General features: G+C 43.8%; 3 protein-coding genes across 4 annotated transcripts; 1 reads left to right on the top strand and 2 right to left on the bottom strand.

The window, feature by feature from the left end:
• Positions 1-13,812: 13,812 nt before the first annotated feature.
• On the bottom strand, positions 13,813-20,343 carry Foxi3 (forkhead box I3). Its single transcript, XM_034511968.2, has 2 exons — positions 19,472-20,343; positions 13,813-16,076 (listed from the first exon to the last, which is right to left on the bottom strand). Exons 1-2 carry the CDS (start codon positions 20,142-20,144, stop codon positions 15,475-15,477), a joined length of 1,275 nt encoding a protein of 424 aa, XP_034367859.2. The 5' UTR covers positions 20,145-20,343; the 3' UTR covers positions 13,813-15,474.
• Positions 20,344-58,586: 38,243 nt separating this feature from the next.
• Positions 58,587-62,604, top strand: Spmip9 (sperm microtubule inner protein 9). Its single transcript, XM_034512520.2, has 3 exons — positions 58,587-58,619; positions 59,803-59,895; positions 62,079-62,604. Exons 1-3 carry the CDS (start codon positions 58,593-58,595, stop codon positions 62,499-62,501), a joined length of 543 nt encoding a protein of 180 aa, XP_034368411.1. The 5' UTR covers positions 58,587-58,592; the 3' UTR covers positions 62,502-62,604.
• A 12,716-nt stretch (positions 62,605-75,320) lies between these two features.
• Eif2ak3 (eukaryotic translation initiation factor 2 alpha kinase 3) lies at positions 75,321-138,450 on the bottom strand. Of its 2 annotated transcripts, none has more exons than XM_034511976.2 (17): positions 137,960-138,450; positions 125,491-125,620; positions 103,868-104,062; positions 102,000-102,133; positions 99,543-99,777; positions 98,559-98,721; positions 97,247-97,387; positions 95,961-96,083; positions 95,444-95,658; positions 92,579-92,691; positions 90,851-90,973; positions 89,004-89,153; positions 86,989-87,772; positions 82,880-83,047; positions 79,206-79,307; positions 78,032-78,094; positions 75,321-76,477 (listed from the first exon to the last, which is right to left on the bottom strand). In XM_034511976.2, the coding sequence occupies exons 1-17, from the start codon at positions 138,247-138,249 to the stop codon at positions 76,277-76,279; spliced, it is 3,330 nt and encodes a 1,109-aa protein (XP_034367867.1). In that variant the 5' UTR covers positions 138,250-138,450; the 3' UTR covers positions 75,321-76,276. The 2 variants fall into 2 exon arrangements, with proteins under 2 accessions (XP_034367867.1, XP_034367868.1); XM_034511977.2 differs by having other exon boundaries at positions 75,609-76,477; positions 92,579-92,688; positions 137,960-138,390.
• Between the last annotated feature and the right edge of the window lie 5,729 nt (positions 138,451-144,179).

Genomic DNA, 144,179 nt, shown 5'->3' with positions numbered 1-144,179 from the left:
ACACGTCCCCAGAAACTGACCTGATACAACTTTTAAAATATTTATTTATTATTTTATGCGCATTGGTGTTTTGCCTGCAAGTGTGCCTGTGTGATGAATTAGACCCCTGGGACTAAAGCTAGTGACAGCTGTGAGCTGCTGTGTGTGCTGGGACTTGAACCTGGGTCCTTTGGAAGAGCCATCTCTCCAGCCCCTATACTTTTTAAAACTTTATTGGAAAGAAACTATAAACTCATAGAAAGTTGCATCTGGATGTGGTGGCACATACCCATAATCCCAGAGCCAGGAAGTGCCAAGGAGAAACTGAAAGTTCAAGGCCAGCCTGGTGCACAGAACAAGTTCCAGTTCAATCAGGGATACACGGTAAGAGCGTGTCGTAACTAAAAATAACTAAACACATAAACAAATCCCAAGAATAGTAAGGAGAGGCCCATGTTCCGTCGACAGCTTCCTCTAGGGTACCATCTTGCATACACTTATATACATAATGTGCATTTTTGCTACATTTTTCTTCCTTTATTTTGGAGGGTGTCTGCACATGCCACAGTGTGCATATTGAAGTCAGAAGTCTGTTCCCTCCTGATGTCCACAATGTAGGTCCCGGCTGGGATTAAACTCAGTCTTTGGATTTGGCAGCAAGTGCCTGTAACTGCTGAGCCATCTCACCGGCCCCTTACACATTTCTTAGATGAAGTTTTCCTGATGAAGAAACCGAGGCTGATGAGGCAGCTTGCCTAAGCAGACAAGCTCTAAACAGCAAAGGTTGCCCTTCAGTTTGGGAGATAAGGGAAAGGAGGAAACAACAATAATAATTTTAACAGCCTTCCACTTTTACTTTAGTATGATTGACAGTAAAAACAACACCTAGTCTAGTCTAGGTATATAACATGCTTTTGTCATTATCTTCTGACACGATGAGATCATCTATCTGTTCTCTGAGCAAATCTGAAGTATCCAAAGCATTAATGCTGACGGTTGTTATCAGCTGTAAATTATAGCTTCAGTACAGATTCCTGTTACAAGTAAACCCTGTGCGTGCCGTCTGTAGTGAGTGTGCAGAAGTGGTGCATGTGCACAGACGTACGTGCATGCCGGAGCAAGAGGAGGATGTCCCGTGGTCTGCTTTCTCAACCCCTACCTTCTTCCCTTGAGACAGTCTCTCACTGAATCTGGACCTAGGCTGACAGCCAGTAAGCTTCCATCTTTACTCCCAACAGGGCTGGGGTTACATACTCAGGTCCTGATGCATCTTCCCAAACCCAACAACTAATCTTTATATCATCTGGCCAACATCTGGCCTTTCTCCCTACTCTCAAAGGAACCTTCTTTGGAGAATGTTCAGGGTAGATTGTTTATTTACCAGGCTTAAAGTCCTAGATTCAAGCCTTTGTGCCAAATAACTATATTAACTAACTAATTACTTAAAGTTAGGAAGCCTCCTTTTTGTAAGAGTGTTTTAGGTACAAATGGCTCATCTTGGTCAGGAAAAATGGTACATGCCAGTAATCCCAAAACTCAGGAGGCTGAAGCGAGAGAATCACACTTTTCATTCTTCCTTTGTTTCTTCCTTCCTTCCTTTCTTTTCTTCTTTCTTTCTTTCTTTCTTTCTTTCTTTCTTTCTTTCTTTCTTTCTTTCTTTCTTGGTAAAGGGGAGACAGGGTTTGTCTGTGTAGCCCTGGCTGTCCTGGACTGGCTTTGTAGACCAGGCTAGCCTCAAACTCAGAGATCTATCTACCTGCCTCTTCCTTCTGAGTGCTGGCATTAAAGGTGTGTGCCACCACATCTGGCAAAAATTGCACATTTTTTTTTTGACCCTGTCTCAGAAAGCAGATGAAAAACGGTTGGGAGTGTATCTTGCTTGCAGAGTGTCTGCATTGCATGCTTTGATTCCTTGATCCTGCAAAAATTAAAAACAATCCCCCAGAAGCTTCTTCTTCACCTTTCCAGAAATGGCTACACACAGTTATATGACCCATGAGAGCGGCCCGTGAATGGCGCTGTGGATTACACTCTGTTCCAGCTTGACATATGAGGAAAGCAATATTTAAACAATTTGTCTCAGGTCATCCCAGAGACATTTTTAAATGTCCAGAAAAATGTTTACATAACAGAGGCCGAGTCTGTTTTCATTCTATAATCTCAGAACCACAGTGAATAAACAAGGCAGTGAAAATGAGTGCTTTGGGGCAGAGGGAGGGCTCATGAGTTATGAGTACTGCTCTTCCAGGAATCCTGACTCAATGGCACCCACAGGTAACTCGTCATCACCTCAACTTACAGGGATCCAGTGCTGTCTTCTTCAGGCCTTGACAGCCATCAGACACACAGGGGGTACATATACGCATATGCAGACAAAGCATCTATACACATAAAATAAATAAATAAAACAAACACTTCATGGGATGGAACCAGGACATGAGTGGATGCAAGCCCTTACTCTTCCCCTTAAACTCTTGTGAAATGATGGCAGGAGATAACAGATGCCTGGATGCTCGGAACCTCGGCCTGCAAGGCATAGTGAAGGAAGGGTCCATGGTAAGGGGACCGTGTGCTTTTTCAGTCGTCCGAGCACTTCCAGAGACACCTTAATATTATAAATAATTAAAATAAACCATATTTTATGATTAGCAAGCATAAAAGCAAATTTAATTCCTTTAAAAATATACATCCAAATTGGATTTAGTGTTTGAGTACAGGAAACTTTACCAAGATTATGGAAACAGAAAAGAATTCGAGATTAACATGTAGTGTGTGTTTCAGTACAGGTGGCAGGACAATTAGAAATCTGGTTAAGCTACAGAAAATCTGCACAGATCTGGGAGGGATTTATATCTTGGTGCGCTTTGGTGCAACCCATCATCAGATGCAGGGTGCACTGGGGCTCTGAGCATCCAGACTCCCCAGGTGCGGGGGAGATGATGTAAAGGGAAGAATAAAGAGGATATTCTTCTCTGATCCACCTTTTGTGTGGAGCAAACAATTAGGCAGTCCTGGTGCCTGTGAGAGGAACTGGCGGAGTCTCTGAATGCCACCTCACGCCTGTGTTTCTGTGTTTTCCTTTTAAGAGTAATTCAGAGCATTCTCGTGGGATTCAAAGGCGGGAAGGGGGAGGGAGTCAAAGGAAAGACTGCCCTTGGCTCCACCATTCACTTCATAGGCATTACCTCTAAAATAAGATGTAAGTATTGATTTTTATGTATATCTTAATAGCTTATCCTAACTATGAATATCCTAAGTAGTTTATTAGGTTTGAATTTATTTTTGAGGGTATCACGAGAGTCTCATACACTTCTTGCATTTAATGAAAGACTATTCTGATTTCTTACAACTTTCAACTATTAGACAATGTGAAAGACAGGCTGTACTTAAAGATTATAGGTAGGATAGGGCATTGGCACTGGTTTTCATTTGCTGAGTCGAGTTCAGACAAACCTAGACTGTCTCCGTAGAGCTCTTCTGCTGAGATTTCATGCGGCTAAAGAAGAGATTCCCAAAGGCTGTGTGAGGGTCTCTTTCTGCCTTGGGAAGCCCCTGTGCCTCCCGCTGGGCTCTGAGGATCAGCGGTCCTCTTTTCTTGTTACTTTAACTGGTTTGGTAAGATTCTCCTTCCATCCAGTGTGTCCTAGTCTCCAGCAAGGACAAACCCTATCAGAACCCAGAGTTGCTTAGGAATAAAATGTAGTGACTGACTCCTAGCAGGACAAGAAGGAAGGGAAGGGGGGTGGGGGGGAGTAGAAGAGAAAAAATAGAAGAGAAACATCAGTGAGAGGTAGAGGCAGCAAGATGGCCTATTTACTGGCATTGGTCACCAAGCCTGAGCACTGGAGTTCCATCTCTGGGCTGCACACAGTGGATATACGCCATGGTACCTCTGTACACACACACACACACACACACACACACACACACACACACACACACACACACACACACACACACACACTAACACACACAAGGTAAGTAAATAAATAAGTACCCTCTGTCCTCTTTGTTGGGGTTTTTGTGTGGCTCCCATCAGAAACTGTGTTGGAGTACTCGAGTATGAGAAAACAGTGAATTTTCATCTCAGTCTTGTAAATACATCTGGAATGTCAGAGTTTCCCTGAAGAGCTCAGCAAGACTTTTAAAATGCAACCCAACTCTGAACGATGCCCTCCTCTCCCACCCCCACCCCCACCCCCACCTCAAAGCAGAAATCTGCCCAATCTTGCTCACTCTGGATACTAGTAAGAGCGAAAGGAGTTAGCCTTGGCTGGGGTGTCCCCTCCAAAGAGACAAATGCAGATATATCCTGGGAGTGTTTAAAATGTCTACCCTACCTAGTACCCGATCCCAGATGAGGGCAGACAATACAGCAGAAGGCAGGACCAGGTTAGGGACGTAGCTCAGTTGGTAGTATACCTGCCTAACATGCTTAAAGCCCTGGGTTCAATCCTAAGCACCACATAAACCAGCAATGTCACATGCTTGTGACCTGAGCATTCAGGAAGTATAGGGAAGAGGATAAGGCATTCAAGGTCATCCTTGGCTACATAATGAGCTGGAAGCTAGCCTTAGCTACATAAAATCCTATCTCAAAAGGATTAATGATTAGGGCTCCCCAAATAAGGAGATACAGGTTTACTAGGAATGGCTTCCAGAATAAATCCAAATTCCTGTGCCTTGGGGTAGAGCTCTGGCTGCATTCCCTCCTTATCTACATGCTGGATCACTGTTGCCTCGGGTCCACTTAAAAAAAAAATGATGGGGGCAGGAAGAAAGGTCAGGGAGATCCTGCGTGCTTTAGGAACAGCTGACACATAGTCAGTCCTAAGGATGAACTGTACAGACACCTGCCCCACACCTGAGCCTTTCTCCTCATGAAATGTTCTGCCAACAGGTACTCAATTTGATTTGGTTGGTAATTGTGTCATTTTAGAAAGAGCAAGCAAGTAAGAGCTAGGAATCTAGCTCTTAGTAGAGCACTTGCCTGACATCAAACTGCTGTTGTTTGATTCCCTTTGCCTTAAACAGCCTGAAACCCCAGCTATTTGGCAGGCTGAAGCCAAAAGATTTGAAACTGCCTGGGCAATTTTGTGAGACCTTGCTTCAAAACTAAAAAAGAATATAGCTGGGCAGTGGTGGCACACACCTTTAATCCCAGCACTCAGGAGACAGAGGCAGGTGGGTGTCAAGGCCAGCCTGGTCTACAGATCAAGTCCCAGGCAAACAGGGCTACACAGAGAAACCTTGTCTCAAAAAAAACAGAATAGAACAAAACAACAGTAGAGTTGGACATGATGGTTCTTGCCTATAATTCCAATACTGGGGAGACAGAAAGACTAGGAGTTCAAAGCTAGCCTGGACTACAGAGTGAGTTCTGGAGCAATCTAGGGTGTGTGTGTGTGTGTGTGTGTGTGTGTGTGTGTGTGTGTGTGTGTGTGTATTTACCTATTTACCTAGCATGTCTGAGGCTCTGGGCTCCATTTTCTCACCCCACCCTCACCTCCACCCCACATGTTATGGAATAAACCATGGTGGTGCCTGTCTGCATCCTTTCACCTGGGAGGTGGAAGTAGGAAGACTAGGAGTTAATTCAAGGTCATCCTTAGCTATGTAACAAGTTGGAGGCCTCCTGGGCTGCTCGAGAGGCTGCTTACATGAATGAACGCATGCACAAATGAACTAACGAATGTGTATGCATGCACACATGCAAGCACAAGGAGAGCTGGGGATATAGCTCATCTGTAGCATGCTTGCCTCACACATGAAAAATAGAGCAAGAGCAAGAGCAAGCCAAATTGTGCAAGGCTTTCTCCCTTGTAAAAGCCGGTAGGCAATCACAGGTGGAAGTTCATTGTTCTGACAGAAACCAATTATCAACAATTGGCAGGGAAGGGCAGAAGCCCATTGGGAAAGAAAGATGTTCTTTCTCCCTTGGGGACCAAAAAATAAAAAATAAAAAAATAAAAAAATAAAAGTGAATTCAGAAATCCAGGGATTGTCTTAAAGAGCAGTGAAGATGCGGCACCACAAGGGGGTTACTACACATTCCATCTTCACTGTGTGCTGAAGATGAAATTGAAGCCTAGAGTTTAGGAAAGCTTTGCACTCACTGAGTGACAACTGCATTACCGTCACGAAGCAGAGAAAGAGTCTGGTGGCATGGGAATATTATAGGTTTGGATTTTTCAGGGAAAAGTGTAATTTGGGGTCTGGCTAAGGTTGCTTAGAAGATTATATTTATCAAAGAATTTCCAGGCCAGGCGTGGTGGTGCATGCCTTTAATCCCAGCAGTTGGGAGACAGAGGCAGGTGGATCTCTATAGGCGGCGTGATGGTAACTCAGTATTTGAGAGGCTGTATCTGGAGGACTGACATAAATTGGAGGCTTGTCTGGGCACAAAACGAGTTCCAGCTGGGCAGTGGTGGGGCACACTTTTAATTTCTGTGAGTTTGAGGCCAGCCTAGTCTGCAGAGTGAGTTCCAGAACAGCCAAAGTTAAGAAGAGGAGGAGGAGGAGGAGGAGTTAGGAGAAAGAGGGGAAGAAGAGGGAGGGACAGAGGGAGGGAGAGAGGTAGGGAGGGAGGGAGGGAGGAAGGAAGGAAGGGAGGAAGGAAGGAAGGAAGGAGTTCCAAGCCAGCCTGGGCTACAAAATGAGGTGGGTTTTTTGTTGGTTTTGTTTTTTTTTTTTTTTTTCCCTTGGATCAGAGGTGTGTATCACTGCCACCCAGCTCCGAGACAGCCAGCACTACATAGAAAGAATCTATATAGAGAGACCCGGCCTCCAAAAATGGGGATGGCATGGGGATAGAGTTACCACCTTGTGCAGTTTCTGTAGTTCACACACCCTGGAGCCTGACAAAATACTCTAGGAGACAAACTAGCAATCCACACCTCCTGTAACTAAGGAACTAATGCTTGGCGAAGCCACCTGCAGGCCATCAATCATCAGTCCGTCCTATCCATCCGGCCTCTTGGACCCCAGAGACACAGGGAGCTCCTTAAAGCCCAGCACCTCCTTGTCTTTCCTATTTCATTTGCCAACCCAAGGATCCTGCTTTCTCACCCTGTATCCAATTTATTATCGATCTTATCAGTTCTTCCTCTAAAAACAGATTGGGTACCTAGTCACTGCCAGCACCCGAGCCAAACCACCACCTCCTGAGAACCTGCTGATGTGTTATCCTGGTCTCCACTTGCTTCTGTGTATCAACAACACAGATCCCCAAGGCTTCACTGGGGGAAGTGGGAGGTGGAGTCGGTGATTTTGTTGGTGGTGGTTGTTTTTTGCTTTTGTTTTGTTTCTGAAACAGGGCCTTGCTATGTAGCTCAGGCTGGCCTGGTACTCACCAGGCCTAGGCAGGCTCTCAGTTCACAGCAGTCCTTCCTCTTCATCCTCTCAGTTACGGGATTATACATGGGCTTACTGAGTCTGACTTACTCTTCTAAAATTCAGTCAGATTCTTTTACTCTCTGTTAAGAAACATTCCTATGGCTGTTCCTCAGCTCATAATAAAAGCCACAGGGACTCCTGTGGTCCAGGCTGACCTTGACATGGCTATGTAGTCGAAAATGACCTTGAACTTCTATTCACCTGACTACCTCCCAAGCGCTGGGATTAGAACCAAGGTCCACTACACTGTTTATGTGGTGAGGAGGCCAGAAGCTGAACCTCATGCATCCTCAGTGAGTACCCTGCTAACTGAGTTACATTATACTTTTAACATCTGGAAATATTTCTGCTTTCCTCTTGATGTATCTTTTTCTGGGTTATCCTTCTATTTGTTGTATCATTGGTGGGTTCAGGGGCTCACTCATGCTAGGCAAGTACTCCACTGCTGGGCTACGCCTATCCTATTTTACAGGTTTGGCTGCCATTTTCTATGGCATGTTTCTCAGCTGACTTCTCTTCTTCCTTCCTTCCTTTCTTTCATTCTTAAATACCATATAACCAAAAGCCAATTTGTCTTCCTCGTTTATCTCACTAAGCAGCTACTTTGTGAAGTCCCCAAGGGTCACTACTATTGTTAACATGGACATTTCAGTATTACTTTCCTATCCTAAACACCGATGGTCTATCAAAGTGCTGCATGTCTATGTACTCCAGAGGCTGAGGCAGGAGCATTGCTGCAAATTTGATGCCAGCCTGCGTTAGATACCTTCATCCCTGAGATGCCCCTGACAGCAGACTACAGTCCAACTTGTAGCAGCTTACTGTCTAGCCTGGAGCCCACTTCATCCAACTGCCTGACTTTAAGCTTACAACAATCCTCCTGCTTCTACCTCCTGAGTGCTGGCATTACATTGCACCAGGCTGGAAATACTTTTATTTATGATTTTTATGGGTTTGGCTTGTGGGTTCACTGTCTGTTTGTTTTGACACAAAATCTTGCCATATATCGCTGGCTGCCCTGGTGTTCACTCTAGCCCACACAGACATCAAACCCACCTACCGTCCCCATTCAGTCATTGAGGACTGGGATTACAGGTATGAGCCACCACACCAGAACTGAGACACGGATTTTTTTCTTTATGATTCTGTCCTTTTGAGGGGCTGTATTAGATTGTAGCTCCACCTGCCAGTTTTCTTCCCTGCCCCCTGTGCTCCTAAGCTGACCCCCACAGGCAGCTTTCAGTTCTTCGTTGAGACTGGGTCCAGTCTCCTGCTCATCCACTCCCTACTATCACCCCTTCCTTCCCTCCCGGAATTCCTCACCTGGCAACTCTCCTCTGAGTAGGGGCCTCTCAGACAGAGTCCTCCTCCCCCTTCCCAATCAAAGCACTTGACAGCATCCCCTTGGGCTGGAATGTAACACCATCCATACTGGGGCTTTACTTTTGGCTACTCCTCTGGAGGGACACTACTAGGACCATTGGTCCATAAGAAAGCTAACGTGAGAGTCTGGGCTGACAGTAGTGACCGAGCTGGCAGTGGGCATGCTTGGCTGCACAGAAGAAGCTGATCCGGCTGGTGGAAGGAACAGTTTTAATGCCTCTGCTGAAGCAGCGTTTCTTGTTTCTTCCGCAGGCATGCTGCAGCAGCTCTCTGGGGGTTTTCTTACCTTCCCCAAACTGGTGAGCCTGGGACTTGAAAGTCTCTCCCTGAGACAGTGCTGGGGGGCAGCTGGCAGGCTGGGGATCAAAGGCTGCAGGTGCTTGGTGGAGCATCTCTTCTCTGGGAGAATGAAGGGGCAGCGGAGTGGGAGGGGAAGGGAGTGACTGAGGACATGAAGGCCCATGGGCCACAATCCAGGCCAAACAGCACACGTTCCCAAAAGGCTGACCCTCAAAAACTCTTTCAAGAAGGATCCAGAAAGATGACTCAGCTGGTTAAGGCACTGGCTGCCAAGCCTTATTACCTGAGTTCAATCCCCAGGTCTCACAAGCTGGAGGAAAGAACCAACTCCTAAAAGTTGTCCTTTGACCTCTACATGCTTGCCCCCTCCACTGACACACATAAAAAACAAAAGCTCTGTGTGTGTGTGTGTGTGTATGTGTGTATTTAAATTAAAAAATAGTATTTTGGCAATAAAACAGACTGTAGGTTTTTTATCATAAATAAGAATCATAGGTTTGAGTGCCAGGCCAGTCAAGGCTACACAATGAGACCTCGTCTCAAAAAATTAAAATTAAAATTCAAGCAATCAAACAGGCGTGTTGATATACACCTTTAGTCTCAGCATTTGGGAGATAGTATCTGTCGGATATCTGTGAGTTCAAGGTCAGCCAGGTCTACAAAGAAAGTTCCAAGGCAGTAAGATCTACACAGAGAAACATTGTCTCAAAAAAAAAAAACCAAAAACAAATCAAAACAACAACCCAAAAAAAAAAAAAAAAAAAAAAAATCAGTCAGTTCTGGGAATCTGGATGCTCCCTCTTCACTTTCCCAGACAGGGAAGAGGAACAATGCATTTTTCTGTTACAATAAATAAATAAATGATTTCACTTAAATACAGACTAAATTTTTTCCTTTCCTTTCCTTTCCTTTCCTTTCCTTTCCTTTCCTTTCCTTTTGTTTTCTTTCTGGGAGAGATGAGATCTCTCCGTGCACCCTGGCTGTCTTGGACATACCTTAGAGCACATGCTGTCCTAGAACTCACAGAAATCCTTCTGTCTTTGCCTCCCAAGTGCTGGCATTACAGGTTGCCTGTAAAGTTTATTCTTAAAACACTAAGAAGCAGACACAAATGGGGCTCTTGAGTACAGCAGGGTCACTCACACTGTGTCCCCTCTGTCCCCTGAGGTCCACTCCCTCCTCTACTCCAGAATGATTCTATTAACACTTTTAATTTAATTTACTTTTGAGTCAGGGTCTTAAGTAGGCTGGCCTTGAACTCAGAGATCTGATTGCCTCTGTCTCCAGAGTACATTCCAGAAATAGAGGCAGGAGAACCAAAAGTTCAAGTTCATCCTCAATTACACAGTGGATTTAAAGTCAGAAAACCTTACGTAATTAATATGTTTTGTAATTTGGCAGCATGAATCAGTGCGGGGGGGGGGGGGGTGCCTTATCGGACTCATACTGAGGCACTGGCCCTCCATCCCCCGCCTCAGGTATCAGCCATACAACAGGTCTAGTATAAAATGAAGTTTATTTGGGACATGGGAAGGAGGTCTGGGGAAGGGAGTAGAGGCAGAAAGAGAGAAAAAAAAGGGGGGGCAGAAAGACCGAGAAGAGAAAGAAAGAAACAAGGGAAGAGACAGTTGGGAGGAGAGAGAGAGAAAGAGAGAGAGAGAGAACGTGAACAGTTTTTATACATGAGAAGGTTTTAAGCAGGAAAATGTCAGGTTTGCATTAGGGACTGGTCACACCTCAGTCCCCTGCCATTTTATAGATGATAGCAGGCATCCCACTGAGAATATGTTTGTGACAAGTTTTCCGGGGCCTCCTGACTTCAGATTCCTGCAATATTCCGTCTGCCACTATTATGGCCTCAAGAAACTTCGAGTTCTCTGTCCTATCCTAGGGCTTTCAGAAAGTGCTATACTTGTTTCAGTAGGTTTCTATACGGCCCAGGATATGTTGGCTGGCTCATTCTTGTAGATCCCATCCACTGAGGATTGCCAGAAGTGTGGGGTCCGTTTGGGCTATACAGTGAGACCCTGTTTCAAAACTAAATTTAAGTAAATAAGTGGCACGTTGGTTTTCATGTAGTAAGAATGGCCTTGGCACAGCAGCAATCAACAGAAGGAGGTGGTGAGGGGTTAGGAAGAGGATGGAAGCCCAGCAAGGAGTGGTCCTCAGCTCTAAGAGCTGCAGAAAGACCAAGCAAACTGGGGAAGAGAGGCCAGACCACCCATCTCCCTCCCTTCTCTTTGTAAACCTTTACTATTTTATATGTATGAACCTTTGCCTGCGTTGTATGTCTGTGTACCCACAGGCATGCCTGGTGCTCCCAGTGGCCGGAAAAGTGCATCAGATCCCCTAGAACCGGTGTTGCAGATAGTTGTGACACCCCCCCCCCCCCATGGGTGTTCAGAACCCAACCCAGTTCTCTCAGAGAGCAGTATACATCCTTAAATCCTGAGCCATCTCTCTAGCTCCGTATCCTCACTTTGGATCCTAGTTTGAGCTCTTGCCTGAAGCCGCCACTTAGATCAATGATCAGGCCCAGTTAGAGAAACTCTAACTCATTGTTAGGAGGCTGAAAGAGTGGGAAGTCACATATAGGTGTTTTGTTACTGAGGGTTAGCAGTGACACCTTTTCCCCTTACTTACTCACTTTACATTCCGACTGCACAGCATCCTTCCTCCTCTCCTCCTAGTCCCAACCTCACACCCTGTCCCTCTCCCCTTCTCTTCTGAGAAGGGAATTCTTTCCCCCAACCCCCACCCCCATCTGTACCAATTGGTCCTGAAACACCAAGTCGTAGCAGCAGGACTAGATGCAACCTCTTCCAATGAGGCCAGACAAGGCAGCCCTGCTAGGGGAAAGGCGGGCAACAGTCAGAGACAGCCCCTGCTCCACTTGTTAGGTGACCCACATGGAGATCATACTGTACTTCTGCTATGTGTATGGGCCCTGGGTCCAGCCCACGCATGCTCTTTGGTTGATGAGTCTCTGTGGACACTTACCTTTTTTAACATGATAAAGGACTGTTCTTTAGGTGTCCTGGAGAGGAATTCGGTGGGAAACTAGTGTGTTCGGCCTTTTTGTGTTTTGTTCCCAAATCTGTTGGAGAAATTCCTTTTCTCAGCTGTGCCAGCCACCTAACCCCACCTAACCTCAAGCCCCAGCTGACAGCTTTTCATGACAAAGGCAAAGGCAGGACTCTTGCCTAGAGGCCAGCCACCCTCCAGTACCCGGAGAGCATCAGGGGTTTCTTTCTCATTAATGACCTCAAGGTTTAAGCCCTGAAAACAGTAGGAAAAAGACAAAAGCCACCCAGACCCTAAAGACAGGTGTTTTCAAACCCTCTTAAGGCCAAAGCGAGCCCTGGGAGTCTCCTCTGAAGTTCAGGCAGCCTTTTGTGTTCTCAGCCTGCCTGGGTTTGCCTTGGGAGGGATTAGGGAGCTCAATTGGCCACCAAGGGGGGTTGGGCTGCATTGCTGCTTTCAAAGCCTCCTAGGTTGCCTTTTTCAGGAAGTTCAAGATCTATAGAAGATTTTTAAATGTCAAAATAAACTGCACAGCACTTAGGAAATGGTTGAACAAAATTCAGAGTCAGCCTCTGCTACAAAGTGTGTCTGAAGGCCAGCCTGGGCTTCAAAGACTATTTCCCAAATCCAAGCAGAGATGGAAATGTAAAACCTGCCTATTAGGTCCTCAAATTCTCCTGCCTTGCTGTATTTCAAAGGGCACACCAGGCCTTGGAAAGCTGACACACATTAACCTCAGCCTAGTTCCCAGGAACCTCAGCTCAGCATTATAGGGCATTTTGTTTGTGGCACCATTGTAAGCAACCCAAAGTATGGTCTAGTCCAATTCCAAATTTTCTGACATGGTTCCCAAGGCATAGGGCATCACAGGTGCTAAGTCTGCAGCAACTAGGGGTAAACTTTGACCTGGAATCATCCAGGCCCAGGTAGCTTTGCCCTGGTATATTTCATGCTGGGTCTCAGCCACTTTACTGATCCCTCAATAGTTCCTCACAATGCTACTATCCCTCTGTCTAATATCAAGCACCCAGATCTAGTATTTCCTAATACAGTTTGATCCAGTTTTTGTTTCACCCAACTCATCCTCACACTTGATTCCCTTAAGAAAGTTTAGGGTAAACTGTTCTTACTTGAGTTAATATGACCCCCAGATGTGATGTGACCACATTGCCTAGGGTATTCCAACTGTGTGGGTATGCTTCCGGCATTTAACAGGCATCCTATGATAACACAGGACAGTCTATATAACTTTCTGGATGGGGCCATGTTCAAACTTACAGCTCCAGCCTTGGAATGGGCCGCCTGAGGCTCCTTCCTCCCACCTCCCCAAGACAATGTTCACCCTGCTGACTCCCTGTGAGGCAGCCTCAGAATGTAGCTTTCTTCAGATGATTGGGCACTGAAACTCACTTTAGTCTGTCCTCTACCCAATTAGAACCTTATCTTAGGAAGGCTGGACAAGCACTCTACTACTGAGACCCATCCCAGCTCGGATGTAGCTTCTAACAGAACTGGTAAAGGATTAGAAATCAACCCAACACTCATGTCCCAATCACTTGGTGAAGAGCAGCTTCTATTCTAGTTACTCTTTTATTTTATTCCATTCACCTGGGGATAGGTAGAGCAAATCCACCGTACACAGTCCCTGGGGGTGGGGGCCATGTCATCCATTTCTGTTTCTTCAAAGACACTGAGGTCCAAAAAGCACAGATGCAAAGCTGGGAATCATTCTATGAAGAGTTTATTCTTAGCACTCAGAATACGCTCTTAGGAAAAAAAAATTCTTTATAGCTCCAGCAGACATTATAAATTAATTTACAAATATAGAATTGTTAGAAATATCCATAGAAGTCCTTGATTCTTCACATACAAAAATATTCAGAAAAACTTTTATGCACAAAATAGGAGGCCAGGTAGTTTCTTTGGTTTTCTTTTTGCATAACAGTTAATAAGCAATGGTGACTGCAATTTGTACATCAAGGCATTCACAATTTTCATACATTTCTTAAAAAATTATTAAACTAATACTAAGAGTTCTAATATACAGGAGACTTGAAACCCTGTCTTAAAACGAAACAAAACCACAAGGACACTCCCCACCCCACCCCCACCCAAATGTGGTTCTTGTCTCATGGCAATATCTCAAGAACACAGTAGCATGGGAGCTTATAGAATATCTTCATTTTAGTGGAGGGCTGTTCCTATAAATCCAACCTTTCCGCTAGAAAGATTTCCGTTAGAAATCTTTGAATGAGTTCAAATGATGCTGACCAAGTGTTTCCCGTATGATGTGCTAGACTCTTCCCACTACAAAATGGTTCAAATGAAGTTACTTCAAAGTAGAAGGGGGTGGCAGTGCTGAAAAATTTGACCATATGTATATAATTCCTCATTAAAAATTGTAAGGTTGCTTGGTCCAGGTGTGGTAGTCAATCAGGAGGCATAACTGTCTCAAGGCCAGTGTGATCTACATAGTTCTAAGACAGCCAGGGCTATGTAGAGACCTTGTCTCAAGAAATGAAAAACAAAAAACCTGTAAGATTTCACTTTCAGTGAAACACCTAGGACATAAGCTAAATCACGTAGGAAACCAGGTTTGTCACTAGAACTATGGCGTCTAGGCCTTATCCCATGTTGACTTTGTCTATCATGAAGCTGGCATGTTTAAGAACCCACTATTTCCCATGTGTGACCTTGGTATGTTACCTACCATTCCGGGATAGTCATTCCTGTCTCTCACAAGGTTTGGTATTACCAACCGTTTCAGAAACCCACTAAGTATCTTGGAAAGGGGAATAACTGTGCAGAATTAAATGGACTGAGGCAATCCACTTTGAGTGGGTTCAGATCTGATCAGTTCAGTAAGCTTCTGCATTGATTTCTGTCAACTCCTGAATAATCCTACAGTCTACTGATTATGCTCACAGTAACCAAGTAGTTCTTACACTCCAGCAAGCTTTTCCAGATTTCTCTGGTTGTGTCTCTCTGGAGAAAAAAAAAAAAAAAAAAAAAAAAAGGCACCTTACTCAGTCCTGGGATGGCAGGTAGAACTCTGTGAGGACTGTCTTTATTTTTCACTTGTGAAACAGAGCAGCAAGCTCAAGTGTATGTAGTGCAAATCACAAAGTTTCCCCACCCATAACTCCTATTTCCCTCATCAAGCTGCGTATAAACAAAGTCAGGGCTGCAGGGTCAATCAGGGGTTGTCGCAGACACACCTTATGCCAAAAGTTGTTCTCTATATATCTGGAAATGTCTCTGTGAATTCTCTGCACAGTAAGTCCCCTTCCCAAGATGCTAAGCAGATTTCTGAAAACAGTTGATAGTTATTGATTCTGTGTGGGAGACAGGTACACCTTCAGTGTACATTTCATCAAGTCTGAGGAGCACTGTCTATATTTCAGAGCCATCCCGGGGATAGATGAGGCTGTTGACCATGCTGAAGTTGTAGAAAGGGCTACTGAAGGGGCTACTCTGGTCCCCACTGCTGCCGCCAGAGAACGGGCTGTAGTACGAAGACAGCTGGTTGCTTCCACCCACAGTGCTCAGCTGCATGGAGTCTGGAGGGCTGTCTGGAAGGGAGTTGGGGAATGTGCTGGAGGGCAGCTGGGTCCCTCCTAGGTGGCGGCGGCTACCTGGGAGGGTTTTCTGGGTGCTCACGCTGCTGGAGTTGACACTTAAGGTGTTGAAGGTGCTGAGGAAAGTGTTGAGACATGGAGTGGAGGTGAGGGCGGATGCTCCAGGAGAGGAGGCAGTGCTCCTGGTGCCCTCTGGAGGCTCTGGTGACTGAGAAGGCCTCAGCAGAGAGGAGGGGCTGTCTCCTTCTAGCTTCCCACTCACTCTTAGTCTTGAGGACTGCCCTTCTGATTTGGATGTCCCTGAAGGCACTGTAAGATTGCTGGTGGCCTCAGTGCGGCGCCTTCGCTTCCGACGGAAGTTCCCGTTGTCAAACATTTTCTCACAGTTTGGATCCAGAGTCCAGTAATTACCTTTTCCTGCGGGGAATGAAAAAGTCAGTGAGGGCTGGTCATTTCTTTCATCTGTTTGTCCGTTTGTTCACACATTCACTCAGTCATTCATTTGAGGCAGGGTTTCTCTGTGTGGCCCTGGCTGTCCCAGGACTTGCTTGGCAGACCAGGTTAGCCTTGAACTCAGAGATCCATCTGCCCCTCCCACATGCTAGGATTAAATGTGCTACCACGCCTGGGCTTGAAGGTCCTATTTCATTTCTGTGCACAGAATGCCCCCCTTATGCTCCAAGACACTTGAGTGCATGTCTGAAATCAAACAGTACAAATCCCTATCCATCCCACGCTTCTTCCTATGATAAGTTAATACATAAAGTAGGTAGAATAACAGTTATCTCAAGTCATGTGAATGAGATCTACTTCTGGAACTTAAAGACAGTTTCATACATCCCAGCTGGCCTTAGATTGACTCCAGTTTTGTTGCCTCTCCATCCCTGAGAGAGATACAGGTCCATGCCCACGCTACAGTGCTGAGGCTCACACTAGGTGGGCATCCACCTACTGAACTATAACCCCGTCTTCTTTTCTAAAAAAAAAAAAAAAAAAAAAAAAATCAAAAAAAAGATTTATTTATTTTATTTATGAGTACACTGTAGCTTCAATCACACCAGATCCCATTACAGATGGTTGTGAGACACCATAAGGTTTCTGGGAATTGAACTCAGGACCCCTGGAAGAGCAGTCAGAGCTCTTAACCACTGAGCCATCTCTTCAGCCTCCTTCTCCCTCCCCCATCCTCTTTTCTTCTGTTTCCTTTCTTTTTGTTGAGACAGCGCCTTGAATAGCCCAGGCAAAGCCAGAGCCTGCTATGCTGGTGAAGATGGGGCCCCCAAACTGATCGATCCTCTTGTCTCTACTTCCTAAGTTCTAGAAGTACAGGTTACGTGCCCCAATGCCTGGTTTGTAATTTGCTGCTTATCTATTTTGGACAGCAAATGACGTTGCTTTAGTAAAACCGAGGGTTTGGGGAAGCTCACTAAAGCTCACACTGCACTACCAGGAAATCAGATTTACTGTCGAGCAAGGTGCTCACTGTGGAGGCCTTGCTCACTACAAGGAAAAGCTCACAATAAGTTCTTCTCGCCAGTTCTATGTCTTAGTATTATCCACAACTTATGTCCTAAGACCTAATTTTGTTTCTGAGACACCTACAGTAAGTCACCAGCCACCTTCCCTCACTCTAGATCCAAGTCATGTAAACTTGCACCTGGGAGGCAGAGGCAGACAGATTTCTGAGTTTAAGGCCAGCCTGGTCTACAGAGTGAGTTCCAGGACAGCCAGGGCGACACAGAGAAGCCCTGTCTCAAAAACAAAAAACAAAAAACAAAAAACAAAAAAACAAACAAAAACAAAAAAAACCAAAAAACAAAACAAACTAAACTAAATAAATGCAAGTCCTACAACTGAAAAGAATCACACCATCTTAAAAAGACAATGTCAAAATGATAATTAAAAAAAATCTAAGACTTAGCAACCAACTAAGTCTTAACAGCTCAGCCGATGTTGGTCTGCAGAACAAGAAAACTGGGAATCAATATCCCATGTTCATTACTGAACAGACTGTGTCCCTGTAAGATCAAGATGTCCACCGGGAAAGTTCTGCACTCATTTAAAACACACACAAGACTTGTCTTCTGTAGGAAAGGAATGCTCTCCTATAATTGAAGTGGGACATAGCTATATCACCTAGGAAGAATTTCACCCAAATAGCTTTTCCTAACTTGGCCTTTGCTGTTTCAAAGACTTTAACTATTGCTTTGCAGTGAGTGCTTCTCATAGATAAGCTCGGGTGTCTGTTAGCTCTGGGGACAGGCGACAGGACCACAGGACCACTGTCTCCTACCCCCCTCCCCCAGGGTCTCACTATGTAGCTCTGCCTATCCCAGAACTCACTACGTAGACTAGGCTGGCCTCAAACTCAAGAGATATGCCTGCCTCTGTAACTTACAGAGTATACACACACACACACACACACACACAGACACACACACAGAGAGAGAGAGAGAGAGAGAGAGAGAGAGAGAGAGAGAGAGAGAGAGAGAGAGAGAGCGCACCAGCGAGAGAGAATGGATATCTATATCTTGACAGGTCTATACTGAGCCATCTTGGTATCAGTACCTTTCCTTCCTCCTCTCCCAGTGTAAGGGAGTAAACCCAAGATTTCAATACACCAGGCAAGTGCTGTTTTGAGCTCCACTCCAAACCTCCAAATACTTGGTTCAAGCCATCACTGTCCATTGAGTCCTGATATATCCTGAAATTTCCACATCATTTGGTGTTTTTTTTTTTAATTTCTCCAGATGCAATATTTTTGAACTTTTAAAGTTCAAAGGAATACTCGTGACAATAGTCCTAATAATCTTGGGCGATTTAGAGACTAAGTCAGGAAGCTACATCTTCAAAAACTGCACGTCCTGTCCAAGTGTCACCATTGGGCAAAAATGGCTATCCAGACACTTGAGATGTGTCCGAATTAAAACGTGTCTTAAAACATACACAGGATGTGAGAAAGGCTATGAAGCTTGACCTTGAACTCTCGATCCTGCAGACTCTACTTCCTAAATGATAAGGTATGCCTAATCACATTAACTTTTTAAATGTAGTTTGCACTACACCAGTATCAGCACTGGAAGACTGCTCGGGAGTGACTTCTACAAGGAGTAATGTAATTCAGCCGCCGTAGAGCTAATCCTTTGCATATCTGAGGCCCTGGGTTCCATCCCCCAATACAACAACAAAAGACGCTCTGGGCTCTTTCAAGAAGCCTCAAGCTAGAATCTGTTTCTTTGTAAGCTTCACTCCACTTCAGCCTCCCTCTGCCAGGTAAAGGGGAAACTCAAAACACTGATCCATGCAGTCTTCTTCAGTCAAGGTGTAGAATTTAGACTAGAGGGAAGACGATTTGGGGTGCTCATATCTTAACTTACCCAAACCTCAGTTGGCCCACACTTCGTGAGATCCTTAGGAATTCAAAGGAGAAAATGAGGACGTGTTCTCTTTTATCTTTTATAACACCCCGCTTGAGAGTCCCTTTCCCTGTTCGATCTATCTTCCACTAACTTGTGCTGTTCCTTGCAGCGTCCTACTGATAGAGGGTATGAACTTCTTGGTTTAGCCCGCTAGCTTCTGCCCTGAGTGTGAGGGACCATGTCCTCCCTGTGAAGATCTGATATTTCCGGCATCCCTATCAGACCAGGTTTGGGTGGCTCTATTCCCCCCACATGTTCTTCCCCTCTAGAAATGAGACGGCCCCACGTAGATTTCCAACCCCGCCGCGCACAGACCGGATACTGGGCTCCAGCTCTCAGCACCTGTAGGCGCGCGGTTTCGCAGACCGAAAGCACCTGCCCGACCATCCTCACCTGGGTCGTCCTCGTCGCGGGGCACCTTCTTAAAGCAGTCGTTGAGTGATAGGTTGTGGCGGATGGAGTTCTGCCAGCCAGCCTTGCTGCGCTGGTAGAAAGGGAAGTTATCGGCGACAAACTGGTAGATGTGGCTGAGGGTGAGTTTGCGCTCAGGCGCGCTCTGGATGGCCATAGCGATGAGCGCCGAGTACGAGTAGGGTGGCCGCACCATCTTCATCAGGTCCTCGCGGCTGGCCATCGACAGCCAGCCCAGCTCGCCAGGGGCTGCCGAGCCGGCGGGCGAGGCCGGTGCAGCCGCCGAGGGCTGCGCGAAGCCCCGCTGGGCGCCCGCGAAGGTGCCCGGAGCCGCTGGAGGCTGCAGGAAGGGTCCGGGCGCTGCTCCCGGGGGCGGTGGGGCCCCTAGGTAGCTGGCAGCGGAGGCCGGGCCGCCCACGCCCGGCCCGTTGAGCCACAGGTAGGGGTTGGCGGCTGCAGCGGGTGGTGCGGCGTAGTCGGACAGCCCATAGGGTGCCCTGGAGGTCGGGGGCGCACCGGGCGCGGCAGCGGCGGCGGGCTGTGAGTATACGAAGTTGTCGCCGCAATACAGGGCCATGTCGGCGGCCGAGGGCTGGTGAGGAGCGGCAGCGGCTTTGGGAGAGCGGGGCTGGCCTCGGTGCTTCGGAGAGAGCATCACTTGGCGGACCAACCCCACGGCCCGCCCTGGCCACCGCTGCGACTACGGACTTGGAGCGCTGAGGAGCTCGCCCAGGGCGGGGTACCGTGCTTCTTATACCTGCGGGCCAGCGGAGGCTGGGCGGCGGAGGCTCGACAGTCCACGCCCTCGCCACGCCCCAGGTGCCCGGGAGCCGCTTGCAGCCTCCTTTGCTCCGCCTGCCGGGTCCCTGCTGCTTTCTGCTAGCTCCGGAGTCAAGGTGAAAAGCGTCCACCCGTCCTTCCTTTTTCCGGCCCTCTTGTCCTACGGTTTGGTCATCCATTCTCCCTGCCTCCCCTCCATTCTCTCATCTTAGTCCGCGTATGATCAGCCTACTCTAAAAAGCAGAGTATTGAAACAAGAAGACAGACCTCACCAACTGGATGGCTGGTCCCTAAAAAGCTGGTGAATCTGTTTGGGTGGCTTGACTATTTACTTGTCCTAGCCTCCATTGCCCTTTTTAACAAGCCCCAAAGTTTTAAACTTTTTTTTTAAACAATCGAATTATCCACATTCAGCACAGCACTCACGTTTGGTCTCCACCGATCGGCTCCATGCCGTCAGAAATAATAGATATGAATGCATGAACCTGACAGGCACCCTTTCTCTCCGACTCTGTGGGACAAGTGTGAAAAGGTTCTTCTCTCGTTTTTACTGTCTCTTTTTGAGGTAATTCATCTTTCTAGCTAAACCGTATGTTTGTTCACATTCAGGAAACACTGTTCATTTCATTTCACCCGGTTTGTTCTGACTTTTGGTGTGCAGTTATTTTTCAAAAGGTAAATTTACAAAGACAGTTAGGTAAGTGGCTTTGAAATTAACATTTAAAAGCAGAAAGTTTAAACTAATTTAAGTGGTTCAAAACGGGCTTATAGCCGGGGTCTATTTATCTCAGCTTCTCCAAGTTTTAAAGGGGCTCTCTGCGCATCGGGAGAGCAACTATCAAAATAGTCGACCCAACGAGCCAAAACGACAGTGAAAAGATTATCTCTTTTACCATCCAAAATATTCCTAAAGGTGTTCTTGATAAAAACAGATCCGAAAGTTCCCGTTTGATCGGAGAAGTTATTGGTTGCTTGCTTTTTTTTTTTTTTTTTTTTTTCTATTTTCGGATTACAGCCCGACGGCTTAGAAAATTACTAAAGAATCCCCTCACCCGCATTTATTTACGTACATGATAGAGTTAGTTTTGTGTTTTAAACTTTTTACCTCTTGAAAAAAAAAAAACAAACCAAAACAAAAACCAAACAAAAACCAGAACGGGTCTATCGACAAGGCGACTCAACAGGTAAGGACACTTACCGCCTAAAGCCAGGAGTTTGATCCCTGGAATTGAAGGAGAAACCCAGCCGGAAAAAGTTCTCTTAATTTCCACAAGTGCCTCACCATGACACCCTCAAGTGAGTAAATAAAATAATTTTAAAAGTTAAAACCGGAATTATTTATTTAGCAAACTTGAAAGCCTAAATATATACATATATCTGACTTCAAAAGTAAGTGGTCATCTTTTCTGGAACCAGAGAGAAACTACTGCAACTGTAAAACACCTGCTTCTTTGAAGACGTTTGAAAGTGTCTGAAAAAAGAAATTACGACTCCGTAATTTTATTTTAGTTTAAAACACATTTTTCCAAATGGCTTTGGTTTTAGGCGAGATTTTGCCTGGAATGTTAACAAGGTTGAAAACTATGACCCAGCTTGGCAAGCACTTATAATTCTGTATCGCCCTACTGGGTAATTTTTTCTTAAGTATTAAGGTGGGAGCTAAAGCTAAACTGACAGTGTCTAAGTAAAAATTGAGAGCTTAGAGGACAATCTTCTTCTCCCATACAAACTTTACATATCTAACGTTTTTTGCGACGTAACCTGATGAATAAAGCTGTGGGTAAGTGAGGGTCCCGAACGTTTCAACATTCAATTTTCTTTCATCCTAAATGGATGTAAAGAATGAAGAGGTGGACTCCATCTTCCCTTTAGTAACTGTTCTTCACAGTATAATAACTTTCCTGATTGTTTAACAAATTGCTTAACCATACACAGTTTGTGATTTTTCTCCTGGGTCTAATTTTAAAGCCTCCAAACTATTCTAAAGAAGAGGAGAGGCCACAGTTGCAGAATGTGGTTTATTGTTTTGATTAAAGGTTCTACTTATCGGATCATGTTCTGTGTCCTTTGCAAATTTATTTAAAAGGAGCAGAGCCACCTACCGACCTTTTGCAGCTGTTACAGTGCTTCCCCAGGGAGTTGGCAGCCACATTCTAATATCGATTTTCTTTCTTTCTTTTATTTATTTATTTTTGAGAGTTGCATTTCATGTAGTCTAGTCTGGCTTTGAACTCCTTGTATATGAGAACTCTTAGCAATAGTTTAATTTTTTTTTTACTAATGTATGAAAAAATTTAATGGCTTCTTGATATACAAATTGCAATTACCATTGCTTATTAACTATTATGCAAAAAGATAACCGAAGAAACTACCTGGCCTCATACTGATTGTTGCCTAAATATAAGCTGTTAAGTTTTGGAAAAACATGCTCAGGGAAGATAAATCACATACTTCTGCCAGTTGTCAATGCAACTGGGCAACAGCAGATTCTGACTGAATTTTGTTATTTTGAGCAAACTTTTTTTTTTAAGATTTATTTATTTTATGTATATGAGTACACTGTAGCTGTCTTCAGAGAAGACAGAAGAGGGCATCAGATCCCATTACAGATGGTTGTGAGCCACCATGTGGTTGCTGGGAATTGAACTCAGGTCCACGGGAAGAGTGGTCAGTGCTCTTAACCGCTGAGGCATCTCACCAGCCCTGAGCAAACATTCTTATGAAATGTAGTCATTATTTCCATTAATCTGCAGTATCATAGAAACAGGGGCACATAGGTTTGCTGGGATTGTCTCCTATTTCTAGGGGAGGGAAAGGGTCACATGAATTGAAAATGGCCTTGGTTGCTCTTCACTAAAAATGCCAACCACTGTGGACCAATGTTGCATTTGGTTGTTTCCAAAAAATGGAAATCATGGGCAGTGAGGCGGCTTAGTGAGTAAAGGTGTGAGCCACTAGGCTCACAATCTGTGTACAGTCCTTGGGACCCATACAGTGGAAAGAGAGAACTGACTCCCGCAAGCTGTAAACAGAGAGAGGGTGGGGGAGGGAGAGGGAGAGGGAGAGGGAGAGGGAGAGGGAGAGGGAGAGGGAGAGGGAGAGGGAGAGGGAGAGGGAGAGGGAGAGGGAGAGGGAGAGGGAGAGGGAGGAAGAGGAGAGAACAGATAAATAACTAATAAACAAATGTAATTTAATAAAACAAAACAAAAAAGCCAACAACAACCAAGAACCAAGCATTGTCCCCGTGTTTCCTACCTGGCTTTTTGTCTGGCACTCTGTAGTCAGCACGGCCATCATCCTTCATCAAGTAATCAAAGTAAATCAAAAGCTCATTGAAGTTGAATTCATTTGACCCCTGGCAGTGTAGCCCAAGCTGGCCTGAACTTTGAGAAATCCAGCTGCCTTGGATTTGTGAGTGCTTAGGATTGCAGGAGGGCCCAATCATCCTGCCTGAGGGGAGCATCCCCCCTACCAAATATGTATGTTTAACCAAATATTTATGACTGGTGATGGAAAATGGAGTGGGCAGCTGGGGGAACAAGCTTTCCAATGATGTACAAATATTTTACAAGGTGGTGTAACCAAGACCATTTATGAATTCAAGAACAAGCCATGCTGGAACAAGAACATGCACATGCTTGTAATCCCAGCACCCAGGAGGCTGAGACAAGAGAACTGTTTTGTGTTTTAAGCTGGTCTGCAATGAATGTTCCAGGCTAGCCACGGATAGGTAAGGGAGATGCTGTTCCCCCAAAATCAAACAAAATGTTGAGAATATGCCTGGGCTCTGGCTTTATCCACACATGATGAACATTGGATGTCTACACCCACAAAGCATCAGAAGAGAAAGTCATACCCAAGAAACCCAGGAAGCCCAGGCTATCCTATGCCCAGCCTTCCAGTGCCTAAGGTCACATTGTTATATCAGCCTGAACTGAAGTAGGCTCATCCACTAAGGGTAAATTAGACTTAAAAGGAGCAGAAGTTATCTAAAGATATGCTAATGCCAATTTACAGACCTTCAATCTGGCACGAGATCTCTGTGAAGACAGAAGTTTTCTGCTAAAAAGACTTAATTCTTGTGCTGTCTCACAAAGCTGGGGGCTGGGAAGATAGCTCATTAGCAAGCAAAATATTTATACACATAAAATAAATTATTAAAGAGATAGGAAGGAAAGAAGGAGGGAGAGAGAAGAAAGAGAGAGAAAGAGAGAGAGAAAGAGAGAGAGAGAACAAACAGGTCTGGAATACTAGCATGAAATAGCTATTTCCCCACATTTCACAAATTGGGAAAGAGGAATTCAATGACTTATCTTTAACATACCTGACAAAATTCAGTAGCCTTTTGGACTCTTCGAGACTGCCTGATTTCTGTAGCCAAGAAGCCCTTGGGTATACAACAGTGAATACTTGTGCAAGGATGAATGAAGGGCTTCCACTCTCCTGTTAAGCCAGCCAGGGCCATACACGATGTGCTTTCCCAGCTGCCCGACGCTCCACTTTGCTTTGCCATAAATAAATCAGTGTTCAGAAACCACTTAGCAGCTTTGGATGCAGGAGTTGGCAGATGTAATCGTGGACTTCATTCAGCCTTGTCTCTCACATATATTCAAATTAGCTGATTTTAAACCAGCAGTGACTTCATTAGCTTCCTGGCGTCTGTTGTGTATATAAGATATCTGTATAAGCTTTGAATACACAAACATGTACACACACATATAATGATATATTATTGGATATATGAGCTATATGATATATGATGTGTTATATACTATTATAGAATATAATTCAGTGTGTATACATATAATACACACATACAATTAAATGCATACATGTTATATATATTTATATATATATGTGTATATATATACATATATATGTGTGTGTATACACACACACACACACACACACACACACACACATATATATATATATATATATATATATATATATATATATATATATATGATTTATTTAGGGACGCTTTTTGACTGTTTGAGACAAGGGAAGGGAAGGAGAAAGGGAGAGAAAGATGAGGGATGGGGGCTGATGGGACAGGAGGAACAAAGGAGGTTTGATTTGGTATAGAAAAGATTTTATTTATTTATTTATTTATTTATTTATTTATTTTGATGCAGGGTATCTCTCCATAACCCTGGCTATCCTAGAACACACTATGTAGACCAGGCTGGCCTCAAACTCACCTTCTTCTGCCTCCTCAGTGCTGGAATCAAAGGCATGCAACATTACGCCTAACTAGAAAGGAACTCTTAATTCAACTAGAAACTACGAAGATGAAACCGGCTTGAACGCATCCTGGGATGCTAAGTAAACCTGTGTGTCTAAAGCAGAGGGAGCCTGGACCAGATATCCCAGACCTTTGGCTTCTGTTCTCTGAAAGAGCTCAAACAAGTACCAAGAACAGCAGTACTATCGACTAACAGGACAGATGAGCAAGTAGAGGGTTGGAAGCGCTAATACAGAATCAAAGGAAAATGCAGAAATTAGAAACATTGTAACAGGAGCTGGAGAGATGGCTCAGCTGACACCAGGATGAACCGCTCTTACAGAGCACTGGACTCTGCTTCCCAACACTCACATCAGGCAGATCACAACTGTCTGTAAATCTAGCTCCAGGGCACCGGAGTCCTGTGGCCTCTGCAGCACTGGTACCTGTGTGCACTTACAGATACATATGCATACACATAATTAAAAATAATTAAAAATGAATGTATATAACAACACCTAAGGTGATTTAAGGCTGGGAAAGTACTAAGCATTTCGCAAGCCATAGTTTTTTTCTTTATTTCTCTTGTATAAATGTTCTGTTTGCATGTATGTCTGTTTGATGTGTGTGCCTGGTCCCTGCAGAGGTCAGAAGAGAGCATCAGACCCCCTGGAACGGGGAATTACAGGCAGTTGTGAGCCACTGTATGGGTGTTGGAAATCAAAACCAGGTCTTCTGCAAGAGCAGCCAGTGCTCTTAACCTGTGGACCATCCCTTCAGCCCCTGCAATAATGTTTTTTAATCATTATCTAACTTTAATTTTTAAATTGATGGACCTGAAAATTAAATGTACTTTGGTGTTGTTTACTTCCCCATTAATTAATTAATTTATTCATTTTCTATCTTGATTGCTGTCTCCCCCTGTTCTCCTTCACACAGTCTCTTCCCTCATATCCAGCCCCCCTGTATCCACCCTGGCACATTGTTTATTTTTTGAGACAGGGTCTTTGTAGCCCAGTCTGGCTTATGTAATAGAGACCCTCCTCAAACATATAGCAGTCCTCCTGCCTCAGCTTCCTGAGTGGGTACATGTTTATGTCTCCACCCCTGGCTTTGAATAGTCCTGTTTTGACTACCCATAAGGCACAGATCAAAAATAGAGACGTATGAAGAGAAAGAAACAATTCCCGGCTAGGAAAAAAAGTGAGGGGTCCACAAGATGACTCAGCAGGAAAAGCTGCCTGCGGGCAAGCAAAGCTTGATAACCGTGAGTTCGATTCCAGGACCCACCTGGTTGAAGGAAAAGAATGGGCTCCTGCCATAAGTCTCCACTCACCCATCTTAGCATGTAAGCACTCACATACATGCATGCAGAAAAAATAAAATTGTTATTTGAACTAATCCTGTTACATACTAATGGTTATAAATGAAACATTAAATTCTTCAAGAAATATGAATTGTCAATTGTGGCAAAAAATATTGGAGTTCTTTTTAGAGATTCTTTTAGATTTACTTATTTTATTTTATGTATGTGAATATTTTGCTTGCGTGTCTGTGTACCGTGGACATGCCTGGTGCTGGAGGTCAGAAAGGGTGGAGTTGCAGATGGCTGTGAACCAACATGTGGGTGCTGGGAACTGAACTCCGGTCCTCTACAACGGCAGTAACGCTCTGAAAAGCTCAGCTATCCCGCTTGCCTCTTATTTATTTATTTGGTGGGTATGAGTGTTGTGACTACACTTAGGGAGATGTACCCCATGCAAGTAATGGAGGAATAGACCAAAGAGTAGCATCAGACCCTTAGGAATAGGACGTAGGGAGGGGTTGGGAGCAAGTTGTGGGTTCTGGGAATAGAACCTAGGACTTGACTACAGAAGCAGCAAGTGCTCATCACTACTGAGGTATCGCTTCAGCTTTAGTCTTTTTGAGGGCTCTAGCTACTGATTTCTATAGTGGATAGATATAGCAGGAACCTAGATTTTAATAAGAGTGTGTGTGTGTGTGTGTGTTTGTGTGTGTGTGTGTGTGTGTGTGTGTGTGTGTGTGTGAGAGAGAGAGAGAGAGAGAGAGAGAGAGAGAGAGAGAGAGAGACAATAAAACTCACTGCCTTCTATCTAACCAAAATAGTAATTAAAAACAAGGACCTCAGTTTCAGAAGGTGAAAGAAAGAAAAGTGATTTTTGATCCTAATTTGACCCTAGTGCTTGCAAAAGTAACAAAGCGAAGATAACTGCTCACAAGCACACCTGCTGGGTTTGACATTAGTCTGTTTGTATTGTTGAAATTCTTTACAGAAAGAATTTACAGAAAGTGACCAGAAAATAAGATACGAGATGTTACTCGTGTCAATGGTCTTTTGTGCTATTTGAATACTAAGTTTCAGGCAGAACATATTGGTTCAAAACCGGCAAAATATTGCCTGCCAATCATGTGGCTAGGGTATAGCTCAGTGGCAGACCCATGCCTGGCAATTTGATTCCCACCACTACAACGAACAAACCAAAAAAATTAAAATGTATCATAGTACCTTTGCATTTCAAATCTTGTCTGACAAAAATGTTAGGCTTTGTTCACCTGTTTAATTGATTGACTATTTGAGATGGGATTTTATTATATAGCTAACCTTGAACAATCCTCCTACCTCAATCCCCAAAGTGCTCAGATTATGGGTATGAGACACCAAACTTTGTTCAAAAGTATGTAAGATCTGAAAAGAAGAATATTTTCAAGATTAAAGACCAAGGGGGCTGAGGCTGGCAGCTACGGCCTTGGGTGATGTGCCTGTAAAGCTGTCTCTACTATTTCTTAAATATAATTTTCACACACATAGCTCTAACCAGGGACTTGATTTGACCTTGCCTGTAAGACTTGAAGGAAGAATGGAGACAAAGTTTTAGCTTTTGTAAAGGCAGGAGAGACCAGACATGAGCCCCACACCTTTGTCAGGTGCATTTTCTCTACTCTTCCTAAATGGGAAAGGATTAAGATGAAGGGAGTTAGAGTGACAATTTTTTAAATAATTCTTCCTAAGCCAGAAGACAAACTTTTTTCAGAGAATTGTGGGGCCTTGAAGTGGTGGCACACACCCTTAATCCCAGCACTTCAGAAGCAGAGGCAGGCAGATCTCTGTGAGTTCAAGGCCAGCCTGGTCTATAGATCAAGTTACAGGACAGCCAGAACTACACAAAAAAACCCTGTGTGTGTGGGCAGGAAAGGGTGGGGGTGCAGTGGGGGAGGGGACACACAAACCAAACAGAGAGTTGTGGGAAGAGATGCTGCTGCAAGCTTTGGGAACTTGTTTCAAAGCACCTGGCATGTGTGGCCCTGACTTATGTATTTACTTACTTTGTGTATGTGTATGTGTGCAGGGTCAGAGGACAACTTACAGGAGTTGATCTTGTCCTTCCATCACATTGGTAGTCCATCTCATCAGGCCCCTCCCCCTGTTTTTAAATGTGGGTACTGGGAGTCCAAGCTCTAGTCTCCATGCTTGCATAGTAAGTGCTCTTACCCAGAGAGCCATATTCCCAGCCCAGATGTAGTTGTTATATGATATATGTTATTGTTTTGAGATTAATGATAGTGAAGATAATAAGGAACAGGTTTATACCTGTTCAGAACAAAGGTAAACACTATAGATATATGGTTGTTATAGATTAGTGATTGACACTTGGGGTTGGGGGATGGGCAACAAGTGTTAGTGAGCACTGTGGAGTTTCTTTTGGGATTATGACAATGGTCTCACGTGGATTGTATGGTCCATTCACTGTCCCTAAATATCACTCCTACTCATTTGACCGTTATGATTTGTTGTTTAAGATACTAACTTCTTTTCCAGTCATCAGAATAAATAAAACCATCTTTTGGTACAGATGTACATGACTACATAACTCATCAATTATCAGGTAAGACTTTTCTAAGAATCATTGCCCAACCACCCCACCAAGCTAGCCAGTTAGGGACACTAGTACCTCCTCACCTGTCCTTCAAAGGGGAGTGAGAAGGGGTAGAAACCGCACACCTCTCTTCGGGGGAGGTAATGAAGAGGGGGAGATTTGGTGTGCCTCTGAACAATTATGCACGTTTATAAAAAGCTGGCCTTTCATGAGGCCTTCTGTCCATCATCACCTGGGCTGGGAGATGGAGCACTCACCTGAGCCATCCCTCTTCTGCAAGACGCTTCACCATCCCAAACTCTGAGAAGCATAAATAAAGACCACTGGGAATGGCTTTGCTGTCTGACCTTTAACCCGGGATGAAAATAAAGCCTGGAGAATGTTATCCTGACTCAGGCTCTGGCAGAGTTGCTCCTCTGCTCACCTGTTGACAAGTGCCTGCCAGACCTCGGAGTTACCTTTGATTTAGCAGTAATGGCATCCCTACACATAGCAGAGGTCCTTAAGTCAATTTTATGGTAACCTGAGAGCCATTTCCTGCTTCGAAATGATGTCACTGTCTGTTAACACATACTAGAGTGACTCTCTGGGCCACAGAGCCATAGATCACACTCCCTCAGAGCTGGCTAAAAACAAACGCAATGTGAGCTTTCAAACTGAAAAAGGAAGTTTGAGTCCAGTTCACCTCTGCAAACCCCTAAAAGGTATCCCAACAGATGTTTTCAAAGAATCAAAAGAGAATTCTATGAATCAGAAGTCTGCACGTGAGAGGTCTGGGTGTTTTTGTTTTTTTTGTGTTTTAATTGGAATAGATGCAGTTTTAGAACTGGGGTGGAGAAGCAGAGACATTAAGCCATCCACACCTGTAACTGAAGTTTATTTTACATTTGGTCTTTGTTTTGTTTTCCACTGGAAATATTTTTCTCAATTTAGTGCCTTCTCCCCTGAAACTGGCTTGTACCTGTAAATGTTGTCTCAGGGCTACACATTTTAGCGAGGTGTTGTAAGACATGCTAGTCCATCCCTTAGGAGAAAGAGGTTGGAGGACCAGGAATTTGACCTTATGCTTGGCTAGACAGTGAGGCTGCCTTAAGATCCTGTTTTCTCTTTTCTTTTGTTTTTCAGAATATGAAAACGTATTACTGTGTTTCCATTGTCAAATTTTATGATCTTGGTCTTTCTTTCTTGCCTTTGTATAGAACCAAAAGAGACACATTGGCTACTTTAACCACCTTAGAGCAGATTCCAGGAATATCACCTACAGCATGACCTTTGCAACCAAATCCAGTAACCAGAACTTCAACCTTTTCCTCAGTGAAGTCCAAGCAGCCATCATTGGGCACGAATACTGTGATCTTCTTGCCGTTCTTCATGAGCTTCACCCTGACGCACTTCCTGATGGCAGAATTTGGCTGTTTGGCTTCAACCCCTACTTTTTCCGACACAATTTCCTTAGCATGAGAGGTACCCCCAAATGGATTGGCCTTGAGGGCTGTGCCCACATGGGCTTTCTTGTACTGTTTATCATGCTGACTGTGGACAGTACGGAGACCACGACACTTGCCCATCTTGTTGGCGCCACGGGCCGGAGAGCAAGATCCCATTTCTAAAATCCTCAGTTGGAGTGGGGTATTGTAAGTGATTTTCCTAATCGTGATTCTGGAATAAACAATACATTGTGTAGTTGTGTGTGTGTGTGTGTGTGTGTGTGTGTGTGTGTGTTAAGTAGGAACTCCAAAACTGTAAGCAGACGTCTTTAACCCCAGCACTCAGGAGGCTGAGGCAGGAGGGTTTTGAGTTCAGACTGAACATCCCTAACCCAAATGAAGGAGCTGGCTTGCTCCTTGCTGTGGAGATAACCAAAAGAGCAATGGATTTGGGGTGACTATCTCAGAGCAGTTAGTCTCCTCAAGTGTGGAAGGGAAAAGCCCAGGATCTACACTGCCTGGATGTGCACATAAGGCATCAGGAATGCTTTCTGAAATGTAACGGGCTGTGAACAGTGAACTCATTTAGGGCCCAAAAGATGTAACCAGGAGACCTGATTTTTACTATTGCTCATGTCAGATATGGTGTTCAGGACTCCTGTGGCTTTGCCAGGGGACTGGGCTGAGTCTGGAAGTAGGTATGTCAACTATGGGTTGCTTAATTCTTTCCATTACATCCTATGATTGCATACTGAGCCCAATACAGTGTGGTCTCTCCACTGGGCATCTCTCACAGGGCTTGGCTTCCCTGGTGTTGCTCCATCAGCAGTACCAATCATACTGTCCTGTTCTGCAATCCAACCAATAACTCAGGCTGAAGCTCCAGGCTGTGCCCCTCTCTGCACTATTTCTTATGACCAGATGTTTCCCAATGCTCTCTCTGAAACTGACCAGATCAAACCTTAATGCTTTTGCTTTCCACAGCTGCTTTCAGCTTATTTTTGTTTTGTTGACAGGTTCTTACTCTGTAGCCCCCCTGTCCCAGAACTCTCAATGTAGACCAGGCTAGCCTTGAGTTTAGAGAGATCTGCCTGCCTCTCCCTGTAGAGTGCTGGGATTAAAGGCCTGCGCCACTATACTATGCCCAGCCCTGCTTGTCTCTAAACTCAGCCAAAGCCTCTCTCTGCATTTATTACCTCTAGGGCTATCAGCTCCTAATAAACTTTGTAGGTATACACACATAAGCCGCTGCTTTCCTCCCTCCCTCCCTTCTCAGACTCTCCCTTGTAAACGGCGCTTGAATGTTCAGTTTTGAATTGTTCACTGCTAATATACATAAAAATATAATTGATGTATATATATTCCTAACACTTGGAAAGCGAAGGACAGAGGAAGGAGTTCAGGATTATCCTCAACTGCAGAGCAAGTTTGTAACCAGTCTGGGTTACATGAGACTGGACCGCACCCCCCCCCCCCCAAAAAAAGAAAAGGCAAAACAAAGTTTGATTTCTGTACTGCCCTTATACCCTACGTCTTTGCTAAACTTTCTTGGTTATGAGAACTCAGCTATGAGTTCTTGGGATTTTCCCCACAGGCAATATGTTGTCTACAAAGAACAATTTTTATTTCTCTTTCCCAATATGTTTGCATTTCATTTCTCTATTATTTTTAATTAATTAATTAATTTATTTGGGGGGGTTGGAGGTGGGTATAGTATCTTATACAACAGACTGAGCTACAGCTCACTATGCAATGAACACACAGCAATCCTGTCTCAGCCTCCTAGATGCTGAGATTACAGGCATGAGCCATCTACTGGGTCATGCCTGGGTCTTCTTTCTGTTGTATAATTTTACTACGTTGGATCTCAAATCTGACTTTGTATGGAGTGGGGGGGGGGGGGTGAAAGTAGATACCATAACTTTTGTTGTTTTTTCTGATCTTAGAGGGAAGTCTTGCAGTCTCACACAAGTTGAGGAAGATGTTAGCCATTCTTCCTTAGAGGGTCTGGGGATATAGGGTGCTTACCTACCATGTATGAAGCTCTGGTTTCATCCCTATTACCATATAAAACTGGCCCTGGTACTACTACACTTGCAATTTCATCACTTGAGAAGTGAAGGGAGGAAGACAGAAGTTCAAGGTCATCCTTAACTACTTAAAAGGTTTGAGGTTGAGGTCTGAAATCTACTGGAGGAGATTTTGGTAGAGGAACCTGAGGTTCTTGTTGGTATGAGATGAGATGACCAGTAGTGTTTAAAGTAGTGTTGGGAAAAGAACATTGACAATCCAACTAATCCAGAACCCTTCTTATGGTTTACAAATAAACATACCCTAGAGGATTCTTACCAAACATAATGGAAAGTGAGACTTGTCTGTTGAACATACCGGACACATGCACAAGAGGAGAACTGTGCCATGAGAGACCAATATACAAAGACAAGTAAGGTCTTCTTCTGCATATCTGCCACCAATGGTAGCAAATCCTTTGCAGATGTTAACCTGTAAAAGGAGCAGATTAGGCCACTGAAAGAGTCTGATGGTGTGCTGATTTTTCAACAAGGACTGTTGGTGTAAACCAAACCCATCAACCGGCTAAGAGTTCTGGTTTGGCATTCTCTTAGCCAAGACAGGATTGTGTATGGGAAATGCTTTTTACAGACTGGCAAGGCAAGGGAGGTGAGCTAGTACCAAATGAAAACTGTTCACATCAGTCATGGTGTCGTTCAAGGTTGTGTGAGATTGTTACTTGGGTGACTGGATGAGATACATAGGGAATTCTGACATCAGAAAAGAGACATCTGTACGGATACCCTGGTTCTGACTCTGGAGAAGCATCCTGCTGTTCTCTTTACTCAGAGAAGTTCCTGTTGCATCTCCAATTCACTATAGTGTGCATAACCATCTCCGGAGGGTTTCTCATGTGGTTTCTGACCAGATAAATGTGCCTGTTACTACCCAGGAGGTTTCTGACCTGGATGTCTCCCCACCCCCACAATCAACATACCTCCACCAGCAAGAGTTGTCCAAAAAGCAACTTGCACTCTAATGTAGAGAGCCAAACCATAGGCATGAAAGCCTGTTGAAAATTGTTCCTTATACTGATAGTGACTTTTTTTTTTCTTTGTGGCTGAACTTTGGTCTTTGTTAGTTTTGGGGGGAAATGTTATACATTACTGTTTTGCTGACAACATAATTAATGTTGCTGATTGTTTTGTAATGTGACCAGCTATGTTCTAGGAACTAACTAAATCGCCTCTGGATTTATAAATGCTAAAATGAACCCTGACTTTCGACTCTTAGTCTTTTTTTAATTTTATGAAATTAAATTCAACTTTCACACGCTCAAAAAAGTTTGTGTCTAGCCTGAGCTACATGACTCCCCATCTCCAGAGAGACGTTTCTTAGAGATTGCCGAACAAGTTGAATAAGGTCCCTGCTGTTATTTGTCTACTTTGTTGACAGCTCTGGCTGTGTTTTTTTTTTCTCACTATGTAATTCTTACTGGCCTGGAATACTCTATATAGACCAGCCTGGCTGGCCTTAGACTCACAGACATCCTCCTGCCTCTGCCCCCATGTGCTGGGATTACAAACATGTGCCTCAATGTGTGGCTATTGACAGCTTCGAAATTGTTTTTTTTTTTTTTTTTCTTCTTCTTCTTCTTCTTCTTCTTCTTCTTCTTCTTCTTCTTCTTCTGCCTATTTATATGATTAAGCACAATAGAAGATTTTAAAATATGATTTCTTGTATTCCTAGGATAAAATCTTTCTAGTCTTAAGGTATTTGTTTGTTTGTTTTTGAGACAAGGTCTCTCTACATAGCCCTGGCTGCCATGAAACTTGCTAGGTAGGCCAGACTGGCCCTGAATTCACAGAGATCCGCTTGCCTCTGCTTCCTGAGTGCTGGTATTAAAACCATACACCAACACACTGGGCTGTTATAGTTTTTATATTTAAGTTATTTATTTTTACTTCATGTATATGAGTGCTTGCCTGTATGTGTATCATTTTTGTGCCAGGTGCCATCAGAGGACAGAGAAGGGCATCGGATCCCCTAGAGTTGGAATCACCAATGGTCATGAGACACTGTGGGAACTAGAACTTAAGCCCATGTTTCTGCAAAAGCAGCAAGTGCTCTCAACCACAGAGCCATCTCTTTAGCCCCTATTTTTATTTTTTTTATTATGTGTCTACACATGTGTGGCTGTTGAGGGGGCATGGTATATGAGTGCAAATATCCACAGACACCAAATACATCTGGAGTTACCGGCAGTTGTGAACTGATTGGCCTGGGTGCTGGGTCCTCCAAGTACATGATCTTAACTATGGAGTTATCTCTTCAGCCCCTCAATACATTCTATTCGACATTTCTAGTAGAAAAAAAAAAAATCATTCAGTAGCCCCATGCTGGGAGGGCCTTAATTGACTTTCAGTTTATTTGAAACACAATATATAGGGGAAATCTGGGGCTTATCAGAGGATGCCTCCTGGGAAGATGGCATTTGAATTCCAGCGGTTTTCACCTTCCTAATGCTGAGACCCTTTCACACAGCCGCTCGTTGTTGTGGAGACCTTTACCATACAATTATTTTCATTGCTACTGCATAACTGTAATTTTGCTACTATTCTGAACTATAATGTAAACGTCTGATATATAGGATATCTGATATTTGACCCTTGTGAAAGGCTCTTTTAACCCCCAGAAGGGTTCAGTCCCACAGGTTGAGAACCACTGATATAAACCAAATGGATATTATGGATGTAAAAAGATTAGAACCAGTTAAGGGGAAAGAAATAATTGTCAGGATGGATAGAAATGGCAGATGAGGTTGGAAACAGGGAGATTATTCTACATCATAAAGAAACCAAGGTCTTTCTGTTCAACAGTGGGGCCAGGCCCACACAGAGATAATATCTTGCATTGTATAAATCTACATTGGATTTTTTTTTTAAGCCTATTGAGGTTTCTGCACCATTTCAACAAGGGTGGGCAGTGATCCATGCACAAAGCAAGCAGGTGAGAAGACAGATCACCCTGGGAAGCACTCTGTTTATCCACAAACACCCCCCACCCCTTGTGCCCATGCACAGTGTTGGAAAAGGAGAGCCTGGTGATGTGCAGGAGGGACAGCCACTGCCGCCCTGGAGATGCTTCTCTCGCCTCTCTCACCCTCTTTGTTCTTCTCCTTGGTGTTTCTGCACCTCTGGGTCTGCTCAATTTTCTGTGAGAATGGCACTAACGGAGATCCTGTCAAAGTGCCATTTTGGGCAGATGTTTGCACCCTGCAAATATAACCCAGGCAGTTTCAAATCCAAGAAGAGAAATAGGGATAGCAGCTATGCAGGCTAGTTTTATGTTAACACATAAACACATAGTTTTATATAACACAAAACAGATGGTTTTATGTTAACACAAGCTACAATCCCTCTGAGAAGAGAGAACTTCAGCTGAGAAAATGCTTCCCTAAGATCAGGCTGTAAGCAGACAAACAAGGCAGTCTTTCTTAACCTGTAGGGCAAGGCCCCTTTGGGGGTCGAATGACACTTTCCCCGGGGTCGCATATCAGATATCCTGCATATCAGATATTTAAATTACGATTCATTACAGTTGCCAATTTACAGTTATGAAGTAGCAATGGAAATAATTTTATGGTTGGGGTCACCAGGATGTGAGGAACTGTGTTAAAGGGTAACAGGAATCACTGCTATAGGGCATTTTTGTAATGAATGAACAGTGTAGGAGGGCCCATATACCATTGTGGGTGGGGCTATCCCTGGGCTGGTGGTCCTGAGTTCTCTAAGAATGCAGGCTGAGCAAGCCTTGGGAACCAACCCAATAAGCATTTCCTCTTCTTGGCCTCTACATCAGCTCCTGCCTCCAGGTTCCTGCCCTGGTTGAGTTTCTGTCCTGACTTCTTTGATGATGAACTGTGATATGGAAGCATAAGCCAAATAAGCCCTTTCCTCCCCAAATTCCTTTGGTCATGGTTATGTCAGAGGTGCAATCTGCTTTGCCCACGGTCACTGAATGAGTAATTCTGTGCTTCATATTTGTGCAGCATGTCAGTAATCCTTCAGATGAGGAAGCTGAGGTCAGAGAGCTAAGAATTCAGCTTTGTCTTCCTGCGTGTATGTGTGTGTATATGTATGTATGTATGTATGTACATATGTATGTATGTATGTATATGTATGTTGGGAAGAATTTAACTTTTTTCTTTTTAAATTTAAGATGGATCTTTTTATTATATAACTCTGGTTGTCCTGAAACTCACTCTGTCGACCAGGTTGTCCTTAAAGTCACAAAGATTCTGCCTCCCGAGCACTGAGATTAAAGGTCTGTGCCACCACACTCGGGCGAGCTTGACATTTTTAGCATTGTCATATAATTTGTGTTAATATAGTATTTGACAATTGAAATATATTACATTCACATACACACACACACACGCACACGCACACAGTTGGAGAGATGACACTGCAGGTAAAAGACATTTGCCTCACAAGTCTAAGGCCCTGAGTTTGATTCCTGGGATCTATACAAAGATGGAAGGAGAAAAACCGATCAGAAAAAAGTTGTCCTCTGACCTCCACCAGCATGCCATAGCGTGTACGCCCCACCCCCATACAATGTACATATAGATACACATATAATAATAAGTAAATAATAAAAAATAAAATGAGATTTTAAAAAAAATGAATTTTGAAATAAGGTCTAAGAATGCGTCAGGTGACTGCAGCACTTGGAAGGGAGACAGGAGGGCTGAACCACGTTTGAGGCCTGGCTGATAAACAGTGAGTTCAAGGCAACAGGGCTTCATCGAGCAACCCACTCTAAAATCCAAACTAACAACAGAAGCACCTTTACTACTCAGTTAACATGAGGTTCTAAAGTGAAAAATATTAGCTCCACTCCATCCACCTACACTTGTTCTTATTAAGAATCATTTCAGCCTGCAATAACTCGCTCTGCCTTTCCTCCATCAACCTTCTTGTGTGTTTAGGTAACACAAACTCACCCAGAAAACTAAAAGCCAGGGCTCTGAACAGCTGCCTGCTTAAACTGACACACCAGCAGGGTAAGACCTGGCCTTTTCCCCAAAGAGATAATTAAACAACTGGGCTGTTTCGGTTTGTGTCAAAAGTCACCTGTCCCCCTTGATCTGTACTTCAGCTAAGGTGCACGGTGGACCTCAGAGGTCATGGGAGAAGAGGGCCAGGGCAAGGGAGAAATTTCAGTCCACCTTGAAGTGCAAAGTGTTTGTTTTCCCCTAGTGGCTCATCTCACTTCCTCTCTGGTGAAAATCTACCCTCTGTATTCCTTCATGAAAGTACCCTGGCATTCTTCAGCTGCCTGTCCCCAAACTTCAAGGACCGATGTGCAGGGCCATTGCTTTCCAAAAGCTTCTGGAGGTACATATCCTGAAGTCTGTTGGGTTCTGAGACACGGTGTAGAGGATTTTTGTTGTTGTTTTTGTTCTCCTCCGCAAGACCCCTGTGGTCTTATTGTTTCAATGTAGCAACCTGTATTTTCTACCAAGGGGCAGGATCTTGGCATGTTTCACCTTCAGGCAGGAATGCTACCCCTGAGCTTCATGCCCAGAGCTGACACCCTGTTCTAAACACAGCATTTTCACAAGATGAAAAAATTATCATCATAATCACACTCACTAAAAGTCATAGGATTTCTTAAACCCTTCAACCACAACTTCCCTTTCTGTTCCTCGCCCTGTGGATAGCATCAGGTTTGGAAGATCGAAAAGATTCCACGAATGCACCAGAGGCCTTTATCTGATTGAGGAGGCCTGTAGAAACTTCTATTAGTTTTAAAGCCCCTCTCTTATTTTTTAGTTTTGCTCCTCTCCATACCATTGGAAATGCAGTAGAGTCAGAAATTCTCTTCATGCAACTTTGGTGCCCCATCTAAAGGCCACAATGTGACTGAGCTGGAGAGAAGCCTGGGAGAGTAAAGCCACTATCCTAAGAATTCTAACCATACACTTATTGATAGAAATCAAAAGATTTCTATCCTGATTAATAAGTCAGAAATCCTGGAAATTAGCAAGGCTATCACCAGCAGCTTTCCAGACAGAAGAGCTGTATCGATGCTCGTGTCCATTCTAAGGGACTCTAGGCGTCTGTTCCTCAGCTAGCATAATTATGGACCAAATAAAACAGCTGCCTTTGCTGTTTTGTATTTTATTTTTGTTATTGTTAGAGACAGGGTTTCTCTGTGTATCCCTGGCTATCCTGGAACTCACTCTGTAGATCAAGCTGGCTTTGAACTCACAGTTAAAGGCATCAGTTGTCGTTACAATTTGATGATGGTACTGAGGCAAGCAAGAAGCTATTCTAGTTAGACCTCGCTGGCTGCAACAAGGAGGCACAGCGTTTTGATTCACAGATGCACTGGCTCAGGCATGGAAGGTAGACTTCTCAAGCTCTGCCGATGATAGAATAGCTCTTCACACAGAGTTGAGCGCAGAAGAGAAGCTTCATCCTGGCCTCCACAGGCTCTGGCCAGTGCAAACAGCAAACACCCTGGGCTTCTGTGGACTCCGAGTGCTATCAGTTTATGAAGATCTCTTTCAGCGTAGCTATACAATAGATTGAGTAGAGATGGTGGGCTGGGGAGATGGCTCAGTGGTGAAGGCACTTGTCACGGAGACATGAGGACTGGAGTTCTGATCCCCATAACATGTCAGGTTAACGCCAGTTGGGCGTGGCCATCTGCCTGAAATTCTAGATTTACAAGGCAGAGACAGGATTTCCAGCACTATCTGGCTAGCCAGACTATTCATATTGGGGAGCTCTGGTTGAGAGATCCTGCCTTTAATGAGTAAGGTGGAGGAATAATAGAGACTGATCTTTTCCTATCAGCCTTAGGCCTCCACAGGCCCACATACATATATGTGCATCATATATGCATATATGCCCACACATATGCAAACCACACGTAAATGAAAAAAAGAAAGAAAATAGATGGGACTGGCCTCATTCAAGGTGAACTCTTACTTCCTCCAAGGCAGCTCACATCTTGAGTGTAATTAAGGAACTTCTCTGGCCAGGCATGGTGACACCTGCCTTTAATCCCAGCACTCAGGGGGCAGAGGCAGGTGGATCTCTTTGAGTCTGAAGCCAGCCTGGTCTACTACATAGAGAGTTCCAGACCAGCCAGAGCAACAAAGTGAGAGCCTGTCTCAAATTTCAATGATGATGATGAGGAGGAGGAGGAGGAAGAGGAGGAGAAACAAGAAGAGGAGGAGGAAGAAGAAGAGACTAGACCTTCCCAACTTCACTCTCTAGCACCAAGCTCCTTTCCCTGCTACCAGAAGGTCTACTTCGGTCCTGCCTGGAAAGAACTTTTTCCCTAGACAAAATAAAAGGGTTTGGAGATTGTATCAACACAGGAGGAAAAATTAATGTGTATCTCCTGGGCAGCATACATTTTGGCTTAAAGGAGAACAACTAAGAGGCGTTTGTTTAAGGAGATCCTAGCAGGCAGAAGTGGGACCTCCGCTGCCCTGCAGCTTCTGCCTGCGTCACTCCTGGTGCAGGAATGATCATAACCAAGAGTTGATTTAGGCCAAATCACACACGGCTCTTCTGTGCTTATGTCACATGGCCGTGAGACACAGGTACCAGGAGAGGCTGAGCAGCCTGGCTTTGAACCCTCAGACAGTGTGTGCTCTGTGGGGTACTTCTCTGTTTCTCTGGCATATTTTCTTGTTCCTTTTTTTCCTTTAGGAACTAAGGATCTTTTTCTGGACTTGTCATAAGTAATTTATAAAGACTCTGTGGTTGAATGTCTAAGAGTGTCTTTATTGTGCTTTGATTTGACCTGAAGAGGCATCCATATGTCTCCAGTATTCCCGTGTTTTGGAGGACTCGAGTGTGAGCGAGGATATAGAGACTACTGAGGTGGCTCAGTTAGTGTGAATGAGGATAGATTAGAACTTCTGGATTTCTTTTTCTTCTTACATTTTTTGTTTGTTTGTTTTTTCAAAACAGGGTTTCTCTGGTATAGTCCTGGCTGTTCTGGAACTCTCTCTGTCGACCAGCCTGGCCTCTGCCTTCTGATTGCTGAGGTTAAAGGCATGTGCCACCACCTCCAGGCTTAATTTTTTTTTTACACCTATCTTTTATTTTATTTTTTCTGAGTGTGCATGTGTGTGTGTGTGCGTGCGCCCATGGCGCATGTGTGCACGTGAGTGCACATGTGTCCCACCATGTGCAAGAGGGAATCAGAAGACAGCTTCTGAGAATCAGTTCTTTCCTGCCGCCAGGTGGGTTTCAGGCCAGTTTGGCAGCAAGTATCTTTTTCAGACATCTTGCCGGCTCAGAGTTTCTGATTTTTTTTTTGTTGTTGTTTTTTGGGGTTTTTTTTTGTTTTTTTGTTTTTTTTTGTTTGTTTGTTTGTTTGTTTTTTGAGACAGGGTTTCTCTGTGTAGCCCTGGCTGTCCTGGAACTCTGTAGACCAGGCTGGCCTCGAACACAGAAATCCTTCTGCCTCTGGCTCCCAAGTGCTGGGATTAAAGTCGTGCGCCACAACTACCCCACGATTTTCTGGTTTTTTTTGTTTTTTTTTTTTAAATCGGCAATAAAAGGGAATCTTGATGTATTGTTTCATTTTTTAGTAGTAAATAAGTATATATAAGAGAACTGAGAGTGGGGGAGAGGAAGAGAGAGAGAGGTCTCTATCTTTCTCTTTCATTACACCTACATTTTACACCTACATTCACTACCCTTTCTTGTTCCCCTTAGTATCGATTTTTTTTTTCCGGTTTTTTGAGACAGAGTTTCTCTGTGTAGCCCTGGCTGTCCTGGAACTCACTCTGTAGACCAGGCTGGCCTCGAACTCAGAAATCTGCCTACCTCTGCCTCCCAAGTGCTGGGATTAAAGGCGTGTGCCACCACCGCCCGGCTGTTAGTCTGGATCTTAATATTTTTATTTCCATGTTAACATTTTTCCTTAGGATCTATTATGATCAGACTTAGAAAATAGCATCAAAGAAAGGGACAAAGTCTCCTTGTCCTTTAGAAGTTTGTGTATAGAGGAAATAGGACCCAGCTATTTATGAGTGCACTGTGCACCTACATACCGTTTCTTCCTACTCATGATTAAAGGAACTGCCCCAAGAGACAAAGTTTCTTAGTGCAAGCAGGTTGGGCCAAGAAAAGAGCGCTCAGCTAAGGACATACTGGCCCTCCTGCCAAATCCACCCTTCTAGATAATCAGGTTCTGGAATCCAGGCCTCAGAGGACCCCACAACCTTTGCTTATCGGTTAAAATCTGGTCCAATTGAATATCAAAGGCAGCCTTCAGGGAAGTGAGTGAGTCAGCAGAAAGGCTTGCCTGCTGTGAAGACGCACAGGGAGGCCCCTCTCTACTGCAGCACTCTGAATTCCCCCAGGCAAGCATCCACCCTTCAACCTTTCCGCACACCTCGCTACGCCCTGCCTCCCTCCCAATGTTTCTGGGTGAGCCCCACACTCAGCCTCATTCCTCTGTACAGCTGTGATCTTTTAATTGGGTTATATTTTTATTATTTTTTAGGCAGGGTCTCGTGTAGCACAGTGTACATGAGTAGAGTGTTTCTCTTTTAGTAAAGCGCATTGTACCGAGGCTAATTTTCTGCTAGCCTACCCCTTACACACATACCTACCTACCGCCTTATTTTCTCATCCCACCACAATAGCCTTGAACTTGCTATGTTGAATTTAAGTGATCTTGAATTCTGGATCCTCCTGCCTCGTCTTCTCCAATGCTGGGGTCACAGGCTTGGACCACCATACCGAACTATTTATTGTTCTCTGGTGCTCCCTGATGTTGCCTTCCTAGGTGGCTTCAGGAAGCACCTGGGACTGAATCCTGCATAGTCCAGCAGAGCCTGGAGGGCAGGGAGTATTCGGTGAAGTTGCTCAGGGTAGCTGGGCTATGTTTTCAGCAAGACCCTCATTCTAAGGAAGTGAGGTAGTATAAGCCACTCTGCACCCCTCTCCCCACCCCATTCCAGCTCTTCAAGGGTAACTTTCCCTGGAAATGGGGCTTTGACAGAGCTGTTACATAAGGTGAGAATCAAGCTGAGGTCATACAAGCTGAGGGTAGGCCATAAATAAAACAGGAACATCATCACAAGAGGTGGGAAAGAACACAGGGACACACCGAGCGGACAGCCATGTGAAGACAGCAAGCTGGACAGAGAAGGCAGCTCTGCCCTTACACACCAAGGAACACTTGGGGACACTAGACACCAGATGAGGCAAGTAGAGAAGAGGCTTGTTGCCACCTTGGATTTAGAGTTCTGGACTGCAGGATTGTGACTGACTATATGTGCTGTGGTTTTTAAACTACTACATCTGTATTAATATGTTCTTGCAGCCCTAGATCGTGCTCTATGGACCACAACAAAATATGCACAGGGGAGTACAGAAAGATGTACCGTTCCACATGAAGTTTTCATTTTAGTGTGTGTGTGTGTGTGTGTGTGTGTGTGTGTGTGTTGCTGAGGTTGGACCCAGGGTTTTAAACATGTTAGGCGCGGGCAGTGGCGCACGCCTTTAATCCCAGCACTTGGGAGGCAGAGGCAGGCGGATTTCTGAGTTCGAGGCCAGCCTGGTCTACAGAGTGAGTTCCAGGACAGCCAGAGCTATACAGAGTAAACCCTGTCTCAAAAAAACAACAACAACAACAAAAAAAAAGTTAGGCATTCTGCTTTACCAATTAGCCATATGTTCAGCCCCCCTTTAATTTATTTATAGAGGCAGTGTTTCACTATATAGACTATGCTATCTTCAAACTCAAGATCTACCTGCTTCAGACTTCTGAGTTCTGGGATTAAAGGATTATAGTACCACAACTGGCCCCTTTCCTACTTTTTATTTTGATGTACTTTTTATTTGATGTAGCTAAGCTGCCCCTGTCATTCTTGAATTCACTCTGGAGTCAAATGAGACTCAGACTTGTGATTTTCCTGCTTCAGCCTCTTAAGAACCTGATATTACAGTCTTATGCTACTAAATCTGTGTTTTTTAGTTAATGAAACAAGGCTTCTCTACTTGGCTCTGAATTCTTGACCTTCTCCCTCCTGGACCCACCTTGGGAATCACAGGTGTGCCCAAGGGGCTTTTACTGCTAGAACCATTGCACATAGGCATGTATACATAGGCAGCTGGTTTGGGCAGAAGAAATAAACCTAATGGTTCTGAGACTCAAGTCCCCAGGATAGCTGATGGACAGAGTACAGAGAACGCACACAGATCACTTGTTAATATTTAAATCAGGCAGCCTCATTTCATAAAGTGAAGTGTTCAAGGAAGATCAAACGATCAAGATTCATTCGTACCCAGATGTGGTGGCCTGCGCCTATAATCCTAACTTTCCAGAGTCTACACAATGGGAGATTAGCTACAAACTAGAGACCAGCCTGGTTCATATAGTGAAATCCTGCCTCAAACTAATACACAAATGAACAAATGAATTGAATAATCGATTTATAACTAGAAAAAGATTTAGGGCAATTGTGAGCTAGTAACCCAAGATGGTCACTGGGTGGGTTAAACCAAGCTGGACTTATTTCAACCTAGAACACTAGAAAGTGGGGAGGGACCAGGCAAGCAGATCTATCTAGATGTGGGGGAACACACCTGTGACATTAACACTTCTCAGGCATAGGCAAGGGTAACTGCCACGAGTTCAAAGACAGCCATAGTGAATTCAAGGCCAGCTAGGATACATATTGATAGACTGTGTGTTACAAAACCAACATGAGCCTGTTGGTGGTAGTGCATGCTTTGAATCCCAGCACTTGGGAGGCAGAGGCAGGTGGATCTCTAAGTTCAAGGCCAGTCTGTCTATAAAGTGAGTTCCAGGACAACCAGGACTACACAGAGAGACCCTGACTTGAAAAGCAAAAAAAAAAAAAAAAAAAAAAAAAACAAAAACAAAGAAAAAAGGAAAGAACGAAAGCTGGAACGATGCTCAGGGGCTAAGAGGTCCTAGTGTTTCCTGCTCTTCCAGAAGACAAGAGTTCAATTCCCAGCTCCCATGTTGGCAGTTCACAGCTGCCTATAACTCCAGCTCCAGGGAATTCAGTGCCCTCTTCTGGTCTCCTGGGGCACACTCATGGCAGACACTCACGAAGATACACGTATATACATAAAACCAAACAGAAGCAGGCCCAGGCTAGCTCTGAGCCTGGCTGAGACAATCACAAGGTCCTGTGAAAAGGAAGTAAGCAGGCGTCCTTGCACAAATCGATGGGTATGTACTGAGTATCCACTTTGTAGCATCCTCAGAGGCAGCGTGGAATATTGACGGCAAATGTGGTTCTTCCTTTCCAAGGTATACTTTGGTAGCAAGTAACAGAAGACTCAACCTAAACTAACTTACACATTAAAAGGAACATACCCCGGTGTCTAGCTAGGGAACTGGAGCTCCCAGCCAGCACCTGCAGCCAGGACTTTATTCCATTTCTTTGTAGTTCTTCTTCTGTGTATCTATTCTGGCTTAGGGAGGACTGATTTCCTTTTTGTTCGTGGTGGTGCTGCTGGCTTCGAAGAATATCTACAGCTGCTGCTCTAATGTTGTGTGTAAGAGCATCATCCTTCAGTTGGCTCCGTGGTTAAGAGTGTTTGTGGACACCTGAACACATGACATATATGCACACATACACAAAAATAAAAGTAAATAAATTTTGTAAAGATAGGGTCTCACTAGACCAAGCTGGCCTTGAACTCACAAAGATATGCCTACCTCTGCTCCCCATGTGCTGAGAGTAAAGGCTATGCTGTCACTCTTGAAAATCTATTTCACCTCTTCCACTCTGTCTTCTATTGAGTAAATTTTCCTCGCTACATTTAAAGAAACGCCACACGTACACACACACACACACACACACACACACACACACACAATTATGGTAGCCGTCTTTAAACAACTTTTTTTTTTTAGATTTATTTTCTTTGTGTGTGTGTGTGTGTGTGTGTGTGTGTGTTTGCTTTGCCTGCATCTATGTCTATGTATCGCATGCATGCCAACAGAGGGTGTCAGATGCCTTGGAATTAGAATTAGAAATGGTTTCCAACCACCATGTGGGTTCAGACTGTACCACTGGGCCACCTTTTTCTTTTCCTCCTTACTCTTTCCTTCCTTCCTTCCTTCCTTCCTTCCTTCCTTCCTTCCTTCCTTCCTTCGTTTAGCAGTTGAAGATAGACCTCTCTTGAGGGTGAATAAACACACACACAGCAAACTCACAGAGAATAAAACCGTCAGCAAAGCAGAGGAGGGACTTAGGAAGCCTCACACAGAAAAAGTTCTCACCTTTTCTAAGGATATCCATCGTTGGCTTCTGTGTGCACCACTTTGCGATCGTTACCGCAATAATAGCTGCAAGGAGAATATTTTGAAATAAGGTGAGCAGAGGACAGAGATGGCTCAATGGGTAAAACGAGATGATGCAAATCATGGACCCGTGTAAAAGTGAACGGAAAGAACTGAGCCTACAAGGCTTTCTTTTTCCTCTGGCCTTCACAAGTGTGTTGTGGCATGCTTGTCTATATACATATCACAAGCACTCACGCAAACATGCATGCACCCCCCCCATTCTCCTCCCAGTAGATTATGACTGTGAAGGGGCTTTAAAAGGTAGTCTTTTCCTCAACAGGCTGTTTGTTCCCGTGTCCATCTGAAGGTCCGTTTGTACCAGTTATCTGTATGCAAAAACTTTTCCCCAAGCCATCATATTAGCATATAATAAACCATGAGTTTGTTCATTGTTTTTTTTATATATAATTTATCTTCATTTTATGTTTATTTGTGTTTTGTTTGTATATCTGTGTGAGGGTACAGAAGCCCTGGAACTGAAGATACCTGCCATTTGGGTGCTGGGAACTGAACCTGCGTCCTCTGGAAGAGCAGCCAGTGCTCCCAACCACGGAGCCATGTTTCTTGCCTCAGCTTATTGTTTCTTTTCTTTTTTTTTTTTTTGTTTGTTTGTTTTTGTTTTGTTTTGTTTTTTGGGTTTTTTTTTTTTTTTTTTTTTTTTTTTTTTTTTTTTTTTTTTTTGGTTTTTCGAGACAGGGTTTCTCTGTGTAGCCCTGGCTGTCCTGGAACTCACTCTGTAGACCAGGCTGGCCTCGAACTCAGAAATCCACCTGCCTCTGCCTCCCAAGTACTGGGATTGTTTTGTTTTTGAGACAGGGAATCTTTTGAGCCAGGATGTAGTCCTGACTGTCCTGAATCTCACTTTGTAGAACAGGCTGGCTTTGAACTCACAGGTACCCTCCTGCTCCTCTGCCTTTTGAGTGCTGGGATCAAAGGTGTGCATCACCACGCTAGGCTAAACAGGTGTTTAAAGATAGAAAGGTTCAGACAGGAGTCAGGCCTAGAGGAACCTTGCATATTAGCTGATAAGGAGGTATCAGCTAATTTTCCCTTTTTAATTCCTTTCACTTTTACATGGGTCCATGATTTACATCCCCCCATTGCCATCCAAGGTAGGCTAGCTCTAACCTTGGACCTGGGAGAGGGGAAAAATCTTTCTCTCTTCTCTTTTCCTTTCCTTTCCTCTCCTCTCCTCTCCTCTCCTCTCCTCTCCTCTCCTCTCCTCTCCTCTCTTTTCTCTTTTCTCTTTTCTCTTTTCTCTTTTCTCTTTTCTCTTTTCTCTTTTCTCTTTTCTCTTTTCTCTTTTCTCTTCTTTTCTTTTCCCCTCCATTCCCTTCTCTTCCCTTCTCTTCCTTTTCTTTTCTTGGAGGATGTAGAGCCACTGGTAGGATCACTGTGCTCTAGTAGATAGCCTTACACGATATATATATGAATAGCATTAAAGGGACTTAATTTTTTCCTCTTTTCTTCTCCCTCTTGCTCCAGCCCCGTTCACTCTGCCCGGCTTACTCCAGCCCAAAGGTCTTTATTTGTTTACTATATGTAAGTACACTATAGTTGTCTTCAGACACCCCTTAACAGGGCATTAGATCTCATTACAGATGGTTGTGAGCCACCATGTAGTTGCAGGGATTTGAACTCATGACCTCCAGAAGAGCAGTCAGTGCTCTTAACTGCTGAGCCATCTCTCCAGCCCCTTATTATTATTATTTTTTATTTTAGGAAAAACAGAAATGAAGTTGGGAGGGAAGTGTGTTGTGGGGGATGTGAGGGGAGTTTGGTAGGGAAAACAAGAGTTAGATATAATCATATTTCATTGTATATCTGCATAAAATTCTCAAGAATAAAGAAAACTAACAGGTGATTCTGATGCTGAAGGGGAAGCTTGGTTAGTAGTGTGTTTGCTTAGCATGTATGACACCTTGGATTCAGTGACCAGCATGATCTGTATCAGGCATGGTGGTCCATGCCTCCCACCAGAACTCAAGAGGTGGAGGCAGGGAAATCAGGAATTCAAGACTATACTTGGCCACCTAGCAAGTTGAACACAGCCTGAGATACAAGAGATCTTGTCTCAAAATCAATCAATCAATCAAATCAATCAATCAATCTGTTGGCAGCATAGAGAATTGAGAGGAGGCAGAAAAGTTAATTCAAAGCCCACAGCAGGGGGCTGTCTCATGGAAATGGGGACTGGGAAATAGTAGAAATACCCAAGAGCATAGCTGAAGGTCTGGAGGTTAATCACAGGGCTCTTGAGTTCCTGCCAAGACTGGTTTGTCAAACAAGAAGGAGAACAAGTTTCAGGGTAGAAGAGCTCGGTTTTGGAACTGATTTGTTTAAATTGAGTGAACTATATATGTGGTTTTACACATATATGCACATGGCTTTGGGTTTTTGAGAAGGTAGACCTCTGTGTCTATCCAAGTTCAGACTAGGAGCCTCATATGGATTATTCTGACTCACTGACCCACCCCAGGAGACATTGATTTGAATTTGCCTTTTCTTTTTCTGAAACTTTAATTATATTTATTTATTTAGCATGTGTTGGGGAAGATGTCACAGTACTGGTGTGGAGGTCAGAGGGACACTTACTTTTACCACATAGGACATGGGAATTGAACTCAGGTCATCAGGCTTTGCAACAAGTGCATTTACCCTGTGAGCTGGTTCACCTCCTTTAATTTTAAAGACAAGGTCTCTCTATGAAGCTCTGACTGCCCCGGAGCATGCTGGGTAGACCAGGCTGGCCTTCCAAATGCTGGGACTCACCCACCATTCCTGCTCACCAACAGCTTTATTTGATTTTCCTGTAAGAAGACTGAAAACTAAAGGAGCCACCTAGAATCATAAAAATAAGTGTTAAAGCATGGAGTTACTGTAAACCAAAGTCCAAAGTCCCTGCATGAAATCAGTCTGCTCTCCCAAGCCACAGCTTTTTATTCTGTTGTACCTGTGCGATGTATACATATACATATAAGATACATATTACATCTATGTATTCTATTATATACCTGTGTATATATCTATATCTATATATCCCAAGAGGTTGGAACACTGAGTAAGACCTTATTTTTGTTCACTTATATATCCTCAGTGACTGATGTATATATAGTAGGTCTTACTATATACATTATATACATCTTACTAGACACCGCAATGAAAGAAGGGAGGAAGGAGATGCACAGAAGGAGGAGGGAAAGAGGAGGGAGGAATGGCGAAATCTTATATGTGTAGGTAATTGACTTTAACCAATGACACAATGGCCCTCGAGATTTTACTGAGAAGGAAAAACCCGTTTTATCTGTTTATTTGACAGGTTATAAATGAACACAGAGAAGGAATCTCTGAGCGTGAATGACCAAATTTACACATATACATATATGCACACACATATTTAAAATCTGAGACACACAGTGGTGTTTGCTAATGAAGTGAATAAATAAAGGACGTGTGTGTGTGTTTCTCTTCTTCCTCCTTCTCCTCTGTTTTTTTTTTTGAGACAGGGATTTCTCTGTGTAGTCCTGGATATCCTGAAACTTATTCTGTATATCAGGCGGGCCTCCATCCTCCTGCCTCTGCCTCTCGAGTGCTGGAATTAAAGGTAAACCCCACCACACCTAACTTATTTTCTTAATATTATTGTCACTTCTTTGGCATTACGTTTGATATTAGTGAAATAGAGAGAGGACACCATTTAAGGCCAACCTCAAATTGTTCCTTAGTCTTGTTCTTCCTCATCCTTATTTTTTGTAAGCCAGACTGTCCTGGAGCTCCCAAAGTGGCCCAGGATAATCTTGAACTCATGGCCATCCACCTACCTCTGATTCCCAAGCACTGGGATTATAGGTGTGTGCTAACACCCCTAGCTTAATACCCCTTGCCTTCTGATATAGTAGAGAAGACTTAGAATTGCTTGGCTGCTTGTCCAAATATTTCATATAAAGATGAATAATGATATTCTGAAAGACTGGACCACGGCCGATACCACCTAGGTTGCTTTTTGCTGTTTGTAGGCTTCAGTGTACAGAAGCATTCCTGCAAAATCTCATTTAAAATGTTGATTTACCACAGGGTATGGTGATGTATGCCTTTAATCCCAGCACTTAGAAGACAGAGGCAGATGTATCTCTTAAGTTTGAGGCCAGCCTGGTCTACAGAAGGAATTCTAGTACAGGGCTACACACAAAAACCTTTTCTTGGGGGGAGGGGGGGAGTTAATTTCCATGCTTTGTTCTAGCCTCCTCATCAAATTTTGATCTGGAGAATCTGGGATGGGGCAAGGCAGTCTATGTTCATTGCCGTCACTTGAAGAGTGCTGGCCACATGTTAAAATGCTCACTGCCAACATTTCTGCTACATTTCCTCAGCCTCCTGTTGCCAATTCTATGTTCTGATATCCAAACAGGCTGGCTGACCTTAAAGTGACTGGCTGGCCTGTCAACACCACTCCCAGGAAGATGCTCTTCTCTCTACCTTATTCCAACGTGATGGCATAAAGGGAGATGCTCTCCGAGATTACACATCCATAGCCAGGTCGAGCACGCAGAGAATGAAGGTGTGACTTACTGACCACCTTACCCTTTCAACGTCTAAATGGCCTGACCCAGCACTGACCCTGGACACATGGCCCAAAAAGCATTCGAAAGAATTTAGGAAAGTTGACAGAGGAACCAGGAGGCAAAATAAGCTCCACCAATATGCTGCAGGAATGGTTGGGCTAAGTGAGCTCTCTCAGAAGCGATGTGCTTTCAGCTCTTTGTGGCATAAACTCCTTCCGCTATCTGTGCCATCATCAGCAGCAACGGGACTTTACTGACCACCCACGGGACACATCCTACACTTATTATGGGATAGAGGTGCTGACAGCTATCATTTCCCATTTTGTTTCCAAGCTTTTAGGCAGGAAGACCTTATCCATCTCTCCTCAAGGATATCAAAAGTATATTTTAATATCTTCACGAAATGGTTTTTCTTTCCCTCATGGGCCTGGGCATCTTTCCATAGCAATCCTTCTGATGAATCATTTCATTTTCTTTAAATATCTCGAATGTTTTGTAGTGTGTATGTGTGCATCTAAATTAATACCAGTTTCTGTAAAAGTAGATTTAGGTACATATAAATTTTTGTGATTTCAAGTCATAATGAGCCTTGTCATGCCTCTCTTTGCATAGGGGATCAATTGTTGATATAAGACCACATATAGAGAGGCAATTGCTAGATCAGACTAGAGCCTTTGGCATTTTAAGCAGGTGTTTCCAATCACCCTGAAATGTTATGTCAGTTAAGACACCTAATAATAATAAATGAAGAAGCAACAGTTTCTTCATTTCAGTACTGGAATCTATACATCAGGAAGCAGGTGTAACTCAGACTGGATACTCTTTTTTTTTTTTTTTTTTTTTTTTTTTTTTTTGAGACAATTTTATATAACCCAGGCTGACCTGGAACTCACTTGATAGCTGAGAATGTTGTTGAATTCCTGATCCTCCTGCCTCAACCTTCCAAGTGCTGGTATTACTGGCATGCACTACCATGTCTAGCTTCTATGATTGGATAGATTTAAAATTTTTTATTTTATTATTAATAAGTAGTATATTGTTTTATATAATAATCTCTCTCTCTCTCTCTCTCTCTCTCTCTCTCTCTCTCTCTCTCTCTCTCTCTCTCTGTGTGTGTGTGTGTAGTTGAGTAGTCATTCACTTGTGTGGTCAGAGAACAACTTTTCAAAAGTCAGTTCTCCTACCAAAGGAGTTCTGGGTATCAAACTCAGGTTGTTAGGCTTGGCAGCAAACCTTTGCCCAGAGTCATCTCACTGCCCCTGTGATTGGATATCTTAATAAGGTAACTGTTAGGCAGGAGGAGTAAGTTAAACCTCAGGGCACGGCAATCTCCGATATTAGAAGAGGAAGATAGTTTGTGTGTCTTTCTTAAACAATGTCCATGTTGGGCTAGAGAGATGGCTCAGTGGTTAAGAGCATTTGTTATACTTACAAAGGACCCAGGTTTGATTCACAGCACCCCACTTGGTGGCTCAAAACCATCTTTAACACCAATTAAAGGGGAATCTGACACCCTCTTCTGGACTCTTCAGGCACCAGGCACACAATGCAGTACGTAGATATACATGCAGGCAAGAGGCTCATACACATAAAATGAAATAAATACGTCTTTTAAAACATTTAATGTTCGAGGGCTGTAGAAATGGCACACTGGTTAAGAGCACTGACTGCTTCTCTAGAGGACCAAGGTTCAATTCCCAGCATCCACGTGGCAGCTTACAACTGTCTGTAACTCCAATTCCAGGGGATCCATGGTACCAGGCATGTTCGTGGTGCGTATATGTAAACATGCAGACAAACATTCATGCACATAAAATAAAATAAATAAATCTAAAAAAAAATTGTAATGACCACGTTTTCTCTATGTTGAGACATACTAGTGATGGAGTAATTTTATTACTTTGCAATAGTGAGTATTGAACTGAAGGCCTCATGCACACTAAGCAAGAATTGTAACTACTGAGCGGTATCCCCCAGCACTTTTTTCTTGTTATTTTTGCTTTTTCTTTTAAGACAGACTTGTCCTCATTATATGGCCCAAACTGTCCTTGAACCTTGAGATCCTCCTGCCTCAGTCTCTAGTAGCTGGGATCACAAGCCAACCTAACCAGGTCTGGTTCTGATACACATATTCTGTGAGGTTATGCTCAAGAAGAAAATCTGTAGCTCAACTGTAGGTGTCAAGTGGCCTGAGCTAGCTATCTATTGTGGTAAATTCCATCTAAGGAGGCTAAGGGATGCCCAGCTAGCTGGAAATGCATTATTTTGGGGGTTGTCTCTGAAGATGTATCAATAGAGTAGTGTTTCAAACTGCAGTGAGAGGATTCCCCTTCCCTGTGAGGGCAGCACCATCCAATGCACTTAAGGGTCTACACAGAGCAAAAAGAGAAAATGTGATCACGTACTACAACAGATCTCTTGAGTTTTTGTTTATCTGTTTTGCAACAGTGTCTCACCTAGACCGAGGTGGCTTCCAACTCACTATATGTATAGCTGAGGATGAACTTAAATTCCTCCTGCTTCTACCTCCTCTGTGTGTGCTGGGATAAAAGGCAAGTGTCAGTATCCTGGAAGTATGTAAGAAAATCCCTTGCCAGGCAGTGGTGGCGCACGCCTTTAATCCCAGCACTTGGGTGGCAGAGACAAGCAGATTTCTGAGTTTGAGGCCAGCCTGGTCTACAGAGTGAGTTCCAAGACAGCCAGGGGTACACAGAGACACCCTGTCTCAAAAAAACAAAAAATGAAAGAAAGAAAGAAAGAAAGAAAGAAAGAAAGAAAGAAAGAAAGAAAGAAAGACAGAAAGAAAATCCCTATGACAGATTTTTGAGGCAATGATGTGGCCTGGCCTTAACTGGCTGAGCCATCCATCTATCCATCTATCTATCTATCTATCTATCTATCTATCTATCTATCTATCTATCTATCTATTTGAGACAGGGTCTCTCTCAACATAGCCCTGGCTGTCCTGAAACTCACTATGTCACAGAGACCTGCTTGTCTCTGTGTGCCTTTTTAAGTGCCAGGAATAAAGGCATGCACTAACCATGCTTGGCTCCGTTTGTGAGCCTTAAATAAACTTTATTAGAGTTTATTATTCTCGTTTTTCTATTTAATTGTGCTGTCTCTAACAGTGCATGGTGCCTAATTTATAGATGACACTTTTATTATAGTTGTGTCCATGTAAACGGGGAGCTGTGTCTAGGGTGTGGTGCTCAGCAGGTCAGGGCTCCTTTGGAATGTACCTGCTCGAATTTTATTGAACAATGAAGTGAGAGGTCCCGAGTTCTTAGGCCTGTTTAATAATTGCAGGAACTCTTGACAGTCGTTTCTTCTACACAATGAGGCCTCACCTGCCTTGCGTTGTACAAGCACCTGTTTTCTCCTCTGTGAACAGCAGGGGGCAACAATGACGACGCGGTTTCCTGTTTCAGTCCTAAGAATCCTGAGCTGCTAGAGAAGCGTCTTCAGTGTAGATTATTCTAGGGTTGGCGACAGAGAACGGGGAGGACAGACAGCAGGCCAATAATCATTAATCCCAGGCATCTGTGAAATACAGGTCACTTGGCTGCTCCTGGAGAAACTCAGACCCTCAGGGGCTATGCATCAGGACTGGGAAAGGACAGAGCCTGTGTGCTCCCGGTGCAACAGCATGGCATGGTCACAAGTCACTCTATACGTACTCGGTCATTTCCAGAGCTGTCTCCTTGAAAGCTAATGATCCACTGCTGTGAGAAAGCGCAGCATCCTCACTAGATAGTTCATCCTAGAGATATGGCAATCCCACTTGGATCTTAACCAGACCTCTTCCTCTTGCCCTGCTGTGCCCTGCATCTGCCTTACCTGGTTTTTTGTTCTCTAAGTGAAGGGGGCTTAATTTGTGCGGAGAGCCTGGGGACAAGGCCCTACTTTGGGAAATGCCTGTTTGGTACCACACCCCCCCAGGATCTAGGAGAGGGCATTGTGCTTTGTAATGTGGCCTGGCTGTTTGTGTTTTCGGGCGGGCGCTCTGGGAAAGACTGCTCCTAATTAAAGGCATAAATGCTTTAATCTCTGGCCTGGAGGCTTCCCTTGGCGCATTAGCTGGGCTAGGGAGGAAGTGGATTGTAATCCCTTTAATAGAAGCCTGGAGGAACTAGGCCTTCTGAGTTGGAAGAATTTCCTTCTGACCTTAATGATATTAACAGGCTGAATTTGCATAGACAGAAATTTGGGGGCCTGGCTCTCCCTCCGAGGTACCTGGGTTGAAGTGGGACTCACACTAAGAAAAGCTTTGGGGACATTCTGCAGCTCCTGCAACTTACTAGACCCGAGTCTAAGTAGCTAAATGCACACCACTTCTCTTGCTTGTCACAGCCAAATCTGCGAGTGTGTTTAGACAAGTATTGTTTCAATTTGGAGGTGACTATTCTCACTGGGGGAAAGGGGAAGGGACGAGACTGAAGAACGAACAAATAGTGTTCCTGAGAGCCTCGGTTGTTCCTGCTATCTTGGTTATTGGATCCTGTCCACAAAGGTCACCTTTCTCCTTTATTTTCGCAACCTTTTAAGTGTCACTTAATTTAGCACAGCCACCTTTCTACAATCCTCTTGGTTACTAAATTTTTATTTAATATGTCTTACCCTACATTACACAATGTGCCTGCCACACATACACACCCAAGATGGAGTTTCTGGAAGCTGAGATGGGAGGACCCTTGAGGTCAGGATCAGCTTGCACGATACAGGGAAAGCAATACAAAATGAACATACAAAATGCTTCCTGGAGTATTTTCCACCCTTGCAAATGCAAATGTAGAAAACATACATTTGCATGTCAATAAAGTATGTGATAATAAGCATCATGGGAAAAAACATGTTTTGTACTTTTTTTCTTGAGAGGCATATAACCCTGGTACTACACACCTTTAATCCCAGCACTTGGGAGGCAGAGGCAGGTGGATTTCTGTGGGTTCCATGATAGCCAAGGCTACAAAGAGAAACTTTGTTTGAAAACTTGACAAAACAAAACAAAACAAAACAAAAAAAACAAAACAAGGGGGTTTGGGGGCTCAGTTAGGCGATACAGTGTTTATCACACTAGCATGAGGACCTGAGTTCAGATCCCCCACACAAAATGCCTGGACATGGTGGAACACATCTGTGCTCTCAATGCTGTGGTTGCAGAGAGGCGATCCCTCCAGCTCACTGGCCAACTAGCCTACCCAAATTATGTTCAGTGAGAGATCCTGTCTCAAAAGCTAAGGTGGGGAGTGATGCTGACCTCTGACTTCCACGTGCATATAAGCACGCTTGTGCATGCACACACAAATATATACCACACATACACAAGGGGTATGCTGTGTTGCATTGTAAAAAGTTAAATTTAGTACAGTGAGATATTTACGTTGTAGTCTGTGGTAAGAAAGACTGGGGAACACAGGATTTCAGTCCCCAGCAAAGGACTCTCTGGAATGAAGTAACCTGCCCAGGCTTCACGGACAGTACCCAGTTACTCATGCGGGCTGCTCTCCTAAGTGCCTTATAAAAAATCAATCATTTCACACTGTCTCTCTGCATTTGGCAGTTTCATTTGTCTTGTCATGTTTCCAAGTTCCATTCTCTCTGTAGAATGAATGGGGTCAGAACTTTCTTCCATTGTGGCACCGAGTAACACTCCATTCAGTATGCCTGTACCATTTGGGTGACTCCTTCAGTTGTAAGTAGCCAATTAGGCAGCATGAACTCTGCTGCTATGAGCAGTAGCATCCAGTACCTCTGCTTCTCTGATCTAAATTCCTCTTACTCTATGACTGTAAGTGAAATTTCCAGATCACATGGGTTTCCGTGTTTTTAAAACACTTATTTATCTGTATGTGCACGTGGAGGTCAGAGGGCAACTTCCAGGAGCTGGTTCTTTCCTTCCACCATGTAAATCCCAGGTTCAAACACAGGTAGTACCACTTAGGGGCAAGCATCTTTCACTGCTGGGCCATCTCGTGCGCCTCCTGTGCTTACTTTCTAAGATGCTATCACCAACAGTGTATGAGATTCTCAGCAACACTTGCTACTTTCTGCTTGGGGTTTTTTGTTTGTTTGTTTGTTTATTTTTAAATAGCTTTACCAATACAAGTAAAAGAGGAAAAGCTTTGGACAAATAGGACGAGCCAGGTTCTAAGATGATGGAAACCAGCAGGGGCCATAGATTTACTTAAACCCAGTATGAAGTCATCAACCAACTGCTTCTCCTGGCAATAGCCTGATCTGTAGAGTATTGAAAGCATTTCCCCTCTGATGCCATGCAAAACAAGGTTTATTCTGGTCCAGTTGATCCAGATGTACTGAGACTCAAAAAGGGGTAAGCCAGGGACAGGGCAACTGACATGAGGAGAGCTTACTAGCTACCCACATCACAATGACCAGGGATGATGACCAAAGCAGTTTCAATTGTGTAGGTCAGGGCTGGTCTCAGGGAGTGATCAGTCATCAAGACAGTGCCAACAGGACTCTCCACACAGCTGGGACACCTGGGGTTGAAAGGGCAGGAACATTGTGTCTTGCCAGAAAAAAAAAAAAAAGGTAGGCTCTGAACTAAAGTGAGATCCTGTCTGTATTCAGAAAGGAGGAAACATGGACTATCAGTTGAGGTCTGGCTGGTACCACAGCCAGCTGACCAGCACAGACCTCCAGGCAGAGGAGTTCCTGGGAGTGAAATGAGGGAGTGATTGCTGGGGTATAACTTAGTTGTGGGGTGCTTGTCTAGTATATGAGGCTCTGAATTCAATTCCTAGCACCGCATAATCCAGACACAATGGTGCACACATATATTTTGGGTACATCTGGTTTTGTCTTCCAGACAAGGTCTCTCTATGTAGTCCTGGCTGGCCTAGAGCTCACTATGTAGACCAGGCCAGCATTGAACTCTCAAATCTATTTGCCTCTGCCTCATATGTGCTGGGACTAAAGGTTTGTGGTACATGTTTGTAATCCCAGAACTCAGGAGGTTGAGATAGGAAAATCAGAAGTTTAAAGTAATTCTCAGCTACTTAGCAGCTTTGAGGCCAGCCTGGGCTATATGAAACCCTGTCAGAGAGGAGAGAGGGAGGTAGGCAGAGAGAGAGAGAAGACAGAGAGACAGACAGAGAGAGACAGAGATAGAGACACAGACAGACAGACAAAGAGAGTTCAGAGATACAGAGATACACAGAGAGACAGAGATACCTACAACGTGGTTTTCCTGAAGATTTCAGGGTTGGTCATGGGGACAGGGTTGGATCTTCACGTTCATCCTTTATCTGAGAATGTGGCCCAACTTTATCTTGGACATCCTGCTTCTGAACTGTTGAAGCTCTGGACCTGGGCCTTGCTTTCTCCAGACAGTGTGAGCCCTGATTCCCACTGGGAAGATCCTACTGTATGCCATCTCTGCAATTCAGCATCAGCAATGTGTTTGAAGCTTGAAACGGCCACGCTGGGGGATTTACACCACAGGGATTGGCGGATGCTGTAAAGTCAAGGCTGCTCTTCCTTGGCTATTATTAAACTCGTTTTTGTTTTTTGTTTTTTGTTTTTGTTTTTGCTATTTGGTGCACTTTTTGAAGAGATGGATCTGATATTTTGAGTGAATTCTAATTCCTCTGAATCCTGTTCTAGTCCCTTTGTCTCAGTGCCCCATACACCTATTCTAGTGCTTCCGCTGGGAATATGTAAGGTGGAATTTTAGGGAAGGTGGAGAAGGGGGATGGATTAAGGGGACCAGAACAGTCCTGCTTGTTTTGTGGAAACAGTGGGATACTGCCCCTGCTTGAGGCAGAGCACGGCTAACTGACATGTCTTTCTAGGTCCTTGGCCATGGCACGTATGGTAAAACCCCAAAAGGTGAGTGATGTAGGTTTCTGTCCCCCCATAACAGTATCGGTGGTAGGTATACAGCACCAGGGAAAGTTTTCACTGTTCTGGGGATCTATTTATCCACCATGAATTTATTAGACACCCATGGTGTAGTGTAGGAAGCACTGGCACTGGACTTCTGAGACAAATCTAAAACAGGTCTACCTCGTGAAGTTTGTTGTTATGGTGGCGACTTTTGTCTTTTAAGTATGCTTATTTTTCGAATTTTTTAATTTTTAATTTTTTGAGACAAAGTCTCACTGTGCAGCTCTGGATGGCCTGGAACTTGTTGTGTCTTGTAGCGATAATTTTTTGCTACAGCACTTTATGCTCTCGGTGGCTCATGCTTCTAGCTACCCACCCAGGGAATCTTTGGGTCCTCAAATGAAAGATATGAACACATTAGCTTATTTTTAATATGCCATCTAGCTTAATGGCTGGGCATTGAGTTCTAAACTTCTGCCTGCTACCCTAGGCCCAATTGGGGAAGTGGAAGAGAAAGGAACACCACCAGGCCTAAGAGCCAGTATCTACCTTGCAAATGCTGTTTCATAGGTGTGCACCACCACACACAGATACTTAATTGAATTCCTTTGTAAAGGCTTACTATTTTAAGTGTATGTGTCTGTGTGCATGCATGCGTGTGTGTGTGTGTGTGTGTGTGTGTGTGTGTGTGTGTATGTGTGTGCGCGAGTGTGATCATGACTCATGCAGGTGCCTTTACAGGTCAGAGGGTAGAGGTCAGATCTTCCTAGAACTATAGGTAATTTCAAGCTGCCCTATGTGGGTTCTGGGAATCGAACTGTGGTCTCCTGGAAGAACATTTGCCAAGTGTATTACTGAAGCAGAGGAGAAAGGAAGGTCTTCATTCCTGAAAACTGGGCATAAAGAGATGGGAGACTGATCGGGAAAAGTGACATTCGACAGGGGTCTTGGAAGATGCATAGGAGTTTGCTTGTTGGCAAGAACAGTGTTTTCATCAGTCAGCAGAGCATGTGCCAGGCTCCTGTGACGGTGGGAGGATGAATGGGACACAGAAGAAGCGGGAGGGTGGTAAGGGACAGAAGCCAGATCCCGCAAGCAAACTCCTGATGTCACAAGAAGTCCTGCAACAGCTGTAACTGGAGCAATGACAGGAGCAGGCTCACTTGTCTTCTCACTTGTCTTCCAGAACCACGTGGACCTAGATATCTACCAAAGCTCATACATGGTCGACTACAAGCCCTTCGGGAAGCACAAGTACTCTAGAGTCACCTCACAAGAGGTCGGTGTTATGGAATAGAATGCAGTAAGGTGGGGTACCTTTGACAGGCCCACGCCGAGGTGTACCCTAGGAAATTACTCCATGCAACAAATCTGGTGTAAAAGGTGTTTATTGCGGAGGGGAGAAGAGGAGGAGTGATGACCTGGAGAAGAAATAGAGGCAGAGAGGCAGACAAGTGGGCATGTAGACAAACAGACAGACAGACAGACAGACAGGGAAGAAAGAGAGAACGAGAGCCATGAGAGCAAGAGAGATGAGGCAGAGAGGGAGGAGGGGGGAGGGAGAGAGAGAGAGAGAGAGAGAGAGAGAGAGAGAGAGCAAGCTGGGGAGGCTGGCAGTGCTATTATCTGCAGCACACTTCTGGAGGCAGTGTAGGTGACGCTGCAGCTGATGATGTAAGCAGTTGCTGTGTCCCTGTGAGCAGGCCAGTGAATTGCTTGTACATTAACAAGAACACTTGTCGGCCTGTTATCCATTCCATGATTCCTTGGAACAATTTTTATTTTAGATTATTTTATTTTATGCATGTTTTGCCTGCATGCATGTTTGTATACTATATGCATGCGGACCCACAGAAGTCAGAAGAAGGTGTTGAATCCACTGGAACCAGAGTTATAGATGGTGGCGAGCCACCATGCAAGTGCTGGTGCCTGACCCTCAGTCCTCAGCAAGTACAGCAAATGATCTTAACCACTGAACCATCTCTCTCGTCCCATGATTTTTGTTTTAATGCAGATATTGTGGCTTTAAAGGTTTTGCATGTTTGTGTGTGTATGCATGTGTGTGTGCACATGCATGCATGTGATATGACAAAATATACAGCACATGTAAAATTGTAAGTAATGTATGCTTACAATTTAAATAATACTGATGAAGGCCACTGAGATGGCTCAGCAGGTAGAGGTGGTTGTCACCAAGCCTGAGGTCAATACCCAGGATACACATGGTAAAGAGAGTGAGTTAACTCCTGGAGTTGTTCTCTGATCTCTACATGTACCTGGCAGTGTGTGTGTATCTCCACATGCAACATGGTGTGCACATTCATGCACAATAAAAAATTAAATGTAACAAAACTTTAAATTACACTGGTAAAACCAACACTAATGGACCCATTGGTAACTGGCTTAAACATTGCATGTGTGTTCCTTCTCTTACTCCCATATTCTGAATGTTAGCTTAATTATTCCCATGTGTTTGTAGAATTCTATTAATTTTTTTTTGTTGGTTATTTTAAGATAAGGTCTCTCGTGGTCTAGCCTTAAGCTTGCTATATAGCCAAGGATGGCCTTGAACTTAAATTTCTGATACTCCTGCTTTGACTTCTTGAGTACTGGGAAGATAGGCTTGTGCACCAGGCCCAGTTTATGTGGTGCTGGGGATTGAACTCAGAATTTGGCAAGCACTTTGTCTGTTGGCTGTGTGCCCATACTAAGCCCTCCTCCTCTTCCTCTTCCTCCTCCTCCTCTCCCTCCTCTTCCTCTTTTCCCTCCTCCTTTTCTTCCTCTCCCTCCTCTTGTCTACTCCTATCTTCTTCTTCTTCTTCTTCTTCTTCTTCTTCTTCTTCTTCTTCTTCTTCTTCTTCTTCTTCTTCTTCTTCTTCTCCTCCTCCTCCTCCTCCTCCTCCTCCTCCTCCTCCTCCTCCTCCTCCTCCTTCTTCTAATAAATAGAATTCCTTGAGCTGGAGAGATAATTCATTTAATAAAGTGCTTGCTGCATAAGAATGAGGACCTGAGTTTTATCCCTGAAGTCCACATAAAAAGCCAGGCATAGTAGCATGTCTTATCCTCCCAGTGCTAGGGAGACAGACAGACGCATCCCTGAAACCTACTGGCTATGCAGTCTAGCCTGGTGGGCACCAGTGAGTCTCTGTCTCCAAAGATCAGGTGGGCGGTTCCTTAGAAACAATACATAAAGTTGATCTCTGGCATCCACACGTACAGCTGTGCACACGACCATCCTCTTCCAGCACTCGAACACACATAAACAAGCAAACAAAATAAAAGTCTTTTGGGAGCTGGGAACCACACCTGGGTCCTCTGTAGGAGCAGCCAGTGCTCTCTCAATCTTCAAGTCGTCTCTCCAGGCCCAAACTCAATATTTTTAAAAGTAGTGTGGATGTCGTCTGGAATGCTTTGAGGGGCTCTGCCTCAGCGACTTTTTCAGTCTTCTCCTTGTTTCTACAGCAGGCCAAGCTTGACGCTCAGCTCCGGAACAAAGAGTTTTACAGGCCCCAGCCCAGCCCCAACCCCAAGCTGGAGGATGGGTATCCTGCTTTCAGAAGACCCCACATGACTGCCTTAGATTTGGGAGTCCCTGGCTTCTTCCCACCACAAGACCGGGTAACTACTAGGAAGGATGACAGCAGGTTTACCACCACCTGCCATTATGCTTACCCAGCCTCCCTGGCACTGTACCTGGCCCAGTATGACCCCTACTGGCTTCACCAGAGGGCAGAATTCCCGTGCCTCATGGAACCAGAGAGGCAGCCTGCTCCAGAAGTGGGCAAAGGCTACCTTCTACTCCCTGGCTGTCTCTGTGTTCATCACCAGAGAGTCAAGGTCCCCGTCTTGAATAGGTGGGGCCCCTTGATGCCATTTTACCAGTAGAAGTTCGAGAATACCCACTGTTTCAATGTATGAAGGAATTCCATGCCAACACTCACAGAGAAGGCACCAAAAAAAGGAATAAACCGGGAAAGATGTTCTTACACCAAGGGCTCTTGTTTCATCGTAATCTGGGCCTCATCTCAGTGCAAAGGGAGGGAAGGAAGGAGGGAAAGTCGGTGTGTGCGCTGAACCAAAATTGGTGTCATTTTATTTTTTCTACCCTTTGGGATGTGCATAGAGTGTATGTGTATGTGTGTGAGTGGTGGCATGTGTTCACATGTGGTATTCAGAGGACAATCTCAGTCCTCTAAGATAGGGTCTCTTCTGTTATGTGCTTTGGCTTACCCCAGACTAGCTGGTCACTAGCTTAGGGGGTAGAGGTGGGGAGGGGTGTGTGTTCTGCCTTTGCTTCCCTTCCAGCTGTGAGAGCACTGGAATGAAAGATGTGCTATTGCACCTAGCTTTACACGGGTTCTAGGGGGGGATTCAAACTCAGGTCCTCATGTGTACACAGCAAGCACTTTATGCCTAAGCCATCTCCCTCCCCACCCCACCCCACTCAGTGAGAGTAGTTTTTGTTGTCATTGTTTGTTCGTTTGCTTGTTTGGTGGAGGGCAGGGGTGGAAGGGTTGTACCACAGTGTCCTTGTGGTGATCAGAGGACAATCCATGGGAGTCAATTCTCTCCTACACTCATCACATGATCCTGGGGTTGAGTCATTGAGCTCAGGTTGTCAGGCTTCACAGCAAGTGTCCTCACCAGATGAGCCATCTCTCAGGCCCTTGGCGTGTTTTTGAGATGGGGTCTTATTCTATAATCCAACTGGCCTGAATTTTACTATATAGCCCAGGCTGGCCTTGAATCTTCTGGGATGCTCCACCTCAGCCTCCCAAGCGCTGAGATTAGAGCCTAGAGGCACTTATGAGTGGGTTTGTGTCATATTTTTTTTATAATTAAGAGTCTTGGGGAATCCAATGTCCTCTTCTGGAGTATCTGAAGAGAGTGACAGTATGTTCACATACATAAACAAATCTTAAAAAAAACAGAGAGTCTTTCTTTGTAACAAGTAGAATTCTCTTCTGTCCCATGTCATGGGTTTAGCAATCTCCAAGTTGATATAAGTGCAATCATGTGGGAGGGGTCACACTTTTAACTGGAACTACAGAAGCCTACTCAGGCAATAAACTGAAAAGAGCTATAAAGACAGTCCTGCTGCCAGAGTCTTACTGTTGTAGGCATCTTCTGACAGACATGAATTGAGTGGTTTTCAGAGAGCTGAAGTGTTGGCCTTTAACCTCCAAGTTCACAGGTCACCGGTATTTGGAAGTAAGGTGTTTGGGAGATAATTAGAATTGCAGGAGGCAGTGACAAGGGGGTGACCATGATGGCATTTGTGCCTTATTTTTAATTTAATTTAATTTTACTGTGTGAATGGGTGTTCTGCCTGTATGTCTGGGCACCACATACATGCTTTGTGCCCTCAGAGGCCAGAAGGGAGTGTCAGACTTACAGACAGTTGTGAGCCCTCATGTGGGTGCTGAGAATCAAACCCGGGTCCTCTGGAAGAACAGCCAGTGCTCTGTTCTTAACTACTAAGCCATCTCTCCAGCCATGTTTGTGACTTTATATGAAGAAGAAGAAGGAGAAGAAGAAAGAAGAAGAAGAAGAAGAAGAAGAAGAAGAAGAAGAAGAAGAGAAGGAGAAGGAGGAGGAAGAGGAGGAGGAGGAGGAAGAGGAGGAGGAGGAGGAAAAGGAGGAAGAGGAGGAAAAGGAGGAAGAGGAGGAAAAGGAGGAAGAGGAGGAAGAGGAGGAAGAGGAGGAAGAGGAGGAAGAGGAGGAAAAGGAGGAAGAGGAGGAGGAGAGGAAGAGGAGGAAGAAGAGGAGGAAGAGGAGGAGAGGAAGAGGAGAAGGAACAACATAAGCTGGTACGCTTGCCCCATTTCCCCATGTGATGCCCTCCACCATGCTATAGTGAAGAAAGACAGCCTCTCCCAATGTACCATACAGACTGTCATCCCTGGTCATTCCTTGCCAGTTGGAGGGACCCTTGCAAGCAGGCTGTAGAAACAAGGCTTGCATATTATGACTATTTCTTGATGTTTACAAAATGTATCACAAGTGCTGTCTTTCATGTTCATTTTTCTTTCCTAAGGCTTAGACCTTTGCATGCCCTTCTCATGAAGGGACAGGAGACCAAGTAGCTGGGCAGGAATGCACACTGTAGATTCAAACTTATATTGCAGCATGGCTTCGAGGTGAACACTACCCCATCCCACACACTCCCCTGGTGACTAGTTCTGAGAGTGCCTGCCTAAGGAAAGAACCTGGGTTCCCTAGGAAAATGTGGACACCAGGTCCAGATGGACACTGTAAGATCTGGCGTCAGCTCCTGGGATTCATGTGTGTATCCAGTTCACAGGCTGGTAAGTGATTGGTGCTGAATGGGAGAAGCCACAGAATTGGATATTGAGCTGCGGAAAGAAAGGAACAGCAGTCGGGATCTCCTGAAGATAAATATAATGGTGTGGTGGACTGGATAGATGTGGGTTAGGAAGTCTGCACTGAAATAGCTGAAACCATTCCAGTGGACCCACATTCCAGAATGTGGCCATTAATCTCCAAATGTGTGTATGTGTGTGCACACATTTTAAATTCATTTATTGCAGGAGTGGAGAGGTTACACACACACACACACACACACACACACACACACACATATATATATATATATATATATATATATATATATATATATATATAATCACTTAAAGTACCTAAAAAAGTCAAACTCAGTATTGAAGGGATGGCTAGAACACTGACATACTGACTCTTCCAAAGGATCCAGGTTCAATTCCTAGCACCCACATGGCATCTCACAACCATTTCTAACTCCAGCCCAGGGGAGTCTAATAACTATTCTAGCCTCTGAGGACACTGTATGCATGTGGTGCACAGATATACATGTAGTCAAAAACACATTAATAATCTAAGAAAATAAAGTCACATTCACTGAAAGTATAATGGCAGCCCTGCCATGTGTTTTGGGGTGAGGGAAGAATAAAGATTGTTTGATAGGCAATGTGATTCTGTAAGGTGGCTTCCATAGGTTTCTATGTTTAATGGCGTGATCCTTAATCAGTGGATGATTCAAGAAAGATTAGGAGGTATTGAAAGGTCTAAGACTCCCCAGAAGGGGACCCCACTTGAGTCTCAGGACAGCACGCACCCAAAGACACACGAGAGACCAACTTGATGAAAGTACATGAGGCGGTTTAATCAGAGCTCTGGGCCAGTCCATATCTCCATATCTCACACAGGGGATAGAGGGACTGACCCCTCGGCTCAGGGGTCTAGGGTTTATATATGGGCAGGGTGGGGAAAAGGGGGAACTTTCTCGAGGGTGCACACGATTGGTTGTTTTACTTTTTTGAACATCAGCAGGCTAAAGTGGTCCATGGGGGCAGGGTGTAGTTCTTCTTTTGGCCAGTCAGTTTCTGGGATGTTTTAACAGGCCTTTGTCTTGTGACTCCACCGCCTTTGTATCTAATTAACTGGGCCCAAACCTGCTGGCAGGCACTTTTAACTATTTAGGTTAGAGAAAAGGAATCACAGGACCCTGTTATTTTTATTAGTTTGGGCCTATTTCAAAATTCTCTTTCAGTATGGCCTTGCCAGAGTGGGTATGGCCTTGTTGAAGGAAGAGTGTCACTGAGGGGTGGGCTTTGAGGTTTTAAAAGCCCACCACACTAGGTCCAGTGATTCTCTCTCTTGGTCTGAAACTTTCAGACTAGATGTAAGCTCTAATGCCTGCCTACCAGTATACTCCCCCTACAATGATGATCATGATGACCTGAAATCATAAGCAAGCCACCGATTAAATGCTTTCCTCTATAGGTTGCCTTGGTCATGGTGCACCTTCATAGAAATGGAACAGTAATTATGACAGGTAGCATTTCAGGTGGGGAAAATTAAGTTCTAGAGGTGATTGTTTGTTTTTGGACCTGGGATAAGGGACTGAGGTGCATATTTTACATACCAAAGCAGAGCTGGCTTCCAAGTTCTCCCAGCATCCCTCAGTCCCTACCTGGCATACTCTGCCCCCAACCCTGAACTTTCCAGCCCAGAGGCTGGGTTGCTCTTCCCCACCAGAGGTTCCTTCTTATATAATCTAGACATTTTGCGTGCTCTCTCTCTCTCTCTCTCTCTCTCTCTCTCTCTCTCTCTCTCTCTCTCCCTCTCTCTCCCCTTTTCTACTCTCTCTGAGTGTGTGTCCCCGCTCCCCCTTTCCCCATAGCTACTTCACTGGCTATCAGGACAATGGTAGACTTTGACCTTAGTTAGCAGGACTCAACAACGGAGAAGCTTTTTGTTTTGTTTTGTTTTAGATATTCCTAACTGATGATAAATGACCATTGAATGCTCATTCATTCATGAGACACATATACCCCACCCCTCTCCAAGGCTCCAAGGCTTAGAGAACTCTGAGGAAGAGAGGGTGGAAAGAATATAAGACTTGGGGAAGGGGATCGAGTGTTGTGGAAAAGTGTCTTCCAGGCACGACATGGCCCTGGCACTCTTAAACTCAAAGTAGCTTCGAATACCTGCACAAAACCCACACAGGACTGGGCAGACCAACATTCTGTCACAGAAGAGGGTGAGGGAGCTTATGAAGCCACTCTCCTCCCCATAGACAGTTAATGTCTGTTGGATGAAGGAGAGACATTTTCTCCTCTGGGGTAGCTAATAAATAAGCACTTACCTGTGTTCCTGTAAGTACTGTAACTAAAACTGGTTCTCAAAGGAAAAGAGACAGAAGTATTAGTTGGAGAGAAAAAGGATCAATAGGAACATGGGAGGAACAGGCAAAGATAATGTAGGAGGGTCTGAATTTCACCAAAATACATTATATATAAGTGTGATGATGTCATAATGAAGCCCATTAACATATGATAGTAAACTAAGATGGGGCCAGTGAGACTGCTCAAAGGGTAGAGGCATCCTGACTACCTGAGTTCTGGGTCCTACATGGTGGAAGTCGAGAACTGACTCCTGAAATACGTCGTCTTACCTCCATACACATGCCGTGACATGAGCAAGCACACAAGCACACACACACACACACACATACACACGACATTTTGGCCTCACCTAGCCATGTCTGGTCACTTGACATTCCTTCTGTAGGTATGTGGTCAACCTGGGAGATGAAATTACTTGTTTGCCATTCCAGAATGTACTTTGCTAAGGGGGAACTTGAGATATTCTGAGATCTCATAATTCTTCTGCCTGATACCCTTAACTGACTTGTTTTTCTGCAAGCCATCTGAGGTATAGAAAGACCTGTGCTGTTAACAAACTTGCTGGCTTGAGTTACCAGACCTTGCAGCCCTCCTGATCATAGCGTTTGACTTTTTTTTTTTTTTTAAAGATTTATTTATTTATTTATAATTTATATGAGTACACTGTCACTGTTTTCAGACATACCAGAAGAGGGCATCAGATCTCATTAACAGATGGTTGTAAACCACCATGTGGTTGCTGAGAATTGAACTCAGGACCCCTGGAAGAACAGACAGTGCTCTTAACCACTGAGCCATTTCTCCAGCCTGCGTTTGACTCTTTCCTTTTGTTTTTGTTTTATTATTTTTTCTGTTCCTCTCCCCCCTCACCCCGACCTTGGGACTCTGTCTAGAACCCTGATATACCTCTCCTTCCTCCTCCTTTTTTTTTTTGTTTTTTTTTTTTGTTTTTGTTTTTTTTTTGTTTTTGTTTTTGTTTTTGTTTTTTTGTTTTTCGAGGCAGGGTTTCTCTGTATAGACTTGGCTGTCCTGGAACTCACTATGCAGACCAGGCTGGCCTCGAACTCAGAAATCCGCCTGCCTCTGCCTCCCAAGTGCTGGGAGCCAGAGCCCGGTTCCTCCTCCTTCTTTTTAAGGATTTATCTATTGTGCTGGAGAGATGGCTCAGCCGTTAAAGGGTAGGCTCACAACCAAAAATATAAGGGTTTATCTATTTAGTATGTACACAGTGTTCTGCCCACATGTATGTCTGGGCATAAGATCTCATTATAGATACTTATGAGCTATCATGTGGTTGCTGGGAATTGAACTCAGGACCTCTAGAAGAGCAGCCTGTGCTCTTAACCTCTGAGCCATCTCTCCAACACTCTCCTTCCTTCCTTCTTTGTCTGAGGTACACCCATTGTGGGTACATTCTTAGCCATGATAAACCTGTGTGTTGCTCCATAACAGGAACCATAGTGTCCCCTGAGGTTGTCAAGGAAACTAGAAGTGGATTTCACGAACATATCATCTATTTGTCTCCTTCTGTTTGGTCCATTCATCCGTCTGTCTGTTCCATCCTTTCCATCCTAGCACCCTAGGATGGGATTTGGTATGCAGCAGTCACACCAGAAAGAAAGTCTTCCAGGAGTCTCACCTACTGGCAGCTCAGCCTGTGTGTGCCTGGGGTAGAGTCAGTCAACTCAAGTCAGGGAGGTAATTAGTGGAAGGGGCTGACTGCTCCAGGCACCCACCTGCCCTCCAGGTCCGTCTCCCAGGCTCTCCTCACAGTATTCGAGCCTACCCTCTCGCATCTGTTTCTCCAATGATTGGATTGTTTGTACATGTTTGCTTGGGTGAATTTCCTCAACTTGTGCGTGCGGCAACTGGCATTGTCCCAGCCTTTCCCCCCAGAGTCTGCGGTCCCCAGGTACCCAGTCTGGGTCTTTCCTTTCCCTTCACCGGTTCTTTACACCAACAGTTCCTGGCGCCACTCCTCGCTGGGCTGGAGTCAGATTCCTGACACAACTGGGGGAAGCGATATAGCATTCCTTTATTTATGGTCTTTGCAAATTCAGAGGCCACGCTGTGCTCCGACTCCAGGCAGACTCAGGTGAGGATGGGTGGGTGGGTGGTGACTGACTCACAAACTAGCTATGCCCCGCGCCCCCGGGGGTGCTCCGGAGTCTGAGGTCAAAGTCCTGGAAGGACAGAGATAATACCAGCCCTTTTTCCACAATCCCAACCCAAGCCCTCCTCTATCTAATAGGAACTGCAGGGAGTTCTCTATCCCTGTCTCCGTCCTCCCTGTCTCCCCTCCTTTCTTCAAGGACAGTTCTCGACTGCTTCAATAACAACCATATGCATAATGAGTTGGCATCATCTAACCCTGGATGCTAGTACCTGCTTGGCAGGTGCATACTGACTATCTCACCTGGTTTTCTTTGCAGCAGGTTTTACTAGGCTGGGTTTTATTTGTTTGTTGAGACAGGATTTCGCTAATAGCTTTTGCTGGCTGGGAACTCAGTATATAGACGAGACTGGTCTGGAATTGATAAAGATTGGCTGGAAACTACTTCCTGAGTGCTGGGATTAAAGCCGCATCCCGTGAGCACCCCACAAAAGTCGCCTGGTCTTTGCAAGTCTGTGCTCTTTCTCTTTCCTGCCTCTTCCGTTTTTACCCCCGCCCCCCCCCCCCCCCCCGTGGGAACCTGAGACTAATCAAAGAGAACAGTTCCCTTTCTATCCAACCAGACAGAAGGACACTCAGAGTTCTGCAGATGTGCATGAGGTTTTTTTTTTTTTTTGGGGGGGGGTTGGCGACCTGGGGTGGGTGTGGTTCTTTAATTCACAGTTTAGCCATCACATCTCCACACGAACCCTGGGAGAAAGCACTCATTTTCGAGCTGAGGGAAATGAACTCTGACTTCATTCTGAGTCTCTGTGAACTCCAGGTATGTGTGAGATCCTACAAGTCGCGTCTCTTATTTAAGTCTTCACACTATGTTATTTGCAGTAGTGGATATAGATCAGAGAGCTGAAAGACAATTGTTAACAAGAATCCAGAAGCTGTGATTCCAGAAGACACTGTCCTGTCACCTGTCACTTCTGGGGGGGGGGGGGAAGCCCTCAGGGATTTTGAGAAGCAAGATGTGGACTTGTTATGCAAATATGGGTGGCCTAGAGACAGTTGGGTTATTACAAGCTACTGCAGTTGTGTTAGCTATGTGATCTTGTTCCTTGGCATGTAAAACAGCAACTGAAAATAATTGTTTTTTACCAAGAACCTAGTAAAATTAAAGGTCACATCAAATTCTATAAAACAGTACAAATCCAAGATCACTTAAGATATTGTAAATACTTCCTTCTTTTTCGTGTGTGTGTGTGTTGATGAGTTTTTGAGATAGACACTCAAGTATCTCTAGCTGGCCTCAGAAATTTTTATGGAACCCAAACTGGCTTTACCTTTCTGAACCTTCCTTCAGTGGGGTACGTGGATGTAATCCCAGCAGAAGCAGGTGAGTTTGAGGCCAGCCTGGTCTTCACATTGAGTTCCGGATCAGCCAACCAGACATAGTAAGACTTTTCTGTAAGTGAGTGAGTGAGTGAGTGAGTGAGCGGTCAAGCAAGTAGGTAGGTAAGTAAGTAAGTCAGTAAATAATATGATTCCGGGACCTCCTGCCTCCACTTCCCAAATGCTTGGGTTCCAGGTGTGAAAACACCCGGTCCTGGTGTTGTCATTTTATTCAGTTGCCATGATTGGATACGTGGTGTGTGCAGTTCTCTTGATTGGCAGCAAGCACTTTAGGTGCTGAGCTGTCTCATCTCGGGCTCCAAGGTCTGCCTAAAGTTAGCTTTAAAATTGTGCCAAGAGACCCGGGTGAGAGATGATGGCAACTTTAGTCAAAGTATCCTTCTTGTCAGTCCCAGAAGCATAGAGAGAAACTAGAGTTGCAAAGTGTAGCAAGTCCAGGGCTCTGGGGCCTCCCAGCAGGAACCTGACAGTGTTCACTTACTCAGACTTGGAAGCTAAGGGAAAGGAGGGACATCTCCTGGTTCAAGGATCTGCTAAAGAATTACTCAATAGCAGGATAAAGGGGGACATTCACACTGTGAGTAGTGTATTCAACGAGTCAGCAGCAGAAGTGGAGTTTTTAAATGGTATTTTAGGATAAATGCCAAATACAAGTTTCCAGGAGGTGGAACATTGTGAGAGCAACCAATCAACATAGTTACCTGTAGATGAAATTGTTGTCACGGGTATACAGTGCTTATAGAAGCTATTCCTAAACTTCTCCTTGGGGGACCTTCTTTTCAAAAATATATTAGTTTGTGGACTACTTTGTGTTCTACCACCTGCCAGTCATGGCAACTGAATGAAATGACAAAACCAGGACCGGGTGTTTTCATACCTGGAACCCAAGCACATAAACATATGCACACAGAAAATTTATTTCTAAAAATTGTATTTAATGCTGGGCAACGGTGGCACACTTAAGTCCAATTCTTGGATGGCAGAGGCCTGGTCTACAGACCATTTACCTTTGTCTCCTGACAGCTGCATCTGTTCTAGTGTTAGGTTCTTCCATCTTCTGTTGGAGACTGGTTCTAATGCTTTGATTTAACTGGGGAATCTGCATGTCCAAACGCTGAAGGTCCTTGTCCCCATTTGGGTTTTGATCGATCAATAAAGATGCCAGCTGCCAATGTCTGGACAAAGGGAGATGGGGTGGGACCTTTAGATTTGTGTGGGCTAGGAACTGAGAAAAAGGAGACAGAGAACACCATGAGTGGGGGTAGGGGGAGGATGGGACACAGGAGCTGCAGGACAGAAAGCCAACCAGCCATGTGAGAATTCAGGTGGGTGGCCACTGTCCACTTCCCTGACTGGGCCTGGGGTAGCAGGGGAAGGTTTAGGAGTGCCCAACCTTTGAGGTAGCCAAGGCATTTTAAAATTAACTGGTGTATGTGTGTGTGTCTTCCATTCTTGAATCCAGATAGCTCCTGGGTGAGTGTGTGAGTTTGACCCGCCGGGAGCCAAAGCAGTGTAGCTAAAACTCCATGATACAGTCTTCACTATGTATGCAGCCAAGGCTTCATGCAGTATTGTAGGGTAGTAAGGAAGGCCTTCCCTTTGGAGACCTCAGTGATTAACAGAGACAGCTCACCCATGACAGATACTCAACTACAGACTGACTTAAGCCTAGTTATTAGTGCAACGAGCTAAATTGCTTGGTTTTCTCTCTTTCTCCCTCAATCTCTGTGTGTGTGCTTGTGTGTGTGTCCGTGTGTCTGTCTGTGTCTGTTTAGAAAGTAATTGTGTTTTAAGTGAGAGAGGATCTGGAGTCAGAGGGCTCCAGCTCTAGGCTATTTCTGACCATCTTTGTGAGCTTGCTAGGTGTTGCTGGCCTGTTTCAGTAACTGTCCCACCCTCAGGCCTTTGATTCTGAAGGTACTCAGCAGAGGCATACCAGGATTAAAATGACACAAGGGCTGATTATAACATGTAAGGATTTGTAAAACCACAGACAATTCAGAACAGGAGACTGGACAAATTACTGACTGGAAATCAGAATGTCTGGGTTTTTGATCCAACCTGCTCTGGTTTTGTGATCTTGGGTAAATCATGTGACCTTTCTGTGTGGGAGTTTGGTCATGAGTAGAATGGTGGTCACTATGCTTTTGATAGCTAGTTCCCAGCTGTTGTGAGGATCAAGGTCATGAGTGGCTTAGACCAGGAAGAAATAAACTAGTTCCCTGGCATAAAAACAAAACAGGAAGCAGCAGCTGGATCAAGCTTCCCAGGAGACAGGAGAACAAGGCTGGCTGGGAGCCAAGCAGAACCATAAGCAGGGTTGCCATTAGTGTGAGTCTAATTCAATCGAGACACCTTGGAAGCATTTTCTCATGTCACAAGCTGCTCATGACTGTGTGGAGATGGAACTATTTGTAAGATAGAAAGCACACCTTTTTTCATTGTGACAAAGTACCTGCAGAGATTTATTTTGCCTCGTGATTTTGGTCCATAGTCACTTTAGCCCCATTGGTGTGGACAGAATACCACGACAGAGAGTGTGGTCAATCAGAACGTCTCACTTCATGGTAGGTGGGAGGCCAGAGACACAATGTACCCCTTAAATATACACCTGTATAAGTCCAATTCCTCCAATCGGCTCTCACCAACAGTCCATTAAAAAATGTGTTTGTGTGTGTGCCTGAGGGTATGTATGTGCACCATATGTGTGCAGGAGCCCAAGGAAATTAGAAGAGGTCACTGGATCATTGCAGTTACAAGAGTCTGTGAGCTATTATGTAGTTTGGAAGCCAAACTTAGGTTAAGTGCTCTTGACCACTGAGTCATCTCTACAGGCTCCAGTTCATCTAATTATGAACTAGCCCATTGATCAGATCCATACCCTCATGAGCCAATGGCTCTTCCAAACCTCTACGGTTCTGCGTTTGCATGTCAGAGACAGAGCCTTCAATGCGCCCTTTGCCGTGGACCCACCACATGGCTGTGACAAGCTGGTTTGCATTCAACAGCTCAGAGTGCCACACTGTTTCGTAGAATCTCCTGAGACATGGGCTCCTGAGCATTCCTGTGTAGAATTATTTTGATTGGGTTTATTGATACGGGAAGACTCATCTTAATTTGGGGCAGTAGTATTCCCTCCGTAGGCAATCCTGGTCTGTATAGAGACAGCAGGCTGGGCACTCATGTCTCCTCTCTGCTTTCTGATGCAGATGTGATTCAACCAGCTACCACACACTCCTTCCCCATCACTTGATTTTCCCACTATTGTGGATTGTTCCTTGGGACTGTGAGCCAGTTTCTCCTCACTTCTTGGAGTTGCTTTGGTCTTGAGTATTTCAAGAAGTATATCTCAGCCACAGGAAAAGAAAAAGTAAGACAGGCACAGCTGGGAACTAGGCCTACACCGATGGACCTAATTAGCAATACCATCTTCCTTTTTTCTGTGAGCTTTCCCTTTGGGGAATGGTCCTCTATACTCCCAGTCCTTGGCACAGAAGCTATCTTTGACTATGAATCTTGTGAACTTGCCTTGGATAAGCTTAAGAATTAGTTTTCATGGAGCTGGAGAGAGCTCTGTAGTGGCTGGTGTTCTCTTGCTAATTGTGTTACCCCCCAAAAACCTGTTTGCAGTGTCCTTAAAGGAGGCCTACCCGCAGCTGGCTCTGATTGGTAATAAAGAATTGGCCTACAGTCAATGGCTGGGCAGAGGGAGATGGGGGCGGGACCTTTAGATTTGCACGGGCTAGGAACTAGAAAAAAGGAGATGGAGAATCATGATTTGGAGGGACAGGGATCAGATTTAGAGCTGCAGAAGGAAAATCATCCGAAATGCAGATGAAAAGGAATGCAGCCCCCAGAAGAGCTGCCCAAGATGCTTCTTGGGCAGCAAAGACTAGGGAGCTGCTGCCCAGAAGGAGCCACCAGGGCAACAAAGATAAAATATAGAATTAGAGGACATTAAGCCAGGATTGCAGGAGGGAAATATGTGGGAAAATTAGAACTACTGCCCAGCTTTTGAGCTAGCCAAGGCAATTAAAATTAACTGGTGTGTGTCTGTGTGTGTGTGTGTCTTCCATTCACAAATCCAGGTATTTCCTGGGTGGGTGCACATGTGCGATCAGGAGGCAAAGTGGTGTAGCCTTTTACTGCTACAGAGCTCAGCAGTTAAGAGCACTTGCTGCTCTTTCAGAGGACCTGAATTTGGTTCCCAGCATCCACATCCAGTTGTTTTACAACCATCTCCAGGGGACCTGATGTCCTCTCTTCTACCCACCACTGGTACCTGTGCACATAGGGCAGATATACACACATACACTTATGTAAAAACAAAAAAGAAAACTTAAAAAAAAAAAAAACCAAACCTTTCAGAGTCCTATAATCCCATTTTGTAAGTTAGAAGACCACCATTTAAAAACTTTCTAAAACCACGCAATGCTCATGCACACCTTTAATCCCAGCACTGGGGAGACAAGTGCAGGCAGATCTTTGAGTCTGAGGCAACTATAATTTAAAAAAGTTTTATTAAATCATTTAGACTTGAAAGAAGTCATAATAGTTAACACACTTATGTGCATTCTGTACACCACCAACCCAAATGGATTGATTTCAGAATTTTTATAAATAAAAAATAAACATATTTACAGGAAAAAATGAAAACATGTTAGCAAGTTGAGATGATTAAACTTACCTATAATCAGTATGGGAGATGTACCCATTTGTAGTATTAGATTTAAGATAGGATTCTACTAGAATAAAAATTCCATAATTAAAGAAGTTAGTTGTTATAGATAATCCATTTCTTACTACACTTTTTTATTTAAAAAAAACCCCTCAAATCGGATCTTTTGACCAATACCTAAAAAGCTTCATTTTCCCATTATTGGAGGTAAAAAGTACAAGAAAGCTCACAGTGTTCCCTAGACCCGCCTAAAGAATGAAGCTGCAGACTATGACACTATTGACATAAATGGCGACCAGCTTGTGCTATGTGCCTTCCAAAATAGTGCAGACGGGTCAGTGTTCACCAGGGACAAGAGCAGAGTCAGCTTTCTAACTGTCACTTCCAAAATCACCCTTGCATCTCTAGAAAGCACGTTTCTAGAACATGCAGTCACCATGTGAGAGGGTCTTTTACACTTTTGTGCTTTAAAGACATTTCCAGTTCAGATCATTTCAGGATCTCTTCTACCTCCTGGTGAAACGTGAAGGTTCTAAAGCTTGACCAGCTAGTCTCGGGACACCAACAAGAAACAAGTCCACGTGTCACTTACATAGCCCTTTCCTTGAAGTTCAGTTAAGATCAAACTGGGTTAGGCCCATAATCCAGCCTGATCTCGAGTAATTGGTCCCAAGTCAAATTGATCAAAGCATAAAAATCTGAGTCCACCGCTGTGGAGAGCCGCATTCCTCCAGGTGGCTGCTCCATCAATCACCTCGAGGGTTGCTGGCCCAACTGAAGGCTAGTTGCCAGGCAGTGGGCTGTACGAGCTGCTGGGCTGTCTGGAATGTTTTGTTCCGGATGAACTCATGGAGCGGGATCGCTGTCTCAGAACCGTTTTCCCGGGAAACTCCAAGTTTTCAAATACAGCATTTTCAATGATGTCTGTGGCTTCAGGCCTCTCCGTGGGGGATGGAGACAGCATGTCTTGAACCATCGTATGCTGAAACATAAAAATGGTTTTGTGTTAATAGCTCTAGATTTAGATTAAGCAGTTCTTTAAGTCATGGAAAATAATAAACACATAGATATATATGTGTACACATACTCCCTTGCTTACATGTATGCACTGGGTACATGTGTGCACATGCATATTCTCCCCCACCTCCTCTAGAAGCAAGAACACAGGGCTCTGCAAGTGATAAGTATAAATGGTCTCTATTTGGTTACACCCTCAGCTCCAGCCAAACTTCTGTGTAACTGTTTTAGCCTATGAACCATATCTGATAAGACAGCTTTCACAGAAGCCCCACAGCAGCCCTGGAGAATGACAGTAAAGAGCATGGCCGAGCTCCATTACCGCGTGTCCGTGTAGTGGTGGCGTTTGTAGAGGTGGCATATGCGTGTGTGCATGTGAAGTCCCCTAGAGACTAGGGAGGAGCAGGCATCCTGAGCTCTGTCACTCTCCACCTTATTCCTTATTCTCTCACTGAACCTGGAGCCAACTAGTCCTAGTGGTCCTCCTGTCTCTGCCTTCTACATTGCTAGAGTTAAATAATGTGTGTGCAGGCATGACCAACTTTGTGTGTGTGTGTGTGTGTGTGTGTGTGTGTGTGTTAGGGACTCCAACTTGGGTCCTCAATAAGCACTCTTACCCACTGAGTCATTTCCATGGCCCTTGCTGCCAAGCCTGATGACCTGAGTTGGCCTCTTAGATCCCATGTGGTAGAACTAAACCCCTTAAGTTGTCCTTTAACTTCCATATGGTGTGCACATACATACATACATACATACATACATGCACACACAGACATGCACCCTCCCACACATAATAAATACATACATTTACGAATAGGCAGCAGGTTGAATTTAGCCTGTTAGCCTTGCTGCAAACGTACAGAGGCTACTTGGGTGTAAAAAAGTGTTTTTATAATGAAATGATTTTAGAATCACATCCTTGAGGCATAGATGTCACCTGATTTTTAAAATAGATTCATTTTACAAAAACACATGAATTTACAATAGTCTCAATAAAGCATTTTTAAAGGCGAGATTTATCAATGTGTAAACATTAAAGTGATAAGCTCGTGGACCCCCACAGTATGGGAAATAAGTTACAAAACGACATGATGTTGCAGTGTACCTTTAACCCGAGGACCTCTTAATCTTCCACTAATCTTCTAAACCACCTACTGTGTGGCCTAAACCTCAACTGGAATGAAGAGCAACTGTGTCCCTCTGTTTAACAATAAGCCATCTTTAGAGACCACCCCCCAAGTTATTCTGTTGCTACTTTATAACTTTAATTATGCTACAGTTATGAATCATAATGTGAATACAATGATCACAGTTGACCCCTGTGAAACCTGTTTAGGTCTGAAGGAGTCGTGACGCCCACGCTGATCACCATTTATCGAGAATGCTGGGTGTCTCCTCTGAAAAGTCAAGCCTGACCAGCTGACTGCTAAGGACCCTTTGTGTTAAGGGAGTCTTAAGAACAACTGAAGCACTTACTACAATGAGGAATGTTAGAGAAGGAGCTGAAAGTTATCCATACCTCTTGGGGATATTTCTGAGTGAACAGTGGTGGGAACTTGAGATTTCTTACATCAGTTAAAATCTAGAAAGAAAGAAAGCACTAGTTAATCTTTTAACTTTATTTTGTCATATGTCCATTTCTCACACATGCTGGACAAGCACACTGACAACACCCCAGCCTGTCTTTTCCCTCTCCTTCTTATTTTTATTAATGTGCACGTGCTTATGTGCATTCTGTGTGTGCTCATGCCTGTGTGTGTGCATGAGCACGCAGGCAGCCCAGGCGTTAGACCCCTAGAGTACAAGTATGCACTGCCTGCCGTATGTCGGTGCTGGGAACTGAACAACTGTCATCTAAAAGGACAGCAAGGGCCTTGGAGCACTGAGCCTTCTACTCTCTAGCCCCAAACCTTCTACTTTCTTAACAGTGCCTATGATGAACTGATTCACTCCACAAATATGATTCTTCATTCTTTACTTGGCTGGATCTCCTTTTTTGTTTTGTTTAGACAGAGCTCACTAGGTAGCTAGCAGACTTAACTGGCCTGGAACTTACTCTGTATACCAAGCCAGCCTCCAACACACAGAGGGATCTGCTTTGTTTCTGCCTTCCAAGTGCTGAGATTAAAGGTGTGCATTACCACGCCCAACTAGGACTGTCTGCCTGAAAACCTATGCTCAGGATTTGTTCTGAGAAGGCAAAACTTAGCCAAGTGCCATTTGGCAGCATGTAAGTCTGTGAGTGCATGGCCACTTGTCCTCCTACTGTACCGGTTTCCTCCAGCCAACTGTCCCTACTGTTTCCCTCCCCCACTCATGGTGCCCTCCCAGCTCCCTCTGGCTTTGCAGTGGTCACAAAGTTGCCAAATGCAAAATAGTGTTAAGGTCATGAAGAACCGGTACCAGCAGAACATCTAGGAATAACCCTGTTGCTTTCATGACCCCCTTCGCTCCTAGTTTAACTGTCTAGTGGCATCAAGAATAAACTTAATGACACTGCAGAGTTCAGCTGTGCAGTCACAACTGCATGTAACTCCAGCTCCAGGGGCACCTGCATCCTCTGACATCAGCAGACACCTGCACTCTCTCACACACCCACATAGTTAAAAAAGAATAAATGTAACCTTCCTTAAAAACACTTGAAAATTTAAATAATCTTCTCCATCAATCCTTTGGGTGTGTGACATACTTACCCTGACTCGTTCCATCTGTGTGCTGAATGGGTAAAGGAGTTCAAACAGAATCAAGCCTAAAGAGAAGATGTCCACTTTATGGGAGTAGTTGTTTCCATGAATCTGAAACAGCATAAAGACATGTTTAAAAAAAAAGTCACCCCAGAGAGAGCACATCATTACAGTATTAACACAGAGATGGCTCAGGTCCTATGACAGCATCACTGAACCTGAGTTCAGCTACCTCTGGGTAAAACGGTTAGCAAAGAGTTAATCTCTAAGTCCCTGTCCTGCCCCCTTTCACTGTGGGCAGGTGTAATTACACCACTCAGCATCACAGAGGGAAAGCCCAGGTAAGGCTCCAAAGAGATAGCATCAGCATAGTTGGCAGAAACTTGGAGCCAGTGCTCTGGAGTCTGTAAGGGCCGCTCAGCCCCCCTGAGGTGAAGCTTTTCAAAGCGACACTACCTGAAGGCAATCTCATTTCTAATCACCGGAGTCCTGAAGTCGGTCATTACTGCAAGCCACTAATCAGCCTGTGAGCCGTCATTACACACTTAATTGCAGACTGCTCTGCATGCATAGCTCTATTTTTCATGTGCATATTTCTTGTGCTTTCCCAGTCCTGCAGGGAAGAGACCTGCTGCTTTTGTGTTCCTTTCCCATCATTCAGCACTGGGCTAAGTACAAAGCGGGCCCTCAATAAATACCTGATAGCACCGAGGCAATGAATCACCTCTGGTCTGCTCTATTAAGGAAAGCCCCATTCAAATGCAAAGCAAACTCCTGGAGCCTCAGGAGAGCCCTTTTATTTATGAACATTTCCTTAGGCCAGTTACTTGACCACAGGTAAACAGCCCTGGAACTGGCTCACCTCAGAGCTGCTGTACTAGGGGGAGGGAGAGGGGAAACAGGTGCTGCGTGGGGGAGCTGCTGTCAGGGTGGAGGCCACCACCCCCTCTCCTCCACACCACTCTAGGTATCTGCCTCTTTGGTTCCTTCTATGCAGATGGCTGGCTTCAGTTCACAAAACAGCAGGTGGTTCCACCGACTGTATCAGCTGAGTACCCACCATGCTATGATCTACAGTGATCAAGTAGCCTACTGAACTGTCAGTCCCTTGCCTGCCACCCTCCCCCACCTCTGTGGCTTGGGAAGGGGTCAAAGAAAATGTGTCCAAGGACATTGCCAACAGGGGTACAGGGGAAAAAGATACCCTCATACAATATTTGGGCAACGTAAGCTGACTCATTCACAGCTGATACTCAATCCCATCAAATTCTGCTCATGACAGAGTTGATGAAGATTTGACAGAGGTGCTGAGCCAATTATCCAAGTGGTCAGCCAGTGCCCTTAGCTGCCAAGTCATCTCTCCAGCCCCACACATTTACTGCAATTGTATGAATTTGTGGAGACTGAGCTACGGTTTGAAGACACCTTTTACTTAGTGTTTGAAGAGCAGTTGGTTGACCTCACCACAAGAGGGCAGCAGGATGGGCAGTAACTAGAGTATTGCCTGGAACTATAGCTGAAGGCCGGCAATGGTGAATTTTACAAAAAGTGAAAGCAAATGCTAGCACACACCTTTAATCCAAGCACTCAGAAGGCAGAGGCAGCTGGATGTCTGTGAACTCAAGGCCAGCCTGGTCTACAGACTGAGTTTCAGGGCAGGCAGGGCTATATGGAGTAACCTGTCTCAAAAAAAAAAAAAAAAAAAAAAAAAAAAAAAAAAAAAAAAAAAAGTGTGACTGCAGGACTGCAGACCCTGGTGGACTGGGAAACTGGGAGTCCTAGTTGTAGTTTAATCACTGTGCACTGCATCATGTAGTTACAAGTAGTAACTACAAGGAAAATAATGGAAAATAATGGTTTAAGTCTTTAAAAGACAGGACTTCTCTGTGTAGCCCTGGCTGTCATGGAACTTGCTGTAGACCAGGCTGGCCTCAAACTCAGAGGCCTCTGCCTCCCAAGTGCTGGGATTAAAGGTGTGCACCAACACCGCCTGGGCTGAAATTAATTTTTAAAATGTTGTTTTATAAAATTATCAAAGTATTGTGCTTCATTTGTTGCCTCCTTCCCCCAAACCCATCTTTTTCTGCTGGCCATGCTCCTTCTTTCTCCCAATAGTCCCACCATGCCTTCAGGTAACATGGCGAGATACTAACCTTAACAGCTTATGCTTTAGAGGGGAGGAAATCATTTTACAGCTGAAAACACTATGAAAAGTATGCATGTACATGCTAGCAGGAGGTGGGGTGGGAGGGTGCGCTGCTGTGGGGGGGGGGCAGGGGTAGGTGGGTACTCTGCTGTGGTAGGGGGCAAGGGTGGGAGGTGCACTGCTGTGGGGGGCAGTGGGTGGCTATAGGGGATTAGGGGTGCGTCAGTGATCTGCTGTGTGTGGGAGGGCTTTTCCAGTGAGCCCTTCACTAAGAAGCATCCAGAGTCAGTAATTCCTACTTTGCTTCCACATTACTTAAAATGTAAACATGATTTTTGTCCCTGTAAACAATGGCTAATTTTTAATTGTTAGCTCTTTGAAGTGTACTTATTTTGTGTGTGCCTGCACGCACATGCCACAGTGCTCCTGTACAAGTCAGGTAACCACCACTAGGAGCTGCTCTTTCCTTCAACAAGGTGGGTCTCAAGGATAGAAATCAGGTTGGTGCATATGCCTTTACCCAAGTCAGTTCACGACTGACTTTTAAAAATTCGATTAAAACCTTTTTATATCATTTCTGATAATATACTGATGTATTAAAAGGTTAAAATTCCAAGGGCAGTTGACAGTTCAGGACTCCCTTTGTCTCTTCTCTTGGGACCAGATGTATACTTAGAACATTTTGATATTCCACCCTGTTTTTTTATTTTTCCTTCACTAAGTCTTAGCTACATCACTGATGAAGCCGAGCAACTACTTAGGCCAACGGATTTCTCTCTGTGACTCATAATATTTCTGCAGCATCCTTTTTATTTTTTTCTTCCTCTTAAGTAGACTTGCTTAGAGAAACTTATTGTTTTGATTTAAAACTATTAAAATCAACCTGGAGATGCTGTTTTATTGTCGTTGGTTTGCTTGCTATCCTGTGGCTCCTCCTCTCCAGCCCAGCACAAACCACAGGCATTCTTAAACAAAGAAGGCAGACAAAACAAACATATGAAGCAGAGGCTGGAGTGGAGGGCTTAAGGGCTGAGCTATATGAGACCCTGTCTTATAACCAAAACAGACAGAAACACATTTAAGTCCAAATAGACATTTGAAAACTATAGATTTTAGTATTTTCCATTTCTCTATTAACATATTGTCAATGTGTTGGCGTGATCTGTGTGTCTCCTTCCCCACATCCCGTCTCTCTTTCTCTTTGGGTGTTTGAGGCAGGTCTCATTTTGTAACCTAGGCTGGATCTGAACTCATGGCAATCCTCCTGCTACAGCCTCCCAACTGCTTGGATTACTGCCTCGAGCCACAATGCCTGGCTCTCAAAGTCTCTTTTCAGGTTCTGGTTCAGAGGTGACAGCATGTTTTATGGTTGTATTTTCTCACTCCAACTCCAGGGTGGGACTGTGCTCCCTGGGGCAGAATTGCTTTCATAATTTTTAGGCTGTGTATTACTGGGTACTGTACCAAGACCATGGGAAAAGACTCATTAGGCACAGCCATCTCACGGCTTAGCTACCTTCAAGTCTGAAAGACTCACCTGCTCTGGGCTCATGTATAGCTTGGTCCCTACTTGTCCCGTGTGTGTAGCATAGGCTGGCATTGGAGTCAGTACAGTCTGCTCTTCTTCATCCTGGTCCATGGCAGTCACTAGCCCAAAGTCCCCAACTTTGACCACATCATCCATTGTGAAGAATATGTTGGAAGGCTGGGAAAATAATAATAATCATAAAAGCACAGTGAGTATTTACAGAGAAGGGAAAAAAGCCAAAATAATTATATGATTTTTAGAAAAGAATTAAAAGCAGCTCAATATTCTAAAGGTTATGACTCTTTAAAAGGAGCTGCTGTCCCGTGAAGAGGGGTAGCTGGCCAACACTAAACGGATTCCGGTTTTTTTTTCTGTGTTTTGTTTTGCTATTTGTACGGAGGTGGAGGAGGCTCTGGAAGGAACTGGGGGAGGGGAAAGAATATGATCAAACTATATTTTAAAGAGAGGAAGAAAAAAGTGTGCTTGTCTAAACAGTTTACTACTATTAACTCATGTTCTACAAGTCTTTGAAAAATCACTGTTTGTCCCCCCCACTTTCTCGATATAGACAACTAAAGCCCTACTAGTTAAGCAAATTGCCTGAGGTTACCCAGCCAGCAAGTGGTAGAACCAGGAACTGAACTCAGGCAGCCTGACTCTTGTCTCTGCTGCCACAGGAGATGAGGATGATCTGACCACCTGACCATCTAATGAATGTAACACACTCAACCATCTGGTCTGTGCCCGAGGTAGGGGGCGGCTTATCAAGCGAAATCAGAACTCATGACCCCTGTTCTACCCTGCTTCTAAATCCCACAGCTCCCAAGGCCAGAGCCACACCTAGCTCTAAATTCCCACCTGAATTTACATATGAGATGTATCTAACCAAATGTCACATGCGCTCCTCTGACTTCAGGTCCCACACAGGAAATCTATCACTTTCTCTCATCACTGAAAGAAAAACTATTTAGCTCATAAGATCAAACCTTATTATGCTTCCCAAACTGCCAGAAAATGACACTTTGATTCCTAAGATGCCATCATACAATTTGGACTTTGAAGCAACAAGGTTATGGTAACTAATTCTGTGGTAATAATATAGAACTTTCTCACCAACAGCCCCATATCAGAGACAATAAACGACACTGCCTTTTTTTCCTCTCTTCCTTCCCACTGCCTGGCCACAGAGCCACCCCAAGGCTTTAAGCCTGCTATGCAAGAGTATCTGCCTTGGAACTGTCTCTGTTCTCCTGACTCTCAAGCAGTCCAGGCTGATCTCAGCCTCACTACATAGCTAAGGACGACTTGACAATTCTGACATTTCTCCTCACAATTCTTTACCCTGTGGTGCTGAGGATCAAACATGGCTTCATGACTGCTAGACAAGCACTCTACTAACCAGTGTCATACTCACATTTGCAATGGCAGTTACTAAACTCTTAAAGACAATAGTTTGTGTCTCTAGCATCTATTTCCTATGCTTCTACTAGAAGCATCCTGACTTTGTGAACTCCCGGCTGCCTGGGTATGGAGCAACCCAAGGAGTCTGATGGAGGGATGATCTAGGGACCTTGGTTTATTGAAAACAAGCCTTCTTAGGATTTCTGGCCACCTCAGGGGAAAGAAAACTGTTCTCACTACGTACTACCAAAAGCCTTCCAGAAAGCTTTAAAGACAGACATGTCTGGGAACCATTAGCTGCTACCTTGAGTCTGGGGCAGGAGGACCTAGCTGAAGTGGAATAAGCAGGAAGCATGCTCACCAGATTGTCTGATTCTAGCTGCCGCTGTACCCAAATCCCTGCTTTGTCAGTGGACAGAGCTCCTGCGGACTGTGTCAGTACTAATGCTTTTGGTTGCAAGCAAAAGAAAATCCAAACTAAAATGAACCAAAGGTCCAGAACTTGCCCGGCATTTCTCTGAGGCTGGGACCAGGGAACAAGGTGGGCGGGCATGGTTTTGGATCACCATGGAAACCAGAGGATAAATGATCTAGGTGTAATGAGAAGCAGGTTCTCTGAGGAAACACTGAGAAAAGCCCAAAGGAAAAAACAATTGGTGGAGAGGCAGCGTCAGTGGTGCTGATGACAGACATGTGACTGAGCTTTATGAGGGGGAAAGCCTACAAGGTTTAACATGGACACTTGGGTCAGACATGGCAAGATACAGGCTTTTCAGCGAGGGGAAAGATTCATGGTGGTGTTTTCATTAGCATACTAAATATCTTTGAAATGACTGCTTTTTCAAACGGAAAATTAACTTTCTTTTGGGAAATTTTCCATTGCACATACAAATAGAGAAAGTTCTCCCCCCCCACCCCCTCCCGAGACAGGGTTTTCCTGTGTAACCCTGGCTGTCCTGGAACTCTGGAACTCACTCTGTAGACCAGGCTGGCCTCAAACTCAGAAGTCCGCCTGCCTCTGCCTCCCAAGTGCTGGGATTAAAGGCGTGCGCCACCACTGCCCGGCAAGAAAGTTCTTTACACAATGCAATGCAGTAGTGTTGAGCAAACCTTTCGCCAACATCTTGCTCACATTATAAAACCAGCAGACTACTACTGTAAATGAAGGCATTGGCCTTGGAGGTCATGCTGCTGCTTCTGCATGACAGGGAGCAGGCCCATGGGGAGCTTGTACATGCGTGAGAAAGGTTGACCATATTCACACCTCAACAGCTAGGCTCACCAATCTGAAGCTGAAGGTCTCTCTGTTGTAAGACATTAGCTCCACTCCAACCAAAGGAAACGCCTCTCAACTTTCACTGTGTGTGGATCAGGCCATGGCACCCAGCTTGGACCCACATCAGACTTACGAAGCACAATGACTGCTTTTAACAAGGGGTGGGTATGCGGGAGCACAGGGTTTCTCCCTGGTTCTTATTCCCATTTTCTCCCCAAACTCTTAAAACACTGACGGTGGAGTTCAGTCTCAGGGCCTCACTGCAAGCTAGGCAAGCACTCTACCACCGGAGATACAGCCCCAGAAGACAACTCCTGTTGGAGCTACTTCAGTGTCTGAAGCAAAAGTCTGTTATTACATAAAAATAAAATTTAAAATACTTAATACAAGGTCAAATATGCCAAGTGTTTAAGTCACTACCCTCAGGAAATATTTATGGGTTCCATGCACACCTACTGAGGGATACCAGGAATATTTCTATCATGACAAGAAGCAGTCAAATAAAAGTTTAATAGAATCAACAAATTAGCTACAGTTCTGCACGTTTTAGAAATATATACTATGGAAACACGGTGTGTGTATTTATTACTAGAACAGGCTGGCTTTGAACTCACAGCAATCCTCCTGCCTCAGCCTCTTAAGTGCTGTGACTGCAGGAGTGCAGTAGCCTCTGAGTTAGAGTTATATGCAATTTAGCACACTGTATTGCAGCACTGTTCAGTACTATAACTCTGAGAACAGGGTTTAACTTGGCACAGCTCTGGTCGCTTGGTTAAACATTTGCCACCTTTCTCTAGTCGGCTGCTCCCTCAAAGCCCACACAGTCAGCAATGGGGCAAAAACACGGGCATCTGCTGCTCCACATCTGAGCTGGCCAGTGAGAAGACATCTCTTCTTCCACTCACCCTGGGTGTCTGTGTCACGATTACTTAAAGCCATAAGAAATATGAAGCCACGCTTGCTGCCAAGCCCGATAACCTGAGTTCAATCCCTGGGACCCACACGGTGAAAGGAAATAACTCTTAAAAGTTATCCTTTGACACCCCCCACCCCCCCACCCCCACCCCCCCCCCCACATTTTTGAGACAGGGTTTCTCTGTGCAACTCTGGCTGGCCTCGAACTCAAGAGATCCACCTCTCCCTACCTCTGGAGTGCTGGGATTAAAGGCACAGGCCACCACTGCCCTGCAATGTAAATTTACTTTTAAAGCATAGGAATTATGTAGTATATCTGTCCGTGATGGACTTCAGATAGGAGATCTTCCCCCCCATCAGGACTACTGGAAACAGTATTTATGGCAAAACAAAAATGAACAGGTTCTAAAGGAAGATGTGTGTCTCTCTGAGCCTTTCAAATACGAGACTTCTTCCTTTCCTGCTTCCTTCCTGGACCTCTGCTCCCACGTCACACCCAAACCCTGGCATGACGCTGGCTACAGACCTTGAGGTCCCTGTGCATGAGTCCCTTGCTGTGCAGGAACTCCACTGCCTCTGCGATCTGCAGGAAGATGTGCAGGCACACGCTGTGCTCCCTCTCCTCCATGCTGCAGCGTCCGTTCATCCAGTCTTTAAGATTCTCCTTCCTGCACAGTTGCATCTGAATGTACAGATACACCTTGGGGGAGCTGGGCTGGAGCTGGTCCACAGTGTTCCTGGTGAAATCTAAACTTAGAGTGGTTGGCCTGGTAGGAGAGGTAGACAAGGTGGCTTCTGAAGAAGATCTGCTGCTGGAGTACTTGAAATCAGTTAGCTTATTAACATAATGGTTGCCATTATGTAGCCGGTTCACCCTGGGGTCCTCCTTACTGGATGCATTATCGCAGCCAGAGTCTTCAAACACTATGGAAGAGGAAGTTCCCTCCCTTGACCTGGTATAGGGAGAAGCTTCAGAAGGACAAAGTTCAAAGGAGTGTCCCTCATCATTGCCATCCACTGTACCATCTTCCATGTCATCACAGTCTGTCAAGCAACTGTCCTGGAGGTTGTGGGCTGCGTCTGCTGAGTCACTGTTGTCTCCACAGTCTGTCCCTGAGAACTCCAGGGGAGAGAACTGGCTCTCAGATGAGCTTGTCTGGCCACAGGAAATGCCCACTGAGAAAGACCGACTTCTTTCAGAAGAAGGAGCTATGACTTCAATTTGTTCTTTTGTAGAGAAAGGATCCATCCTTCGGATCTTAACAGATGGGGCATCCATTGGGCTAGGAGAACTGAGTGGCCAGTCTGTGCTAAAAGTGGGAGAAATATGAAGAACTGAGTGACTATGTGACAGTCATGTGACCTGTATAGTGGTTTAAAATGTTTTAATTATTATAAACACAATTACCAAAAACATAGAGTGGAGATAAAATACACCATGTGGGACAAGGAACATCTCATACTATCTATTCCTTTTCAAAATTTTTATTTGAAAGTTTAACTTTGTTTCAAATCTGTGAATATAAGTGTATGCCTTCTTGTCTGCATGTGCACCTCGCGTGTGCAGTGCCTGTAGAACTAGAAGCATGTACTGGAGTTACAGGCAGTTGTGAGCCTCCTGATGTGGGTGCTGGGAAGTCCTCTGCAAGTGCAACAAATGCTCTCACTACTGAGCCGTCTCGCTTGCCCTGGAAGCTTAATTATATACTTGAAATATGTACACAGTTATCTGTGTGTAGCCTTTTGTATGAAATGTAAAAAATAGGAAAGCAATACTAATGACAGGACTTCTTGATGGCCACAATCTGAAGCCCTGTGCAAATTAACGTAGCTCATGGGCTTTGATGCAATAGGCCACTTCCCTTTGTCCTGGAGTCTATAATGGGTGTTGCTTAGCCAGACACCTCCAGGACTGAATGCCCTGCAGGCATGCTGCTCCACTATTCTTCATGGTGGTTTTGAGAGGCTTCCTTTCTACAGCACATCATATACAGATAATACCACAGGGGTGGTGGTGGGGGTATCTGCGGGCAACCTAAGTATATACACTTTTAAAAACTGAGATAGACAGCCAGGCAGTGGTGGCACACATCTTTCCCACCACAGGCAGAGGGAGGTGAATCTCCGAGTTTGAGGTCAGCCTGGTCAACAGAGCGAATTCCAGGACAGACAAGGCTATATAGAAAAATTCGGTCTCAAAAAACAAACAAACTTGAAATAGCCTAGAATCATTTACAACGGAGTTATAAGTTATTAACTGCCAAGAGAAAAACCCCATAAAAGAGGAAAAAAAGAATGGAGACAGTATCACGGAAACACGTCACACTGAGAAAAGCCATTGTGGATTCCTTGAGAATTATTCATAATAAGATAGAGCATGTTGAGAAAGCCTACACCAAATCTCAAGTCCTTAACGAGTGCTCAGAGAACAAGATGATGTGCGATGGAATGTTGCCCCTGAAATGGCACGGCAGCAAATGGTTTACAGCAGAGCGCTAGCCTAGGAGGAGACACTCACTTGCAAGTCTGCCTAACAATTACCTTTCGTCTTTCAGCCAGATTTCATCCATCGCTTCTTGCCACTTCTCTGGTGGTGTTTCCAGCCAGGCATTGAAATACCTCACAATGCCTGGGTGTTCCAGCTTAGCCAAGGCTTTAACTTCCCGCATTACCTTCTCCCGTGCCAATTCCCTGAAGTATACAAAATGAGATTAAGTGTCCGGTGTCCAATGGTGAAAAAAAAAAAAAAGAGCACTTTAGAAGTCTCTTTGAAAATAAAATTAAGAGCATATGAGTTGGCCTCAGTCATATAGTCGTACTGAATTCCTTTAAAAAAAGTATATTTTATTTTTTCCCCCTCAATTCTGGAAAAAGAACACACACACATATACACACACCCCTATGTTCTTATCTAAAGTTTCTTAGCTGAAGGAAAATTGCTACTGACTCTTACATGTCTGTTGGTTCATGTGAGGAAGTCATTTAGGATATAAGCTTCTGGGGGGGTATCTGTGAGAGATGGTCTATGTAGATTAGGTTACATGAGGTAGGAAGACCTGTCAACTCTCACAAAAGGAAGCAAAAGCAAGGATAGAAATTGAGCAGCAGCTCAACTGAGTGCTCCCTACTGCAGCAGCGTCCATCCCCGTGCTCCCTACTGCAGCAGCATCCATCCCTGTGCTCCCTGACTGTAGGAGCATCCATCCACGTGCTCCCTACTGCAGCAGCATCCATCGCTGTGCTCCCTACCACAGACGTAATGTGACCACCTGCTGTCTCATGCCCCTGCCACCATGCCTCCCTGGCACGACTGTCTTTTCAAACTGTGAGTCAAAACAAACCCTTCCTTCCTTAAGCTGCTTTTGCAAGTCATCTGGTATAGCAATGAGAAAAACAACTGATATTACTGGCATGAGACACACTTAACTGGCCTGAAACTCATGATCCTCCCACCTCAGCGTCCTGAGTACTGAGGCCACAGGCATGCACAGCCAGGTTCAGGACAGCTCTTGGATATGGAAAGTCTCTGAGCTATAAGAAGGTGATAGCCACTTCATGCAGTAGCCCACTGGCAGTGTGCCCTAGATCTGTGAGTTCTGAGCCCTCCTCCCTAGTCATAAAGGGAACTACTAAACTGTTTTCTCCATTATACACTCTCTGCCTTGTCACAGGCCTAAAAGCAGTAAGGCCAATTCACCATCAGCTGAAACCTTGAGAACCATGAGCCAAACCCAACAACTCCAAAGTGAATTATCTGGTCTTTTGTTACACTGATGTAGCCAACTAATCCACTGTAACAAAGTGGTTCTGAAACGCTGTGACTGCAGGTTTGATACTGGCCTCTGGAGAAATCGTATTTTACATGGACGTCTGTGTACATGTGTCGTGTGATCGTGGTTAGTGCCCATGCGTGTGCATATTGTGTGGCCATAGTATGTGTATGTTGACACATAAAGGCCAGAGGACGGTGTTGGGCACCCTCTTTTATCAGTTTCCATATTCCTTTTTAAGGCTAGGTCTTAATGAACCTGGAGCTTTTTCTTTTAAATCTAGGCTAGCAAGAAGGCAGCAAGCCTCAGCAATCCTCCTGCCTCCATCCTATTAGGCACTGGGGTTACAGGTGTGTGTAGGGTGCCCAGCTTTTTATTTGGGTGGTGGGATCTGAACTCTAGTCAACAAGTGCATTTAACTCCCAAGCAATCTATCTTGCTGGTCTCAAAGACTACACTTTAAAGCAGTCTCCAGCTCACAACTTTAAGATCACTTGTCACCTGGCTCCACTTAGAACCAGAGTTGTAAGCAGAAACTACGTCGTGACTACGGAGCACAAGGTGGGCACTGTGCGTAATGAGATTCGATCCAAGTGTAATAAAAGCATTGCCCAGTACCTGTTGGGGAGACGGATCCTCTTGATAGCATAATTGCAGTCATCTACTTTGTTTTTAGCTTCAAAAACAACTCCAAAGCCACCACGACCCATGCACTGAATTGGCTCAAAATCTGTTAGATATCTTACAAAATGCAAACAAAATTTTAAAGTTTAAAATTTTACAATAACATTTGGATATTGAACAAAAGCAGTTCAATATTACGTCACCACATGCAAACGCATCTACTCTAAAACTGTCAGAACAGATTTCATAAAAAGCACAGCGAAAACTTGACTAGCAGCAGCCTAAGGTCGTCCGTGTGCATAAATAAACAAAAACTATAAATTCACGCAGATAAATGAATGAATGGTTTTGTTTTGTTGGCAATCTCTTGTTCTTACAGTTAACTGTACTAATAACCTGTTCTACCGCAAACTATGTCAGCTACTGAAACACCATCTTCTCTATGTTCTAAATCCTGCTTTCTTCAGCATTTCTGACTGTTAAAATGTTCTTTAGCTGTATTTCATTGCTTATAAAAGTTCCCTAAACACAGACAATCAATCTTATTCTATTTAAGTGCACTCAAAGCTGGGACTCTCAGCAGGAACCAAAGCTGACATGGGTAGGGTTGCCTGAGAGCCGTCAGTGCGCCCACCAGGGAAGGCACTCAACTCAGCCAAGCTCAGTCACCAGCAGCCTGCTACCTGCAGTCTGTCACCCTTGGTGCCTCATGGCACCAAGGCTCTTGGCTCCCAACAGCTTGGATTCCTACCACGAGCCACCTTGCTTGGTTCTCTAAGTTTCCTTTCGGGGGGGGGGGGAGTTTCCTGTCAGGTTCAGGGGGGAAGGCATGTCTCATGACTGTACGTTCTCACTCAGCCCCAGGTCAGGTTGTAGTTGCGTTCCTCATGGCAGAACTGATTTCCTGATTTTCTGACCATGTATATTGGGTATTGTAGTGAGAACATGGGAGAAGACAGGGGTTTGACTTACGCTCTCATCATGCTCTCTCTGGTTCAGGGTTCTTATTCCTGCCCTCCGCTCTACTAGGACAGGTGCTTCTTTACCTTTAATGAAATCCCACCCTTTCTTCCATTCTGCTGTCTCACACATCTTAATGTTTCCACAGTGCTGTCCACATAATGGATGGAATGCTTTTTTCCTCAGTCACAATGAAGTTCATGTGTCTTAGCAACATTGCACCATGGGGACCATAAATGTGGGCAAAATATTTTTGTTTCTCTTCATAGTTCTAGAATTTGGACACTATTAGGCAAATCAAAGGCCTAACAAATGTCTGTTAACTGTGAGAATTAATGTATGCAGGCGGGAGACTCAACTGTTCTACGGTGACGCTCTTAGGAAGAAAGCTATGACTTGTGCATTAATTAATTTAGCAGTTGCCTCAGTTGGTCAGAGAACAGTTACAGTGGAGATATAATTGATGCCAACCCTCCCTGGGCCAATTACCTTCACAGAGAAGGAAGAACGACCGTCTGAATTCCTAAAAATAGCTAGTCAAGGACTATAGAACAAATCCACCTCCCAAGTGCAAAAGCCCAACAGTTCAAGGGCCAACGGCACTTGGTCTAATGTTCTAAAAGGAGCGACAGCTCACACGTCATCAGACATTTTGCTAACATCTCAGCTGATGGATGATGAAGCAGATGTGAGTTCACAAATGAACTCACTGACTTCACAGCCTGAAGCTGTCTGCCCACTGGTGGTCACCAAGACTCTTACCGGGACACGTATCCTGAGTGTTTTGCGTCGTTCCAGCTGTTGTCACTCGCATCAGCACTCACAGAGTCGTATTTACTTTCAGTTTGGCACTGAGTTTCAGACTCCTTCCGCTGCTGAGAAGGCAGAAAGCACTGACTGTTAGTACAGAGCTGAACAGAAGTCAGCTCATCATCTTAGCCTGTAACACTGAACAAACAGCACTGAAAGAAAAGCACACACAGAAGAGCAGCGACTCCCTCTACTAGATTTCAACAGGTTTGCGTCTTCACTGCCTTCCTCTTGTCAGCAAATGGATTTTGTTTCTCCCCTTATTTTTTATTTTATGTGCATGTTTGCCTTCATGTACATGTACACACCGTTTGTGTATGTGTGAAGGTACCCACCCAGGCCAGAGGAGTGTGTCTGATTCCTTGGAAATACAGTGACAGGTGGTTGTGAGATGCCCTGTGGTACTGGGAACGGAACCTGGGTCTTCAGTACTCTTCAGCTCTAAGCCATCCCGCTAGCCCTTGTAGATGCTTTTACAAATGTTCTGACAACATAAAATTAAACTTGGCAATGTCTTTTTACCAACAACTAAAAGGTTTTCTAGAGCACCTGTTCTTCTGGGGGTTGCAACCTCTTCGGGGGGGTCTAACAACACTTTCTTTTCACAGGGGTCGCATATCAGATGTCCTTCATATCAGATATTTACACTGTGATTCCTAACAGTTGTAAAATTACAGGTATGAAGTAGCAATGAGAATAACTGTATGGTTGAGGGTCACCACAACACGAGGAGCTGTATTGAAGGGTGGCAGCATAAGGAAGGGTGAGAACCATTAAAATTAGCATGGCAAAGGGAGGTAAGCATGGCTCCTCCACTCATTAACTGATTCTTGTCCTGCCAGCTTCTCTGTAAGGGACTGAAGAGCTGGACAAGTAAGTAGCTGGTTCTAGAATGTCATCACAGGCAGAGAGAAGTGAGGTCTTCCCCATTAACTGTACTAGCAAGGGAAGAGGCCGGTTTTGTCAGAAGCAGAGGACCTAACTCTGGAATCTAAGGATCCAGGTGTGGGGAAAGATGAGAACAGAGCAGGCAGGGCAGGAATCACTCAGAACCCTGATATAGGTGAAGAAAGCTGAACTGTATTCTAACAAGAACGTCAAGTCAAGGGTTTACAGGTGGGGTCAGAGAATGGCTTGCTGGCAGGAGTGGACCAGAGGCACCATGAACCCAGTTACAGAATGATCCACCAATCAGATGACAGGTGTATGTATGAGGAAAAGGAAACAGACATAAGGAAATGAGAACACTGCAGATAACTAGAAAGAAGACCTTAGCAGGTGGTGACTGGGAGGCAGACAGCGGCTTTGGCTGTGGTAGAGAGCACTGCGGACTGAGACAGGAGTGCCTGTGGGACAGACAGGCTGGGACGAATGAGCACAGCCTAAGATACGGCTCATTAAGTCATTTGTATAGTTCTAACTAGAAAGTTGCTCCAGAGAAAGGATTTGGTCTGGGATCAAACCTTGCATCCCAGCACCCAGAAAGCTGAGGCAGGTGGCTTGCCATCAGTTCTGGTCAACTGGGTTACAGGGAAAGATCCTGTCTTTAAAAAAGGAGGGAAGTGGGATTTGGAAATCTCTTTGTAAGACTCTTAGTGCTGAAAAGAGCAGAACACGTGAGGCCTGTGGAGGCCTGTTGTGTACTGTGGAGGCCTGTGGAGGCCTCACGTGTACTGTGGAGGCCTGTGGAGGCCTCACGTGTACTGTGGAGGCCTGTGGAGGCCTCACGTGTACTGTGGAGGCCAGAGGCTGAGGAAGGTGAAGTCCTGAAGGATCCACTTAACCTCCAAGGAGACTAGGAGGGCCTGAGTCAAGGAAGGCAGATAGGAAAAGTCAAAGAGAAGCATTTGACAGTGCCCTCCCAGAGCCAGGGACAGGAAGATGTCCACTCTGTTTAACAAAAGGCCATCTAAAGCTCTTGTCAAGGTCAGCTTAGTGAGCTATGAGGACTGAACGCCAGAATGCAATGGACCCAGGCCCGTGTGAAGACGAGAGAGTAGAAATGGCGCACAGCTATGCCTCTCATCATGGCTGTTCGGGCGTCTGCAGCACACATCTCCAAGAGTGTGCTCCCAAATGTGTTACTATTATAATTTAAACAGATATTTTATATTTATTTATGTGTATGACCCTATGCCAAAAATATGTGGACGCCTATGGAGGCCAGAAGGGGGTCTTGGGTCCCCATCGCTGGAGTTACAGGTGGTTAAGAGTTGTCTGATGGTGGTGCACACCTTTAATCCCAGCACTTGGGAGGCAGAGGCAGGCGGATTTCTGAGTTCGAGGCCAGCCTGGTCTACAGAGTGAGTTCCAGGACAGCCAGGGCTACACAGAAAAACCCTGTCTCGAAAAAAAAAACCCAAACCCCCCCCCCCCAAAAAAAAAAAAAGAGTTGTCTGATGTGGGTGCTGCATTACGAACTCAGGTTCTCCAACCACTGAACCATCTCTCCAGCCCTCCCATAACTTTATGATGGACTTGAAAACAACTGTGGCTAGTGGGTTTTGTTTTTTGTTTTCTTTTGTTTTGTTTTTGTGTGCCTTATCTATTTCAGATACAGACACTAAATATTGTGTTGTAGCCACACATCGCATGAGACTGCAACCTGGCTGACAGCAGCTGGGTGTGTCACACTGGCTGTTTAGGCTTGTGGAAGTGCTCTCGGACCTCTGCACAGTGACTGTATCTCTGTGGCTAAGTGATGGAGACAGTACAAACACAGGCGATTCTATGGTCAGTCTGAGCACCCCAGCTCCTCCCATAGCTTTTCTATACAGCAAACACTTGGAAGCACATGAGGCTGACGGGGCCTCTTACCCTGTGGGGTTGAGGATGGAAAAGCCTGCGCACGATAAAGGTCGTGGCTACGATGCAGAGCAGGATCGTTCCAAATATTTCCTTCCACCAGTGCAGGAGGAGGATGGGGTCCTTCTTGCGGGTGTTCTTGCTGTAGTGTGGGCTGTCCAGGAACCTGATCTGCATGCTCCGCTTATTCCTTTCTCTCTTGTAGTAAGGCAGATAGTAACCGTTATCTGAGGAAACAAACACCAAGAGGGGTTTTATGTTAGGACAACTGTAACAGTTCTATTCCCCGCGCTCCAGGACAGGGTTTCTCTGTGTAGCCCTGGCTGTCCTAGATAGAACTCACTCAGTAGATCAGGCTGGCCTTGAACTCTGAGATCCACCTGCTCTGCCTCCCAAGTGCTAGGACTAAAGGTGTGCACTGCCACCACCCAGCCAATTTACCTTCATCTTAATTCTACCAATTAATTTCAGATAACTGGATAAGACAAATGAAAATGAGTATTTTCCACTTAGGAGTAATGATACTTACCATATGGATACTGGAGGATTGAAAGGGCACCATTACTGTATTCTTCATGGGAATATTTATCATTACTTAGACATTTGTCAAATTCATCAGACCCAACCAAGACAGGAGTCCTAGAAGGAGAATCTAAAGAGAATGTAAACTATTAACCGTGTGACTCCAACGGAAGGCACAGGCTCCGTCATTCACTTAGCTGATATTTACCCACAGCTTGGTTCAAGAACACAGGTCAAAGAGCCCAATGGCCTTGCTACTGAGATGAAATCAGGTCCTACCCTAGGAAGATGGGCCACACCTGTGGCGAAGGAGACGGTGTGAGCTTAGGAATTGAGAGGTGAGCATGGGCAACATAGTCAGACCATATCTCAAAATGACAGATGCAGAAAGAGTCACTTAAGGTAAAGGCATCTGTCATCGGAGCTTCAAACTTGACTTTCATCGCTCTAACCCACACAAATAAAATTAAACTAAAACAAAATTCGAAAAGAAGCACTTCAAGCATAACATTTACAATAAAAACACACAAAGGAGCCGGGCGGTGGTGGCGCACGCCTTTAATCCCAGCACTTGGGAGGCAGAGGCAGGTGGATTTCTGAGTTCAAGGCCAGCCTGATCTACAGAGTGAGTTCCAGGACAGCCAAGGCTACAGAAAGAAACCCTGTCTCAAAAAACCAAAACCAAAACAAAACAACAAACAAACAAACAAACAAACAAACCACACAGAAGGTATGGGAAGACAACTAAAGGATTTGGCCCAGTACTTCAATCTGTTTATTTGTCTCAAAAATATGATGTGATTACCAGGTAACTTTTTTACCTACATACTCTTCTTATTTTTTTTTTGAGACAGGGTTTCTTTCTGTAGCCTTGGCTGTCCTGGAACGTGCTCTGTGGGCAACGTTGGTTTCAATCTCAGAGATCTACCTGCCTCTGCACCACCACAGCCTGGCATTTTCTTTTTTAAAATGCTCTGTTTGTTAGTTGGTTTTGGAGATGTGGTCTTACTGTGTAGCCCTGGCTGGCTGGAACTCATTGTCCAGACCACGCTGAACACGAACTAACAGAGAGTTGACTGTTTCTGTCTCCCATGTGCTTGGAATAAAGGTGCTTGCTCTTTTTTCTTTTGTTTTGAGATAGGGTCTCCTGTCACCCAGACTGGCCTCAAACTCACTATGTGGCGGAACCTCCTGCTTTCACATTCCAAGTGCTGGGAAGCTGCAGGCCTGTGCGGCCACACCTGGCTGACCTAGGTACTTCAGTAGGATTTGTAAAGTCTCTAAGTGACTTACGGATTAAGGGCTTCCATTTGATCGTCGGGAGTGGAATAATTGCATTTTCGCCATTTACAGACTCCAAGGCCTTTGGGCTTGTAGGGAACTTTTCTGAGACCCTGACGGATGACTGCAGGTACAGCTGGCCTCTGTACATCCCTGATTCAACCACAAAAACATGTCACGTGATGGAGTTCTTAAAAGTTTGCTTTGATTTAATGCATTTAGATGAACTTTACTCACTTCTCTGCTACATAGCTCTTTCCAGAGATGCTCAAAGCATTTACATTTGACGCAACAAAACCGAAGAGGACATATAAAGTTTCTACAACGTTCCTCACGGAATAAACAGCACCTTTTCAGTAACACCAAACCATTCCAACCAAAACATTAAATAATAAGACTCTCTATGCCTCAAAGAGATGACCTGAACAGTCTACAAGAAAATTCTAATTCCAGGGCCATGAGTAACAGTTTGGCCAAATGCTACTATAACACATGCATGATATTTTATTTTACAAAAAGGAGGGCATGCTTTATTTCCACGAATAGATTATTTAATGATATATTTGACTTGTTCAAGTAGCCAAAGACATTTATTCCTTCAGGTCACGGCTTTTCATGGAGACTGGGATGAAGTACAGGTGGCATATAGTTTATATAATTTTGTGACAATAACCCAAACTAATCCAAACAGATACAAAATATTCAAAATGTATTTATGTGATATATATGTTCAGTAGTCCAGAATCACAGGGGAGCTTTGTTTTTATTTTTTCAGAAAAGCTGTAAAGATGCCATGAAATAAACAAGCTGTAGCTTGTAGGAAGAGAGCAAACCAGAACAGATGTGATGAGAGGTTTTCATTGCTGTAGCCCTGGTTCTCAACCTGTGGGTCACAACCCTTTGGTGGGGGGGGTCAAAAGATTTTTCTACAGGGGTCGCCCAAGAGTATCAGAAAACACAGATATTTACATTTATAATAGTAGCAAAATTACCGTTATAAAGTAGCAGCAACAAAAAATTTCATGGTTAGGGATCACCACAACGTAAGGAACACGAGGGTCTCAGCACTGGGAAGGCTGAGAACCACTGCTCTACACAGTGAGAACAATCCAAACCTTTCTAGCTTACGTCTCACATGAAAAGAATACACTATACTAAAGGCTGCAGAACTGGACAAGTGGAAAAACTGCAGGAATGTAAATCAAGGCACAGATGTTACAGGAAACTAAGGCAAGGAATGAACTCAGTTCGTCTCTGTACCATCTAAGGGACACAGTGAAGCACTCTGGGTGACAGTGGACCTTTCCTAGCTAAATCTACCCACCTAAGTACACGCTGTTCTCTGTGGCTCCCCGAGCAGCCTCTACAATGTCTTCTTCGTCTTCCAAAACTTCTTCATTGGCTGCGTAACTTGTATCATCGAATAAACTAATGGGGATGACTTTGCCATCCCTCACCAGCCAGGCAGACGCAATGGGAGTACAAAACTAGACAAAGGCAAGAGACATTCAGCAATGTAAGTACCGTTTACAGGATTTCAACTTGTAAATGCGCTCTCTCTCTCTCTCTCTCTCTGTCCCTCCCTCCCTCCCTCCATGTTTATGTGTGCCTGTGTGCTGTGAGTATGCACACATATGTAGGGGCTAAATGTTGACGATGGCTATCTTCTTTACTTGCTTTCCCATCTGTCTGTCTGTCTGTCTGTCTGTCTGTCTGTCTGTCTGTCTGTCTATCTCATGTCTGGGTGTTTCAGTTGCATGTATGTTTATGCACCACTTGCATGCCTGGTGCCTGTGGAGTCAGAAGTAGTGTTGGATACTGCAGATGGAGTTACAGGCAGCTGTGAATAGCTTAGCTGTGTGAGAGCTAGGGACCCAAGCTGTGTTCTCGGCAAGAGTAGCAGCTCCTCTTAGCCACTGAGCCATCCATCTCTCCAGCTCCTCCATCTTATTTTTGATTCAGGCTCTCTTACTGATGACAGGAATTCACTGATTAGGCTAGGCCGACTGGCCAGTGAGCTCCATGGATCTGCCTGTCTCTGCCTTCCCTGGACTGTTAACAGACCTGGAACCCCAGGCCTAGCTTTTCATGTTGGTGCTGGGATCTGAACTCGGGTCCTCAGGCTTGTGCAGCAAATACTAACTGGCTGAGCCATCTTGCCAGCTCTACAAACTGTCTATTAAATAAGTCACGGTTTTAAAGCAGAAAAAAATACCCCAGATTCCAAAATAGCGTTACCTCCCTCTAGCCATGTGTATGGTCAGACAAAACCTGGGGACAGAGCTGCAGAGTCTGTGATCTCAAATACCTGGTACTCCCATTCCAAGCGGCCTCCCTTCTTACTAAACGCCATGACCTTCCAATCAGCAACGGAAACTTTTATCACTGTGTCCAGCATGGTGGCTTCTTGTTCTTCCACATCTGAAATAATTTTAGAGTCTTCTTTGTTTCCACCCGGTTTAAAGGTGCTTTCAATGAATCCGGCTCTAGTTTCCATGTCTGGAATATACCGAAGTTCAAAGTGGCCAACACTGAAATTCCACCTTAAATTTATAAAGGTGTGTTTTAGAATCTCATGTTTAAATGAAGGGACCAAATAATACAGCACTGTTTTTAGACTGAAGAAGAAAACAGAACATTTTTTGTGATGAGGAGACACCATAACCTTCTGAAATGGAACACAATGCTGATTCACACCACAAGAGGGCCTCAGAGAAATGTGGCTGATCCTGTGCAAACAGTGATTCTGAGGGCATAGACTGTAAGGCCTATGAGATGTTCACCTAAGGCCAGATGTTCTCTCAAAAATTAACATGTACTTCATAAATCACAACAAAATCACATTAAAATGAGGTGACTTGTGCAACCTGCCTTAATTTCTTAATTACCCGAGTACAGGACATTCAAGTGCAGTAAAACACATCCCAAAAAAACCAATGTAAAAGGCAAGGTGTATACATCACTTTTAGATGCCTATGAAACTCTTTTTCAATCACCTATGCAAGCCCTGTTGTCGGGTCTTTACTGACCAAGATATGGTGGATGATTCACTCTGTCCTAGATGTCTGTGTTCTTATCCAAAATGCAGCAATGTTTCCTCCATGGTTAAGAAGCAGGGAATTTACATGTTTAAGGAACATGGAGATTATCTCTCTCTTTCTCTCTCTTTATTTCTCTCCACTTCTATTTCTCTCCCCCAACCCCCCAAAAACACAAAATTTAAAACCCCACACTTGCTCTTTGTGTTCTGGTAACTCACAAACCTATTAAACTGCACTTCTGCTCCCATAGAGCTCTCAGACTTAACAGTCTAGCAGGATAAACACTGGCAGGCAAATACAAATCTCTATTCACAGACCAGCAAAAAAACAGAAAGAAGAAATACATTCTTAATCGGGTTTGAAAACAAATTTCAGGAGAGATGCCTCGATTCTGTTTCACCAGATGAGAACATCTCTAAGTGGTTCAGTTTCAAAAGCTCAAGATGGGATTTAAAGTGATTTTTTTTTTTTTTTTCTTTTTACTACACAGGTGACTCAGAGCTTAGTATATCAGGCTGAGAAAGTCTGGGCATGACAGAGGACCTGCATATTTAACAGCTGAATCATATATTTAAGTGGTAAATTACATAAGGGGCTCATTATTTGAAAATAAAACACAACAAAAGGTATTAGGTCAAACAAATGGCTGGTGCTTCTTTTAAAGATAGCAGAGTCAATGATTAAAGCTGGGAGCCGGAACTGCGGCTCAGGGACTGAACACTGTCTAGCTCGAGCAAAGAGATAGGTTTGACCCTCAGTACCACAAAAATGAAGAGATACATAGAATAAAACAGGGCCAATCAGACAAACTACAAAGGCATCCAGCAGACACTCAAAGAACACACCGTAACTTTGTCTTAAGAGTTTCCTGCCATTAAATAATTTCTATTAGTCATGTTACTATGCCAAGTGCCACTGACCAAGGACTAAGCTAAAAATGCATTCACTCCGTGAGACCCCTCGTTACACACCTTGAAGCACACGATATGATGCTGTTTGGCCTGCCTCCATTTTAGGCTTGAAAGCCACCTTATAGTAAAGACTAACTAGGTTCATTCCTATTTATGATTAAATCTCTGTTTGTCAAGAATTGGGCTATGCCCCGCCTATAAACCTTAATTACTAATGGTTTTGTTCTCCCTGTTCCAGAAACGGCAATCATGTCTTTGTTTCAAAATGATTGTTTCAAAATGGCTACCCTGTTATAACTGTTATGACCACCTTGCAATCATGTCTTTGTTTCAGGAGGTCATGACTAACTTGCTATGCTTACATCCTGTTCCTATTATCCTGCCTATTTTGCCTGCCAAATTCCCCATTTGAGAAACCCCCACCCCAGAGCTATAAAAACCTTGTCTCCCTTATGTCCAATGTTGATCTCTTGGATTCTGCCTTTACAGGCAGACAGCCTATGTATATGAATAAAAAAGCTTGTTGCAAACTAATTTGGCCATGACAATTTGGACCTGTGGTCTTTCTCCTCACATCTTTGCGATTAACATGGCATTCATTTCTCTTAAAAGTACACTGTGCTTTTAGGTTAACAAATAATTCAAAGAATCCTACAAAGGAAAGTCCTCAAGAAATCTTGGGCTTAAAGGAGTCGCACCCCCTTTTTATCTGCCCGTAGGAGTCCACCTGCCTCTGCTGGGGTTAAAGGTGTGCACCCACGACCAGCTTTTGGAACTTCTAAATAATGCCACTACTGATGTTCTGATACCCACTTCTCACTGCCGCTTCGAGGCCCGACAGCTCTAACGGTCTTCTGTGTGCGTTGCAGAAGCAAGATGTCTTCCTCTTCTTCCATCTCATCGCTATCCCATCGGCGACATCCCAAGGCAGAACAGATATACCGCAGCTGAAAAGACATACATAAAATAGGTCAAGGAAACGATGAAGACAGAGTCTGTCTCTCTGAAGCCCTGGTTGGCTTGGAACTTTCTCTTGTAGTTAAAGCTGGTCTCGAACTCACAGAGATCCACATGCCTCTGTCTCCCCAGCGCTGGGATGAAATGTGCCACTATGTCCAGCACAAGATCTCTATAATTTGTTTTCTCTTGAGACAGGGTTTCTCTGTGTAATCCTGAAACTCCCTTTGTAGATCAGGCTGGCCTCAAACTCAGAGATCTGCCTGCCCCCGCTTCCCTAGTGCAGGGATTAAAGGCATATAACATCATGCCTGGCTTACAACTTTTAAAAAGTACAATGAAATTAAAGAAATACCTAAGTTATTAGCATCACTAGATTATAAAACCAGAAAATGGGTTATTTAGAACCATGAAAGTTCCAACAATATTTACTTCAGGGAGTGGATGATTTTAAGGACTTACATAATTTGAGCCCTATTTTGGGGAATTCCATGGGGAATTCCAAAGAAGAAATGAATAGCCAATGATATCTTTGCAGAGATGTCATTACTAAAATTGCAGATGAGCTGAAAGAGCAATCAGCCCCACAATTTCCATCTAGCATTATGTAAACAGTTTTAAAAATCTGAACCCTAATATCTTTTGACTTAAGAAAAAAGGAGGTTCTTCAGTTGGATCCCAACTAAAATCCTAAGAAAAGGCAGAATCATACTGGGATCCCAGACTTCTTATAATAGTGCATCCAGCCAGAGAACCGGGTGACTGGTCAGCCCTGCTGTTTTACAGAGGAGAATACTAACATAAAGGGAGATTGATAACTTGGTTTATTTAAGAAAAAAGAAAAGCACCAATGGCCATCCTGGATAGCATGGAGTCCTCAGTCCCCAGGCTACAGGAGAGGCCCGGCACCTGGGAGTGGGACCACTGAACTCCGAACCTACAGATTAAGAAGTCCTGCTCCTGCTGGGCAGTGGTGGCGCACGCCTTTAATCCCAGCACTTGGGAGGCAGAGGCAGGCGGATTTCTGAGTTCGAGGCCAGCCTGGTCTACAGAGTGAGTTCCAGGACAGCCAGGGCTACACAGAGACACCCTGTCTCGAAAAACCAAAAAAAAAAAAAAAAAAAACCAAAAAAAAAAAAAAAAAAAAAAAAAAAAGTCCTGCTCTTAGCCTTTCTTCTCATAGTGTAAATCTATGCAGAAAATGTCTGTACATCCAGCGACTAAGATTCTGGACTGTATCCCAGGAGTCTTGCTGGGGAGAATCTAGGTCATCAATGACTTTGCCATCAGCCTGATCTGAGGCAAATCTGACCATGGAGTTTCTGAATCTGTTAAGGTCTCCGTTTCCTTATCTGTTTAGTGAGCAGCAGCTCTCTCCTTGGGCAATTTCATAGCCAAACCAGATTAACAAAGGTCAATTACTCCTATCAGCAGGATTATTACTAATCTTTGAAGGGTTCTTCGCCTATAAAAATGTGAATAAAATACATCATCCTTAGGAATATTATGAAGATCTCAAAATAACATATGACAAAACCACCCAGCACAGTAGATTGTATTTATGAATTCTCTCTCCTCCTGACTACAGGTAGGTGGGTCTTGGGGAGTTTGAGGCCAGCCTGGTCTACACACTCCAGGTTAGCCAGTTACACAGAGAGACCCTGACTAAATGTGCTGTTTCTTCTATCCGATTGTTCCCCACACCCTAATCCACTGTCACTCACCTTTCCACTAAATGCACTGAGTCCGTATGTAGTCAGAGATTTCCCTCCAACCAGAACAACATCATCTCCAAACTTATATGAAGACTCGAGAAGGGACTCCACAGTGAAAGGGACGGCCTCCATGCTCTCTCGGTCTCGATCCCACTGGAAGAGGTCTCCATCCAGGGAAGGAATTATCATCTTATTCCCAAACACCTAAAACAAAAGCCGATTTTTAAAAGCCTCATACCTTGAGGAGTGGTAACTAAGATCTGGGGTTTTGAACAACATATAAATCAATACGGCTGTCAACCAGAAGTCATTGAAAAGAGCCACCCATCACCTTATGGGCCTATAGTCCCCTGGCCTGGCAAGGCAGTCCAGCTTTTCTCAAACTCTGCTATAGGTCAAGAAGGTCTCATATTGATGAGTAAGTTGCCAAAAGAGAGCCTGGGGGTCCAGTGAGGAAATAAATAAATAAATAAATAAACAAATGGAAATAATAAGTAAATAAGGCCACTGTAGCTTTTATAGCTGTTAGTATGCCAAGGAACATGATTTTCTAGTACATGGGTAACATGGATTTCTAGGCCTACACTACTCTGGCCAGTTACATCACAGACTCAGACTGAAGGAGCACAGGGTGAGGGACATGAATTCAACCGCTGTCCCTTTTCTTTGTTTACTTTCTCAAGTCTGCTGTGAGTTAAGAAAGCTGACAACTAAGCCTCCCAAGTGTTCTATGTGTGCAGTCATCCTTTCTTCTTTTTTTTTTTTAAATCCCTAAAAAAATAAAAATAAAAAAAAAGATTTATTTATTTATCTAATGTATATTGAGTATACTGTAGCTGTATTCAGATTCACCAGAAGAGGGCATCAATGCCATTACAGATGGTTGAGAGACACCATGTGGTTGCTGGGAATTGAACTCAGGACCTCTGGAAGAGCAATCAGTGTGCTTAACCACTGAGCCATCTTTCCAGCTCTCATCCTTTCTTCTTTAAACAAAACCTTTTTCATTTGGCTTTTCAAGATAGGGGTTCTCCTTGGACCCCTGGCTACTTTGGAACTCTCTGTAGACCAGGCTGGCCTAGTTCTGCCTGCCTCTGCTTCCCAAGCGCTGGGACTAAAGGCATGCACCACAATGGCCAGCTAAACAAAATCGTGATGGATGGCTCAAGAGAGGCAAGCAGACAAACAAAATCAGTATCCTAAGGAGCTTAACTCTGGTGTCTAGAGACACGCATCATAAGTACATGAAATATATTACGTTAGTGATAGCATCATAAGGGGAAAACAGAATTAAAGATGAAGGGGCAGAGGAACATGTGGGCTGAGTGGAAAATGTCCATGGAAAACTCATGGCAGAGCCTGCTGAGAAAGTTAATAACTCCTGGGCAAAGCTCTCAACATGAAACAGTCCATCATGTTGACAAGCTTGCAAAGGCCTCTGGGTAGAAATGTCCTGGTCATTAACTGAGGCACCACAAAGAAAGTGAACAGACTGAGGAGAGACAGCAGAGGCACGGGAAGCAAGCAGAAGACAGACTGGTTAACAGTGAAGAACTGAGGAAGTGTCAGAGCTGGTGTCATAACAGGAAAGTTTCAATGGGGGCCTCATTACACAGCATGGGCAAAAGATAGAAAACTGGGGCACAACCCAAAGTCCCTGGCCAAGAATGTCTTAGGAATTTTCAGCATAGATCTTCATGGCATTTGCCTTCTGCTAGCATTAAAAGTAAAATGTCATCAACTTTAATTAACAACACAACTTCTGTCTTGATCCATAAGGTTTAAAACTTTGAGAAGAGAGAATATGAAAGAGTTAAAGACAAAACAAACCATGCATGCAGAACGAACTCTTAAAACAAACATCAGCCATGCAGGTTTAACACAGAGCTCTCACTGGATGCCTTGGGTTCCTGGAGCAGAAGGCTTTCTTTAAGCAGCTCTAAACTGGGATTCAACACACATTCTCTAATGGCTTCCTGACCTCTGCCTTCAACTCGGGGTCTGGAAGACAGGTAAAGACCACTGTCCTAACTCCATTCATATTCTAGTTCAGATCCTTATTATGTCTGACCTGAGCTCTTATCAGAACCTCCTCACAGATCTCAATTGCAAATTCCCCCAGTTTAAGCTGATGTATCTCTTAGATTAATCCCTCTGGGCCAGTTAAGCTTGTTACGACTATTGAAAAAATCTTCAATGTCTCGTTATTAGCTTCTTACCAAAGACCCCAAATCCGAAGGACTTAAAATCCTGTGGAGGTCATCCAGAGTCCTGTAAGTGTGACCTACAACAACCGTTCTGTCACGTGTTCATCCCTTTACCCTGCGTGGGCAGCAACCTGGCATGGTTATATGACCACATAACACCATTCCTGGTACCACTCCTTATTTCACTGGCAATGTGTTTCTTCTCCCTGGAACACCTTATACAACCGCCCACTAAAATCCTACCGGTCTTCAGCCTGGTATCACTTATCCGTTTCACAATCTAAGACAATCCTGGGAGTGTACGTTAAGAAGGGAACCAAAGGTCTCGGGCGCCCAGACGAGGAGCTAATGCTCTACTCCCCAGCCTCTCTACTTTTATATCTCTATCTATTTTCTTAAGATTTATTTATTTTTTATTTTTATGCATTTTGCCTGTATTTGTCTATGCGTACTATGTGTATGCAGCTCCTGTGGAGGCCAGAAGAGGGCGTTGGAGCCCTTGGAGCAGGTGTTAAATGGTTGTGAGCTGCCATGCAGGTGATGGGAAGTGAACCCAGGTCCTTTGCAAGGGCAGCCAGTGCTCTTAACCACTGAGCCATTTTTCTAGCCCGTCTGTATCTAATTTTCCTAGAATAGGAATGGAACCTAGGGCCTCAGGCCCTGGTGAGTGAATTCATATACTGACAGTGAAATAATGCACAGTATTAGTTGAGTGCTCTACCACTGAACTATATCATTCTCAGCTCTCTGATTCACTTTCTGTGGCAACTGAAGCTGAGACGCTATTATGTTTTCAAATTGTTAGAATCTCAAAATTATAGAAATATTTACCAAATACAGAAATGTTTATAATTTGTTTGTATCCGGTGACTGTTAATTAACCCAACACTAAAAATCTAGATTTTAATTTTCTACCAAAATGAAATTTGAGACCAGAACTGAGGTGGAGTAGACACAAGATGAGCCATTACCATTTTATTATGACAAAAGACAAATATGGAGGTATGGTGCAAGACAAAGGAAGCACTAGTAAGAAAAGAGAGAAATTCCGAAGTTCAGGCTGATTAAAAAAAAAAAAAAAAAGTACCAATAAAAAAATTTTAAAAGGGAAAACTGGGATTAGAAAAAATAGAATTTTGTAACCATGACAGTAAAATTTAGATCAGACAAGAATTATTAATGTTAATTCTAGGCAGAAATTTTGGTAACAAATAGGATCTTTACATGGTCTTTCTGTTGTAGTTTTGAGACAGGTTTTATATTGTAACCCAGATTACCCTAGAACTCACTATGTAGCTCAGGCTGGCCTCAAACTTAAAGCAACCCTTCTGCACATCTCCAAAGTGTGAGTACCAGTCATGTGCCAGCACTGTCTAGCTAGTATCCAATTTTTCATAGGTTTTCCAAAAACAATGAATGTATGCCACCTGATATTACTTAGTTTAAAATTTCTATTTATTACTTGTTTCCTTGTATCTCTGTCTCTTTTAAACTTTATTTTATGTGTATTGATGTTTTGCCTGCATCTATATCTATGTATCACATGCATGGGTTACAGGGAATTGTGAGCTGCTATTTGGGTGCTGGGAATTGAAGCCAGGTCCTCTTAGTGCTCTTAATTACTGAGCCATTTCTCCAGCCCCCCCTTCCTTATATTTCTTGATAACAGCATATTATACTTAACACAATTAACTTTGTATTTGTAGAATATCTGATTTGAAGTTGCCACTACAACAAATGTGTGTTGTGATTCAGACACAATATGCAAATGATATGCCATTTCAAGATACAAATGAAGAAAAATCAAGAATTTACTATTGTCTGTCTTCCAACATCTGTTAGGAATTTGAGGCTCTACACAACAGAGTGACAGATTCAAACTACAGTAAATTCAAAGGGTGTAGGGAGCACAGTCACCAAAACAAAGGGAGGATCAGTGGGTCTGCCACAAGCAGCAAGCACTGCCTGTGACATGTGTCCTGTTACTAGCAACTCTTTTCCCCTAGAGTAGCAGCTGGCTCGTAGGGAACGCAGGTTCTCATTATCAGACTCGTGTGCACTGAAATTCAACAGCAATCTATGCACCTCCAAAGTAACAGAAAATTTATCTCCAATTTGAAAAAAAAAAAAAATGTCTTAACAACCAAGAAGGTTTTTGATGACTGATCAACTGAAAATGGCTTTATATTTAGGAGCTAAACCTTCAGTGGTGGTAACTTCAGTAAGTGCAAAACATACGATATAAGAACTGTGATGCAGTATCGAATCATCCTGTCATACGTTTGGATTATGATTTTAGGAGTTTACTTCTCAACAGCTGCTCTGTGCTGATTGGCTGCCTATGAGTCATACTCGAGGCTGGTGACCTTTGCACCAATCTCTGCAAAGCCTTTCAGGCTGTGGATATCAAAGCAGATGGTGCTTTTCCTGGAGAGCCTGAGCAGTGATCTATATGCATGCAGTTCAGGTAGAGATGACATCACCCCTCACAATAGCATTACCTCATCCTCTAAGCAAAGGAATGAGTCACTCCGATAGTCAGCTTTGAATCTCTTGATAGAAAAAAAAAATGTAGGTTGTGGTGACTCGTGATGCATAACCATATTCCACCCATCTGTCCCTGGGAGCAGCTATTTGTTCTGATCCGCTGCTCGCATTTCAAGCTAATTATGGGACCTGAGTTTCCCTCTGGTCATTTAGCGAAGTATAAATTCTTGCTGTTTTGAATTTATCTCCCCTATTTGTTTTCCCCTTGTTCATAATTTTAAAACAAAGAATCTGTCACATTGGCTAGCAAACTCAGTTCCAAAGATCTAGAGTCCCTTTCTGTGCGATTACAAAGAATTAACAGCTGAGTAAAGTAATATGACTTCTGTGCCTGAATAGAACTCTACGTAGCACACATGTACACATGTAATTGGAACCGTCTGAAAGACTAAAGTGGAAATAAGAACTCTGATTTTCACAGGAAAAAGAAACTTCAATTGAAGAAGAGAAAAAAAAAAACATTAAAATGAACAAACACTATCAGAAAAAAAAAAGATCCTCTAGCTGCATGGAACTGTTTTCCATCCACTTCTTCCTTCCTACATCCCCCAGAGACAGGGTTTCTCTGTGCAGTCCTGGCAGTCTTCTTCACTCTCTGTGTGCCTATGTATTCAACTTTAACTTACCGTGAAATATTCTGAACATATGAAATGTAATGAGGCCAGTGCAGCAACCCTCATGTATTGATTTCCAATAACTACTGATAATTGGCCAGATGGTTCATAAAAACTTAAGAAATCACATTTTTCACACTGTCCCAAAGATTAACTTTATAATGAGGAATTCCATATACATACATTCTGATTCCTCACATCACAGTAGAGGCTTCTCTCAGTCCCCTTTTCTGTTTGTTTTGTTTTGTTTTTCTTGGGACAGGGTTGTTCTGTGTAGCCCTGGCTGTCCTGGAACTCACTCTGTAGACCAGGCTGGCCTCAAACTTAGAAATCCGCCTGCCTCTGCCTCCCAAGTGCTGGGACTGAAGGTGTGCATCACCACTGCCTGGCTCAGTCCCCTTTTCTTAAATTAAATTTTATATATTTATCATTTTACTTTACATGTATGGTCACTTTACCTGAGCATATGTCAGTGTACACCTGTATGCCTGGTGGCCAAGGAGGCTGGAAGAGGGTAGCAGAACCCCTGGAACTGGAGTTATACACAGCTGTGAGCCACCATGTGAGTGCTGGGAATTGAACTTGGGTCCTCTGCAAGAGCAGACACTGAGCCATCTCTCTAGAGAGAATCACCCCCTTTCTGGAGAAAGGATTCAGTGTCCTATAGAAGGGTCACATCCAGGACTTCACACATTCCTTAACAACGTCTTTTAACGCATGCACATCCCAGAATGTGTGCTTCAAAACTGGTACTATTTCCTATTATGTTAGGAGACTGTGAACTTCATAGGTGAAATCTTGCCCAGTCAGTTTCATTAAGAAAAGTCTTATAATGCATTCACTCATTCTATCATTTGCATATATCCATGGGCACTTCTGAGCCCCAACTGCAGAGCTCACTATAATTACAACCACTGTTATAATAGCAACAGAGTCCATGTGTCCCTCAATGTCTAAGGTATTTACCATCTGAACCTCTACATAAAAGGCTCGGTAAGTCCTGTGCTATGTCATATTATAAGGTGCATATTATTTGTCTATCCCACTTTTAATAATGTGGCTACTAAACAGTAGGGAGTCAGCTCAATTTTTCCACTTAAAAGTTCCCCATTAATTTTTCACTATAGTATTGATTGATGATCCTATTATTCACCTAAACAGAATAAAATAATGGTTTCTAATCTGTATTTGCTTCTTCTGTACTTATTAGACTTTTTTTTCTAAAAATTTTTCTTCTCAGTTTGCTTTGAAAGCCAGATGTGTATACACTGTTTTGTCAATAACTGACTCAGACATTAACCATCATTAAACCCCCAAAGTTGCATCCAGTAATAATTCACACAATGTGACTGAAAGTTGAAAGTGGCTCCCGTGACCTAGAGATGCCAGTCTGCTCTGTAACCTGGGAGGGAATACGCCAACCAGAAGAGTTAGAGACTTAAGTTCCAGCTGTAGCATGGGTGAGAAAGAAATGATGTGGGAAGTGAAGAGAAAGTGGGGCAAGGATGAAGACCATCACATCAGTGACAGAGAGAACAATACAAGTTACCCTGGAGCTCTAACTACAGGGGAACACTCCCCTGCCCTCCTCCGTCACTGCAAGGCATCTGTAGCACAGCACAGCAACAACAGACACCAGGTAACAAGACTGAAACTCACTAATCCTAGGGAGGGGCAAAAATAGGTGGACAGTACTCATCAGAGGCACGAAGTGGACACTGCCTGCCCACAATAGCTGCTTTACTAGCCACGCCGCTTGCTGCATCTGAAGCCAAGACTCATAACAACCACTCTGCACCTCACCCGGCCCCACTCCTTAAGTCTCTCACACCATTACACGCTTGCTGGGAGATGTGTCTTTCTTACATTGATTATTTCTGCCGATTTTCATTACTCCACAACTATTTCATTCATCCATCCATCCATCCATCCATCCATCCATCCATCCAAAAAAGCAATGTTCAGTGTAGTGGGGATGTATACATGCATGAGGTTAGAAGACAACCTTCAGGACCCAGTTCTCCACCCTGTGGGTTCCAGGAACTGAGCTCAGGCGTCAGTCTTGGTGGCGGTGTCTTTACCTCCTGAGCCATCCTGCCAGCCCATCCATAACTATGTTTAAAAGTTCACCCCTTCTGCTAGTTAACAAACAGGCTTGTACATCTCTCCTCCACCTCTTTAAGCTCCCCCAATCCCTCTATCAGCAAAATGGAAAGGATTGTGACATTCTCTTTGCTGTAAGAATTCTAAAGAGACTCTAATGAATCAAGGGCAATGTCTACAAGAGACACATTTGCCACATATGCCAGGTATCTCTAATTGTGAAACATTTATCACTTAAACTATTTAAAGCAGGGGTTGTGGATGTAACTCAGTTGGTCAGGATGCTTGCCTAGCATAGGTTCCATTCCCAGGACAGCAGAAAACTGGTATGGTAGTGCATGCCTGTAATACCACAGTCAGGAGGCAGAGGCCGAGGGTCAGGGGTTTAGGTCATCCTCAACAGCACAGGGAGTTCAAGGCTAGCCTGGGATACATGAGACCCTGTTTCAAAAAATAAATAAAAATAAAGTAAAAAACAAAAGTAGTATGTATTAACACCAAGCAGTAATTAAAGGCATTGAAAGATTTTATATATATAGATATCTATATATATCTCCAAAAACAAAAACATAAAACCAGCCCATCTCTGAAACACTGTTTTTTCTGCCTAATCCTGTCTCAAATTTAGAAATTGGATTTAAAAGTCTTGTCTTCAGCTGTCTTCTTGGTCTGCTCTCAAGGTGACCAAGTTCTTGACTCCTCAGATCTCCCCTCTGGAAATACAAGGTCGGAGCAGTCAAATCCTTCCTCAGCGCCCTGTAAGGAGAGGGGTCTTGATGTCTGGGAACTACTCATGGGCCTGGAGTGTATGGAGTGTCGAGAAGAAGGGAGTGCAGGGAGCCCTTAGGCTCTGCCGGACCCACTGCAACAAAGTTCTACACTTCACTGAGCTACAGGCGGCTAAGATGTCAGCTCTGGGACTCAGATCCAGGTTCTTCGGAAGAGAAGCCTGCTGCGTCACACCTCTCTAGAACCAAGACAATATATTTTTAATATTTCAGTTTTTTAAAGATGATGTACTATGTGCAGGATACAAAATGATAACTTTTTAAACATTTGAGAGTGTCTCATGTAGCCCAGGCTAACCTTGAATCCTTTATGTGTACAAAATGATGCTAAACTTTGATCCTCCTGCCTCCTCCTTCAACACTGCGGGGTTTACCGGCCTGATTTATGTGGGCGTGGTGACTGAACCTAGGGAATTGTGCACTCCACCAAATGAGCTACATCCTCAACCAAAAATGGTAATTCTTCACCAAAATGAACCACCTACTCCACTAGCAGATGAACAAGTGCCTGCACTACTTTATTATTTGTGAATTAATAAAAAGAAGCCCCAACATTGCTGCATTATGGAAACAGTCTGTATTTCCCCTTAAACGATAAAATTACAAAGTACAAATAAGGTTGCTAAGGAATCCCAGAGGGCAGTGCGTCAGAGATGAGGAGGGGCTCCACGGCTAACGGGCTGTTCCTGCAGGAGGGGCTGGAGAGCTTCTGACATATCTAGTTAATTGGACACACCCAAAGTGACATGCTCAAAAGAAAATGAAGAGAAGGCGCCCAGGGACAGCTCAGTGGGCAAGAGCAAATGCCCTGCCTGCTGGACACCCAGAGTTCAATCCTGGAGCCCACATAAGGTGAAAGGAGAGAACTGACCACACAGAGCTGTCCCTGACCTCCACACGAGTGCTGTGGCAAGTGAAACCTCCCCCCGCCCCACATCACACACGCCATGCACACACACACTTTTTTTTTCATTTTTTATTGGATATTTTATTTACACTTCAGATGTCATCCTCTTTCCCCATTCCCCCCTCCCCCCCAGAAAACCCCTATCCCATGCCCCCTTTTCCTTTTTGCATTTATACACTTTTTTGTTTTGTTTTGTTTTTCGAGACAGGGTTTCCTCTGTGTAGTTCTGGCTGTCCTGGAACTCACTCTGTAGACCAGGCTGGCCTCGAACTCAGAAATCCGCCTGCCTCTGCCTCCCTATACACTTTTTTAAAAATGTTAATCAAAGGCTTTATAAGTTTGGTAATGCTCAATCAGAGGTGTAATCCACTACCCAACCTAGATATATCAACTATCTTTGACTGGTGGAGACACGTGAACATCTGCCTCCCTGTCTCCCCCCTCTTTCTCTCTCTTTCTCTCTCTTATCACCTAGCTTCTCCTCTCTGTCTTCTCCTCCTCTCCTTACTCCTTCTCTTCCTCTCAGTACTCCTCCCACCTTAGCTCCTCCTACATATCACCCTTCCTGTTAAAATAAAACTTTTCTCTCAAAATACAATTAGAGCATAATTATGCCAATTTGTACCAGTGAGGTACAAGATAGTCCTAATACCCAGTCCATCATTTTGTTGACTAACCAGAACCTCTGTCATCTCTCCTAACTAAAACACTTAGTTCTGAACCTGGCTTTTTCCTTGGCTTTAGAATGATTGACAGCTGAAAACCATCCACTCAAACTTTTTCTCTCAAGGTAAATAGCCAGGATTGGCTATGAGACTATAAGTTTTCAACCCCGTCAGAAATCTAGAATGACTGAGTTAACTATAATTGTGGGAAGCACAAAGCATAGCTTCTAAACCTTAGCCAATTTATAGAGACCTCTGAACACCTAGACACTCCCTCTACTACAAAACGTTGGAGCATCAAATCTTCAGCCTTCTGGCCCAGGATCATCTGATAGACCTTAGTGATGCAGAATTATTAAGGGCTGATTACTCTGTCTAGGCAGATATAATCAGTCGACTATTCTGCAACACACACACACACACACTTTAAAATAAAAATGTATACAATAAAACACTAGAAATGATTTGGTGTTTATTATTGTCAAAATTCTGAATTAATCTCAAGGACAAAAATATACTTTCCTAGTTTAGTCATCCTAAAAAATGTCTCAAGGAAAATGACTACAATATCTGCTTAAACAGAGCATTCTCACTCATGATGAAAGAACACTGGTTCTAAAAGCCATCTCTGTCTTCATCCCAACTAGTCAACACTGATAAAAGGAAAACAATGCACAGGGAGAACCCTATTTCCCAAACAAGAGAGAGGAGTGACCTCAATTTCTCATTAGGCAGCACGCGTGCTAGAATAAATTAGTTTAGTTCACAGAATTGCTTTTGGCCACACTAAGGGATTAATAAAAATTAAATCGAAATACTGTTTCATTTCTGTAATGAAAAGCAATTAAGCAATCATTTAGATATTGGCTTGTTGCAAATTTGACAGTTACTCTTTAAAACAGACTTTACATGACTTAGCTGATTCAAAAAACACCTTTTAATGTTGAAATCAAAAGAAAAGTGGGACCGGGCAGTGGTGGCGCATTTCAGAAATCACGTCTTGAAAAAACCAATAAATAAATAAATGAATAAATGAATGAATGAATGAATGAATGTGGGCCAGGCACACTGGTGAATGTCTGTAACCCTGGCATTTGGGAAGGAGGGTGAAGAAAGAGGTGGAGCCAAGAATACTTGTGTTCCAGGCTGAGACTCCCCCTTCCCCCCCGCCACCCAGACTGTCTCTGTCTTTCTCTATCTCTGTGTCTCATCCACACACATACACAATCAATTTCAATGACTTGGTCAATGTTTAGTATAAATTAAACAATGTTTAAAGATTTTTTAACTTTTATGTGTATGAGTATTTCCATGTATGCATATGTACATGTGTGCCTGGTGCCCATGGAAGCCAGAAGAGGGTGACAGATACCCTGGAACTAGAGTTACAGATGACTGTGAGCTTCTATGTGGATGCTCGGAACCAAACCTGGGTCCCTCTGCAAGAGCAGGCAGTGTTCTTAACTAGTGAGGTTTCTTTTTAGCCCTGAATTAGATAACATTTCAGAGATTGCAAAGGACACAGTAGTATAGCCCTTCCCTAGAGTTCATAGAGTCTGTCTTAGGTACTTTTCCCTTGCTGTAATGAATCACCATCATCAAAAGCAATCTGGATAAGTTTATTTCAAGTCATACTCCATCACTGATGAAACATGGAGGCGAGACCGAAGCCGAGGACAGGAGAATGCTGTTTACTGGCTTGCTCAGCCTGCTTTTATTATGTATGCTAGGACCACTGCCTAGAGGCAGCACCACCCCAATGGACAGAGTCCTCCCACATCAATCACTAGGAAAATGATTCACATGTCTGCCCACAGACCAATCATATAGAGGCATTCTCTCCATTGTGGTTCCCTCTTCTCAGACATCTAGGTTTTCATCAAGTTGACAAAAAGCCAGCACAAGCCTAAGTTCAGTTTCCAGCATCATACAGAAAAGAGAGATTGCAGCTTGCTTTCTTTTTGTGAGGAGAGAAGGGCTGGGGTTAAGGCAGGGTCTCACTGTGGAGTCCATGATGAGCTTGAACCAAATTCTGAGATTACAGACATGCCCCATCCATACCCACATGAGTTCTAATACAGTAACATTCAGTTTCTAGGAATGTACTGTTTGTGAACAAATCAGAATTAGTAACTATGAATGGCACACTATACATGTGTGTGTACACACACACTTGCTTTCCTGTGTTTGTGATATAAGATCTCATTCATGCAGCCTAGGCTGGCTTCAAACTAATCATCCAATTGTCTCAGCTTCTCAAGAGCTAGGATGTGCCACCATGCCCAGCTCTAGGTTCTTCTGTTCAGAGGGGTTTCAGTAGACCAGTGTGGTGGTGCATGCCTGTAATCCTGGTTCTGTATGGCTGAGGCAGGAAGCCCCTGTGCCCATCAGGGGGAAGGCAGGCTGGGAAACACTTCTCTCTGCCAACAGCAGCATTTCATTGCTGTCTGCTGTTTATGCACCTGTCTGTGTGTGCACCTGTTTGAAACAGAAATGCTTGTCTCCTGGGGATAACCATGCCTAAAATAAAATCAAACTCTAAGTTGAAGTAAGTATAGACTAACAATAGACTTGTTTGCTCTTTTTAGGAGGAAAAAGGGGGCAGGCATAGTGCAAAACCAGAAAACAGCATGCTGTGTTTAAAGTCCAAGATAAAAGCAGCCATCTAAGTACAAGTTAGCTGCAGAGTAAAAGTAAGGATGGCCTACATGCAAATAAATAAATAAATAAATAAATAAGCCCCAAGACACGGAGAAATAAAGTATAAAAAAATTTAGTCTATTGAAACTTATGTATTTGATTTATTATTGACTGACTGATGGAGACAGGGTCTTACTATGTAGCCCTGGCTTGCCTAAATATCACTACGTAGACCAGGTTAGCTTTGAACCCACAAATTTCTTGTTTGCCTCTGTTTCTTGAGTGCTGGGATTGAAAAGTGTGCAACCATGTTCAGCCCATCAACCAAGATTTTGTTTTTTAATTACATTTATTTATTTATTTATTTATTTATTTATTAAGAGAGAGAGAGTGCACAAGTGTGAGAGAGCACACAGGCACGTGCCATGACATGAGGGTAGTGGAGGTCAGAGCACAATTTGAGGTTCTCTCCTTTCACCATATTGGTTTGGATCAAATTAAGTTTCTCAGGCTTGGCAGCAAGTGCCTTTACCCAATAAGCTACCATGACAGCTTTATTCTATTCAGATGTAAGTGTGATCCAAAGGCTGCCCAGGGACTTCCAAAGAAAAAAAACGTACTGCAGAATGAACTATTGTTTATTAAAGTAAAAATTTAAGACAATCAGTGAGGAACCATAGCCAAATCTTCACACCTATTCAAGGCTGGAACCGTATTTAAATTACCAAAGAAAAAGCAAATCAGATTTCACTTTAGGAGGTCTTTCTGAAAACTTACAACACAAGTCTTAGCTATCGGTTGTCCAGAAATAGTGGTTTATTTCCTAGGGAGCATAAGCTATTGAAGCTCCAGAGTGAACCTGGTCCCCTAATTATCCCAACACACGCTCAGAGGCACAGTTGTAGGTTGGTTTCGTATCAACATTCTTTTGAGGAAGTTTTGTGGGTGCCCTGTCAACAGGAAAGAGTGGCAAATGAGATGTGTCCCAAGGCACCTGAGCCTTCCTGCCACATGCAATTCTAAATATAATACAAACTATCTGTTCCTCATGGAACCGTCACTCTCTCTTGTGCACCAGGAATTTTCATTGACATTGTCAAACCACAAACAAAGCAACACAACACACTGGTTTATAGTCTCCTTCAGATCAGAAAAAGTTCATGGCATCAGAACAAGCCAGGGTGCAAGGAGATCTGAACCTACATACTGTGACGTGTAATGAGTTTGTACTTTTAAGAAAAATATAGTGTTTGTACATATGGGCTATGTGCATATGTGTGCTTGGGGGATGGGAGGGAGTATACACATGTGTGCATGTGGAGGTCAGAGGTCAACGTTGAGTATCTTCTTCAATCACTCTGGACTCCTGTTTGAGACAGTTCTCTGATCAAGCAAGAGTAGCTGACCAAAAAGTCTTGACATCCTCCAGTCTACACTTCCTCAGCTCTGGGATTTTAGGGATGAATCATTACACCAGCTTTTACCTGGGTGCCAGGGAATCCCAATGCAAGCCCTCATTACTTATGCAGCAAACACATTTACCGTGCCGGCTTTATGCAAGCTTATTTGGTTTTATCTGTTCGTTTGGATTTCATGTAATCCAAGCTTGTCTGTAAGTCACCTGGATGTAGGCAACAACGATCTTGAACTCTTAGATTTACTTCCCCCAACCTCTGCCCCAAGTGCAGGGGTCTGGCTACCATGTGTCTGCCTTTGTGTCTTCTGAGACAGGCTGGTCTAGAAACCATTGGAACTCAGAGATTACAGGCATGCACTACTGTGTCTGGCCTCATATATGTTATTGTCAGAGGCAGGTGGGTATTTCTGAGTTCAGGGTCTGCCCTGAATACATAAGACCCTGTTTCAAAAACAAACAAACAAACAAACAAGAAGAAGCAGTTCCTGATGGGCCTTGGGATGAAGCCCAGTGGTAGAGCACATGTCTAGCATGTATAAGACCTCACATTTAATCCTTAGCACTAAAGTGCTAGTCAGGCACTGTGGCAAATACTTGTTTTTTTTTTTTTTTTTTTAAAGATTTTTATTTATTTATTTCATGTATGTGAGTACACTACCACTGTCTTCAGACACACCAGAAGAGGGCATCAGATCCCCGTTACAGATGGTTGTGAGCCACCATGTGGTTGCTGGGAATTGAACTCAGGACCTCTGGAAGAGCAGTCAGTGCTCTTAACCACTGAGCCATCTCTCCAGCCCGTGGCAAATACTTGTAACCCTAACACTCAGGAGGCTGAAGCAGGAGGACTGTAAGTTCTAGGAGAGGCTGGGCTTCACAGCAAGACTCTGCTGAACAAGGAAGGGCGGGGAAGAAAGAAGAGAATAAGGAGAGATGGAGAGGGAAGGCAGGAAGGACACACACACACACACACACACACACAGAGAGAGAGAGAGAGAGAGAGAGAGAGAGAGAGAGAGAGAGAGAGAGAGAGAGAGAGAGAGAGAAACAGACAAAACCAAAAATATTTGAAGCAAAACCATGGTCTTGACCCTCAGTACTATCTTCTTCTTGCTCTTGTGACCAATCAGGACATGTGTTGAGCACTTGCGCACATCTGAAGCGAGTCTCAGGAGCAGCACTTGTGCAGACTGAATTGTCTACTCTGTTTAGCAGCTTCACTCTGTTCATCTACTGAAACCGACGAGAGACATCGGACTCGAAACGCTGGACATTTCCTCAGTAAGAACAAAGTTGGCTTTTCACGGCAAAGAAATCAGCCGGCAGCATTCATGGTATAACTTGAGATTTCAAGTGAAAATTAGAAAACTAGGTAGGCTGTGTCTGCAGGAGCAAACCTGCAGTTTTCTAGTACTGAGAAGGATGTTTAAAGGCTGGGTAGGTAGCACAGTAGTAACCTAGCTTAGGGTACAGGAAACCCTCAATTCCCAACACCCAAACCCCAACCCAACCCAGCAGTTTCTAATTAGATCAGTGATGGTAGTGACAACTGAATTTCTTCCAATGTACTATGTATTAATAACGTAATGAGTTTTTAATTCCTATGAAAGTCAGAAAAACATGGATTTTTTTTTAAAAGGCAAGATGAGCTGGTGGGTGTTACTATAATAGGGTATAACATTTTCACAACCAGAGCTGGTGAGATGGCTCGGCAGTTAAGAACACTTGCTGTTCTTTCAGAGGACTGGGTTTAGTTCCTATCACCTATTCTGGACAACTCACAACCACCTCAGATTCCAGGTCCGAGGGACACACACGGACACGGACACACACACACACACACACACACACACACACACGTAAGATCAGAGTGGTGCATGCCTTTAAATCTAGCACTCCAGAGGCAAAAGGCAAGCAGATCTCTGAGTCTGAGGCCTGCAGGTCTATACAGCAAGTTCCAAGGGAACTAGGGCCACATGGTGAGACCCTGACACAAAGAAAACAAAATAAAAACACAATAATAAATAAAAAGTATTCTTTAAAATGTTAATTGCTTTGGATTCAGACTCTTTCAGATACTTGTTTTGGGGCAGTATCAAGACAAAGCAAAAGGCCACTAAAATATTCCTCCTTTCTCCAAACCACCAATGTATGTGATTGAATTTTCTTCATATAATTGAAACAAAAGTACAATATAATATTTGTTTGTTCTTTTTGAGACAGGTCTCTCTCATATATTTCACACTGGCCTTGAAGTCATGATGTAGCCAAGGCTGGCCTCTATCTCCCCATGCAGGGACTATGGGCATTTGCTATCATACCTTGCAACAATGCAACAATATATTTAATAAAGAAGCAGCTATAAAAATCTAGTTGTCACCAGGCAGTGGTAGTGTGCACTCTTTTAATCCTGGCACTTGGGAGGCAGAGGCAGAGAGATCTTTATGAGTTCAAGGCCAGTCAGAGGTACACAGAGAAACCTTGCCTTGAAAAAAATGGAAAGAGAGAAAGGGGGGAGGGGAAGAGGAGATTGAGAGAAATTTGCAAATATGTAAAATGAGTGCCTCTTTCATATTGATAGCATGTTGTGCTATCATGTATTGGGTTTATTATTAACTAGTAAGGCTTTTGGAAAGTCTCTCTCCCTCCCCCCACCCTTCCTCCTTTCTCTTGTTCTGCTTCCATACGGAGTCTTACTGTATAGCTCTGGCTTGCCTAAAACTCATTTTGTAGACTAGGCTGGCCTCGAACTCATAGAGACCCATCTACCTGCACAGTTTATTTTAATCTCTGATGTTATAAATACAGATATATGGTTGGGTGTGATGGTACATGCCTGTAATTCCAACACTCAGAAGGCTGAGGCAGAAGACTATGAATACAAGGCTATCCTGGGATACCTTGTAAGACTATTCCAGAAACCACAGAAAAGGCTCCAGGACAGATACACTCAATACATCCAGGTAAGTCTTTATTATGCTTCAAGTAAATCACTGCTGAGTTTCTTTTTTTTTTTTTTTTTTTTGGTTTTTCGAGACAGGGTTTCTCTGTGTAGCCCTGGCTATCCTGGAACTCACTCTGTAGACCAGGCTGGCCTCGAACTCAGAAATCCGCCTGTCTCTGCCTCCCAAGTGCTGGGATTAAAGGCGTGCGCCACCACCGCCCGGCTCACTGCTGAGTTTCAATTTTCAACATTTTATATAATGGGATTGACTTACCAACACCAGGAGGATTACTATAAGGAACATCAAGAATATAATATTAAGAACAATGTCATTACTATATATTAAGCTATCATTATCATAAGTGATCAATGCCTTTAGATTTTCTTTTTCTTATAAAGTGGAAAATTTAAAACTTGATAATATATAGCAGTGCCCCCCCCCCCTCTTTTTAAAAATTTTTGGGGGCCTGGAGAGATACCTCAGCAACTAAAAGAACTTCTTGTTCTTTCAGAGGATCTGAGTTCAGATCCTAGCACCAACACAGAGTGACTCACAACCTCTTGTAACTCCAGCTCCAGGAGACATAACACCCTCTTCTGGCTTCTGGATATATTTATACACACAAAATGTAAAATTTGTTTACATTAATTAATTAATTGATTTATTTGTGCGTGGAGGTAGGTGGGTTCCAGCCAGAGGGTGCAGGTCAGAGACAACATTTGGGAGTCTGTTTTTTCATCATGTGAACCCTGGGTTTGAACTCATGTTGTCAGACGTGGATATTAGCAGCTTTACCCGCTGAGCCACCCCACTGGCCCATGGATATTTTGGCTAACCTTAAACCTGCTATGCAGCTGAGGGTGACCCTGAGTGCTTGCTTATGGCTGGCAGGACTTGTTAGTACAGCTGTGTGTACTCCACTTGGCCATGACACGCAGCTCACCCAATTTTATGTGTGGATTTCTGTTTACAAATACACACATGCTCTGAATCACACAACACACTAAAATGACCTTAGATATAAGTGGTTTATGATCTCAATTTGCTGATCATCTTTCACATCAAATTTAAAAATAAGGAAGATTCTAGAAGAGCACAAATAAACATGTTTAATGAGGGCAACACTAATCATGTAAATGCCTTTTTTATTTTTTATTTTTTGCTTTTGAAACATAGTTTCTCTGTGTAGCCCTGGCTGTCCTGGAACATGCTCTGTAGACCAGGCTGGTCTCAAACTGCTCCCCCCCCTCCCCCCCCCGTGAGATTAAAAGTATGGACCACCAGGCTTGAATACCATTCTTATATGTTTGGTTTTGAGTCTAGCTTTTAATGGCTGAGCCATCTCTCCAGCCTCTGAATACCATTCTTAAAACATGATTTCAGTTTAAAGACAGTCAACTTGCTCTTAGTGTTAGTAGTTCTTAACAACAGAATCTCACTAGTCTCAAAACACACTTCAGCACACACCATCTTATAAAAACCAGAACATAATGAACACTGCTCGCTGCTCAAGGGCTAGCACTGGGAAGTACGGAGATTCAGCAAGACTGTGTCCCTACCTCAATCATGTGCTGGTCTAGAAATCAATCCAATATGAAAATAACAGTCTACTTTTGGAAGACTGGATATGGACTTTGTCAGGAACATATTTGGAAGCTAGTTGTAGCTTGCTATGATGTTAGGATAGGAAGAGATAATGTTGGAACAGGATCTGGATTTTAAACAGGGTTAGTGCATGTTTTAAGGCTCTTTTAATTGACAAGCTCAAATTGGTTTTGTCTCTTCTACAGCATTTATTGTAAGCTGCATTGACTGTATAATTTCCAATTATGTTAGTGTGTTGAAACCTGGCATGTCTGTTACGGGGGGGGGGGGGGGGGGGGGGGAGGGGGGGTCTATCAACCAGCTTTTGTCTCACTGCCCTGAGTATTAGAAAACCTTGATTCTCTGAAAAAAAAGCTTGAAAGTGCTGAAAGAAGTGAGTTAGGCTTTAAGTAGAAACAAGAGGGTAGCAGGCTTGATAATTGCTGGTATAACAGCTTTAATTTCATTAATTACTAGCACCACTGTTTCTGCAACAGCATTGACACAAGGAGTTAAGACAACTATTTTTGTTAACCATCTAGCAAAAAAAAAGTTACTAATGTATTGAGTATACAACAGAATTTGTATAGGTATCTGGAACAACGAATGATGCTCTATAACCCATTCAAATTATTTGAAGGAGGTTCAGGGTTCACGAGTTAGGAGCCATCCCAAGTGTCATGACACATATCATTGGACTAGTGTTACTTCTAAAATTCACAATGATTGCCATTATAATTAGAAAAAAGTTTAAAGACACCTGTAGGATATTTGGCATAATCCTAACACCTCTCTGGGTGTGTTATCTTTGCATAATGAGATTATGAATTTAAAGAATGCTGCTCTGTTGAGCTTTGATGCTACAGATAATGCTGATGAAATTATCCATGGCCTGAGCTCAGTATTTCCATTTTGGACAAACCTCAGGAATGGCATATATAGCTTGATCAGGCTAGCCCTTCTTGTCCTGGGAATACTTTTATTCCTGCCCATCGTGTTAAAGCTTATCTTTAACAACATCAACATATTGGAAGCCAAAGTACATGGCTTAAACCTGAAAATGCACCCCCAGACAAAGCTATTAAATTAACAGGCTGGCAAGCCAAGGATGGGTAAGAGTCTGCACAGAGATTTACCAACCTAAGACAGAAGTGCATTGCCTTTGATAATGCATATTCCATGATGGATAACTAAGGCATTCTTATCAGAACGACCTAAGACAGGCTCAGTCTTGTTAATGAAATAAAAAATGGGGAGAGGTGGAGAGCCTTTGGGGCTGCTTGGCAAGAAGTTGGCATGGGCCAAGGACAAGGAAAGGGGCTGCTTGACAGGAATATGACACTGGCCAAGGACAAGGAAGTAGGCTTGAAGTAGGAGTCTGACATTATACTAGAACAAAGAAGTAATTTCAGACAGGATTCTAAATTTTAGGCTAGAACAAGGAAGGCTTCAGATATGAAAATGATCTTGGGGGCTGGAGAGATGGCTCAGTGGTTAAGAGCACTGACTGCTCTTCCAGAGGTCCTGAGTTCAATTCCCAGCAACCACATGGTGGCTCACAACCATCTGCAATTAGATCTGACGCCCTCTTCTGGCTTGCCTGAAGACAACTACAGTGTACTCATATATGTAAAATAAATAATAAATAAAATCTTTAAAAAAAAAAAAAAGAAGAAAGAAAATGATCTTGGGCTAAGACAAGGAAGTAGGCTCAGATACTTTGGTCATCCTGATAAGCCTTTAGAAACAGTGATCACAGAGTGTTCATGTAACTGGGTTTAATGCCTTTCTTTTTCTTTGGCTATCTGTGTTTATTGTATTGCTTGTTCCTTGACTATTTGCATCTATTGTGTTGCTAGACCCTCAACCTAGAACTGACCTTCTTACATGCATGTAATCAAAATGGTATAAAAGCATAAAGGAAGAGGGGGTATAGGATGGGGGTTCTAGGGAGGGGAAATAGGGAAAGGGGATGACATCTGTACTGTAAATAAATAAAATAGCGGGGGGGGGGGGGGAGACACTGTGTCCCTACATGCCCACCTCCCCCAGGGCAGCAGAATGATCCAGGCTGTGCTTGCTGGAAGACACAGGAAGTGTGGCTACAGAAAGAAAGCTGGGAGCGGTGTATACAGTGCACACGTCCACAGCATTAGTAAGTCATTCTTAAACCCCTCATGTCAGCGTTTGTCTCTTCCCAGCTTGACACTAGCTAGGGAGCCTTTTAAAGAGAGGACTACTGTGAGGGTGTCCACACTCAGGAAAGACTAGATGTGGGAGGAGACAAGTGACTGACTGCATGTCAACTGCCACAACTCTAGAAACAGATTTATTTACAGACTAAAGCTCAGAAGGAGGATGCAACCCAGAGGCAAGATTAAATACTGGAAAATAAGCTTATTTCCTCTAGGTCTCTCTCCATTCCATCACGCTGGGGTAGGCCATTCCTCACTGAGGAAGAACTCACTGCTAAGGGGCAGAGTCAGAATAGTTTTAGAAACATGGCCTCAATCTGTTGCTCTCCATATTCTAGAGCTCATAACTAGGAAGTATAAGTTTTCTGCAACTAATAAAATTCAATGAAATGTGGAACATTTAGGGCTGCTGAGATGACTCGGTGGGTAAAAGTGCTTGCTACACAGGCCTGATGTGATGACTGGAGTTTAATCCCTAGAGCCCACAGTGGAAGGAGAGAACTGACTCCACAAAATTGACCTACAACCTCCTCTACATGTGTGACATGGCACATGTGTGACCATGTGCTTGGGTCCCCCCCCCCCCCCCATTTCCTCCACTCCTAATTACACACACACACACACACACGTTTAAGTGACTTGGTTTGGACCATGTAAAAAAGAAAATTAGGATATACAACACATAAAAAACGTAAAGAATAACAAAGCAAAGGATTCTGCAACATGAATTTCTAAGTAGAAATTTTCAACTACTGTTACTCCTTGGAGATCCTATGATGATAATAAGAAAAGATGATCATGTTATCCATCAGATAATGTGTTATGTGATACAGTGAACACAGTTCTTCATTACTAATGTGATCAATACATTTAATGCCTGCAGCAATCCTAAGAAGTGGGGTGTCATCCTCCCCATTTTACAGAGAGGTGAGGTGACTGTTTGAAGTCTCTGATTGCAGCTTTATGCTCAAGCCTCACAAGACACAGCAGTGATTCTCACTACCACTTGAGTTTTCTTACCTCTGGCTTGCTGAGGCTAGATGAAACCAAGGAACCAGATCCCACGTCCAAATCCCACTGCTTTTTCCCATGATTCTCAGCATCCAGTGCAGCGATTCGTCCATCTAAAGTGCTGATGATCACTAAGGACCTGTAAATGAACAGAACAAAATTGGAAAGCAATCACAGACACCTTGCACTTATTTTATCCCTGAAAGAAACTTGGTCCCATCAATAAGAAAAGTGGGGAGACCACTGGCCCTCAACATTTATGGTCTTGCCACCCATCTATCTCTAGAGCATAACAACTAACCTCACTAAGCCCTTTATCTGCTCAAGTCTCTGATGAAAAGCCCCCAATTCCTAGGTCTCCCTTCCTTCCACATCCTCACCACCCTGAAGATGGAAACATCCCTGGCTGAGTCCTTTCCTCTTCCGGTTCCCCACCTCCTGAGATCCATTCCTTTGCAACACCCCCACCAACTTTCTTCTATATGTGCACATATGTACATCTCTGTGGAGGTCGGAGCCACAGGGGTCTCCCTGTCTCTGCCTCCCCAGGATTTGGATTACGGTAGTGAACCACCATATAGGGCTTTCGTGGGTCCTCATGCTTATACAGTAAACCTTTATTGACTGAGTCCTGGCCCTTCCCTAAACTTTCACTCTGATGCTTGCTCTCCTAGAACTTACTCTAAGAATATTGCTTCCCTATGGAAGAGAAAACATTCTGCTACCATGACTCCTGACTACCAGGTTTTTATCTCCTTGCTACTTCTGGCTCATTTTCTTCCACTTCTCCCTCAAAATTATTAGGACCAGACTGTCCCATTCATCACCTCTCCTAATGGTTCTGTGTTGACCCTTACTAAGGTCACCAGCTTTATTCCTGGAAGAGTTTAGCTGCTTGTGACCTTACATTACTTCACCTCAGTTCTCTGAGTTTTTATTGTGTCTACCTTGCACCAGCCCCTCCTGTCAGACCCCTGACTCTGTCAGGACCACATTTCAAGCATGTCACAGCCACCAGCTCTTCTCCTACCTGCTCATTTCCTCTTCTTTGACCCCCAACAAACAAACGCTTTTTTTTTTATTTTTTATTTTTATTTTTTACATACATTGCATACACACTTTCCCCCTACCTCAACTCTTAAAACTTCTCTGGCTGCATGAGTAGGTTTAAGTCACTGATCCTACAACCCTTACCTTGCCTCACCTCTCTCTCTTTCTTATCCACACTGTGAGAAAAATATTTCGGTTGTTTCTAGCCACCCAGTCTATGGGACTTTACTAGAACAGCCTGGATACACAAGGGTAGGATTCAATCTGCTGTAATTCCCTCCAACTTAAAATCAGAACGAGCTAGGCCTGATGGCTCTGTCTATATTCCCAGCATCTGGGAAGCTGAGGCAGGAGAATTAAGAGCTTAAGGCCAACTTGGACTACACAGAAAGCCCGTCTTATAGCCCTCTCTCAAAGAACCCGGAAAGTCCAAATACTAAATCAAACAAAACCAAAACCAACCAAACAAACAAACCATTCTCTTACATCAACCCTCCAGTCCCTTAGTTACTTCTTTTCACAACCAAACTCCCATAGTACTAAGGCAGTTCTTACTGGAGTTCGCAATGACAAACACTCAAGTATCAGCCCTGTACTTTGTGAAACATACTTTTTTTTTTAATTTTTATTTCTTACATAGACATCGCAACCATACTTTCCCCTACCTCAACTCTTGAAGCGTACTCTTTATGTGGTTTCTAAGATAGCATATTTCCTAATTTGTTTGTTTGCTTATGGAGGCAGGGTCTCTCTAAGTAGCCATAACTCCTAAGGCTCAGGGATATTTTTTCAGAAGAGGAAGTGGCAAGTTTGTAAGAATCTGAGGAACAAGAAGTTTTCTGTGAAATTGTGTCTCCTTGAAAGGTCAGAGAAGCTACCCCGAAAAGTCTCATCAACAGGGCTGCCTAAACAAGACCTGCACAAGGATGACACCAATGGACATAACACGGAAAAGGGAGAACTCGAAGAGCTTCAGCCCAGAAAAAAAAAAAAAAAAAACAAAAACTAATAGCAACTGGGGAATGCTGAAGGTGGGAGAACGTCTTCCTGGGAAGAGCTCCCCCACTCCTGCAAGTGACTATCCAATACCAAGTGGTCAGCCCTCACACCCAGAAGTAACTTTATATGAACTGGACAGGTTGTATTTATATATTTAGGATTGTATGTATGTGCGAGTTTGTGTATGTGGGGGGGGGGGGGAAGAACTGGAGGGAGAAAAGGGAAGAGGGGAAACTATGTAATCAAGTCTGTGATCCTCTTTCTCATTTTCTCATTTCCATTTTCTGGTTCCTTTTTATCTTTTTAGTCTCTTAAAATAGTTTCTCCCTATGTTTAACTACTTTGGCGATCCCAGCGAGTCTCACAGCTTTAAACACATCTGTGTGCTGGCAATTCCCAATTTTTTTTTTATCTCTGTCTCTAGGCCTCTACCCTGGACACACATGTCTGTCTATATAATGAAGTTTCCTAACAGGCTTCTTGGCTAACCAAAGTTGATTCATCCAAAGTCAAGAGTACCCTGTGAGTTCTTCAAATGTTCAAGCAGGATGATTTTTTTCTTCTTGTTATTATCTCTTTTGCATGAGCCATAAACCCTAGATACACAGCAGACTCTGTAAATTGCACACTGGATGAAAGAAGAGTTGAACACTGGTTTCAACTGAACTGTTTTCAATTCCTAGTTGAACACTAGGAATTCACTGGGCTTCTTTGCCAACTTTAAAAACCTTGCATGGGTGTGGCGGGCTCAGCTGGTAACGATGACTCATGGTTTACCCAGCACCCTGAGTCTGATTCCTGACCCATATGGTATGGGGAGAGTTAACTCCTGAAGGTTGTCACTGGTCTTCAAATGTGTGCTAAAGCACACACTGCAGGAGCACATACACACAAAACAAAGAGATACAAATTTTAAATCTTTTAAGAAGAACATGCCAATTCCAAATATATATAATTACATTTTTGGTTAGAATTATGAGGCACAACTTCACTCCTTGTGTGGCATTTGATATACAATACGCACGAAGCAAAGCTATGAGTTAGTCAGGGAAACAGGTTACTATAAACCCATCTGAAGGCTCTCACAGCACATTCTGTAAGGTGTCTTGGTAAACCCCATGATCCCAGCACTCAGAAGACAGAAGGATCTCCAGAAAACCACCCTGGGCAACATACCAAGTTTAAGGCCAGCCTGAGCTACATAGTAAAACTGTCCAAAAAAAAAAAAAACCCCAAAACAAAAACAAAACCACACAAGATAAATGTAATTACAAAATTATGCATAAATTTTCTTATTTTGAATTTGAAAGTGTTAAGCCTTTAACTAATTTGTGAAAATAAAGATTTTGCCACATAACTTCAGATGACACACCACAGAAAAGAACCAGTCTAATTCCTTTTAAACTTTCTACCTATTGTCCAAGCTGGTCTAGAACTCCTAAGGTCAAGAGAGCTTCAACCCCTGCCTCCTGAGAGCTCTGTGAATGTTACAAAATCAAAACAAAGCAAAACCTTCTGTGTTACAGGCTGGGGTGTGTGACAAGTTGGCTGTCACATACTAGGAGTGCTCACTTGGGCCCCTTCCCACAGCACTGAAAGATTTCTCGTGCTACAGCTGGAATTGAGAAGCATCACTGGGACAATGCAGACGTGAGGGTCTGTAGATCACAGAACTATAGTCATGGATGTATGCTCGCTGCCCCCGACTGGGAGAGCAGCAAGCAGCCAGACTGCTACAAGCCAGAGCTCTGGCTGAGTGCAGGGATAACCAGGGGACAGAGGTGACACAGGCATCGGGACAGAGGGAAGGGGGGAACAGAAAGGCATTTATCTCCCCATGAATGCACTACTTCAAATACGATGAAAATCCTCAACTTATTCAAGAATCAAAGAATTCACAGGTAGGGCCTGGGAGTCAGACCCAGTACACGTCTCCATGGCTCTGCCTTTATTCTCCTCAAAGTTTCACTCAGCTTGAGCTTTTATAATTTTTATTTATATATTTATTTTGCATGTATGTGTCCCCTGTGCACATCTAAAGGTGACATCTGGTGTCTTCCTTGGTTGCTTTCCATTTTTTAAAAAGTTTCTTTTTTAAAAAAATAAAACAAACAAACAAAAAAGATTTATTTTCAGCTGGGCTAGGTGATGCATGCCTTTAATCCCAGCACTTGGGAAGCAGGCAGATCTCTGTTGAGTTTGAGGCCAGCCTGGTCTACATACTGAGTTCTAGGCCAGTCAAAGCTATACAGAGACCCAGATACCTGACCCCTACCCTCTGCTCCACAAAAAGATTTATTTTTATTTATGTGTATTATGTGCATCTGTTTGTTTTGTATGTGAGGTTACATGTTTGTGGTGCTTGTGGAGGCCAGAAGAAGGTGTTGGAACCCCTGGACCTGGAGTTATAGGCAATTGTGAGCTGCCTGTAACTCCTAGATCAATATAACTCAAATTGTCTGACCATAAGAATTATTACAAACTATTAAAAGCTCACAAGACAATGCATCGTGACATCCAGGGTGAATTTCACACTAAGCTCAGCTATGCTGATTGACTTGCAACAGAGGAGGCAGAGAGATCATGGCTGTGAACCATGATCTGTAACCGTGTCTGAAAGCGCTGCTTCTTTAGTGTAGCAGAGCATCTGTTTGGGATTCCCTCCCAGCAAGCACTGTCCCAGATCTCCCAGCTACCCAGGAAGGGTTTCAGTGTTCCATCCCCTTCTCAAGGGTCCCACAGAGGTCCCTGCTTCCTAGAGGATCAGTTCTGCACACTCGACCTGTCATTCCCACAGCCCCATCTCCTCCTAGCAGGTACTGTTTGTACTGCATGCTGTTCCTGGAAAACCAAACAAACCTTCATGGTACCTATGGTTCACCATCCCTTTCACCACAGCTCAGCGGTAGGCTCCACCCCTTATCAGGAATTCTGGTATTCAGAAAGCCAAGCTTCTCCCCACCCTCTTCCTCCCACTTCTTTCTCTCTTCACACTATAACCACCCACTTTGCCATCATACATGTAACACAGACGTCACCACCTGCTCTCTCACCCTCTTGAGACACTAAGATCACAGCTACGTTCTTTGGATTCTATTTCCGAAACTGTCTTTACATTTGTTTCCTCATTACCTCTGCCCTGGCTCTAGAAGAGACTCGTTTTTCATCAAAACATCTCAAAAGCCTCTCTGATGTATTTTCTGGCCCAGGACCATTTCTTTGCTTTTCTGATGAGTCTGCCTCCAGAGTGGAGCTCTGACTAACTTCTCGGCTGCGCCTCCTGCTTTGCAGTCTGGCTCCTGTGTACCTTCCTAAGCACTTTCAGTCTCTTCTGCCAAACTAATCCCCTCTCCTCACACCTCTCCCAATCCATGACAACAGGCACAACCCCCAGGGGTTTCCAGCCTTTTCAACAAGGTTCCTTTGTTCAGTCTTCACCCTGTCTGCAAATATTTCATTTGCCAAGTGCTTAAGACTTTTTTTTTTTTTTTTAACATCTACTTTGTTTCTTTGGGGGTTAGCCTATGTGTGCTAAGATCTGAATTGTGTAGGTCGGAGGTTAACTTATAGGAGTTGGTTCTCTCCTTTCACCAAGTGGGTTCTAGGAATGGAGATCACGTAGTCAGAGTTGGCGGCAAGCCCCTTCACCTGCTGTCCTTCACCCTTCACCCTGTCCCCGGCTTTAAGAAAATAATTAAAACTAACTTAAATATTCAGGGTTTCTGGAAAAAAAATAACTATAGTTACTTTCTAAGATTTGGCATAATTTGAGTTCAAAGCAAAGAAATCCACTCTTTTGTGTCTGTCTGTCTGTCTGTCTGTTGAGACAGGATGTCTGACAACCTCAAATCCACTGTATATATCTATAGCACAGGATGGCCCTGAATCCCTGGTCCTTCTGCCTCTGAGTGCTGGGATTACAGGTATGTCACCACACTGGCGTGGCTTCTTATTTAGTCTTTTCTTTATTAAACAGCTCATTCCATTACATTATTTAAAAACCCTATCGTCCACAGATTCCCACCAGATCTCAAAGATCCCCTATGCAGGTCCACAATGATCTGAGAGCTCTGGCTAGACCTTGCTAAATCCACTGTAACCCCCACTGTGCCCTTGCTTGTGTGATTGATTGTACTGCCTATTGTGCCCAAGAGAATTTTTTTCTTAAATTACATTTTTTATTACTATTATTTGTGTGTGTGTGTTTGTGTGTGTGTGTGTGTGTGTACTCATGCATATGCATGTGGATATCACAAGATAACTTTGGGAATCAGTTCTTTCCTTCCACCTTATTTTTGGAACAGGGTGTCCCTTGTTTTTTCCAGACACTGTGTATTCCAGGCTAGCTGACCTGCAAGTATCTGGGTAATTCTCCTGTCTCTGCCTCCCATCTCGATGTAGGAGTGCAAGAATTTCAGATGGACTCCAGAGATCAAGTATAACCGGCAGGCTTCGTGGAAAGACATCTTATCTACTGACCCATTTTTGTGGCCTTTGACATTTCTTTGACAGAAATATTTTATTTTATTTATTTTAATTTTATGTGCATTTTGCCTGCATGTATGTATGTGTACCATATATATGCCTGGTACCCCTGGAAGTCAGAAGAGGGTATCAGATCACCTGGAACTGGAGTTATAAATGGTTGTGAGCTACCATTTAGGTGCTGAGAACCAAACCTGGGAACTCTGCAAGAACAGCAAAGGTTCTCAACCACTGAGACACCTTCCCAACTCCTACCCTGACACTCTTTTGTTTTGTTTTGTTTTGTTTTTCAAGACAGGGTGTCTCTGTGTAGCCCTGGCTGTCCTGGAACTCACTCTGTAGACCACGCTGGCCTCGAACTCAGAAATCCGCCTGCCTCTGCCTCCCTAGTGCTGGGATTAAAGGCGTGCGCCACCACCGCCCGGCAACACTTTTTTTATTTAAGGACTTGATTATATGGCAGTGACATTCTCAATCTCTTTACCTTTATGCCATTATAAGGATACTTGACTATCTCCACAATCTAGTTACTTCAGTAAACAAAGTTCTTTCTGCTAGACCCTGGGCTTCTCTCTACTCTCAATACCTAGCCTAGTAAAAAATAAAGAAATGTTTATTACACAAATTAAATACACAATGTAAAGGCATTATCCACATTATACAGGCAGGGAGGCTGAAAAAGATGCAAAGAAATGGAACTTGTCTCAGATCACTCACAATAAGCATAGGGCAGGAATAGGGAATTTCAGGCTTCCCACCCTATTAGTCTGTCAACTCTAAATCTGCCTATTAGGCTACTATAATATGCAGTCTTTTTTTCTTCCAGATATGTCATCAAGGTGTCATTTATCTTGTAACCACTTTGATTACACCCTCAATTTAGCAGAAATAACCTGAGGCCAAATGAATACACAGATTGCCTTGGCTCTGATTTAATTGTAAAGAACCCTTGACTCTGATTAAGTTGCTCAGAGTATCTATCCACTGACCGTTAGGTTTGCTGGATTCTGGTAAATGCTAAACTCCTTCAAAGGAGTCTTATCTCCTGTGGACAGTCCCAACAGGTGACAGAGGGCATTATCTGGATTGAATAATTACAGATTAACAACTGTTACTTTAATATTTTTTATTTATTTCCTTCTAGTAAACATACCTTACAAACCTGAAAATGTGATTTGATATATATGTTATGGGGCCAAGAATTTTCAATCAAAACACACATTCAACAAAGGAAGTGTGTGTTCTCATACCAAAAACAAAAACAAAACAAAACAAACAAACAAAAAAAACTAGTACTGACTGGATTTGACACCTAGCCCTCAACTACTAAATAAACCTTTTAATCAAGCTTCCTGTATTTAAGCATATCATAAGAACAGCCAGGCCTCAAGTGAAAACAAATATAAAGCCTAAAGCTGTCAACTATGCTCAACTGTTTGGAGATATCAGCTAGACCTTGAAGAAGCTTAAGCAAATTCACAGGTAACACAAAAGTAACAGAGAGTCCTTTTAAAGATGGAAACATTTTCCAAACAATGGTGGCAGATGCCTATAATCCTGCTAATGGAAAATCTGGAGGATCAAGAGCTTGGGCCAGCCTGGGCTACATGGTAACATTTTTGTCTTAAAAAAAAAAAAAAAAAAAAAAAAAGGCCCAGTATCTAGATGGTAGAGGCCAGAAGATTGTGAGTTCAAGGCCAACCTGGGCTACTTGAAGAAAATAAAAAAGTATTTCCTTATTTCCTTATCATACAATGAAACAATTTACTCAAAAAATTTACTCACAGATAGAATAGGATTTTTAAAACTACATATTTAATTTCCTCTCTCACATTTACCCCTGTAATTTACAAGTTCTCTCCCATTTGTTACTGTGATTTTATGTAGGCTTTCTTTCTTTCTTTCTTTGATCGCTTGCTTTTGATATTTTGGACTAACCTCTGGGCCTCTTTTATGCTACCCATGGTCCCCCAAAATGTTTTAAAACAATTTGTATAAACAGGTACATATAACATATATGTATATTGTTTTCATTAAAAAAAAAAAAAAAGAAGAAGAAGAAAGAAAAAACAGGCAGAGATGCCAGGTAACTGGTACTGAGGAGCCACATTCTAATTACTGCGCAAAGCAACAGACAGACAGGTCCCTTTGGTAAAATGAACACATGGAGCTGAGGTCAGATAAAGGACAGCCTAGTCGAGGTCACAGATATTCAGTCTAGGCATCAGTTAAGTAGAAGGAAACTACAGAGAGGAAAGACAGTCCATTTACTGGCCCCAAGTAAGTTTAGTTTGGCAGCAATTTTTTGCAAAGTTACATGTAAGTTCTTCTTTAAATGGGATTTTTGGTTAACCTCCAGAAGAGTGAACCTGACAGGCCTACATGGTTGACAGTGCCCTCTTTCAACACAGTATTTGGAAATACTATATTATTTAAAGGCCCAGTGGGATTTAAGACAACAAAACAAAATATTATGAATTTGAACATCTTAGGAAAACCAGCTTTCTGCACCTTTGGTTCCTATCAGCTCAGTCTGGGAAAAGACAAGAAATGAAAGAGAAATAAAGAGGAATTAAATCATCTTACATTTGGAAAAACGTTTAATGTTATCTCAAGTCAAAAGCTTCTGTTAGCAGGTGCATAGTGTATAAAGACTCCAGGAAATGTCAACTCTAGTAATACTTTTGTTAGGAAGTAGACAGACCAAGCAAGGCAAAAGGAAATACACTTTGCAGTGAGTGTGACAAGCAAGATTACATTAGTTTTTTATAACTTCAAAATATCTTCAGCGGGAAAGCATCCACTGCAGGAACCCCAAGTAACAGGCCCAACCCACTGCAGGAACCCCAAGTCACAGGCCCAACCCACTGCAGGACCCCTGAGTAACCCTTGGCAATTTGTTAACACATGTTGGAAGCAGAGCTGGTAACAGAACAGTATTGATAGTTAGTTAAGCGTGTGATTGTTCTTCCCAATTTTCTCAGTGGGAGTAGGGTGGGGTGGGGAAATACCATTTACCAGTCTAAAGATTAGAAGAAAACTTTCCGAGACAGCTACTAGAAAAACAAGTTTACGTTTTTGAAAAAAGGATGTTTATCTAGTCAGTCACACGCCTGAGACAGAGGGAAGGTGCAGGCACCCGTAAGGAGGAAGAAAGCCAACAAGGAAGAATGAACCTCGGTAGGTCCCATCTTGCTAAACATCAAAAGACCAAGGCACAAAACTGCAGACCTTAGTCCCCCCACCCCCTTCTGCAAGCGTCCTAGTTCTTCACAGCTGTTTGTAATCAACGCTTGGTTAACTCAGTCCTGCCCCTCTAGCCCTCCCCTTGAAACAAACAGGATATGGCTCTATTATTATGGAACTAATATTTTCAGATTTTTTGACTTGTGAAGAGCACTTAGGCAAAACACTAACTTTTTATCTCCTGCTCACCCAAGTCACCCATAGCTGGTCACTCATTCACGCTGTGCGGACTCTACACTGCTGTGCAGTCCTGTAAGCAGCAATCACACACACACACACACACACTCTCCTCCCTGCACATTTCCTCTAGTTTCACTTGTGTCTGAGCAGGGAAGAAAGTGGTCCTCCTGATTGGCAAGCGAATCCTTTGCGGTCCTTTGTAACCCAGAACTCACAGCAAGCATCTTACCTTTGCCTCCCAGGTGCTAGGATTGCAAGCAAGGGCGACCTCGCAGGGCTTTCCTGTATCTTATTCTTTCATTTTCAACCTGTCCATACAGGCTCCCTCCTGGAAGACTATCAGTGAGGAAAGACGGGAGTGATTCAGAAAGAGAGTAAGCCTTGCCCTTTTGCAATTTACTCCCCTGGTTTACTGAAACTGTTAAGTGTGCTCATCACCAGAATTTTCCAGACTCCGTCCTATACTCCAACCTACTCAGCTATGCTCCTGCTCTGTATAAGATTTCCTGGGGCTTTCTTGTGGGCTCCTCTTTTCCCCTTATAACTATAGCTATCTGTCTGTCTTCCCCTTTAGCTAAAGTGTTTCATTTCCACCTTCTTGCCGAGCATCAGTCTGGATGACCTACATCTCTGCGGCATCAGGACCAACATCTCTTACCTTTTCTTCCCAGATTCTCTAAACCTCTTGATGTTTCTGTTTGTTATTATTTTCTGGCCACTAACTCTTGATCTTTAGACAGGTGTATCAAGAGATGAAGAACCAATTCACTTGCTAGGAACTAAGATTTTGCTTCAACTATCTCTCATATTAGTCCCATGTAATGGAATATAACACTAGTATCCTTACCTCAAGTTTCAGTAAACCTTGTTGCTAGAGAAATGGGCCTGACCTTTCAAGATTAAGATTTCTCACCCTAATATGCATATGCATCATATGGTGATCTATTATAGTGCAGACCCTAGGTCAGTAAGTTGGGAGGTCTGACATGTTGATTCTGGAGGTCTAACGTGTTTCCAAGTGATAATGCTGCTAGGACAGGAACATACATACACACACACACACACACACACACACACCCCAAAATGGTCTCAATATAATTTCCAACCCCCATTCTTCTTGCTGTCAACCATCTATCAGAATTCTACCCATTTTTAAGAACCAGATCATTCTGTCACAGTGATTTCTTAACAACAAGCCTCCATCACCCCTTTGCCCTACACAGCACACACCAGAAAATAGTGGATCAGCCGTGACAGTTCCTTTGCGCTGCTTTCTACAGTTCATTTGAATGGTAGAGCCCTACAGTTAAGACCTTCTGCTTCATCCTGACTGCTGGACTGCATATTCCTTCCAAGGGCAGGGGCTTCCTGCTCTACCTCCATAACTCCAGTGAACCTTGGGCTCTGCTCAGCTTTAGTAAGTCCCAGCTGCTGCAGGTAGGTGTGTGTTCTAAGGAAAACAAAATATTTCACTCTACTTCATGGCATTTACTCTGCACAGCTGGTTCACTCATCCAGGAGCGTCCATACATCAGCAAGTAGATGAAAACTGTACTCTTTACTACTTAAAGACTCTTAAATATAGCACTCAAATGGTGCATGGAGAATTTTAGGGCTTACCCTATTTCTGGTAATCACTGGGTACACAGATCAACGTTCTGATACTTGTTATAATCTAGTAACTACTATGTTACAAACGTAGATACATTCTAATTTAGATGTAGCTCTTAATTTACCTAATGCTCTTTTAGCATCCTTTTCATTAAATAGTACCACTTTCTCCACACATGCTATCTGAAAAATACTTTATCAAAGTATTTTACATTCCGTGCAGACTCTGAAAATTTCTTTAAAACTTGTCTCTTGAATTTGTATGTTTATAAGTCTAAGAAATCCAACTGAAATATGCTAACCCCCTTTAAATATCAAAAAACTTCCAGTATAAAAGAACCCAACTACACTCCTTAAAGTTTAGTGTGTTCAAGAGCTCTCAAGAGTGCTTGTTCAACACGCAGATTCTAGGTTCTTATCCAGAAAAAGTCTGGTTTAGTAAAACCGGGGCGGAGCCTAGAAAACTGTCCATTTAACCAGCATCCCCCTGGTAATTCTGATGCAGGTGTTCCCGCAGATCTCAATTAGAGAAACAGAAAATCAAAACCCTCGACCAGGAGCCACAACAGACTTGTATTTGAAGGATAAATGTAGACATCTCTTTTGAAAGTCCTTTCTCAAAACACCTGTCGCAACAGAATCAGGACAGAAACGAGACAAATATCTGGGAGTGAGAGTGTAAAGGGGACCAGGCATAAGGTTAAAGCCCGACAACAATGAAAGCGGGGAAGTGACTTCCCGAAGACGGGTGCTGCATTCTCCAAGCATCCCTCATCTTCCCGTGAAGATGCAGCTGCCCTCCCACAGGCAGGCGCTCAGAGCCGAGCAGGAAGGTGTCGCGGCTCTCTGTCTGCAGTCACTCGCGTCCCTGAGAGAAGTGCCCCGACCCTGGTTCCCAACCTCTCACCTGCCGCGAGGCCGCAGTTCCACGTCGTCATCCGGCTCCGTCGCGCGTGACTCCTGTTCGCCCGCGGTAGCCGGCAATGCCTCGGCGTCCTCCACAGTCACTTCGGCCGTAGCCATCGCAGGTACCCGCGCGGCCGAAGTCGGGGCGGCCGCTGCCCCCAAGCCAAACGCCGTATCCGACGTGGGAGCAAGCAAGCTGCGGGCGCGCGCGACCGCCGAGATCCCCGCCGCGCAGCCCAGCAGCAGAAGCAGCAGCAGCGCGCGCGGCCCGGGCCGGGTGGCGCGCTCCATCAGCGGCCCGCCCCACGCGCGGGCATGGAGACCCTGCCGTCGGCGCCCGCTCGTCTCGCCGCTCGGAGCCTCGGAGCACCGCGAGCGCGTACCACGGAGCCTGCCGCCTCTCGACTTTGCGCCGCAGCAGCAGAGCTGCCCGGCCACGTCTCAGCCACTGCCACCTGAGTGACAGCCTTGTGCAGACATCGCCCATTGAGCGAGGGGTCCGTGCGTCTGCTCTACGATTGGCTGAGCGCCTTGCCACTCCGAGCCAGGCAGACGCGTTCCTTGTTGTCAACATTATACCTACCAATCAAATTGTAGTTTTCCGTGTGGAAGTCCGGCCCTTTTCCGGAAACAGTGGCCAATGAGAAATGCCCCTCCCCAGAGTCATCTTAGGTGATTGGTGAATTGTTCAAGCTCCCGAATGCCTTCTCTGGAACAGATTGGTCCACTCTGTGATTGGCCTCGCCCCTCAAAGTGAGGCGCTGGAAAAGGCTTGGAGATTATTGGTGCAACTGGATGCCGCTCAAAGGCCTGAGATAACTGCTTCTTGATTGGTTGGAAGCGGCATTTAGTACGTGGCTGATTCTGAGTATGAAGAGGACGGTCCCCTGTGAAAGGAAGAAGAGTGGAAAGGAGTCCCGGGTGGCCGGGAGGTGGCCGATCTTAAAGGGATAGATGCTTTTGCTATTCCCAAGCCGAATTTATTTGGAAAGAAGGGATGAGGGTTGGGGGAAAGTGACTGTGTCCTTAGAAGTGGATGGAAGAGAAAAGACGAGTTCAGGAGTTGTCCAATTAATGGCTATAGGAAGGTATTAAGAATTGCAATTACAGCTTTGATAGAGATGACAGTGACCTGTAGAACAGATAACCCAGCGCGCCCGGAACGCCTCTTACCTGTTTATAAAGGAGGATCCCAGGCCTGGCGCACTTAAGTCATCTGCCCAAGGTCACAGTATCACAAGAATTTATTAAGTTTCCTGGTTGGTTTGGCATGCTCTACACTGCCCTCAGGAGAAATAAACGACAAAGAGCCAAAGTGGAGAAGGTTTGAATGTTTAACCAAAGCATTTAAAATTCTCTTAAAGTACTTGCGAATACTCTGAAGATTTCAGAGCAGGTGTGTGAGAGAGTAAGAAGTTGCGTCCTTAACAGCAGTGTATTCAGAACACCATCCAAGCACTGGGAAGATTTTTAAAGATGTTTGTAGTTTGTGTATGCTAGTCTCCATCTGCATGAAGCACACTGAGTTCCCACCCAGCCCCAATCCATTTCTCTCTTTAGTTCTTACCATGTCTCTTCAGCCTTCTATACAACAAATCTCTAAATGCCTTATCTTCCTTTTCTCTCTCATCTCACACACACTGCACAGGTATTAGTACTCCTCAACTCCACCCAAACTGCTCTGATACTCTGACATATTTTTGATAAATTCGGAGGAGAGTTCTGTTTTCGTCCCAAGTGTCCTCAACTGTAGAACTCAGCCTTTCCTCTATGAAACATTTTGTCCCGTATTTTCCTGCTTCACTATAAGGCGGGATATGACCTTCAGATGACCCTATTTTGATCAGGATGAAAACCAAGGACCTGAAGTTCTTACCCTGTATATTTGTTCTCTAGGGTTGTCATATAAAATTCCCTCTAGCATATATGGTCTAGAGGCTAGAATTCCACCAGAAGGAGCCATCAGGATTGAGTTCTTCTGAGGCCCCTCTTGACTTGTAGGCGGCCACTCTATTGCCTCTTCATGTGAACTTTCCTCTGCTCATCTGGATCCCTTTTCTCTATTTATTTTTAAAGATTTCATTTTAAGCTTGTATGTATACGGGTACTGTTGTGTCTGGAAGAAACTCTTTCCTTTGCTACCTGTGGCTCTGACAATCTTGCCACCTCTTCTTCTGTGCAAAATGCTAAGCCTTGAGGAGAGAAGTTTGATGCAGATATCTTATTTAGGGCTAAGGGCCCCAAACTCTCTAACTTTCTGTATATTGTTCAGTTGTGAATCTCTTTGTTAATTACTAGTTATTGCAAGAAGACGCTTCTCTGATGAGGGTGAACAGTGCTGTACTCTATGGTAGAGCAATATGTCATCAGTAATCATTATATTGCTGTGCTCTTAGAACAGTAGTAAGTAGGTTTGCCTCTAAGCATGTGACAGCAGCATCAGCATCAGCTATGGGGTGGGTCTTAAAACCAATCAAAAGTGGTTGGCCACTCCCGAAACATTTGTGCCACTATTGCATATATGGATTCTATAGAGATTGTGACAGCATACAAAAGACCTGCACGGGCTCGAACCAGACAAAATCCCAGCACTGACAATAGGAGGTGGATACAAAGTCCCACCCCCTAATCAGGAAGCTATTTGCAAGATAACTGCTGGCAAAGGGAAAGCTAGTTTTCACAGTTTTCACGTTGGAGTCTTCCTGGGTGTATCAGCCACAGTCCAGGGCAGGCCCCAGTACTTATTTGGTACTTATTTGGTTAAGACAACATACGTTGGACTTTTTGTGTGTGTGCTTTTTTGTTTGTTTGTTTTGTAGGGGTTTTTATCATATTAACTTTTTTCAGTTTGCTTGTCTACTTTGATTTTTTTTCCGTTTTTGTTTTTATTTTAGAAAGAAAACATAAAATTGGGTGAGTGGGGAGGTGAGGAGGAATTGAAGGGGGAGAAATGCCTACCTATATCATATAAATGTAAGTTTTAATGTATTTTTTTTTTTAGTTTATTTTTAATATGTGTGTATGTGGGTCTCTATGTATAGGTTTGTATGTGTGGGTGCATGCAGTGGCTGTGGGGGTCAGAAGGTGGCATATGATCCCTGGAGCTGGAGGTACAGGTGGTTCTGAACTGCTTGATGTCAATACTGGGAACCAAACTATTGTCCTGTGCTAGAGCAATACATGCTTTTAAACACTTAGCGATTTCTCCCTCCTTTCTTTTTTATTCTTGGTGAGACATTACCTATACTGGATTAGAACTCCACACTGGGGTTTCAGTTTAATCATCTCCTAAGGTCTCACCTCCAAATTGTGTTCTGGGATACTAGGGGTTAGGATTTCAACATACAGATTTAGTGGGGAGGGACAGAGGTAAGTATATAACATCTGGACACCCACAAGACGTGTTTTCATGTCATTCAAAGTTATTTTGCCTCCCAATGAGGCACCTCCTGTCCACCTTATTTAAACTGAAATCCTTACAGCCTGACTTTCTGTGCTCTGCCTGCTTTATTTCTCTCGGACTTTAAATACTATTTTTTATGTCTGTTACCTGCATACTTCTTTCTGCATGAGAGGTATTTGATCATTTGCTCACCAGTGCAGTTCTAAGTTCAAGTAGTTACTAAGCATTTAATAAATACTTATCAGATGAATCTGTAGAGTGAAAAATTATAAAGACCATTTTATAAGATATATACAGGCTTTTTCTTTTTTTTTAAATAAATCTTTTTATTCTATGTATATGAGTACATTGTAGTTCTCTTCAGACACAACAGAAGAGGACACCAGATATCATTACAGATGGTTGTGAGCCACCATGTGGTTGCTGGGAATTGAACTCATGACCTCTGGAAGAGTAGTCAGTGCTCTTAACCATTGAGCCATCTCTCCAGCCCCCCAGGCTTTTTCTTTACCCCTAGACCTGAGCAAAAGAATGCAGGTTCCAGAAAGCAGAACTGAATGTAAAATTTCAGGCCTTCACTGTCCCAGGATACATTCAGGGAGGAGTACATTATCCCTGAGTCAGAGGACACTTGCTAAATTAACTTTCCTCAAGCCTCAGGGAAAAGAACCCACCTGTGGGTGGGGAAGGCCCAAAGCAGGAAGACACATTCCTGACCACAAAGAGAAATGCAAGCCATCTAGGTGAGACTGAGAAATAGTTGAGCTAGTGACAGGGCAAGACTACATTTTGAGAATACAGAGTGTTTTCCACATAACCCTGATTCACTTAGGTTGCATTCCTCTGGAATTCTCCACTATTTTTATTGTTATATTTCCTTGCAACCTTTCACCCCCTCCTCACTCTCCAGGTTTGTGGTTTCCCCCTTTAAAAACCCTTCTCAGACTGACTGGCTTTGTCCAACTCTACTCCTGCGTGGGTGAGCAGTTTGACCGTTGGCTGCCAGCTCTCTTCCCTAATAAACCTCTGCTGATTGCATCCAGGTACGGTTTCTTGCGATTTTTGGCTGGCCGTGATTTCCCGAGACTTGAGTAAGGGTCTCCCGAGTCTGGGGGGTCTTCAAATCAATAAATACTCAAGATTGAAAAGGAAATAAACAAGTGGAGAGAAAGGATAGAGAGAGCTGTGAAAGCAACATCCTAGCGTGCCTGAGGACACAGAGTCAGCTCTACTTTCCACTCTGAATGCAGAGAGTAGGAGGCATCCCTGGAGAAAAATTATTTTGAAACATAGAGAAAGTAGATTTAAAAAAAAAAAAAAAAAAAAAAAAAACCTCAAGCCAGTTGACTAATTACTCACTCAAAAATGTGTGATAGATTATAATAAATGACATGAGGAAGTTGCCAGAAAATTAACATGAGATGAAAAATGATTCTTAACAGCTTGTAATAGCCCACTTAAAATTGAGCCTGTGTCTATATGTTAGTGGAGACTGTCTTCCTGGTTTTGTAAATTTTTCACGAACTGATCAGGGTATGAAGAAGGCTATTAATGAAAGCTAATGAACCGGGAGTCTGCTCACTATCTGTAAATGATGTAGATGGTTTGTTGTTGTTCATACATTTATTTCATTACACGTTAGGGAGTATCTCATGGCACCTGCATGCATTAATTAATAAGAATGTGATCAAATCAGTTGTAGTCCTTGTTCTCCTGAAGCTTAATAGCTAGACATTAGTGATTAGACATATGCTTAATTTATTTATTTATAAAAATAAAGATAAGTTTTGTGTTGGGTGAAGTACCATAAGAGAACAGTGACAGCCAAGGCTAATGGGATCATTTCCTTGATGCTCAGGAAAACAACAAAGAAATCTTTCCATTTTGGAAAAAGAAAACAGTCATGACTCAGAAGCAGCCGACTGGGGTAATAACGTGAAAGGCAGAAAAGGAAGCCTGCCAGTTTCTGGTCGGTATAGTACATTATGGTGGTAGGTAGAGACTCTGAACCTGGATCAGTGTTTGGGGGAAGTGGGGAGTGGTCATATACAGCTGAGCAGTGAGTCCAGGCTAGGGGAAAAAAGGCACTGAAATGCTCTGAGCCAGGGCTTCTCTGAACAATTAAGATCTAAAACAAGCTTGCTTTAAAAGGTCTGTGAGATGGATTTGAGAATTACAAACTGCAAACTCATTCCATTAAAAGAGGGAGAGTCTGAGTCTTTGACATCCTGTCTGAGTGTAAATAACAAGAGCCTTTTGTGCCATGACTAAGGAGTTTTTCTCCATAGCACTACAGCCCCCACAATGATGTAGACGTGTGCTCTTTCTTTCCCTCCTTCCTGAACGACATCCTGCTTGTCACCTCACAGTCTCGGGATAGCAACTGCAGCACCAGTTCTTTACTTCTGGAAAGGGGAAAAGTCAAGAGCACATGGCTACCTGAATTCACCCTTAGCCAAGAATAGAAGCCCAACAAGGGAATTCATATTTGCACAGCACAGACCAGACCATTTCCAGCAGCTTCAGGGGAGGTATACTGCCACTCCAAGTAAGAGCAGGGTTCTTCTGCTGAAAGTGGAGGGGGCAATTGTTGGAAGTAAGCACAAGTGACTTTCAATAGAAACACACACTATACAGTCAAGATACAGAGAACTTGGGGCTGATTAAGGTGACTCAGCAGGTAAAGGTAGCTGTTGCCTACCTACCCTGTTTACCTGAGTTTGATCCCTGGGACCACAGGGCGGCAGAAAAAGAGCAGACTCTTGCAAATTTTTCTTTGACCTCCACATGCATGTTTTAATATTGGTGGCATGTATAT

This window comes from Arvicanthis niloticus, chromosome 9 (assembly GCF_011762505.2).
Source record: "Arvicanthis niloticus isolate mArvNil1 chromosome 9, mArvNil1.pat.X, whole genome shotgun sequence".
NCBI classification, from domain to species: domain Eukaryota; kingdom Metazoa; phylum Chordata; class Mammalia; order Rodentia; family Muridae; genus Arvicanthis; species Arvicanthis niloticus.
The sequence above is the reverse complement of the archived record's forward strand: the minus strand, read 5'-3'. Positions and strand labels throughout refer to the sequence as shown.

What these genes read in the sequence shown, in the direction of transcription:
- Foxi3 (XM_034511968.2), bottom strand. Translation starts at nt 20,144, where the DNA reads ATGCTCTCTCCGAAGCACCGAGGCCAGCCCCGCTCTCCCAAAGCCGCT. An exon ending in CCGCGACGAGGACGACCCAG is followed by an intron (nt 16,077 to 19,471) that starts GTGAGGATGGTC and finishes CATTCCCCGCAG; the next exon opens with GAAAAGGTAATTACTGGACT.
- Spmip9 (XM_034512520.2), top strand. Translation starts at nt 58,593, where the DNA reads ATGGCACGTATGGTAAAACCCCAAAAG. An exon ending in GTATGGTAAAACCCCAAAAG is followed by an intron (nt 58,620 to 59,802) that starts GTGAGTGATGTA and finishes CTTGTCTTCCAG; the next exon opens with AACCACGTGGACCTAGATAT. An exon ending in CTAGAGTCACCTCACAAGAG is followed by an intron (nt 59,896 to 62,078) that starts GTCGGTGTTATG and finishes TTGTTTCTACAG; the next exon opens with CAGGCCAAGCTTGACGCTCA.
- Eif2ak3 (XM_034511976.2), bottom strand. Translation starts at nt 138,249, where the DNA reads ATGGAGCGCGCCACCCGGCCCGGGCCGCGCGCGCTGCTGCTGCTTCTG. An exon ending in TCCATCCTCAACCCCACAGG is followed by an intron (nt 92,692 to 95,443) that starts GTAAGAGGCCCC and finishes CTGCCTTCTCAG; the next exon opens with CAGCGGAAGGAGTCTGAAAC. An exon ending in CTCAGAAATATCCCCAAGAG is followed by an intron (nt 76,478 to 78,031) that starts GTATGGATAACT and finishes TTTATGTTTCAG; the next exon opens with CATACGATGGTTCAAGACAT.